The sequence below is a fragment of the Heloderma suspectum genome, chromosome 2, assembly GCF_057233095.1.
Source record: "Heloderma suspectum isolate Gila_16-S chromosome 2, 16-S_ref, whole genome shotgun sequence".
Lineage (NCBI taxonomy): Eukaryota > Metazoa > Chordata > Lepidosauria > Squamata > Helodermatidae > Heloderma > Heloderma suspectum.
This window is the reverse complement of record NC_139459.1, coordinates 133,768,484-133,912,662: the sequence shown is the minus strand read 5'-3', so window position 1 is coordinate 133,912,662 and position 144,179 is coordinate 133,768,484. Positions and strand designations below refer to the sequence as shown.

The 144,179-nt window shown below is 43.2% G+C and overlaps 2 protein-coding genes across 2 annotated transcripts in view; both read left to right on the top strand.

The window, feature by feature from the left end:
- Positions 1-40,481: 40,481 nt before the first annotated feature.
- On the top strand, positions 40,482-128,659 carry TRABD2A (TraB domain containing 2A). Its single transcript, XM_084832171.1, has 7 exons — positions 40,482-40,890; positions 56,425-56,985; positions 97,567-97,713; positions 102,871-103,045; positions 118,738-118,828; positions 122,978-123,238; positions 128,146-128,659. The coding sequence occupies exons 1-7, from the start codon at positions 40,567-40,569 to the stop codon at positions 128,327-128,329; spliced, it is 1,743 nt and encodes a 580-aa protein (XP_084688297.1). The 5' UTR covers positions 40,482-40,566; the 3' UTR covers positions 128,330-128,659.
- Positions 128,660-134,566: 5,907 nt separating this feature from the next.
- The window catches only part of DNAH6 (dynein axonemal heavy chain 6), a 246,436-nt gene continuing 236,823 nt past the window's right edge, over positions 134,567-144,179 (top strand). Inside the window, exons 1-5 of the mRNA XM_084834830.1 lie at positions 134,567-134,864; positions 135,214-135,489; positions 139,287-139,463; positions 142,411-142,661; positions 143,310-143,577. Of these exons, the coding sequence (XP_084690956.1) occupies positions 135,220-135,489; positions 139,287-139,463; positions 142,411-142,661; positions 143,310-143,577 (966 nt within the window). The 5' untranslated portion in view covers positions 134,567-134,864; positions 135,214-135,219. The remainder of the gene's footprint in view (positions 134,865-135,213; positions 135,490-139,286; positions 139,464-142,410; positions 142,662-143,309; positions 143,578-144,179) is intronic.

The window sequence follows — 144,179 nt, the reverse complement described above, 5'->3', positions numbered from 1 at the left end:
ACGAATCCAAGGCAAACCATTCAACATCACAGTAATTCAAGTCTATGCCCCAACCACTGAGGCCGAAGAAGCTGAGGTTGATCGGTTCTATGAAGACCTACAACACCTTCTAGAACTAACACCAAAAAAAGATGTCCTCTTCATCATAGGGGATTGGAATGCTAAAGTAGGAAGTCAAGAAATCACCGGGATAACAGGCAGGCATGGCCTTGGTGTACAAAATGAAGCAGGACAAAAGCTAATAGAGTTTTGCCAAGAGAACATGCTGATCATAGCAAACACTCTTTTCCAACAGCACAAGAGGCGACTCTACACATGGACGTCACCAGATGGTCAATATCGAAATCAGATTGATTATGTCCTTTGCAGCCAAAGATGGAGAAGCTCCATACAGTCAGTAAAAACAAGACCTGGAGCTGACTGTGGCTCAGATCATGAGCTGCTTCTTGCAAAATTTCGGCTTAAATTGAAGAACGTCGGGAAAACCACTAAACCTTTCAGGTATGACCTAAATCATATCCCTGATGAATATACAGTGGAGGTGAGGAATAGATTTCAGGGATTAGACCTGATAGACAGAGTGCCTGAGGAACTATGGACGGAGGTCCGTAACATTGTTCAGGAGGCAGCAACGAAATCCGTCCCAAAGAAAAAGAAATGCAAGAAAGCAAAGTGGCTGTCTGATGAGGCTTTACAAGTAGCTCACGAAAGAAGGGAAGCGAAAAGCAAAGGAGAAAGGGGAAGATATACCCAACTGAATGCAGAGTTCCAGAGAATAGCAAGGAGAGACAAGAAGGCCTTCTTAAATGAACAATGCAAAGAAATCGAGGAAAACAACAGAATGGGAAAGACTAGAGATCTCTTCAAGAAAATTGGAGATCTCAAGGGAACGTTTTGTGCAAAGACGGGCATGATAAAGGACAAAGAAGGCAGGGACCTAACAGAAGCAGATGAGATTAAGAAGAGGTGGCAAGAATACACAGAAGAACTATACAGGAAAGATCTGAATGTCCCTGATAGCCATGATAGTGCGGCCACTGAACTTGAGCCGGACATCCTCGAGAGTGAAGTCAAGTGGGCCTTAGGAAGCATTAGTAAAAACAAAGCTAGCGGAGATGACAGTATTCCAGCCGAGCTATTTAAAATCCTAAAAGATGATGCTGTTAAAGTGCTGCATTCAATATGCCAACAAATCTGGAACACTCAACAGTGGCCACAAGACTGGAAAAGGTCAGTTTACATTCCAATTCCAAAGAAGGGCAATGCCAAAGAGCGTTCAAACTACCGCACAATTGCGCTCATTTCACATGCCAGCAAGGTGATGCTCAAAATCCTACAAGCTAGGCTTCAGCAGTATGCGAACCGAGAACTACCGGAAGTACAAGCTGGGTTTCGAAGAGGCAGAGGAACTAGAGATCAAATCGCCAACATTCGCTGGATCATGGAGAAAGCAAGAGAATTCCAGAAAAACGTCTATTTCTGCTTCATTGACTAGGCTAAAGCCTTTGATTGTGTGGATCACAACAAACTGTGGCAAATTCTGAAAGTGATGGGAGTACCAGACCACCTTACCTGTCTCCTGAGAAACCTGTACGAGGGTCAAGAAGCAACAGTAAGAACCAGACATGGAACAACCGATTGGTTCAAAATTGGGAAAGGAGTACGACAAGGCTGCATATTGTCACCCTGCTTATTTAACTTATATGCAGAGTACATCATGAGAAATGCCGGGTTGGATGAATCAGAGGTCGGAATTAAGATTGCCGGGAGAATTATCAACAACCTCCGATATGCAGACGATACCACCCTAATGGCAGAAAGCGAAGAGGATCTCAAGAGCCTCTTGTTGAGGGTGAAAGAGGAGAGTGCAAAAGCTGGTTTGAAACTCAACATTAAAAAAACGAAGATCATGGCATCTGGCCCCATCACTTCCTGGCATATAGAAGGGGAAGAAATGGAAGCAGTGACAGATTTTACTTTCTTGGGCTCCAAGATCACCGCAGACGGTGTCTGTAGCCATGAAATTAAAAGACACTTGCTCCTTGGGAGGAAAGCTATGGCCAACCTAGACAGCATAGTAAGAAGCAGAGACATCACCTTGCCGACAAAGGTCCGTCTAATCAAAGCTATGGTTTTCCCAGTAGTAATGTATGGCTGTGAGAGCTGGACTATAAGGAAGGCTGAGCGCCGAAGAATTGATGCTTTCGAACTGTGGTGCTGGAGAAGACTCTTAGGAGTCCCCTGGACTGCAAGGAGGTCAAATCAGTCCATCCTAAAGGAAATCAACCCTGAGTGCTCATTGGAAGGACAGATACTGAAGGTGAAGCTCCAATATTTTGGCCACCTAATGCGAAGAGAAAACTCCCTGGAAAAGACCCTGATGCTGGGAAGGATTGAAGGCAAATGGAGAAGGGGACGGCAGAGGATGAGATGGCTAGATAGCATCACGGATGCAATGAATATGAACTTGAGCACGCTCCGGGAGAGAGCGCAGGACAGGAAGGCCTGGCGTACTATGGTCCATGGGGTCACGAAGAGTCGGACATGACTGAACGACTGAACAACAACATAGAAGTATTATAAAGCAGTAATAATATTAGTGACTTGCCTAAATCCTCACAGATCCACACAATGAATTATTTACTTGATAAGCACGCGCCTAAGGACAGGTACTTACATTTGGGACTGCACCTATCCTAACATAACTGCATGGCCGGCTTAGCCAACTGTTTCAACAACTAGCCTGTAAGACAAACCTGGGTTGGAACTGCTCCAGCGATGCTAGAACACAAACAGCCCATTCTTATGCATGGCTGTTTGGAATTATGTACCTCGGACAACCCTGTCCTATGCAGAATTGTTGTTGTTGTTCAGTCGTTCAGTCGTGTCCGACTTTTCATGACCCCATGGACCATAGCACGCCAGGCCTTCCTGTCCTGCGCTCTCTCCCGGAGCGTGCTCAAGTTCATATTCATTGCATCCGTGATGCTATCTAGCCATCTCATCCTCTGCCGTCCCCTTCTCCATTTGCCTTCAATCCTTCCCAGCATCAGGGTCTTTTCCAGGGAGTTTTCTCTTCGCATTAGGTGGCCAAAATATTGGAGCTTCACCTTCAGTATCTGTCCTTCCAATGAGCACTCAGGGTTGATTTCCTTTAGGATGGACTGATTTGACCTCCTTGCAGTCCAGGGGACTCCTAAGAGTCTTCTCCAGCACCACAGTTCGAAAGCATCAATTCTTCGGCGCTCAGCCTTCCTTATAGTCCAGCTCTCACAGCCATACATTACTACTGGGAAAACCATAGCTTTGATTAGACGGACCTTTGTCGGCAAGGTGATGTCTCTGCTTCTTACTATGCTGTCTAGGTTGGCCATAGCTTTCCTCCCAAGGAGCAAGTGTCTTTTAATTTCATGGCTACAGACACCGTCTGCGGTGATCTTGGAGCCCAAGAAAGTAAAATCTGTCACTGCTTCCATTTCTTCCCCTTCTATATGCCAGGAAGTGATGGGGCCAGATGCCATGATCTTCGTTTTTTTAATGTGGAGTTTCAAACCAGCTTTTGCACTCTCCTCTTTCACCCTCAACAAGAGGCTCTTGAGATCCTCTTCGCTTTCTGCCATTAGGGTGGTATCGTCTGCATATCGGAGGTTGTTGATAATTCTCCCAGCAATCTTAATTCCGACCTCTGATTCATCCAACCCGGCATTTCTCATGATGTACTCTGCATATAAGTTAAATAAGCAGGGTGACAATATGCAGCCTTGTCGTACTCCTTTCCCAATTTTGAACCAATCGGTTGTTCCATGTCTGGTTCTTACTGTTGCTTCTTGACCCTCGTACAGGTTTCTCAGGAGACAGGTAAGGTGGTCTGGTACTCCCATCACTTTCAGAATTTGCCACAGTTTGTTGTGATCCACACAATCAAAGGCTTTAGCCTAGTCAATGAAGCAGAAATAGACGTTTTTCTGGAATTCTCTTGCTTTCTCCATGATCCAGCGAATGTTGGCGATTTGATCTCTAGTTCCTCTGCCTCTTCGAAACCCAGCTTGTACTTCCGGTAGTTCTCGGTTCGCATACTGCTGAAGCCTAGCTTGTAGGATTTTGAGCATCACCTTGCTGGCATGTGAAATGAGCGCAATTGTGCGGTAGTTTGAACGCTCTTTGGCGTTGCCCTTCTTTGGAATTGGAATGTAAACTGACCTTTTCCAGTCTTGTGGCCACTGTTGAGTGTTCCAGATTTGTTGGCATATTGAATGCAGCACTTTAACAGCATCATCTTTTAGGATTTTAAATAGCTCGGCTGGAATACTGTCATCTCCGCTAGCTTTGTTGTTACTAATGCTTCCTAAGGCCCACTTGACTTCACTCTCGAGGATGTCCGGCTCAAGTTCAGTGACCGCACTATCATGGCTATCAGGGACATTCAGATCTTTCCTGTATAGTTCTTCTGTGTATTCTTGCCACCTCTTCTTAATCTCATCTGCTTCTGTTAGGTCCCTGCCTTCTTTGTCCTTTATCATGCCCGTCTTTGCACAAAACGTTCCCTTGAGATCTCCAATTTTCTTGAAGAGATCTCTAGTCTTTCCCATTCTGTTGTTTTCCTCGATTTCTTTGCATTGTTCATTTAAGAAGGCCTTCTTGTCTCTCCTTGCTATTCTCTGGAACTCTGCATTCAGTTGGGTATATCTTCCCCTTTCTCCTTTGCTTTTCGCTTCCCTTCTTTCGTGAGCTACTTGTAAAGCCTCATCAGACAGCCACTTTGCTTTCTTGCATTTCTTTTTCTTTGGGACGGATTTCGTTGCTGCCTCCTGAACAATGTTACGGACCTCCGTCCATAGTTCCTCAGGCACTCTGTCTATCAGGTCTAATCCCTGAAATCTATTCCTCACCTCCACTGTATATTCATCAGGGATATGATTTAGGTCATACCTGAAAGGTTTAGTGGTTTTCCCGACGTTCTTCAATTTAAGCCGAAATTTTGCAAGAAGCAGCTCATGATCTGAGCCACAGTCAGCTCCAGGTCTTGTTTTTACTGACTGTATGGAGCTTCTCCATCTTTGGCTGCAAAGGACATAATCAATCTGATTTCGATATTGACCATCTGGTGACGTCCATGTGTAGAGTCGCCTCTTGTGCTGTTGGAAAAGAGTGTTTGCTATGATCAGCATGTTCTCTTGGCAAAACTCTATTAGCTTTTGTCCTGCTTCATTTTGTACACCAAGGCCATGCCTGCCTGTTATCCCGGTGATTTCTTGACTTCCTACTTTAGCATTCCAATCCCCTATGATGAACCATCTTTTTTTGGTGTTAGTTCTAGAAGGTGTTGTAGGTCTTCATAGAACCGATCAACCTCAGCTTCTTCGGCCTCAGTGGTTGGGGCATAGACTTGAATTACTGTGATGTTGAATGGTTTGCCTTGGATTCGTACTGAGATCATTCTATCATTTTTAAGATTGTACCCCAGTACTGCTTTTCCCACCCTTTTGTTGACTATGAGTGCTACTCCATTTCTTCTAAGGGATTCTTGCCCACAATAGTAGATATGATGGTCACCTGAATTAAATTTGCCCATGCCTGTCCATTTTAGTTCGCTGATTCCCAAGATGTCGATGTTCAATCTTGCCATCTCATGTTTGACCACCTCCAGCTTACCTTGATTCATTGATCTGACATTCCAGGTTCCTAAACAATATTGTTCTTTACAGCATCGGATTTTCTTTTCACCGCCAGACACATCCACAGCTGAGTGTCCTTTCGGGTTTGGCCCAGCCGCTTCACTCTTTCTGGCGCTACTTGGAAATACCCTCTGCTCTTCCCCAGTAGCATATTGGACACCTTCCGACCTGAGGGGCTCATCTTCCGGCGTCATATCTTTTAGCCTTGTGATACGTTCCATGGGGTTTTCTTGGCAAGAATACTGGAGTGGGTTGCCATTTCCTTCTCCAGTGGACCACATTTTGTCAGAACTCTCTGCCATGACCTGTCCGTCTTGGGTGGCCCTGCACGGCATAGCTTATGGCTTCACTGAGTTACGCAAGCCCCTTCGCCACAACAAGGCAGTGATCCATGAAGGGGTATGCAGAATTAGGTGCCCCTAAGGACTAAAGTACACATGACGTGGGAGATCCATGATCAAATCTCCAGATGTCTTTTTCTGTGAATAAAATTAGTCATGGGGGGATAGTTTGGAATGGAGGAGAGAGGTTTAAAACTTAAATCACAATTGTTAGCCACAGAAGGGAAAAAGACATATACTAATATTGTACCTGCCTTTTCACCCCTCCATCAATAGTGCGGAGGGGGTGATTTAAGTCTGGGAAACAGTCCATGGGTGAGGATTAACCTCCTCCCTTAGTGCTACAGACCTGATCCTTATCTTCACCCCAAACTCGCTCCCTATAACTGAAAAAAAAGGCATCCGGAGATCTAAGCATGGATTTCCCATGCCACATCTAGTTTGGCCTTTAAGGTCATTGAAAACACTGAGTTTAAGCATACCTAACTTCGCATAGGATCACATTGTGAATGTGATGGGGCTTACTCCCAAGCAACCATGCAAAGAAAAACTAGAGTAGAACTGTATCCGTTGGCTGCATTCCCCACAGCAGTTAGTGTGTGTGGACTGCAGCCAAGTTTTATGTAAATCCAGTTCCATTTCTAATTAGAATGCCTGCACTTACAGATAATGTCATCAGGTAGGACTCTAATTAAAACTGTGGTGTGGTTATTTTCAGGGATAACAAAAGCTTTGTTAAACAAGTAATGTTAAACCCAGTATTTCTTTTGTTGTTTTGTATTAAGCCACTTAACGAAAACTACAGTATTTCCTAAATCTTACCTAAACTCTCTTTCCTTACCTGAAATTCTATTACATGAGATGATCTTACCACAAATCTCTTAAGGTTAGTCTGCAATAAGAAAAAAGGTATATTGTTTCCTTGAAGTAATTATCTCTTGAGTTGAACTACCTTACGGTAAAATTGTACTGAGTGCTGGGAGAAAGAAAGGGCTACAGAAGATCAGAGTAAAAATATACAATGTAAAGTGTGTATGTGAGAGAGTAGAAACAGATAGAAAAATTTAAGGGGAGGCCTGATGATCTAGGAGAAAGGTGGACAGAGAGGTGGTTAGGATCTATTGGTGAGTGATTTGCCATAGATTGGCAAGGGTTTCTGACTCACAACTGTTTCACCAATTAGCACAACAAAAAGGCTCCTCCTCCCAAAATAAATTAAGCTGCTGAAACAAAGGAACCTTGGGGAAAGCCAGGAGTGGATTTTGTATGAATGGATATGAGCTACAGTCAGGGCCAGAAATATGGGAACAAGGTTAACTGTTTTGGCAGTTGGCCTCTGTACACCACCACATTGAAGTTGAAAGGAAACACACCCAGATGGGAGCCAAGTCAGGATTTTCAGCTGTAATTCAAGGGCTTTGACAAAAGTGGGGCATTAACCATTCAGGAAGTACAGCCAGTGGCATACACCCCCCCCCCCCATCGTTGGGGGCTCATAAGTAATGGAACAAACCAACATCATTTCAAACTTAAGGATTGCCTTTAATACCTGGATGAAAATCCTTTGCAGTCAATGACTGCCTGAAGTCTGGAACCCATGGACATGACCAAATGCTGAGTTTCCTCCCTCGAGATGCTTTGCCAGGCCTTTACTGCAGCTGCCTTCAGCTGCTGCTTGTTTGTGGGTCTTTCTGCTTTGGGTCTTGTCTTCAGTAAGTGAAAAGCATGCTCTATTGGGTTGAGATCAGGTGACTGACTTGGCCATTGAAGAACAAGTTTTTAAGTTTCGAGTGGCAAAGTGGCCTACTTTACAGATGACAGTCCTCTATTTGAAGGCATCCTCTATTTGAAGGGCTGTCCAGAGTGGTAGGTGGCAATATTGCAACGGAAACTCTCCCCGTGACCTGAGTTCGATCCCAGCAGAAGCTGGGTCTCGGGTAGTCGGCTCAGGTCAACTCAGCCTTCCATCCTTCTGAGGTCGGTAAAATGAGTACTCAGCTTGCTGGGGGAAAGGTAGTCACAACTGGGGAAGGCAATGGCAAACCACCCCGCTATAGTCTGCCATGAAAACGCCAGCTCAAGCGGTGTCCCTCTAGGGGTCAGTAATGACCAGGTGCCTGCACAGGAGGAACCTTTCCTTTCCTTTCCAGTCTAACTGCAGTTTAAAGATAACTGTAAGGAGGGAGAGCAGGGGCCTTAAAGTTGTCCATCAATACTTAGCACCTGGACAGCAGACTGAGCAGACACACAGGTTACCAGGTAATAGTTTTCCCCAGTATGGTGAGATGTATTTGTGAAGGTTTGAGGCCTACAGAGGCAAAGGGGGGTGGGGGAGGAAGTCAGGCTTAGAGGCCTGGAGTTTTCTGTTGGGAGAGGGTAACCCTAAGAGGAATCGTTTCATTTCTCTGGTTAAGTGTCAGATTAATTTGTCCACTTAAGTTTCATTTCTTCAAGTTTGAAGCAGTACTTTCAGTTTTGAGGGAGGAATGTATAAAAAGAGAGTGAGAGAGCCAGTAAGAGCAGAGATGACCAGAGCCTGAAGTGAGAGCAGAGTCTGAAGAGTGAGCAGGAAGAAGCAGCCTAGAATAGTCTAAGGACAGCTAGGGTAAAGCAATGTGTTTTGAACCTTTTATTTTCTTTTAATGCCTTTTGTATCACTCAGCTCTATTGTGTAAATAACTTTAGTTGTAATTTGTTTGCTTTAAATCTACCTGTAAACTGTTGTGGTTAAACCCTGTGTCTAGAGTATTAGTCACCCCACATCTACAGCCTAAACCTCATGTTACTGGGAAGGGGAAATTTCAAAGAACCTTGACAGTATTATATTTCTGTTTAAATAATAGGGATTACTTCTGCATTTGCATCTATACCTATAAATTAGCACATGCAAACTTTATGCAAACCTGTGTCCTCCTTTTTGGTTAACAGGATTTCTGCTGTTTTGATTATGTGTAAGTCATCATCAAAACCATATGCAAGCCTGGTCTGCCCACCCCTGGCACAGGAGATCTTTGTTACTTCCAAGTGTCAGTTTTTCAGAATAAGTGAATATCTTTATTGATATTCTCTTTATTATCTCTTTATTTCAGAGATACCTTTATATTTTCTAGCTGCCACATGCTATTTTTCAACTTATTATTTATGCCTTATCCTTCACATGAATGCTGCAAGGCATCTTTCTGTATGGCACTCAGGTGGTCTCCCATCCAGGCACTTTATACAGCCACAAGTGTCTTTTATAAGAGGTTTGATATGTATGGCATGGAGCTAAACAGGTCAAACCGCTGTTAAATGGACAGTTATTGAGGTTGCTTTGAAAGGTGGCAACCCTATAAGGATTATTGGTCTTCCAGACCCTGGCTCCACCCACCTGCCCAATGACTCCTTCTGACCTGTCCTGCATAGAAATATTTCCAGGTCAGCTTTGCCTAAGGGTAATGGCCTACTAGGCCTTGTGCTGAAGATCTGGGTTTATGAGCCTATTTTCCCTGCTTCTGAGTTCCCAATACCTCATCCTTGGACAGACTATCTGGCTCCTGGCTCTCTTTGCCTGCTTATTTTGAGTAAGCTATCTAACTACTACCTTGGCTGCTCCTGACCTTACCACTCCCATGGCTGTTCCTTGGATTCCGGTTCCTCATCAGCTGGAACTAAGATCCTGGCTCCATGTTACATTCATCATGTGAGAAATAACCATGTGTATAAGCCAGGCACTCACTGTTTTTGAAAGCTCCCTTAGAAGTAGACAATGGTACAACCTTCAGCTGGCTTTCTCCCTCTCTTTATCTATGCTTCTCACCTTAGCAGCTAATTGTTCCAGCTTGCCTTCTTTCATCTTCCTAGGGCCAACTAGCTGCTAAAGGAGGGATGAGATAAACATAGATAAATAATGAAGAGATAAAGGTGGTCAGCAACCCTAGAATCCCATCCAGCCTTTTCTGCTTCTCTTTGGGAGAGTTTTCAGAATTCTTAGCAGAGCCTGGCTTACATGGGGCTACTAACTTTTCACATATGTAACATGTAGTCAGGATCTAATACTTCTGGGACCTTCGCTGCCTTATGTGTGCCTTTGAACCATTAGTGGGCCATAGGCTGTAAGCATGGAGGTTGGTAAGGGAGGGTAAGATAAGATAAAATGCTTTCTTGTACATTTCTTCATTTATACACATCTTGTTTGTTTGTTTGTTTGTTCATTCATTCATTTAGGGTGCAATCCTGAACAACAACAACCTATGCATGTTTAGACAGAGAAAACTCCTACAACTCCCAGCATTCCCCAGCCAGCATAGCTGGAGAGTTGTAGGAGTTTTCTCTGTCTAAACATGCATAGGATTGCAGCCTTAACAGGATTTATATACTGCTCTATATCTGACAAGAATCCTGAGCAGTGAACAATAAAAAAAAGAAAAAAAGAATCAAAACATTGAATTAAGATATTTAAAATCAGATTATGCTAATAAAATTGTGGCTGGTCAGTCAGGGAAGGCTTGTTTAAACAAAAATGTCTTCAGCAGGAGCCAAAAACAAAACAATGTTTGTGCTGCCTGAGATCAACCAGGACTTCCACAGAAAGAGAGCCAGTAAACTGAAGGTTCTACTCCAGCCTTTCCCAACCTGATGCCCTCCAGATGTTTTGGACTTCAGCTCCCATGAGCCCCAACCACCATGGCCAAATGGTCAAGAATGCTGGGAGTTCTAGTCCAAAACATCTGGAGGGCACCACTTTGGGGAAAGCTGCTGTACTCTGAGTGGACTCCAAACATACCCCAGGTCTGAGCAAAACCATCAAGGCTGCCTCATTTGATGACCTCAGCGACCAGAGGCAGGCTGGTAAGGGAGAAAGTGCTCTTTCAAGTATCCTGGTCCAAAGTTGCTTAGGACTTTATATACTAGTAAGAAAACCTTAAACCAGGCCGCTAGCGGATGACAGCCAATGCCATTCCCTCAGCAAAGGCATTATATGCTGAAAAGGGAAAGCTCCCCAAAAGGGGCCGCTCCCCCTCCTCCTTTTCCTCACCATTGCTATAATCTGTTTTATTGTGAGGCACAGAACCAGTGAGCAAGTAGGCAGTGGCGTCGACTGTTCCTTCTTCTCACCATCACCGTTACCTGGGTCAGAGCAAAGTAAAGAAGCAGGTTGCAATGGTGAAGAGAAGGAGCTCTTGTCAGTGGGCCCTCACCATGCTGACCCTTGACACCGGCCCTGCTTCAAGGGGCATGCAACTCCATCCAGGACTGGTTTCAGATCTCCTTCCCAACCTACAGCACCTCTGTCTGGTCAGGATTCTGCTTCATTTTGTTCATCCTCATCCATCTCAATACCACCTCCAAACACTGGCTCAGGATTTCCACAGCCTCCCTGAGACTTACAGATGGCAATGAGAGGTAGAACTGCATGTCCTCTGCGTACTGGTGACATCACAGCCCAAACCTTCAGATTACTTCCTTCATTGGCTTCATATACATGGATATATCCTGATAACTGAGCACAGAATTAAGGAAAAACATTTCTAGTACTTGCTTCAACCCCCAATTAATCGTAAGTAGATCTACATCTTTAGAAAAAAAAAATTATTTTTTCAAATAGATATGCCACAGTTAAGGCCCTAAGTGGCCCAATGCATTGCATTACACAAAGCATATCCTTAAAGATAAGAATGGTCCTTCACTTCCACTCTGATAGAGGGATTTCTGGGCTCATAAAAAAAATTTAAGAAACTGCTCTTTGGCTGGTTTTCTAATGTAGCAAAAGGGGACAGAGTGCTTGGACCATTATCAAACTCTGATGGTAGAGAGCTTACAGCATACTATAAATTGGTATAGTAGAATTGATGGGGCTGAGAGAATGGCATGACTGAGGCCAAGAAGTGATGTCACAAAGCGATTTTATTTAAGTTTGGATGAGCAGTACACAACATGCAGTCTGCTAATGTTTTCCAAATGTGACTCTTCTGGCAGAGTTTCGTAATAACTGTTCTCTGCATGAGAGCAATACCTGGGCCAACCCTACCAGATTTTTCTTTCATTTTTATTTAATGTTCCCTTGACAGCTCACAGGGGGCCATAACTTTGGGCCGCCATTCAAATAAAATGTGGGGCCTTGCCCAGGTGTGCAGAAATTCTAATCTCAAGATGCTGGTTGAGCATTTAAATAACCTATCTCTCAACTCTTGGAGAAGCCAATCTGCAGGGATGATGAGCCATCAATAAAGAAAAACAAGCAAAGGGTCCATTGTTCTTTTAAAAGAATGTACTGAACCATTGTAGTTGGAAATGAAGACATATGTTGTTAGAACCAACTGAATATTATTGGACATGATCCAAACCCAAAGGAGGCACATGTGGGGTTGTATCCAACCGTGTCCTTCCACTTTCAGAACAGACACCACTGGCAGATTTAATTGCTCCCTCCTCCCTGCACACCTCCCAAATTTGCTCCAGAGGGTCTGCAGAGGGCAGGGGGAAGGAGAGGAAAGGAAATTGCCATTGCGCAAGCAGATATCCGTTCACATAATGTTGTCTTTAGCCTGTAGTGTAATGTCTAGACTGTTGCTCTTGGACTGAGGAGAGCTGTGTTCAAATCCTTGTTCAGCTTTGAAGCTTGGTAGGCAGGCCATGCCCTCTCTGTCAAACTTACCTCATGGGATTTATTATTTTTATTTTTATATAGCACACCACTGCACATGGCACTTTACAGATTAATATAAGCAACAGACAAGTCCCTGCCCCCAGGAACTTACAAGCTCAATTTTCCCAAAGGAGAGCCAATGAGTAGGGGGGGGACAGACAAAAAAAACCCCATATACACTGTCTTTCTTATTAGAAGAACACAATACAATTTTTAAAACATTCTCTTTATTAAGCCATTTTCCCCCTAATTACTACCTGGTCATATTTTTCAAATTCCCATTTTTCACAGAGATGTATTATCTAGTCCAACCATGGACAAACTTAGTTTGGCCAACTCTTCACACTGCTGGAATTGTCCATTCTGCTCTTCCTCTCCTCCTTGCTGTAGTTCGCACCTTTGTTTATTCACTGCCTCGTTTTTATTTTTAACTAGCAAAATACTGGTCATTATAACAGACATGGTGTGTGTAGATGAAGAGTTTTATGTTACAGAGACCCAATGGGGAATGAAGTGCATCTTTATATACTTGCATGCAAAAGCATATTGTACCCCTCCCCCTTATAGGATCCCTTTCAGTGACTGTCAATGGTGTTCAGTGTCAATGTTAGAAGGCCAAGAGCAGCACTTTACTTTTTCCAATTGGTGAATTAATAAATTGGCAACCATTTATTTGTATAGGAGAAAATAAAGGGGAGAACTAATACACTGACATGGGGCCAAAGCTACTCCCGGCTCTTGGTAGCAATCACCACTTATAAATTGGCTGGTTCTGCCTTTGGGTTACATCTGTTGCAGGATGCAGAGATAATAAAGATATAATACAAGTTAAGCACATTTTAAGCCCCATTGATTTCAACAGGATAGTTAAAATTGTGCTGCAGGCTGCAGTCCTGAGTTACTTGGGAGTATGTTCCTTTGAATGTAGTGGGACTTAGGTCTGAGTAAACATGCATAGGACTGAGCCACATATCTCTCCCATTAAAATCAATGGTACTTAAAACTATTTCACTTTAGCTGGTTTGTGCCCATTCATTTTACCTTACCTTAGGTTCCATAGTTTCACTTTTGAACTAGACGTGTGGAATTCTGTGCTGCTACAGGAACAGTTTCTTATGGGGAAATGGGGGAATGGAATTTTGACTCACTTTGTTAAATCCAAAGGCAGCAACAAAGTTCTGTTGTCTGTAAGAGAAAATGATGGTTGGCTGCCAAATCCGTGAAGTCATAGGTTTTGCATTTAACACTTTCTGTGTGCTTGAAAGTGCAAAGAAAAGGCAAATACAGTTGATTGCCAACTCCCCCACTAACTGTTACATTATCGTTAAAGCCTTTATGATGACTGCAAAATGGATGAAATCCAGGTCGGAAACCATGGGGGTTAAGAAGCAAGAAAAACCATATTTGATGGGATTTTAAAGGTTATTTCAAACTTGCAGACGATTCCCTAGGCATCTGCAAGCTGTGTTGGCTAGTTAATATAAATGAATGTTAGACTGAGGAAGGAAGTGACTGGAAATCTCTCAGATTACTTTTCCCATCCACATGCCAATGTAATGCAAGATTTCCCCTTGTGCCATATCCATTTTGTTTAATCCAACATAGTTTTTAGCTATTATTGCTTCATGATCCACACCAAATTCCATAATAGACAGTGGTCCCATTGGTTGGTTATACTTTTAAACACGATGGCTCAAAGTTTATGCAGAATTCTACTTCTGGTCTAAGCAGGAGACAGCCCCCCTTCTAACATTACCATTGTGGGATGGGTGGCTTCTTCCTGTGCCACTTACATTACCTTTGTGGTGCCAGTGTTGCACCTTCCCATGGGTAACATTAGAAGCCTTGGACCATGTAGGAGGAACTTATACTGTTGCTCTTCCCCACACCAACATAACCTCTTCCAGATACTGGGGCAACGCAGGTGTAGGGAGAAGCTACAGAGTACGTTCCTCCTATGTGGCCTGCGTTGCCACATGTCCTTGTTCATGTGTGCATATGAATTCACATGTGTACACATGACATGATGAACATGGGCTTATAGGGCTCTTTCCCAGAAGTGTGGCATACACACAGCAGATTATACACTGTTCCTCAACAACATGGGGAAAATAGATGGGAGGGAATCACTGGAGAAGTACTATTAAGAGTGAACCGTTTTTGCTTTATTTTTACTACAAATATTTTACCAAACAGAAGAATGCTTAATTAGTATACCAACTCTCTAGCACATGGACTGGCATATTATTCCTAATACCAAAAGACAGACAGACAGACAGACAGACAGACAGAGGTAGGAGATGTAGCATTGGCCAAATAAGGAGTGAAGAGGGTGCTAGGGAAATTGCAAGGCAGGGCTTGGGAAGCTGTATGCAGGGAGTTCAAGTGTGGGTGAGGTAGTGTGGAGTAAGAGCAACATAAAGGAACACACTTCTTGGTTGCTCACTGATACTTGGATATTCACAGTGGGCACAGGCTACCCTCTGATCTCCCAGTGTTTGGTTACGAATTCAGAATGGGGCGGCTGCCCTGTCTAAAGACCCTCAAATACCATGTTGTCCAGGAACAGCCAAATGGATGATATATCCAGAGAGAGAGCAACCCTGGCCCTAGAAACCTAGGCTACCGAACAGTGGACAATTCTTAGATCTGTGTATCAGAGAGACAAGATACACATTCAGCTAATTGCATAGCTGAGTGTTAACGTTTTCTTTTCTCTAGCATAAGCACACATAAGACCATAAGAACACAAGAGCCTTGCTGGATCAGACCAAGGGTCCATCTAGTCCAGCATTCTGGTCACACAGTGGCCAACCAGCTGTTGCCCAGGAACCCACAAGCAGGGCATGAGCACAACAGCACTCTCCCACCCTTGTTCCCCAGCAACTAGTGTGCATAGGCTCACTGCCTCTGGTACTGGAGGTAGCACATAGCCATCAAGACTAGTAGCCACATGGTCCCAATTGGAATCTCAACCATCATAAGCCTAGGGGGAGGATTAAACCTCCCTTCTTGCACCATTTGTTTCCCCAAATCACACATACACACACACACACACACTTAACAAAAGAGACAAAGCCTCCAATTAAGATTTGTTTTTGGTTAAACCCTCCTCTCCCCCCCCCCTCCACACACACAAGGGGGGATTTCGGGAAGCAAACAGGGAGGAAAGTTTAATCTTCCCTTCCCAATGCACTGTAGCAACAATCCGAACCAGGGCCATGCATGCTTACGCTAGAGGGAATAAAAAGCTAACCCTCAGCTACATGCTACACAGAGTAACATGTAGTTTGAAATGTGCTTGGCCCTTGAAGAGCAGCTATAGATTTAAAAACAAAGGATATAAAAGGATCAATGGCTCTGAACTCAGGATGGGGTAGAACAAAGGGATCAATAGCCTGACTCCAGGCAATGCAAGGGAATCTCAAGGAGGTTCCTGGCTGCTTGACTGCCATCTGTCTGAGCATTACAAAAGCCATGCATCTGGGAGAAGTATACAGAACAAAAGGTATCAAGTGGGGTGCTCAGGTGGTATTTTTTAACAAGCAGATCTTGCAGTGGGGATGCTTCAGAACTGGTCTACGTTTCCCACCAACGTTCTGGTTCTGACTTGACCAATTTAGAAGTACCCTTGTGTGTTCTCTGCCTGGGGTGGTGACTTTAGTTAGGTAGGCATTTGCTTGTATCTGGATTTCCATGGAGGCATCTCCTAATGTAATTGGTAGAGGACACAGATAGGCAGTTAGGTACTAGCCCTCTGCTACCCTTGAGCACACTCTGGGAGAGAGTGGAGGACAGGAAGGCCTGGCGTGCTATTGTCCATGGGGTCATGAAGAGTCGGACATGACTTAATGACTAAACAACAACAACCTCTGCTACCATTCAGGATTCTCATTCCTGGCAGCCTTAAGTAGGGATGTCTGTCACTGGGAAATTCAGTTCTTTTTTGACTTAACGGAGTTCCACAGCATGTATGACTCGATTTGTGTCTGAATTCTGAGAACATTTTTTGCACAGTTTTTTTCAGGATATGGGGAAGAAGGTTCTGCAGTTTGTACAAATCACAGCCCAATTTGTGCAAATTATGCATATTTGGCAGTAATTTGCACAAATTCCTCAGAAATTTGTGCAAATTGCAGAACTTTAAACACAAATGCACAAAATTCCCAGAAAATCCATGAACTGGACCAACTCACTGTAGATAAAGGCAGGTGCTGCAGTGAGATCTGAAAAGATGTCATAGGGTCCATTCTGACCCTGATGTGGTCCACACTACCTCACCGGCACTTGAACTCCCTGCACACAGCTTCCCAAGCATAGGAAAACTTGTCAAACTCCACTTCCCAAACAGATTTCTCCATCATCTTTACCTTCAAGCCTCTTGCTCTTGCTGCCTTTCTCAAAACAAAGGGATATTTTAGCCAAGGAGTCAGGGTGATGGCAAGCAAAAATATAAACACAAACTTACATGTGTACATAAAGCCATCATGGCTGAGCTTCTCGGTAACACCTGGGACTTCATGTGTCACCTGAGCAGCATGGGAAGAAGCCATATGGCAGTGACTACAATGCCTCCATTGTAATGTAACAACCAGTACTTAGAACTGTTCTATGTTATTATACAGAATGAGGTGTCACGATTTTAGACAGTTCCAAAACAAGTAGGAGAGAGAATACTTTTTAATTCTCTCCCCTGTAAAAACAAACGTAGAAAACAACTTCCTTAAATGTAGTAAGCTAGCATGTCAGGGAGAACAAAGTACTAAAACTTTCCCCTGAATATCCTAGTTTACTATAAGCAGGGAGGTGTTAAATAACAAATAGGAGGGAGCATTCAAATATATGCCCTCCTCCCACATCCAGTATGAATTGGTACAATCCAAAATTCTACAATTCATTCTTTGTAATGTTGGCCTGATTTATTTATATAGGATGTGGCCCATGCAGAAAGCCCTTGCCCATGTAAGCTTTCCATGCATGCCCAGTTATGTATAAATGCATTTAACACACTGGCTAGCTCATTTGCCTGTAATATTAGCATTTTACTGGTGCACCAACCAAGGCCGTTGATAAATGGCAGGCTAACCAGGGCCAGTCCTTCCATTATGCAAGGTGAAGCACTTGCTCAGGCAGCAGGTTCCAGGGAGCAGCAAAAGGAGCTCCCACCACCACTTCCACTCATCCTTCCCAGGGCTGCCAGCTCCTCCTTTCTTACCAGCTGTGGGGAGCTCACTTGAAGTCTCGCGAAACTTCAGCCATGCCTTGCAAGACGTTGGCTGGGGTCTTGCAAGACTTCGGGCAGGTCTCACTAGACTTCAGGCAGGCTCCGTACAGCCAGGAAAGAAAGGCCGCGGCAGCTTGCCTCAGGTAGCAATATAATTTGGGCTAGGCCTAAGGCTAACATTAACTCACCAATAGTCCAGTGGAACATTGGAATGTGCCTTATACTGAGTTAGGCCATTGGTCCTTCTTGCCCAGTGTTATAGATAAGCTCGACTTAAATGAATAGATGTTGTTTAATTATGTTATATTTGTATTGGTTGCTGCTCCTCATCCAACTGAGCTGTTATTCTGCCCACTGCAGTTAGGCTTGCTTGTCCATTGCCTGCTTGCTCCTTGTCATTCTATACAATTGGGCCTTCTGTCCTCCTTTCACCTCCTCCTAACTACTAGAATTAGATTGTCTCCTCTCACTTCCCAATGCGCAACCATCTGGATAGCCTTGTCCAGGGCTGTTGTCTAGTTTTGAATGGCCTTGGGTGTTTCCGTGGAAAACTCCATCTAGTCACTGGAGGTTCCAGTAGGTGCCCACTCTATTCCCTGAGCCACACTACATCTCTTTTGAGATCTACCCCCTGCCCTGAGTGTTCATGGGGCCACCACCTGATACATGTCTCCCTCCCCTCATGTTCACACAATATGCTGGCTCAAGGGGGGAGAGGTGGAAGCAACTTTCCAGCCTAGATGCAAGTGGGGAGGATGATGTTGATCTGTTGCTTAACAACCCCCAGGGACTTAGTCTCCCTTCATCACCCAAGAGACTATGAGCGTAAGTGAAAGGGTGTGTGGAAGATGTTCACTCAGAGGCACAGCAAGCCCCCTGCCAGTTCTGAGCCCCCGTGTGACAGCCCAAGCTCTTTAGGTGCCCATCACAGTTCTGCGAAGTAACAGCATCATATTAACATGGGGCTATCGAACCATTTACATAGAGGAAGAGAGACCACAGGATACCAAACAATTCTCAGGAAATTCTAGCAAATCCTTTTAGCACTGTTCTGTGTTAATGTTTCATAGGTGAGAGGCTGTGATTCTGATTTATCCTGTTTTGATTTTGCTCATGCTACTGGTCCTGAAAACAAAAACAACAGTGGCACAGTATTTGAGAAGGCCTCTGTGGGGAGATGGGGAGGAAATGAGCTGTTGAGGCATAGCTCAGCAGAGTATTTAAATGCACACTTAACTTTAAGCATGCGAATAATTTTGTTGACATTAGTAAGATGTGCTTCACTGCTCTGGTGAGAAGCTAACTTGTGTCAGTCTCATGCTAAATACTCTTCCTCATTTCTCCATCTAGAGGAAGGAAGCCTCTACCTGACAGCAGGGAAACGATCAATGAAGAAAAGTTATTCATCAAGTGGAAACCCCTGGTATAGCATAGTAGTAGAGAGGTACCCCATGGGCCCAAATGCTACCTCTGTAAGGACTATGTGCTACATACTCCAGCACTGCTCCCATACAATCACTGCTGCAAGAAATATAAGAATGTAAGGAATGCCTTGCTGGCTTAGACCAAGAGGGAGATACATCTCGTCTTTTAACAGTGGCCGCTCACAAGGAGCTCTTGATATCCATCCCGATAATCAGAGGTGCATAATAACATAAGAAGAATCATAGCACTGGAAGGGACCTCAAAGTATATCTAGTCCGAATCCCTGTTGATTCAAGAAATCCACTACTAGAGCCCTGCCGGATCAGGCCAAAGGAATACCCTTTCCTGTTTCCCCACAGTAGCCAGCCAGATGCCCCTGGGAAGCCCATAAGCAGGTCACAAGGGCAATAGCCTTCTCCAGCTCTTGTTCCCTAGCAACTGGTATTCAGAGGTGTATTGCTTGTGAACAGGAGGACAAAGAATATTCATCATTTTAGACTGATTCAGAACTAATGCTTTAAAATCACAGAATTACAAATGCATCCATGCTGCCCCCTGAACCTGGACTGCCACAAAGGCTTATTAATTCCTTCAGTAGCTGGTTGGATACAAATGAAGCAGAATGGGGAAAATGTGAGCTTTGCAGTGGCAAAGGCATTTCCATTGCCAGCACCAGAAGTAAAGGTGTTAAGGTACCTGTATACTATGTTCATCATCTAAGGCCCTCCTCCACGTGCCTCTTCCAAGGGAGGCTTGGAAGATGGCCACAAGGGAGAGGGTCTTCTCAGTGGTGGCCCCCTGATTATGGAATGATCTCCCCAGTAAGATCTGCCTGGTGCCAATATTGTTATCTTTTTGGTTCCACATAAAGACCTTCCTCTATTCTCAGGCATTTGGCAGTTTATGATATGGGTTTAATCAGGTCCTGGGATTTCTTATTGTTGATTGTTAAAACTGTTAAATATGTGTGTGTGTTGTCTGTTTATATGTTTGTATGTAAATGGTTTTTATATTATGTACAATACTGTATTTTTAAAGTTTTTAATCTTTGTAAACCACCCAGAGAGCTTTGGCTATTGGGTGGTATAGAAATGTAATTTATTTTACTTATGTTATTGATTACATTTATATCCCGCCTTTCTTCCATCGTGGAACTCAAGGTGGCTACATGTGGTTCCCAGGTGGTCTTCCCTCCAAGCACTGACCAGACTCAGGCCTGCTTAGCTTCAGCAAGGTGTCTGCCTCATGTGTCTTCAGACCATGCCCTGGGACCTCATTCATAATAAATGAATGAATTAATCCATAATATAATACAAGGTGTATTGTGTCATGTTGTAGCATAGTATAGTGACCAAACAAGATGAGATGTTGGAGAGCCATGTTTAGAGCTCCCTTCTCTTTTAACGTCTTTTAAAAGTAGCTACTGGGGGTGGGGGTCAGGATTTGTATCTGGCCTGTGGTGCTGAGGGTGTGATTAATTCTTCCCCACTACACACCATGCAAACTGTTTTCCTAGTCTACCACCCAAGCTGCTATTTGTGGACAATATGGAAGGAGATGCATTTGTGAATTTGTTAATAAATTTTCTATATCAACAAATAATAATATCCAAAGAAGCAAGATCAATGGGTGGCAGGGAAGCATTTTGGAAGGAAAATTGGCAGCAACCTCAAGATCAGAACCGGCCCTACCAAGTGGCAAAGTGTAGTACTCGCCTCAGGCAGCAGATGTTAAGGTGGCAGTGAGATGGAGGACAGAAATGTGTGTCCATTTGGCCTGTCCTACACCATCTAAGATAGCCTGTTCCCTCAGGTGTAATAGAGGATGCTGACTTGTAGTCAGTATTGAAGTAAGATTCAAGTGCCAGTCCAGTTCTGTATGTGAAATGGAAGGGAAGGCAGGCATATTTTCTTACCTCAGGCACCTAAATGTCTTGGGCTGGCCTTGAGAGTAGGAGCCCTCAAGGTTCATATTCATATTTAAGTGTGGGAACTTTAGCCACCTCAATATCTGAATAATATAATCAAGGACAGGTTTTGAGAATTTGATAACAAAATGTGATAGTAGTCAAGCATTTGAGCTGGAGAATCTCTGCTTCAGATCTCACCTCAGCCATGCTCTCAGTGATCTTAAACAAGCTGTTTTCTCTCAGCAATCTCTGCCCCACTCCACTCCATCTGCAATGTGGGGCAATCATTCTGGCCTGTCTTTGTAGTGCATTTCTAAGTATGAGTAAGACATTGTAACTGGAAGCTCTTGGAACACTTAAAAGTGCCATATAACTGTGAACTATTACTAGTAAAGCACAATTTTGAGAAACCTTGCTTCAGATATGGCAATACGATATATTTTGCATCTTTCAAACACAGAATGCCAAATAGTCACGTCAAACATTCCCTTTCATTCAAATCTACCAATCCTGTTTTCAACATTAATATTAATTCCTTTCTTACCTATTGACATTTAACTAGTTTTTATTTTAATTTGCCTTAAAACATACACACACTGCCTAAGCTTATAAGCATTACCTTTTCTTTCTTTATTAAGAAAAGGAATAGAAAATAGATATTTTTTTGGTCATTCCTGCAGAGCCAGGCAAGAGGGTTAATGTGATTCAGTAGTCCTTGCTCTGCCCATGTACTGCCTCGTCATGCCCTTTCAGCGCCTAAGAGATTTATTTTTGTTTAGCTTTCTCTGTCCATTCACTTTGAGGTGACTATTATTAAGATGTGTTTCGAGTACACTCTTTCCTCTTTATTTTGAGCTTCTGGCTGACTATGCTTGGTAATTACATGTAACCACTTCACTTTGTAATGTATTCCCCATATTTCCCTTCCAGCTGACCTAACACTTTCATACAGTAACATACTACAAAGTTCACTAACCCCTTTTTTATCTGAAGGCGTAAATGGGTCTCTGTTGCTTCTGCATCTTTGAAATCCACATCATTCCTTCTAAGCAAACTTCTTTTCAAATGCAGATAATGTAGGGGACTTGCTGTCCCCACCCCCCTGCATCCCTACTTTGCTCCTGATTCCAGTGGAAAAGGCTGGTTCAACTCCTTGGTGTACCTTGCATTATATCTATTTTGTTATTTTAAATAAAAGTTGCAGTGCCATTTGTGAATTGCATGTGCTTACTTTACCCAACCTTACTGGGCTTGGTTACAGTGTGTGTGTGTATGTGTGTGTGTGTGTGTGTGTGTGTGTATCTTATTTGATTACAACCCATTCCTAAATTTATATATGGGGTGTATTTGAGAGTTAAAAAAGTAAAGGTAAAGGTGTCCCCAACCAGTTGTGTCCGACTCTAGGGTGTGGTGCTCATCTCCATTTCTAAGCCGAAGAGCCAGCGCTGTCCAAAGACGCTTCCGTGGTCATGTGGCCGGCATGACTGAACACTGAGGTGCACGGAACGCTGTTACCTTTCCCGCCGAAGCGGTACCTATTTATCTACTTGCAATTTCTTGCTTTCGAACTGCTAGGTTGGCAGGAGCTGGGACTGAAGACGGGAGCTCACTCCGTCACGCAGCACTCAGGTCTCGAACTGCTGTCCTGCCGACCTTCCGGTCTGCAGTTCAGCATCTTAACCACTAAGCCACCACGGCCCCTATATTTGAGAGTTAGTAGTGGCTAAAAGTGAAGACTGACATAATGTTTATATGGGGAAATGGTTGTTTGATAGCCCATTACTGCTCTTACAGGAGATACTTTTTGTTGGTGGTGGTGGTCCTCTGGTGAGCTTTGAACAGAAAAGCAGTTCTATAGAGTTTCAGCATGGTTCAGATTGAAGCAGATAAAAGTGGGCTGTGGTGGGTACTTATTGGCTAGTGCCCATAGCAACACCCACACACCTCCTACCAATTCTCTGGAGCAGCAAATGGGGGTGTGGGGGGAGGAAAGAATTAATACAGATGCATGTGTGTCTCCTTTTTAAAAAAAAGCTGGACATCTGCCTAACACATGTGGGGACGGGCAAGATTGAGGGCTTAATGCACTTCCTTGGCAAACAACTCAGCAATTCAGTGTTCAATCAGCATCTGTCTGCTCCCTAAGAATATCAGCTATGAGAGCTGCTATAGCGAGGATGCAGAACTGCAGGCGTGGGGTCCAAATCTGGCCCAGGAGGGTGTAGCTTTGGGTGCTTGCTTGAAAAATGTGCGTTTAACTCCTTCGGCCTCTCCCACTGTATGCTCCACATCTGTTGTCTACCCCTGTCCTCTTGCACTTTCTGTGCCAACTGAAGAGAAAACAAAAAAGCTTGAAAATTTTTTTTCATACATCATAACAATCTTAGCCCCTGTACCTATCCTTCTGAAATTTTTCAGGACACCTATGTCCATGGACACCTCTATGATGTGTGCCATTTTTCTACAAATTGCCAAAAAAGGGGGGGGGAGGGGAGAGGAAAGAATCACCCTCCCCCAACTTTGAAGATTCCCCTTCCACAAAACCTACTGCAACTACCTTTCTATATTTTTTCTTAGCTAGACCCCCTCTATGCTGTGTGCCATTTTAATAACAATTGCCCACAAAGAATGTAGAGGGATAAGCACATCCTTTTTTGGAAACCCTCAAACGGTAAAGGCTGCTCTTGCACAAAACCTCTGAATTGATTCATCTATAACTTGGCAGGCTTGTTCCCCTCGGAAGGAGCAATTAAACCTGAAATTTTCATACAATTCTTCCAAGAGATTAAAAAAAAAATAGTTATTGGCAGTTTGCTTAAAAAACAATAAATATTTAAAAGTATCTCGCACAAAATTTCCTGCACCTATTAGTCTGAGATTTTGCACATGTCATCCCCTCACAAGGGGCTACTATGCCTGTGAATTGCCTCCAATCTGACAAGCAACAAAAACATTACAGTGTTATTAGTTGATTTCCAACTATAGTCAATGGGAGGCACAAAGCTCTGGATTTCTTAATCGAGATTTGGATTCAGCACCAAGTTGCATCAGGCAGCCTCCAAATCAGTCCAAGGTAAATCAGGCTGTTTCCTGAATTGTAGAATTGGGGTCTGAGCTGAGGTTTGTGGTTGATGTACACCCCTAGTTCTATGGGCAGGCTCAGAAATACTCTTTTTGCTGAAATATAACATAGCTGTATTTCATTAAAAAAAGAAGAAGCTTATATCATATTTTGACAGATTTTTTTTTTCATCTGGAAGTTTCCCTCTGTGTAAATTGTATTTATTTGGACTTGCCATGGGTGGGAGTATTATCAAAGTAGTTTAGAAAAATAAATAAAACATACTAACAATGAAAACAAACCATCATAATCTTCTATAATAAAGCCCCGTGTGCCTGTAAGTCTGTCTGTCTGCCTTAAAAACAACTTTGTCAATGTGGGCAAGAGAGGTACTATGAGAAAGCTAAGAGGGAGGAAAAGGTGATGACTGTGACTGGGGAACCTGCAACCTCTCACCTGGGAGCAAGTATCCCGAAAGCCCCCTCTCCCTATGAAATGGATAGGGGAATATCACTGCTTCCCCCTGCTTAAGGGAGGCATCAGTGCTTTTTTTACATTAGCAGCTATTGCACCACTCACACCCCCTTCATTTCAGACCTATTTGCACACCTAACAACCAATATGCTTCATACCATAAGGCAAAGTCTACCATGCTCTAACAGGTCCTTTTACAGCAAAGAGTAAAAAATAATAATGTAGGCATACAGAAATGAGTAAAAACAAACAAACAGCAGTTACTGTCAGTTGACACAACTGTGTGACACTATGGCCACATCTGATTATAACAAAAAGCTAGAATTGCTGGCTTATCCTGGTTTACTGTGAAAGAGCAACATGCAAGTACATGAAGCTTTTTTGCTCCTGCTTCATTCCTCCCTTCATATGAACAGATTTAAAAAAACCCAGAAATTGAAAGCTTTTGTGATATTCAAACTAGGATCCCTGTTTGTTGCTCCCAAACAAGCCAGGATTTGTTTGGTTTATTCCTGGCTTGTTTGGAAGCAACACATCAGGAGAGCTTGGATGTCATGCAAAGCTTTCAGTTTCTGGTTTGTTTTACCCACTGTATGAAGGGAGGAATAAAGCAGAATGAACAAGTTCCATGTCCCAGCACACTGCTCCTTCATGCCAAACCAAGATAAGCCAGCAATTCTGGCTTATTGTTATATGCAGAAGTGTGAGAGTTGGGGAAGCAATTTCAGATTTAGAGGGGTTAGTTTGTAGCCAATTGGAATATAGCAGGACTGTGCTCCCTCTACACAAATAAGGCATGTTCTGGATATTCCTCATAATTTCTCAATATGAATTTATTTAGTTTTTATTACTTCTGACTATTAATAAATTCTAATTGCTTAAATAGTTGAGCATATACATTCTTAAATCTATGATCCTTAAAATATAGGACATGATCCAATGCAGAAGTGTGTTTCATCATGTACAAGGGAAGCTATTCCCAAATAAGTGTGCATAGGATCGTACTCTTATAGTCCAGTCATATGCATGATTACATGGAAACAGGTTCCAATGATTTCAGTAGGATCCAGTCCCCCAGAATCCTTTGAATAGTGTAGGAGCTGTTCCTCCTGTTGGATAATAGGAACAACTCCACATGCTTCCAGGCACTAGGGGGTGATAGAGGATGTCCTGATCAGTACCTATTTCCTGCTCCCTCATTCTTCTTCGTCCTCCTTCCTCTGCCTCTGCAACAGCAAGCACCATGCAGCTGTCTCCAGAGAGGAAGCAGGTAACCATATCTCATGCCTTCATTCACTTACACACACATACCCAGCTTTAGGGCATGCTTCTAGTTAAACAGTGTAAGCCTTCTCTGATGATTTGTATGAAAGCACGAATAAAGTTGATTTCAATTCCTTTTAAAGTGGCTCTAGCCTGCATTTATTGCCTCTAATACTAAATGCTGTGTTGCCAGATTTTCTCTCTATAAAGCAACTCTGCTGTAAGTCATTTCCAACACTGCTATGGTGCAGTGCCATGCTGCAAGGTTGCAAGTGTGCATAATGTGACCATGTGGGTCAGGCCGATGGTGTGGTTCTTTCTCATCAGCACCATCCTTCCTGGTGGGATAGTGAATGCTTAGGGAAGATCACACAATCAGCCCGATCCACATGGTTGAGTTGTTCACAGGCATGCCCCTGTAGCATGAAATTATGCCACATCACATAGGATTGCAGTGTCAGTCTCATTAATTTATTGGGAGAGTTAAGCATGTGCTTAATGCATTAATTACGTGAATGAGACTATGGTTGAATGAGCTCAATTGCTTCGGGTTCCAAGCTTCCACCTATTCTATATGCTTCTAATAATTCCATTTCATAATTTCCACTTCATTTCCAATAGTTTTGTTAAACACTCACACTGTACATATCATGGGTAAGTTATTGTGCTTGTTCAATCCAAAAGTTCAGTTTGCCAGAATATGTTAATTTGTGGGAATTCTTCTCTTGTTTCAAGAAAACATCAATTCCCAGCTAATATGCATTTCAAAACTTTGCCTAATGGCCCAATCCCAAGACTTCCTGTGCCAGCAAATAAGTGCGCAGGATGGGGCATCCTGACTGCTGTTTTAGCTGAATGTCATAAATCACCCTGGCCCATCACCCTGGGCATAATTCTAGCACTACTGTCAGGGTAAGTTTACCATCATATATAAGGCTTATTTTTAAAACTAATAAAACACATATTTCCGTGATTTATATTACATTTGTAACTTTAACATCAAAATCCCAGCTGCCAAAATTTCAGCTGGGGTGCTGTGTGGCAACTTTCTGGGTTGAAGTTATTTTCTGAGGCTGCCAGCCAACTTTTGATTTGTACATCCCTTATCTGCTAGCTGTTGCATATAACCCAAAGTAGATGTGAGTGGAAATATACAGCGCTGCTGGAAACATCAATTCCAAGTTTTCTCCTCTCTGTGCCACTGCTGCACTGGTTGCATCAGAAAAGTTTGTACAGACACAGTGACCATGTTCGGATGATTGCAATGGGGGAAGCAACCATTATGGCTGTTCCCCCCCCCCCGCACGTGTTATGCGTACAACCGCCATTTGCATTATTCCTCGCAATGCAGCGGGGCTTGGCGTGTCGTCCAAACCTGGTGTGCAACAGGGGAACTTCATATCCACCCTACAACCGCTACTGCATGTCATGGGTTGTAGGGTGGGAATGACGGATTCCCCGCCATGCCGTGTACCGGGTTCGGACAATACTCCAACCTGCGCTGCAGTGTGGAGAATAATGCAAATGATGGTCGTGCATGTGGCCCAACAGCCACGATGGTTGCTTCCCCCCTGCAATTATCCGAACCCAGTCAGTATCTTTGGTTCTTCCAACAGCTGGCCTCACTTTTAATCCCATGGAGGCACACACTGAATACACACATACATAGACTGGGTTCTGATGGTAAGATACCCCATGATGGGTTAATTAACTCACGATGGTTTATTTAACCATTGTGGATTGTCCTGTCATCTGGTGGGCACCATGGGTTATTTTGGCCAGTTGCAGAGCTGTGTGGCAAGAGTGGTGAGAACCACTGCTGCTCTGCTCTGGCTACAGGTCGCTAAAGCACTTTAGTGATCTCAGGCCCTCAGCCCAGCCTCTACTGCCAGAATGAAAATAGACTGAGGGCTTTAGATCAAACAACACCGCCCCCCCCTGCGGCCAAGCTGGAATACAGGCTTGTCCTCATTAGGACAAACCTGTATTCCAGCAGGGAGGTGGGGCATTTTCGCTAGATCAGTAGAGCGCAGTTTACCAATATAAAGCCCTCAGCCCAGCCAGTATGGCCCCAATTACTCTAGGACTGAGGGCTTTAGATCAGTAAAGCACTAAAGTGCTTTACTGCTCTAACAAAAATGCCCCCTGCCCAGACAAACCTGTATTCTAGCAGGCAGGGGATGGGAAAGGGTTTATTTGTGCCACCCGGGATTTCTGTTCCTCTGGGATAATTGCACAGGGTTGGATGGTGGATCAGGTTCCTCTTGAGTAGGAGAGGCTGCATGTGAAGTTTGGTCCCAATCCTGCAAACCCCCAACAGTTTAGAGCCCCCACCCCTTTTTGCTGAACTTGGGATTTTCACTGCTTAGTGAGTGATCATGCAGGGTTTTGATGTTGGACTGGGTGCCTCCTGACTTGGGGGGGGGGGCTGTGTATGAAGTTTTGTCTGGATCCTGCAAACTTCCAGCACTTTTGAGGTGAAAGAATGCCACTGCTCAGGCAGAAGGACTGCAGCAGGACAGGGGGCTGGGCATGAGTCAGATTACACACAGTAGCTTATTAGCCTGGTTGTGTAGCGGGGCATCGTGGACTATTTTAAAAAATAAGCTACTATGAGTAGCTTATTAAGCCACCATAGGTTAATGTGACATCTGAACACAGCCATACTGATCTGGGTTAATCAAAATAAGCCACTGTGGCTTATTTATTTAAGCCAGTTTCCTGCTTCTGATATATTTCAATAATTTTTAATTGTTGGCATTAATGTTATTAGTAATATCTTCCTCAAAGTCCTTTTTTGCAGCCCTTATTGTCTGCTTGCATTTCTTTTGCACAAGTTTGTGTTCCTTTTTGTTCTTGTCATTTGGGCAACCTTCTTTTCTCTAATAGCTTCCTTGCCACCAGAGGACTGGAAAATGGCCAATGTAACGTCAATTTTTGAAAAGCGATCTGGGGGGTTGGTTTACAGGCCGGTTAGCTTAACATCTGTTCTTGGTAAATTGGCTGAAACCATTATTAAAGATAAAATGAGTAAGCATATAGAAGGACAAGCCCTGCTGAAAAAGAATCAACACGGCTTCTGCAAAGGTAAGTCCTGTCTCACTAACCTTTTAGAATGCTTTGAGAGTGTCAGTAGACAAGTAGACAAGTAGACAAGGGTGATCCGGTAGACATTGTTTACTCCCAAAAGGCTTTTGACAAAGTCTCTCACCAAAGACTCCTGAGCAAACTCAGCAGTCACGGAATAAGAGGAAAAGTCCTCTTATGGATCAGTAACTGGTTAAAGAATAGAAAGCAGAGAGTAGGAATAAATTGTAAATTCTCCCAATGGAGGGAAGTAGATAGTGGGGTTCCACAGGGATCTGTATTGGGACCAATGCTTGTCAACTTGTTCATAAATGATCTGGAATTAGGAGTGAGCAGTGAAGTGGCCATGTTTGCCAATGACACTCCATTATTTAGGGTGGTTAAAACAAAAAGGGATTGTGAGGAGCTCCAAAAGGATCTCTCCGAATGGGAAGAATGGGCAGCCAAATGGCAAATGCGGTTCAATGTAAGCAAACGCAAAATGATGCACGTTGGGCAAAAAATCCCAGCTTCAAGTATAACCTGATGGGATCTGAGCTAGCAGTGACCAACCAAAAAAGAGATCTTGAGTTGTGGTGGACAGCTCAGTGAAGATGTCAACCCAGTGTGTAGCTGCTGTAAAAAAGGCAAACTCCACGTTAGACATAATTAGAAAAGGAATTGAGACTAAAATTGCCAATATCATACTGCCCTTATACAAATCTATGGTACGGCCACACTTGGAATACTGTGTACCGTTCCGGTCACCACACCTAAAGAAGGATATTGTAAAGCTGGAAAAAGTGCAGAAAAGGGCAACTAAAATGATTAAGAAGCTGGAGTGTCTCCCCTATGAGGGAAGGTTACAACAGCTGGGATTGTTTAGGTTGGAAAAAAGGAGGATAAGGGGAGACATGATAGAGGTGTACAACATTATGCATGGTGTGGAGCATGTGGGTAGGGAAACTTTTTTTTCTCCCTCATAATACTAGAACCCAAGGTCATTCCATGAAGCTGATTGGTGGGAGATTCAGGACTGATAAAAGGAAGTACTTCTTCACACAGCGCATAACTAAACTATGGAAGTTGCTACCACAATATGTAGTGACGGCCACCAACTTGGATGGCTTTGAAAGGGGGCTAGACAAATTCCTGGAAGAGAAGGCTATCAGTGGCTACTAGGCTTAAGGGCTACGTGCTACCTCCAGTACCAGGTGCAGTAGGTCTATGTACACCAGTTGCAGGGAACATGGGTGGGAGAGTGCTGTTGCACTTGTGTCCTGCTTGTATTTTCCTGATCGACAACTGGTTGGCCATTGTGTGAACAGAACACTGGACTAAATGGACCCTTGGTCTGATCCAGAACAGCTCTTCTTATGTTCTTATGACATTGCTGGTTAACAATGCTGGTGACCTCTTAGATTTGGTGGTACCTTTTCTGACCAACAATGTACATTCTATCTGAGCTTCTATTATTGTGGTTTTGAATAATTCTCAAACATTCGGGAGATATTTTGACCCCCTTTACTTTCCCTTTCAACTTCCTTTTTTCTACCAGTCCCTACACTTTTGAGATGTTTCCTCTTTTGAAGTCACATGTGACTGTGTGGGACTTTCTTGGCAATTTCCCACTTACATATAAATTAAATTTTATAGTAATTGTTATGGTCATTGTTCCTAATGAGTTCAACAACTCTCACATGTCCCATGAGTGGGTGAATGCTGAATAAATTCTTAATTTTTAGTAATTTATTTGGATGGGGAAGCAGATATCTAAGGGTAGGAAGGGAACAATTCTTTATTTTCCCATCATTCCAAACAATACTTTGCTGCTAGAAGAATGTGATCTTCCCTACCCCACTGTTTTAGTACATCTACTGCATATCTGAGTGACCTGTGAAAAGTGATTTCACAAACGTCAAATAATTTTAAGGCAGATTTAGTTTTGGAGTTTGTGCTCAAACTTTAAGGACATAATCCTATGGGGATAGTTGGTCGCCTCTGAACTTGGAGGCAACCGACTATCCAATGCAGGGTGGGCAGAGCGTGTGGGGGGGGATTTTCTCCTCTGCGCTGCAGCCGCCCTGCATTTGTGACTAGATGGCCAATTTTGGCTGTCTAGCTGGGCCAACTTGGAGCAGGGTGGGGTGGCCAGATGGCACATAGGAAGCATCGTCACAGCACTTCCACCATCCCTGCCCCGCCCCCAGGAACACCCCTTTTCAGCTGCTCCGTGCTGCTCTTACGAGTGCAAAGCCAGGGACAAACTGTGCCACCTACAAGGAGGGGGGGGGTAGGGAGTCGGTTTTCTGGGAACTGACCTTGGAGTGCTGGCTCTGAGCTCCGTTCCCAGAAAATGAAAAATCCTATGGCTGTCTAGCTGCCATAGGATTGTGCCCTAAATGAGTTTAAAGCAGTCATAACTACCACCCTGTAATTAAATTGCAGTGACCAGATTTACTCTGTTATAGCTGCCTGAATCTTTCTATAATACAGCTTGTTTAGGGGATTGTACTCTGGATTTGATGTGACTATATTCTCTTTATTGGGTTATGCTTTGCTGTGGATAAGTGTGAGGTTTCTGCTGCTGGTTTTGCCTCTTTTTTAAGGTCTTGTTTTAATTGTATTTTTAGCCATTTTGTTGTGGTTTTATATTTATTGTGTTTAGCTCACCACCTTGAGCATTTTCTGGAAATCCAGGATAAACATTCTATAAATATCATATATGCTTTTGCTGTTTCATAAGACAGAATAAATGGATATGGTTTGGTTTCCTGTTCCTGTAATCTTGAGTCACTAAGAGAAGAGTCCAAATGAATGTCACTTCATACATTGGCCCTATGGTTGCTGTCTAGAAGGCAGAAGATGAATATATATCAGCAGACAGTCAAGAATTTCAGAAAATGTGAAAACAGATCTGTGGGATGTGTTGTTAAGTTCAAGAAGAGAAAAAGGACAAAACTATGGGTAGGGTGGGAGGGAAAGGAGGAAGCACACATTTGGAAGTGCTTATTTGTTATATCCCGGATTTCTCCCCAGGGCTGGTGTCAACAGTAGGCATGATCAGGCACCTGCCAAGGGCCCACAGCCCATCAGGGGCCCACTGACAAGTGTCCCCTGGAGTTTCTCCTCCTTTTTACCATTGCATCCTGCTTGTTCTCCTGCCTCTCACTCTGGTCCAGACAATGGTAGCAGTGGAAAGGAGGAGGAGACAATGCCACTGCCTACTTGCTCACTAGTGCTCTGCCTGTCCAGCAAGCAAGTGGTAGCAATGGTGAGACAGAGGATGAGGAGCAATAGCAGCTGGAGACAATGGTGGTGAGAAATAGACTCACTGAGGGAGGGGGGCCACTGACAGTGTCTTGCCCAACAGCCCTCAAAAACCTGGAGCTGGCGTTGTTTCTCCCTCCTTCAAATAGCAGAGATTTTCTTCAGTTGAGGAAGAACTGCTAATGTATGGAATTGTTTGGAATGTAAACAAACAAAGGAAGGCTACAGTCCTGTATCCATACCTGGGAGTAAGCAGCCTCATTGAACTCAGTGGGACTTACGTCTGAGTAAACATGCATAGAGTTTTGCTGTATGACTGAATCTTGGCAACTAGCTTTTATATATATTCACCTGTTTGCTTACATCAGTAGAGTAATTTGTAACCATTAGCATTTATACATTGTACTTTTGTGAACTGTTCAGAGCATTACACAAATATTGTGCTGACCTTATAACAATGGTACAAAATAGGCTATTGCTATTGTATCCATATTACAGATGGGAGAAGGGCTGAGATCTGTCTAAGGTCATCCAGTGCTTTTATGGCATGATTTGAATCAGAGACTTCCAGCTCATGCTCTTAGGGTGCAACCCTATGCAGGTTTAGACAGAAAAAAAGTCGTACAACTACCAGCGTTTCCCAGGCAGCATAGCTGGCTGAGGAATGCTGGGAGTTGTAGGACTTTTTTTGTCTAAACCTGCATAGGATTAACCAGCCTTCCCCCAATCTAGCACCCTCTAGATGTGTTGGACTACAACTCCCATCACCCCCAGCCAGCAGCAGCCTTTGCAGTACATGAAAAGATCAAATTACGTCTCTTTCCATCAAGCAAAAGTATGGCTGGGTGGAATCCTATTTCTTCTTTCTGTAGTCATTCGTTGCTTCATATCATTAAACTGATTTTTACCCTAGCTCTTCTTTTATACCACTAATTATACCACTACCAGAAGAGCCATGATGCAGCATTTTCCTCTTTATGACACTTCTATTCCTTGCCATCAGGCAGCCACAGTAAATCTAATTTTAGACAGCTTGCATAATGTAGTTAGTGGCTGAGATGGATTTGCAAACCAGGAAGCCTCTATTTCATATCTTGCCCTTGCCATAAACTTATGAGGTGGCCTTAGGTAAGCTATCCTGTCTCAGTGTTGTCCTGATATGTATAATTTGGGGATAATAATAAGAGCAGCGCAACCCAAAGCATGCTTACTCAGAATTGTCTCATTGTATTTAGTGGGGTTACTCCCAGCAACTGCTCATAGCACTGCAGCCTGATTGTAATCCTATACTTGTCTAGAGGCCCCATTGAACTCAATGGGGCTTACTCCTCAGTAGGCATGCATAGGATTGCACTGTAAGGCTGCAATCCTATGTATGTTTAGAGAGAGAAAATGCCCTACAACTTCCAGCATCCTTCCAGCAGTTATAGTCACTGGGCCATGCTGGGAATTGTAGGATTGCACTGTTAAGTGACTTGCCTTGCGCACTGATGTAAGGATTCCTTGAATAGTGACTGCAACACCGAAGTATGCGTAACTGAAATAATCACATTTTATTTCCATTTGCCCAGGCTTCTATTTCCCTTCCACTTTCTCTTTTGCTCCCCTTATGTCCATTAAGCACCTTGGGGTAACTGTTTCCTCATTGTTTGTAAAGTGCCATGTACATAGATGGTGATATATAAATGAACAAGCTACAGGGGATGATTTAGAACTGTAAAACCACCCAGGGGGAGGATGAAACACCTCCTCCCCCAGCGCTGATGCTCCACTCAAATCAAAGTCCCCTGGCTGTAGTTTTAAAATAAAAGTGAAAAGTCAGGTGATCTAATTGTGGATTTCCTACTTCACCTGTGGCTTGGCCCAGAGTGGCTTATATATGGCTTCCATGTAGTTCCCTATCCAGAAACTGCTTGGGGTTCTTCTAAAAGCTGAATTTTATCATGTGCTTCCAGATCAGGCCCTGAGAAATTTGGAAAGACCAATTCCAAATTAATGTCAATCTCTGTAGGATCATGATCTGGCTTCTCCAATCCTATTTTGTTGTTGTCCAGTCAAACAAACGGCAATATGACTTTCATTGAAAGTTGTGTGGGTGTGTTGCTTTTATTTCAAAGCACTCTCATTTCCCCAATTGTTGTTGTTGTTCAGTCATTCAGTCGTGTCCGACTCTTCGTGACCCCATGGACCATAGCACGCCAGGCCTTCCTGTCCTGCGCTCTCTCCCAGAGTGTGCTCAAGTTCATATTCATTGCATCGGTGATGCTATCTAGCCATCTCATCCTCTGTCGTCCCCTTCTCCTTTTGCCTTCAGTCTTTCCCAGCATCAGGGTCTTTTCCAGAGAGTTTTCTCTTCGCATTAGGTGGCCAAAATATTGGAGCTTCAGCTTCAGGATCTGTCCTTCCAATGAGCACTCAGGGTTGATATCCTTTAGGATGCACTGATTTGACCTCCTTGCAGTCCAGGGGACTCGTAAGAGTCTTCTCCAGCACCACAGTTCGAAAGCATCAATTCTTCGGCGCTCAGCCTTCCTTATAGTCCAGCTCTCACAGCCATACATTACTACTGGGAAAACCATAGCTTTGATTAGACGGACCTTTGTCGGCAAGGTGATGTCTCTGCTTCTTACTATGCTGTCTAGGTTGGCCATAGCTTTCCTCCCAAGGAGCAAGCGTCTTTTAATTTCATGGCTACAGTCACCGTCTGCGGTGATCTTGGAGCCCAAGAAAGTAAAATCTGTCACTGCTTCCATTTCTTCCCCTTCTATATGCCAGGAAGTGATGGGGCCAGATGCCATGATCTTAGTTTTTTTAATGTTGAGTTTCAAACCAGCTTTTGCACTCTCCTCTTTCACCCTCAACAAGAGGCTCTTGAGATCGTCTTCGCTTTCTGCCATTAGGGTGGTATCGTCTGCATATCGGAGGTTGTTGATAATTCTCCCAGCAATCTTAATTCCGACCTGTGATTCATCCAACCCGGCATTTCTCATGATGTACTCTGCATATAAGTTAAATAAGCAGGGTGACAATATGCAGCCTTGTCGTACTCCTTTCCCAATTTTGAACCAATCGGTTGTTCCATGTCTGGTTCTTACTGTTGCTTCTTGACCCTCGTACAGGTTTCTCAGGAGACAGGTAAGGTGGTCTGGTACTCCCATCACTTTCAGAATTTGCCACAGTTTGTTGTGATCCACACAATCAAAGGCTTTAGCGTAGTCAATGAAGCAGAAATAGACGTTTTTCTGGAATTCTCTTGCTTTCTCCATGATCCAGCGAACGTTGGCGATTTGATCTCTAGTTCCTCTGCCTCTTCGAAACCCAGCTTGTACTTCCGGTAGTTCTCGGTTCGCATACTGCTGAAGCCTAGCTTGTAGGATTTTGAGCATCACCTTGCTGGCATGTGAAATGAGCACAATTGTGTGGTAGTTTGAACACTCTTTGGCGTTGCCCTTCTTTGGAAGTGGGATGTAAACTGTCCTTTTCCAGTCCTGCGGCCACTGTTGAGTGTTCCAAATTTGTTGGCATATTGAATGCAGCACTTTAACAGCATCATCTTTTAGGATTTTAAATAGCTCAGCTGGAATATTGTCATCTCCGCTAGTTTTGTTGTTACTAATGCTTCCTAAGGCCCACTTGACTTCACTCTCGAGGATGTCCGGCTCAAGTTCAGTGGCCGCACTATCATGGCTATCAGGGACATTCAGATCTTTCCTGTATAGTTCTTCTGTGTATTCTTGCCACCTCTTCTTAATCTCATCCGCTTCTGTTAGGTCCCTGCCTCCTTTGTCCTTTATCATGCCCGTCTTTGCACAAAACGTTCCCTTGAGATCTCCAATTTTCTTGAAGAGATCTCTAGTCTTTCCCATTCTGTTGTTTTCCTCGATTTCTTTGCATTGTTCATTTAAGAAGGCCTTCTTGTCTCTCCTTGCTATTCTCTGGAAGTCTGCATTCAGTTGGGTATATCTTCCCCTTTCTCCCTTGCTTTTCGCTTCCCTTCTTTCTTCAGCTACTTGTAAAACCTCATCAGACAGCCACTTGGCTTTCTTGCATTTCTTTTTCTTTGGGATGGATAGAGTTGCTGCCTCTTGAACAATGTTACGGACCTCCGTCCATAGTTCCTCAGGCACTCTGTCTATCAGGTCTAATCCCTGAAATCTATTCCTCACCTCCACTGTATATTCATCAGGGATATGATTTAGGTCATACCTGAATGGTTTAGTGGTTTTCCCTATGTTCTTCAATTTAAGCCGAAATTTTGCAACAAGAAGCTCATGATCTGAGCCACAGTCAGCTCCAGTCAGTGTGTTCTCCTGGCAAAACTCTATTAGCCTTTGTCCTGCTTCATTTTGTGCACCAAGGCCATGCCTGCCTGTTATCCCGGTGATTTCTTGACTTCCTGCTTTAGCATTCCAATCCCCTATGATGAAGAGGACATCTTGTTTTGGTGTTAGTTCTAGAAGATGTTGTAGGTCTTCATAGAACCAATCAACCTCAGCTTCTTCGGCATCAGTGGTTGGGGCATAGACTTGAATTACTGTGATGTTGAATGGTTTGCCTTGGATTTGTACTGAGATCATTCTATCGTTTTTAAGATTGTACCCCAGTACTGCTTTTCCCACCCTTTTGTTGACTATGAGTGCTACTCCATTTCTTCTAAGGGATTCTTGCCCACAGTAGTAGATATGATGGTCACCTGAATTAAATTTGCCCATGCCTGTCCATTTTAGTTTGCTGATTCCCAAGATGTCGATGTTCAATCTTGCCATCTCATGTTTGACCACCTCTAGCTTATCTTGATTAATTGATCTGACATTCCAGGTTCCTAAACAATATTGTTCTTTATAGCATCAGATTTTCTTTTCACCACCAGACACATCCACAGCTGAGTGTCCTTTCGGCTTTGGCCCAGCCGCTTCACTCTTTCTGGCGCTACTTGGAAATACCCTCTGCTCTTCCCCAGTAGTATATTGGACATCTTCCGACCTGAGGGTCTCATCTTCCGGCGTCATATCTTTTAGCCTTGTGATACGTTCCATGGGGTTTTCTTGGCAAGGATACTGGAGTGGGTTGCCATTTCCTTCTCCAGGGGACCACATTTTGTCAGAACTCTCTGCCATGACCTGTCTGTCTTGGGTGGCCCTGCACGGCATAGCTTATAGCTTCACTGAGTTACGCAAGCCCCTTCACCACAACAAGGCAAGGATCCATGAAGGGGCATTTCCCCAATAATTTCCTGCAATCATGGCTATATTTCCCTGTATATATTTCCCATATCCTGCCTGAGGAAACCTCCCTGAGGGTGGGGGGTTGTCTGGTACTTACCTTGGTTTTCTAGTTCCACATGAAAACTTTTTGTTTTATTTACCAAGGTTTATAATCTTCTAAAAGATGTTCTGAAGTTTTATATGGATTATAAAAGATCTCCCCTTCAGCTATGCTGTTGTACTGTATTGTTTTTCTGCTCTTATATTTGTATTTTATTGCATATTTATTATTTACTGTAAGCCTTCCTCAGAATGTTAATCAGCACTGAAGGGTGGTGGTATCTATTTTGGAAAGAAATTATAGACCAATTCTATTCATGGTACTTAGTTGTAAGTCTAACTGTGTTCAGTGGAACTTACTCCCAAGAAAGGGTGCACAGATTTTACCTCAGTGACATATACTTGGAAGTTAAATCACACTAAACCCAGTACTTCTGAGTAAATGTGCTTAGGAACAGACTATGTGCCTTTTAAGGAAAGTGCTCCATGTCTTTTAAGCATCTCAACCTTCAAATGTCATTAATATTATCCTCAAGCTGTTGTATACTGAAAACTTTGCTCAAACTTGCAAAACAGAAGACTATGAACTGCTTATACAAAAAAACCCTGTAAAAGGCGGTGGGTGGGGGGGAACTTGACAATATTCTTTAGTCAATCAGTTGGTTAGATGAATTGATTAAAACCTTTTTGATCAAATAAAAATATGTCCCCAATTAATTGGTCAGCAGGTCTTTCTGTGGTGGCCCCACATTTTTAGAATGTTCTCCCCCAGGAAGTGTGTATGGTGACCTTCTCTTTGCTGGCCTTCAGAAGAATTTTAAAGACTTATTTATTCCAGTCTGTATTTCGTTAATTTTAGTGTACTGTGCTTTTAATTATGGCCCTGTCTGCTGCTATTATCTTATTTGTAATTTAAATGATGCATGTATTGAACATTATTTCTTGTTTCTATGGTTTGATATTTATTTTGTATTTTAAAGGATGTTGTAATCAGACTTTGAGGGGTTTTAACCTGAAAAGCTGGCTAGAAAGATAACAATAACGTCCATTAAAAAAAATTATATCAGCACTTTACAAACTGCAAGTGGGAGGTGCCATCTTGGAAGAAGCATTCCCCCTTCTCACAGGAGGGAATGGTTCTTTTTAGCTGCTACCTGCTGGAACAGTTATGGGCATGTCATCTAAAAACAAAGGAATAGTGCTCCATTATTCTTTCAAAACTGTTTTATTCATATGTAGATTTGTGCAGATTTTCAGTAAAGCCTATAGAGTCACCAGCTAAGGTTTCTTTAACCAGACTATAGCCCCAGAAAAATGGTAGGTGTGATTGACAGTCTCATCCTGCTCATGTTTACTCTGGAATAGGCTCATTGAGTATAATGGGACCTACTCCAGAGTAAGAGCTCCAATGCTGTATATGCTTAACTTTGGAGTAAGCACCAACTGAAGCCCCAGGGCACAGTCTGAAGGCACATGAGACAGCCACCTTGTTGAAGCTAAGCAGGTCTGGTCAGTCCTAGGAGGGAAGACTACCTTGGAACCACATGTAGCCACCTTGAGTTCTCTGATGGAAGAAAGCTGGGATATAAATGTAATGTAAATAGTCAGTGAGCCTTCTGGGTAAACATGCATACCATTGCAGCCTGAAAAACTCCTTGTACAGCTTGGCTTCCTTTTCTTCCCCTCCAGTCTTTGCCGCCTGCTAGTAGCATCAAAAAAGGAGTAGTCATCCCTACCCAGTAGGGCTTAGTCCCAAGAAAGTACGCATATGATTGCACCCCTAAAGCTCTAATTGAAATCCATCGAACAGAAGTGGTAGTGGGGGGTACATTTCAAAGGGTAGCTGATTTGATAGCCTATTTCAGCATAGGCTCCAACTGTGAGTATTCAAAAGAGAAAACAGGCAACCTTCTCAAGTCCATCCATACCTGGATCCTAATAGAGAAGTGAGGTTGTAGTCCTTCCGTAATTAGGGCTATTTCACTTCGGCCATTATTTAATGCAATCTTCCTATGGGTAAAATTCAACATAAGGCCTACAGTAGAGCCATTAAATAAATTGGTTTTAAGTTAGAAGTAATGATTAACGTAAGTTCTATTCATTTCAATGGGTCTACCGTATATAGAACTTACATTGGATTTTACCTTATGTGTTTGCCACACTGGGTTAAAAGCCAACTACACGGCAACTATATAGGTGGGATCCAGATTTAGCCGTACCTCGAATAGACCCATTGAAATCAATGTCCTGACGCACTTAAGTCCCACTGATTTCAATGGGTCTACTTGGGATCCAACCCGATGTCTTTTACATATTTATGGCATCACTGTGCGAAAATGCCTACTAAGGGGTTTCTCTCTGCATGTGTGTTCAGAACCAGGATCCTTGCCTTCACCAGATCTGCTGTCGTGCGTGGTTGTACGTTTTCTCCAGTTGGGTGCTCGCAGCATCGTGGATAAACCCGTGCACTTTCTCCCAAACTCCTTTGCACCTGGGATGTCCCCTTGTAGGATGGCACTGCCTGGGTGACTACTAGTAGCACAGAGGGAATTTTCAATGCAATTCCTTGCCAGGTCAGGAGAATTCGGCAGGAGGCCGAATGGTCTCTGGTCAGAGCAAGAGCGGGAGGAGGCAGGGGTTGGTTGGGGGGGGGCGGCGGCGGGGGGAGAGAGAGAGTTTAGGGTTAGGCACCTCCCGCGTCCAATCCCACCGAGCGTGTGACTTCGTGCCTCCTCCATCCAGGGGCTGCTGCCGGAATTGCAAAGCCCTCCACCGCTCGGCGCTAGAACAAGTTTTGCAAGGGGGAAGGCGAGAGCTTGAGGGAGGGATCGGTCCCTTTGGGGAGTGCCCCCCGCCGCCGCCAACAACCCCACACCCACCCGCAGCATGGCGACCCCCCCGCCTCGCAGCCTGGCACAGGGAGCCTTTAAGGGGAGGGGGCAGCGCCTGGAAGGCTTGGCGAGCGGATGATTTGGGATTGGGCCGCTAGGGTAGCTGCTGAAGGCATACCAGAAGAAAAACACACCGTAGTCTCTTTTTGTGTTTTGTTTTTAAAAAGCAGCTCCTCAAAACTTTTTCCGCAGTTTTTGCAGAGTGACGGAGATTCCACCAACCCCCCGCGTCTCTCCTACTCCCCCCCTCTCCCCATCCGTGCTCCGGGTGTGGAGTTAAGTAGGATGGTGGTGCACAGCGCCGGGGCTTGCTTGCTGCTGAACTACCTTCTCCTCCTGCTGGCGGGAGCGAAGCAGAGCCGAGATCCTGCTGCAACGAGCTGCGAGCTCCACAGGAAAGTAAGTTCACTCCCCGGGGGAGGCGAGGGCAGTCCGAAATGGCCTGGGGTGGTGGGAAGGGGGGCGAGAACCGCTGCGAGTTTGTCTTACAAACTTTGGCCGGGGGGGGGGGGGAGGGATAGTCAAAAGAGGCGACTGGGGACTTTGCTGATGAGTAACCGTTGTGAGCTGAAATTAGGGACGCCTCCTGAACTCTATGCCTTTGTAGTAGCGCGCACAACCCCCCCCCCCCAGGTTCAGGAGCAGCGTTTGCAAAAATTGATGACGATGATAATGATAATCGTCATCATGATCTGAGCTGTGATCCTCGCTCCTCCAGAGTCGTATTCATCCTTTGCACCCTTAATAGAAAGTGTTTTAAATTGAGCCTTATGGCACGCTGGCTGGCTTGTCAGAGGGAATGCTGCTGGAGATGGAAAAAGTGTGGACTGCAAGAGAGGCGCTTCCTCGGCCCGTCCTTGCAAACGAGCAGCGCGATCCGAAGCGTGTCCTACGCGGCGGAAGCGAGTAGCCCTATTGAATGCAGGGGGAGTGGCTGGGTAAAATCCAACATAAGCCCTCCTTCGAGTAAACCCATTAAATAAATTACTGGCTTAAGCCCCATTTCAGTGGGTCTACTCTAAATAGGATTGACGTTGGATTTTACCCGCTGCCTTCTAAATTGTCTTGTGGCATAAACTCTAATGGACCCATTGGGCATAAGCGTTTGTGGACCACAGCCTTAGAAGTACTAGGGCAGAGGCTTTGGCTCACGGAAGATTCCGCGACAATCAAAGCCCGACCAACTGCAGACTTGCCCGGGAGGAAGCCCCCACTGATCACAGCAGGACTGACTGCTCTCTGAGCACGCGTGGGGATTAGGCGGCCCATCTGTGAGTCTTTCAGGTGCGCCTCGCACGCTTTGGTTGCTCGTGCTTAAGCACGCCACGCTAACTCGTCTGCTTCTCTAGAATCTGACCTTAGTCGGTATATTTAGGATTGCAGTAGCCTAGGTTTACTTTCTCGCAAGTCCTTGGGCTTAAGCTCCGTTAAACTTGCTTCTGAGTATACGCTGAGTAGGTTGCACCAGACCCACGATCTCGTTTCATGCAAAGTCTGTGTTGGACGGTAGAAGGGGCAGACACCTTTCCAGAGGCTGAGAAAGAAAACCTGGCGTGATGGAGGTGGCATAGGTGGTTGACGGGCTGTCTTCTTAAAAAAAAGGGAGAGGCCACAGGCCGGGGTGCAAATTAGTCCTTGATGGGATTTAGAGTGCCTTTAATGAGATCCAGCGGGGAGAGGAGATAAGGTTCAGTGGAGGTGCCAGCCTGCTGTTTGTTTGGGTCGGCCTCTTTTTAGCTTTGTTTACTTTTAACACTTCTCACTCATTTGCCAATCTCTCCAGCCTCCCGCCAAGATGGGAGGCAGGCAGGAGATTCCTGCATTCCAAAGGCACTTCATCAACGCTTCATTTGTTCTGTTTGTTTTATCTCCTGTACCTATTAAGAGAGACGTTTGCTCTCCATGCCTTAAGAATGGCTGGATTTAACCGCACTAAAGTCTTCCTTCCCTGGCTTCCTTCCCCTCTCAAAATTTACCAGCAGACTCCTGAGAGATCTTAACTATGCAGAATCAAGATTCTAGGTAAAGTGACTTGTCGGACTCTTCTCAAACAAAACAAAAATTATAAAAGAGATCAATTGTTTCAGTTGTGCACTGTTAGAATAGACAGAAAACTGCCTTTACGTAGGATTGGAAAGACCAAGCTGTTCTGTGGATTACTTCTATAAACCATTCCCTAAAAATACTAATTGAGCCCTACATATTAAGTCAGTTTGGGACGTACTATGGAAATTCTTTTAAAATGAACAGTGGATACCTGAATCCTATCCATGTTGCCTCTTAAGTGCCCTTCTGTATCCAATGGGGCTTACTCCTGAGTATCATTGGACTTGGTGGAACTTCCTTCAGAGTATGCATGTATATGATCAGGCTGTTTGCCTGCCTTTAAGATGCATTTGTGTGGCATGACAAGTTTTATTCCAAGACCCAGAATATATTGCCTATAGCAAAGAGTGCTCCTTGAACAGCTTTGAGCAAGAACTGCAGGTGGAAGTATTTTTGATGAACACCACAGTCCTACACACACTTACTTGGAAGTCAGTACTATTGAAATGCTTACTTCCAAGTAAACATGCACAGAATCAGGATGCACACCAGTTTCACACAATTAACGTTTGTTTGTTGGAGCTAATAAGCTACAAAGAATGGCTGCAAATCTTGCACATACCTCAGTTTCTCGGGTTCCATTCAAATCAGTGAGAGAAACCCAACTGTGCAATTTATTCATGCATAAATCACACTGAGTTCACTGGGACTTACTCCCAGGAAAGCTTGTGCAGGATTGCAACAGGATTCTCACTGAAATCAAGTGGACTTAAGCTAGTCACAAGTTCTATTCCATGACACTTTGTTGTTACAAAATCTTGCTTAATTGTATCCAGTGGGTTCAATATATACTCAATTCTAAGCATGCAGCAAATTCTGGTGCTATTCAAGCCCGCTGATGCTTCAGATAGATGTGCATTCTCCTGATGACCTCAGTATGCAGGTAGGTTTGTATGCAGGAGATGATTCTTCATATTACCTGGTCCCAAACAGTTTAGGCCTTTAAACAGCATCTTGACTTGGACCCAGGAACAAATTGGGAACCAGTGCAAATGATAAAGCACCGGTGAAACATGGTCATATGATATGCCTGGGCTCCTGTCTGCAGGTGTGCTGCTGCATGTTGCACCAACTACAGTTTTTGGACACTGTTCAAGGGCAGCCGTACACATAGGAAGGTACTACAGTCTAATCTGGAAGTAACCAAGGTATATGTAACTATGGCAAGATCAGCCTTTTCCAAAAAAAGGCCACAGTTGATGAACCAGTGGAAGCTGTGCAAAAGTACCTGTCTAGGAGCAAACCTAGGTCCAGTACCACTCCCAAATGGCCAAGTCCTTCAGGAGCATACTGATGACACTGCACCTGTAGCTCTGGATGACCTCTCCCAGTGGTTTCATGTAGATGTTGAATAAGATGGGGGAAAAGATGGACCTTTGCTGGAACCCACAAAGCCAGAGGCCATGGGGATGAGCAGAAGTCCTCTACTACCACCTTCTGAGACCTGCCATCCAGGAATGATTGGAACTACCATAAAATGATGCCTGTAGGCCCCATCCGCTCCATGTGTCTTAGAAGTATAATGGTTGATAGTATCTCCGTTTAAACCATAACTAAGTAACTATGGTCGATAGTATCAAAAGTGTTTGAGAGGTCCGGATGTACTCCTCCCGTCTAGTCCCCAGCGTATGTAACCCACTAGGGTGACCAAAGTTGTTTCTGTTTCCAAACCAGGCTGAAAACGATATAGCTAATCAGTGGTATCCAGAAATGCTGTGGTTGCAAGTCCATCGCATGCTCCCAGTACTTTCCCTAGGAATGGTATATTTCTGACTGCTCAATGGTTAGTGAAATCAATAGCATCTAGTGAAGTTTTCTTTAGGAAGGGCCTTGTCATAGCCTCTTTCAAGACTGAAGAACATTTAATGCAGCAAGGTGCTAATAACCTCTGCACCCAGTATATCAAGCCTGCTGTTTTACCAGCCTGGATGGGCATGAATCAAATATATATCTGGTAGGTCTCACTTCAAGAATCCTGTCTGCATCCTTGGGCTGAGCAAACTGAAAAGTATCCATCAAAACTTTACAAAATAGCATTATCAACTTAGATGAGTAAATACACATTGATTTATTTTTTTCTATTTTTAATAGGTATTAGCTAGCTTAAAACTTTAATATGTTTTAGTTGTTTAAATTATTTATTGTTTTACGCTGTTTAAATTGATTTTACCTGTATGCTGCCCTGAGAGCCTAATGATATAGGGTGGGATACAAATGTTTTAAATAAATAAATAAATCCTATCACCTTATTCAATCCAAATATCTCCAGTACTGTTTTCCCATGTTTTGAGTGTGGGTGTTAGAACCCTGTTTGTACTTGTGAACCCTCTACAAACAGAGTATAAAGTTTTGGGTGTAGCTGCCATTGGACAAGTACCTGATCCTTGGTGTGCATTGAGTCTGGTAGCCTGACCTCTGGACTCTACTTTGCCAGATGCAGTCATATTTTATTATAGATGCCAGAACTTCAAAGGGGATATAAATTATCAAAGAAAAAGGGCTCAGAACCAGCATCAACCTTATCCATCTCATGAATGGGTCTTAAAAATGCCTAACTTTGGCTGGATTGTGCCCCTTTATTATTTGTTTCTTTGCTGCAAATTGCTTCTGCAATTACATTGTGTAGATTCCATAGTTTGAAAACCAAGTTTCCCTATTGATAATGAATAAATCAGACTTATTTTTTGGTAGTGGGACTTGATTTCAGTTGGAGGGATTTATATACGTATTTAACTTTGCCACTGAAAGGAAGGGACTTTCTTTGACAAAGTGCTTAACTTTGACTGGGATTGTGCCCAAGGTTTGCAGGGAGCAGTTTGTGGTGAGACCTTGCATTCTGTCCATCTACATATATGGCTTTGAAACACCCTTTAATTTCCCAGAGCAATTTCCTAGAGCAAAGGTTCCCAATGACAGCCAGAAAGTGAAATGTGTTAATGGGGGCTCATTATCTCCTTATTACTTGGCCATTTAAATGTGTGACCAACTGTACCTTTTCTTAGTGTTAATCTACTTCCTCCACATTGCCATGTTGATGGGAGAGGAGCTGCTCCTTACCTGTCAGGTTCATTCACCATGCATATAGCAGTACCACCAGGTTAGTGTGAGAAGCATTGTTAATGCAGTGCATCCTTCCCTATCCCCATGCCCTCCAGATGCTTTGGAATGCAACTACCATCAGTCCCAGCCAGCAGGGCTGTGGCTTGGGATTATGGGAATTGTAGTCCAAAACATCTGGAGGGCACCAGGCTGGGGAATGCTAATACAGCGTATATTTGCGTATTATTTATCCTGCCCTTAGAGTGGCATACATGATTTCCCCTCCTCTGTTTTATGCTCACAACAACCTTGTGCAGTAGGTTAGGCCGAGAGTGAGAGTGACTGTCACCAGTGGGCTTGATGGCTGAGTGCTGTTTGAACCTAACACCCTGGCTCTCCCTCTTCTCTTCCTTCCCTTTATCTTCTACTACGTCAAAATGTAAACTGCTTAGGGCAGGGACCTAGCTTTTTTTGTTGCTGTGTAACGTACTGGATTCATTGATGGCGACATCGGCATCATCAACGACATCAAATAATATGTAGTTGAATGGCTATGCTGATCTGCAAACGTTGTCATTTTTTTCCTCTGCAGTACGTATTTGTTTTCTGTGCCCAGTTCCGTGCCCACAGTAAATGTTGCAAAGTGATGACTATGAATGTATTGATAAAACTAACTTCCAAAATCATATGTTCCTTAAAAAAAAGTGTTGCCCTCTAATTATCTGTCCTTCTTTCAAATATAAGTTCTCAAAACTATATTTTTGCAGTGGCTGGAAGAGACCCAGTTTATCAGATTAGGGCTAATTAGCGTTTGATAAGAGTGTGTGTGTGTGTGTGTGTGTGTGTATATATATATATATATATATATATGAATGAAACCACCCTTGGTCAATTGACTGGTCAAATATTGAATAGGCATTTAGAACAGGAGCAGAGGGAATTACGCTAATTACAGAAACTATCATTCCAAAGCCCTGGCTCTCACAGAAGGTTTGTTTGTTTATTTATTTGTTTATTTATTTATTTCATTTCTATACCGCCCAATAGCCAAAGCTCTCTGGGTGGTTCACAAAAATTAAAACCAAACAACACACAATAAAACAATTTAAAATATATAGAACATTAAAACCACAATATACATAGTATACATAGTATACTGACAGATCTGTGGAGGCCTCTCTGCCCACTGAAAATGCAATAGTCTGGGGTCCCTCCCTTTGAACAGCCCCCATAGTTGCACCTTTTAACAGCCTTTTCAGCAGCAATTCACAGGGGGTGGTATAATATTATTATTAATAATAATAATAATAATAATAATTCCTAGACACCTTTCTCAGAAAAGATGCAGGTAGGTTTGTATCTTACAACAAAAAGTTGAAGCATACACATATTTAAAACAGTTTAAAATAGCAAAAACAATTAAAAATGGAATACCACAACCCAATGAAACAACTAAATTAAGAAGCCTGTTCTGCTTCATTGACTACGCTAAAGCCTTTGATTGTGTGGATCACAACAAACTGTGGCAAATTCTTAAAGTGATGGGAGTACCAGACCACCTTACCTGTCACTTGAGAAACCTGTACGAGGGTCAAGAAGCAACAGTAAGAACCAGACATGGAACAACCGAGTGGTTCAAAATTGGGAAAGGAGTACGACAAGGCTGCATATTGTCACCCTGCTTATTTAACTTATATGCAGAGTACATCATGAGAAACGCCAGGTTGGATGAATCACAGGTCGGAATTAAGATTGCCGGGAGAATTATCAACAACCTCCGATACGCAGACAATACCACCCTAATGGCAGAAAGCGAAGAGGATCTCAAGAGCCTCTTGTTGAGGGTGAAAGAGGAGAGTGCAAAAGCTGGTTTGAAACTCCACATTAAAAAAACTAAGATCATGGCATCTGGCCCCATCACTTCCTGGCATATAGAAGGGGAAGAAATGGAAGCAGTGACAGATTTTACTTTCTTGGGCTCCAAGATCACCGCAGACGGTGACTGTAGCCATGAAATTAAAAGACGCTTGCTCCTTGGGAGGAAAGCTATGGCCAACCTAGACAGCATAGTAAGAAGCAGAGACATCACCTTGCCGACAAAGGTCCGTCTAATCAAAGCTATGGTTTTCCCAGTAGTAATGTATGGCTGTGAGAGCTGGACTATAAGGAAGGCTGAGCGCCAAAGAATTGATGCTTTCGAACTGTGGTGCTGGAGAAGACTTACGAGTCCCCTGGACTGCAAGGAGGTCAAATCGGTCAATCCTAAAGGAAATCAACCCTGAGTGCTCATTGGAAGGACAGATCCTGAAGCTGAAGCTGAAATATTTTAGCCACCTAATGCGAAGAGAAAACTCTCTGGAAAAGACCCTGATGCTGGGAAAGACTGAAGGCAAAAGGAGAAGGGGACGACAGAGGATGAGATGGCTAGATAGCATCACGGATGCAATGAATATGAACTTGAGCACACTCCGGGAGAGAGCCCAGGACAGGAAGGCCTGGCGTGCTATGGTCCATGGGGTCACGAAGAGTCGGACACGACTGAACAACAACAACAACAAAATGCTGTCAAATGCCTCGGAGTAGAAGAAAGTCTTAATGTGGCGTTAGAATGATAACAGTGTTGCTGCCAGGCAGACCTCAGTGGGGAGAGTGTTACAAATCAAGGGGCCACCACCAAGAAGGCCCTCTCCCTTGTTGCCACCTTCCGAGCATCCCTTGGAGGGGGACCTCAGATATTGATCATAGTGTATGGGTAAGTTAATATCAGGAGAGGCACTACATCATGTATTGCAGTCCTGAGCCATAGAAGGCTTTATAGATTAAAACCAGCACCTTCAGCTTGGAGACATACAGGCAGCCAGGGCCAGAATTGGTGTTATATGCTCAATTTTTCTGGTCCCCGCTGTCAGTCTGATGTTTTTTATCCATGCCAAAAGCAAGGAAGTCTTGTGACACCTTAAAGACTAACAAATTTATGATGACACAACCTTCCATAGACCACTGTCCTCTTCTGTCAGATACATGGAATGTCATTCTGAGGCATACACACATGCGCACACACACAGGGTGCTTCCATGTGAGTCTTTTATCATGCCATCGCCCTGCCTTACTCACAGAATTTTACATCAGGGACATATGTCCAGACAGCTTCTACTCATAACCTTCCCATGTTTTTCCACCGCTTCCTCCCTCTTTTTTTCTTTCCATAGAAAATCTGCTATGGAAAAAAAGATGAAATAGCTGCATCTTCTGTTTGGGGAGCTCTAGGAACTCCCCATCTGGAATCCCCCATGGTGTGCATGGCCAGGTGTGTGGGGGGAAGAAAAAAATCTTAGAAGTAAGGTTAAAGGGAAACGAAGAAGGGGCCAGGCAGCTTTTTCCAGCCCTTTGGCAATGGTTGCCTGCTCAGAGAAGACTGCAGTTACATTACCTGGGCAGTAGGTGAAGCTAGATATTGTGGCTTAGCTGGAAGAGAACAAGGCAGAACAAGCTTTCTGGGGAGAGTTTATTTTATTTTATTTATCTCTGGGTGGTTTACAACAATTAAAACCATAAAATACAGCATGATAAAACATAATATAAATGTTTCAAAGTTTAAAACTATAGTATAAAATCAAAAATGAAAAATAAAAACCAAAATAAAGTATAGCAGAAGTGCAAAGTTTTAAAATACAGTAACATATTTAAAAACAGAAACTGAAATATTAAAATGGCTGGGAAAATAAAGTCTTCATCTAGTGCCGAAAAGACTACAGTAGGTACCAAATGAGCATCTCTGGGGAGTTCATTCCACAACCATGGTGCCACAACAGGAAAGGACCTCTTCTAAGTAGCCACCCACCTCACTTCCTTTGGTGGGAGCTCCCAGAGAAGGACCTCTGAAGATGATCTAAGGTCCAGGCAGGCATATATAGGAGGAGGAGATGTTCCTTCAGGTAACCTGGCCTAAGCCACTTAGGGCTTTGAATGTTAACACCAGCACTTTGAATCAGGCATAATATGATCACATTGGCCAGTTTCCATTAACAATCTATTGCCCTATTGGACTAGCTGAAGTTTCTGGACTGTTTTCAAAGGTAGCCCCATGTATAATGCATTGCATTAATCCAGACGAGTAATCTAGATGAGTTGCGGGTCAGGGGGAGCTGGCTTCTAAATGAAAGGTTTGCATGTGTGACCATAACTGCTATAGGACAGAATGGACCCAACCTCCTGCCATTGTTAGCAAGCAATTCTCAGGTATAATAATAATCAATGATTTCCTTTTTCTTTCTTTTGAATAAAAAAAAAAATCGGTTCAAGTTCAGACCAGTCAGTTCCATGCTTTACATTTTGAACCAAATGTACAAAGGAAACAGGAGTTTAAATGTGTAAAATACATGCCACCATAGTGCCATAAATTCCAAATGGCACATGTGTTTTTAGATGGCCGGGTTTCCCTGCTCTACACATGCAAATGTTCCCATGTGTTTATGTGCTTAGCCACTTAATGTGCATCTCCCATTCATAATTGATGGTGCTGTGTTTGTGTGTTGCCATTTAAGCGTAGGTACTTCTTGAATCAAAGTTCAAAATGTAAAGTGCAAGCGTACTGGGCTTTTATGGTTTGCTCTGCTGGACAGCAGCAGTTTGCTTATTTTCCAAGGGTGAACTTGCCTCCTGATCAGCATATTTTCTGGTGTGACCTGGGGACTTGCATATCATGAAATCAGAAACTGATTCAGGAATGCCCCCACTCTCCCCTTTGCCAAACCAGGCCTGTTCTTCTGATGTGTAAAAGTATCTTGAAATGGTGTTCTGTGAATACTTCCTATGTAGCAGTAGCTCTGTAGAAAGAAGTTGGCCCTGTAGCAGGGTTGATTTGATTTAAATCATGATTTAAATTGCTTCACTGAAAGACTCAATTTTAATGTTTTAAATTGCAGTTTAAATCACTAGTGAGGAAGATTCCATTTACTTATCAGTTTTAGTAGAATTACATTATTGTTTAATATAACCTTAGTACATATTCAGAGATGTAGGTTTCATTAGACGGTAGGAACACAGTGGAGACACATGCAGCAGAAGTTTCCTCAGGAGTCAGGACTGCATGAATATGTTGTGTTCAGTTTTGGTTTCACTTTCTGTTCCCCTCCCCTATCCCTTGCATTTCTATCCAGACTCCTCCTCCTCGTTCAGATCTACTCCATCTCCCCAAATTCTCTACTCATTGACCTTCTCTATCTTTGCGCTTAGAGAGAGGCAAGGCTGAGAGAGAGAGAGAGAGAGAGAGAGAGAGAGAACTTCTGTACACCACCTGCTGTACAGCATAGGACTGGTCAGGTTATCTCCCATCTCCATAAACCGCTGTCAACATATTCATAGAATACAATTAGAAGTTGTATAATTAGTATTCATGATGATATCTTTGACCTGGGCTCTTTTTTTTTAACAAATTGTTCTAAGAAAATTTCAAAATCTGATTAAAAAAAAATCTGATTTAAATTTTAAAAATCCATTAAAAAAAATCATTGATTTTTATCAACCCTATCCTGTGGTCTGATTGAAGGGAAATTCCCACACACTCCGCTCTTCTTTTTCCAGTGTGGCTTGTCTTGCTCTTTTTGGTGTCCTGTATTATCAACACATTTTGATCCACACATTTTGGCCATTAGGTATAAGCATGTTCTAGTTTCAGACTTTTCTACTAATGTCCTTGGACCTGTGTGGACCTCTGAGACTGCATCTCAGCATTTTATCTGTTGTAGAAGTACTTTCTGACTTAATGTTCTCGGGTTACAGGAGCAGTGTAGTTTTCCCTTCCCTACAGCTTCATACTACATGGCTTCAATAACTTATTGTGTCCAAGGTATAATGTGAGAAGAGCGAATGATGTGGTTACGTCCCACACTGCTCTGAAGGCGATGGGGTAGGAAGTGATGGGGGAGCAGCAGCCGCCAATACCGCTCCCATTACATATGAATATGCCCTGAATGACTGGAATCCAAGCTACTTTATATGCTAGGTAATACTGGTATGCAGTTTTGTTATATTGTTGCTCTAATGCTTTCCATTAAACAGTTTTCAAACAGTTTTGGAAGATGAAAGCAATGGGAGATTACAAGGTGTGTTGCATTCAAATTTGGCATGGTCAAATTGAGACCAGCTGTGAGGACAGATTGCTGCTCCTCAAATATTTCTGTCAACCTACAACACAGGATATGGCCATTAAGAAGTAGGAAGTATTTCTTTTTGGAATGGAATGTTACTTCCTGTTTTGGCCCAATAAACACTCCTTTCTTGGAAGGAAGGCAAGAAAAAGCTGGTATTGAACTCTTTGGCTGCCTTTTAAGACAGCTTGTGTTGAAGTTTGTATCTATTTTTAATGTTTTAAAAATAAATTATTAGAGAGCCAGCCAAAATACCTTTCCCCCTCATAGGAATGAACACCTCTCTGCTGCCAAAGGCCACATAATAATCCACTCAAAACCTCCATGAGAATGCAACTAAAATGAGGGAGAGCTGTTTGTAGCATGTTCTGTTCATTTCAATAGGCCTTGCTCTTGAAATCCCAATGAATTGTGTCCAAATTCATCCTCCAAGCAGAGTACCTGAGTTAAGGAGATAATCCTAGGACTTCTTCACACATCAGATGTTTAGAAGCAACTTAAAACTAGTGTAACTGTGGTCAATGGGTATTTAATGTATCATACTAGTACACTTGTCAAAGAGCCAGGATTAGCTCCCTGTTGTGTACGCTCTATGACAACCTTCCCCAACTTGATGCCCTCCAGATGTGTTGGACTGCAACTCCTGTAATTCCCAGCCAGTGTGGCCACTGGTTGGGAATTATGGGAGTTACAATCCAACACATCTGGAGGGCACCAAGTTGGAGAAGGCGGTTCTGTAGCAACTCTGGTTTCCTGCTGTGAAATGTATGAAACATCACTTACTGTTAGAGGCAATGGAGAAGCTTTTAGGGCGCAATCCTATGGGATACACCCTGGGTACTTGTAAGCCTCTGAACTTGGGGGCTTACGAGTATCCATGGCAAAGCGGGAGGTGCCTTGTGCCTCCCACTCTGCATTTTAGCTTGATGGGTGGTTTTGTCCATCTAGCGGAGGCTTTATGGAGGGGGAGGGAAGATAGGAGGCTGGTGACAGCTGGGTATACTTCACAGCCCCACAGCCCCACCTCCTTCCCTCCCTGCCCCTGGGAATGCCCCCTTTCACCCCCCACAAGCTCACATATGTGAGCTAGTAGCAGCAGCCAGCACCGTTGTTTCTGCACTGGCTGCGAGGGGGAGGCTGTGGGGAGCGCTGTTTCCTGGCTCCAAGCTCAGAGCCCTGTCTCTGAGCTTGGAGCCACAAACTGAAATATCCAGTGTGCCCTAGACAATGTCTAGGGGCCGTAGGATTGCTCTCTTATTTACTTATTTTTGCATTTGTGATTTTTAAAATTGGTTTCTAGGAGTTTTATGCATTCGGTCTTAAATACGTCATAAGCCACTTCAAGCTACAGAAGAGGTTGAGTTCATATAAAGTAAATTCACTGTGAATTGGGAAACTGGGCCAGTGAAGCCTTGCATGTTAAGTTTCCCAAACGTTACTGGCTGACCTGTGTTGGTTTGGTGGGATATACATTGACTGTAACACAGAGAGAAACATCCAGCCCTCTTCTTCGACACAAATCTTTCCTTCTCTGTTAAGAAGAGCCGTGTTGGATCAGTTATACATTGCAGCCTTCGGTTTTTTAAAACTGACCATAAGAGTTTTACTTACTCTGAAAATGTACGAGTGTTTACTAGAATGTTTAATTTCCCCCTGGATTTGGTTATACTTCTTATAGGAGAAGTCTTGTGTGGCGCAGAGTGGTGGGCAGCAGTATTGCAACTGAAACTCCCCATGACCTGAGTTCGATCCCAGCAGAAGCTGGGTCCCGGGTAGTCGGCTCAGGTCAATTCAGCCTTCCATCCTTCCGAGGTTGGTAAAATGAGTACCCAGCTTGCTGGGGGAAAGGTAGTCACGACTGGGGAAGGCAATGGCAAACCACCCCGCTATAGTCTGCCATGAAAACGGCAGTGAAAGCGGCGTCCCTCTAGGAGTCAGCAGTGACTTGGTGCTTGCACAGGAGGAACCTTTCCTTATAGGAGAGCTGTAACTCGGACACATTCAGCAGCACTTACAGTCTGGACAGATGGCTCTGGGTGCAATAGGAAAATGGCAGTGTGCCATCATTCTGTTTTTATATGTGTACGTGATGTGTGTATACAGTAGATTCGAGATGAAGCTGTTCCCCACTCAGATGTGTAACAGTAGACCGGGGAGAGGGCTGAAGACCTCTAAAAGCCTTGGACATTTCCCCCAAAGTCAAAAATAGGGGCAGGTGCCAAAAAAAGGGGGAGGGGGGATTGTCCAGAAAAGAGAGTCTGTCCCTGGCAAATTGAAACAGTTGGCACCTATTGGAGCGCTGACTTCCTCTGTATCTTGTTGCCATATCTGTGGTGGTAATCCTGATCTGGGCTGCATCGTTTCAGACTGCAGGTGGGGCTTACATGATGGAATGTCCCTCCATACAAAAAACTAAGTGCATCCCTGCATATAGAAGACTAGGGTGTCAAGGAGAAAGCTAGGCTAGAACCATTCTTTCTGATATACTAGTCTTCTATATGCAGAGATTTAATTTTTTTGTATGGAGGAACCTTCTGTCATGTGAGATCCCACCTACAGTTTGAAGTGGTACAGCCCAGATGCAGATTTACTACAGCAGAAAGAACTAGGCCTGTGCATAAGAGGGTAATTGTGCCTAGAAAATTTGGATAGGAACCAGGCTTAGTTAGTTGAACTTAAGATCCTGTTGAAACCATAGTCCCATTAATTTCAATAGGAATGAAATTCAACTAACGTAGTCTGGATCCAATCCGTTATTCATAGATGCTATTATTGAAACAATTCCCTCTAGTTTGTAACTCTGTGGTGGCAAGTAAACTAGCTTACCATTTTTTGTGTGTCTCAAGGATAGAATTATAACTCAAGAAGAAGGTAGGCCACCACAGATGTTATGCAGCCACACTATCAATTTATTATAATACAGCGTATGGACTGCCAGTTCAGAAGCTTAACCCAGCACATTGGGCCTGTTCACATGTAACAACAGCCCATGAGTTAAATAAATAAATAAAATAAAATAAAATAAACCATGGGCTGTTGGGGACGAGTGGGAGAGAGCAGGCATGCTGCCTGCAGTGTGCCCGCTGCTTCCACTTAATCAACAGCCTATGATCGGCTCCTCTCTTGGTTGTTAAGTGTGACATCTGAACCTGGACAGATGGTTTTTTTAGGTGCTAAACAAACCATGGGTTAGCCACTCTGGGCCAGAGGTCATTTTCAGCAACCTACAAAGGAGTTGATTGTGGGTTGTTGAGTAAAAGCAGAAGTGGTGGGTGTGCGGGAGGTAGCATGTTCGTCTCTTACACTTCTGTATAACAACCCATAGATTGTTTAAACCGTGGGTTGTCATTACGTGCAAACCAGGTCATGCGAACCAGCCAGAACTCTAAAGGGGATGTGCAAGGTGCTGAGCCCATTTTGGAGATAAGGTTCAGCACTTTGGATAGGTCCTTTAGAGTTCTGGCTGGTTCTGACTGAAACCCAGAATGGAGTTACAGCCTCACCAAAATCAGAGCCACCAGCCTCCACTGCCTGGAGTTGCTTCTCAGCCGCTTGTTCCTCAGGTCCCATTTTATGCCTGCAGTAGGGAGAGTGGAAATCTTGTTGATTTGCCTTACAAGTATACAAAAATGTTCAAGGATATGCACCTAAACACTGTGCTTGGCTTTAATTTTCCTCCTATTGCACAACCACTTCTCCCATTTATGATAGGGTTTTAGAAAAGGCAACGATGAGGGAAGAGTAAATGCTTTTGCTTACCTTAACTGTTAATTTCTGCAATCTTTTAAAACTCATGTGTAGCCAGTCACTGTGATGTAAGCTGACCTCCCCCTGCCCAGCCACAAAATTTGGTTTTAAATTTGCAGTGTAGGGTGTCCTGACAGCCACCACCAATGCCCTGCATACAACATTCATACAAAACATAGGTCTTTGTCTCATCATAGGGCTTTCAGTACATTAGATTTGAAAACAGAGAGGGGGTTAATGAAATTCTGAGCAGGCCAGGGGGCAATACCTTTTCTTTCTGAGATGTCTTTTGCTTAGACTCGGATCCTTATGTGTGCTCTTTGTCACATAAAGATCAGGCTTGTTTAAAACAAAGGAGTGTTGACCTTCCAACCCTCTCCATGCCTGTGGCGGCTTTCAGAACTCTTTGTTTGCTTTTAAGAGGGTAGGTGACACTTCTCGGCTCTCTAGATTTTCAGTTATCTTCATTCATCTTATCACCACATAAAAGAGTCCCCCCCCCCCAATTGCTTCGCCTTTATCTTTAGGTTAGGCTAGTCTCCAACTGTGTACGAGATTTTAAAAGTAATAATACTTTATAGTTTTAAAAAAATAAAATAGAGGATATTTGAAGTATTACACTTTTTATTATTACACGTATTGGGAGATGCTGTGGGGTTGGATATTTTACAAAAGCACCTTTTGTAACAACAACAAAACCCTTAAGATCTTGATATATTCAGAAGAGCAAACATTTAAAGAAAGATGTCTCTCTCACATGGGTGCGCGCAACATATTCTCATGAATTACAACTGGTGTCCATTTTTTCCTTCAGCTCATGTGAGACCAGTAGCCAATGCTTCACCTTACCTTAACTGTTAATTTCTCCATTTCTGTATTTCCTTTCCTTTAGCAAAGTGAGCTAAACTCCTTCCTGTGGACTATAAAGAGAGATCCGCCATCCTACTTTTTTGGTACCATTCATGTCCCGTATACTCGGGTCTGGGATTTTATCCCTGAGAATTCCAAGAAAGCTTTCCAGAAGAGCCATATCGTCTATTTTGAATTGGACCTCACCGATCCCTACACGATCTCTGCTCTAACCAGCTGCCAGCTCCTGCCACAGGGCGAGAACCTACAGGACGTGCTCCCCAGGGACATCTACCGCCGGCTCAAGCGCCACTTGGAATATGTCAAGCTCATGATGCCTTCCTGGATGACTCCAGATCAGCGGGGAAAAGGGCTGTATGCTGACTATCTCTTCAATGCTATCGCGGGCAACTGGGAGAGGAAAAGACCAGTGTGGGTCATGCTTATGGTGAATTCTCTGACTGAAGTGGACATCAAGTCACGTGGTGTGCCTGTCTTGGATCTTTACCTCGCCCAGGAAGCTGAACGCCTCCGAAAGCAGACTGGAGCAGTGGAAAAAGTAGAGGAACAGTGCCATCCATTGAATGGTCTGAATTTCTCCCAGGTAAGAAAACAGAAGCTATCTTTGTGGGGCACACATGAAGTATGCAATCTGTGCTTTCATAATTTTTCAATTGGTAATCCACATTACCAATCGGAGGGGGCAGGGACCACAAAGAGGGCAAAACGTTAACGGTCAGCTTATGTGGGATACATCTTGAGAACAACTGAGGACTTAGCTTATAATATTGCAAAAGAAGCAAATTGTAAACAAGCAGTCTAGTTTGCAGAAGTACACCTCTACTAAACCCTTTGGAAGAGGAAATACCAGATGTGTCTGTTCTATGAGTGCCACATTGTTACAATTTTTACTTTATTTTATAATATTTTAAAATATTATAAAGGCTCTGTGCTCCTCCCACTCTGCAGTTTGGCTAGAGGGGCTTTTTTGCCTATCTAGCTGGAGCGTGTTGGAGTGGAGGGAAGGAGGCTGTGGAGGCCTCAGGATACATCATATCCTGGCTTCTCCAGTCCCCTCCCCGTGCACCAGCATGGCCCCTTTACCCCCTCCCCAGAGTTGCCAGCACAGTTCTGCATGCCAGCGGGGAGAGGGAGGGGAGCATGGATACCTAGATCTGTGGTTATAGCGCTGTCTCCGACCTCGGATTCAGGAATCCAAATTATCCTATGGCCCCCAGACTCATATGACCCATAGGATTGCTCCCTTAATTAATAGTCAGTAGCTGCAACTTGCAGTTTAAACTTTTAACTTAAAATAGGCTGTTTGACAAGGTATCAACTCTGACAGCATGTGTTTGCTCAGGAAGTATCCTTTCCAGGACAGTATACCATGGAAAACACCGCAGAATGCAATGTGATGGAGTTCATATCTACGCTACTAATTTCAACAATGTTAAACCAGTTTGTCCATTCCCACAAAGAATCCTGGGAATTGTAGTTTTGTGTATGTGCTGAGAACACTGTTAAGAATCATAGTAGTACAGTACACAGACTTCCTTGTGTGGGAGCCATACGTTTGGAATGGATTTAAGTATTTGGTGTAGATCTGCCCTCTGCAACTTCATGGTTAAATGTGCTGAAAATGTCATGACTTGCTAACCTAAGGACATGCACTGAAGTTTGATCCCTATGGGCTCATACAATCAATGGGCAGGCTCCAAAGAGCCACAGGTATACATGCAGGTACTTTTGCTAGCCCTTGGTGATTTCTGAAGCTGCTGTATCAACACACTCTCTCGTCATGCCCTCTAAAATGTTGCATCAGTGGGGCATCCCACCCCCATCCTCACCCCCGGCAGTTTATGATGCAACATGGAGGTCTATATAAATGGCATCCAGAGAGCCTTGGGTCCAGGGGCATTGCTAGGTTCTTAAAAGATCCAGGGTACAGGCCCATAACACAAAGTTGCATATCTATATACATATATACACACACATATGGCAAAAGGAGAAGGGGACAGCAGAGGATGAGATGGCTAGATAGCATCACCAATGCAATGAATATGAACTTGAGCACGCTCCGGGAGAGAGCGGAGGACAGGAAGGCCTGGCGTGCTATGGTCCATGGGGTCACGAAGAGTCGGACACGACTTAACGACTGAACAACAACACACACATACACACACACACACACACGAGTCTAAGCACATGTCTAATATATATATATATATGTGTGTGTGGTGTGTGCATGCGGTGTGCTTGCATATGTGTATAGATTACATACATACATAAGAAGTGTGCACTGACCCCCCACCCCCAACTCAGACCCTGATTCAGCATTTTTGAAAACATCCCGCTTCTGCTCGGGCCAATTTGTAGTCGAACCACTTCAGCACAGCACCAAACCTGAGTCAATGTTTGGAAAAATGAATCTTATGCTTCCTGCTGACTACTATGGGAAATTAGAAAAAAAACTAACTTTTTTCTCTTGGTCAGAACTGGATGATAATTTCAGGCATAGTAGCCCCCTAGAAGGGGATTACCCCTGCCCGATGTCAGAAAAATAGGTGCAGGGTTTATATTTTGATTTTCTTTTAATGGGAACTGCCAATAACATTTTAATTCCTTGGAAGAATTGGATAAAAATTTCAGGATTCATTGCTCTGACAGAGAAGATCTGTCAAATTTCAGAACAATAGCCACAAGGGTTTTTGTGCAAGGGTGGCCTTGACATTTTGAGGCCTCCAAAAGAGGACACACTTATCTTCCTATGTTCCTTGTGGACCATTATTCTGAAAATTACAGACAGCCTAGAAGTATCCCTAAGTAAGAAACCTGCAAAATTTCAGAAGGATAGGTGCAGCATTTCATGTGGAAGGGGAGTTCTCCAGTTTGGGAGAGGGAGTGATTTGCTTTCCCTTCCATTCATCCCTTCCCCAATAGCTTTTGGGTAAGTTTGTATGAAAATGCACAGGTCATTAGAGGTGTCCCCAAGGCAAGAAACCTGCAAAGTTGCTGAAGGATATACATGCATGCAAATTTAGAATTACTAGAATTTATTTACATTTCACCAATGTTAGCAGCAGGGGGACGTGGGTGGGAAGGTGCTATTGCACTCATGTCCTGTTCGTGGGTTTCCTATGGGCATCTGGTTGGCCACTGTGTGAACAGAATGCTGGACTAAACAGACCTTGGTCTGATGCAGCACGGCTCTTCTTATGTTCTTAAATATAGAGTGCCTCTGAGCATGTGCAGAATGTTTTTCTTTCACCATTGGGCACTTAGATTCTCCCCTACCAATTCTATTCCCCTCCATGCAACCATCCCTCCTTATCCTACCATCCTCCCGCAACTCTTCATAAAAACATGTCTTGTTTCATGCAACTCCTCTCTACCTCCTCCTTGTTATGCACAAGCTCTCATTGTATCTTCCTCCCCATAACTTCATTTGTGCCAAGACTTCACCAGGTTTCAGCAAAGAGTCTGCTTTCAAAACCAGGGTTAAGCTATGGAGAAACTCTGAGCATGTACTAAGTGCCTTTCCCTCACCAATGAAGCTAGAGTTCATACAAAAAAACTCCAAAGCCACAAATGACAAAACATGCATAGTAGTCATTTCATTCGATGGAATTGGGTAGGCACTGTATTAAGCTTGCAGTACCATGCCCACAACTCAGGACTTATTTCTGAGTAAACATGCAGAGCATCAAAGTGCAAACCTCCCTGCAAAAGTAACTTGTGCTGGAATCCTGAGGGTATTTCCTGAGGGTAAGCCTCATTAAACATAATGGGACTTCTCAGTAGGCATACATAGGATTGCATAAATGAGCAATATTTATCTCCCCTCCACTTAAAAAACAAACCAAAAACTCCTATTTTTTAATTAAAGCTTTCTGTTCATAGGAACTTAGGAAGCTGCCTTATACTGAGTCAGACCCTGGGCCCATCTAGCTAGGGCTGTACGAAACCCTGCTTCCCTGGCTCTGCCGGGTTCCGCAGATGGGGGGACGCGATCCGTTCCTCCCCCCGGAATCCCGCCCGGCTGGCTCCACTCTGAGGCCTCCAGCTGCGGCTGGGCTGCTGCTGACACAAATGGCGTCCTGTGTAGGGGACGCCATTTGCGTCCCTACACGAGCCTGTGATAGGCTACTTAAATATTTACGTAGCCTATCACGGCTAAAGCAGGAATGCAAATTGCGTAGGGGATGCCATTTGTGTCCCTGCTTTAGCCGTGATACGCTACATAAATATATACATAGCCTATCACGGGCTGGCATAGGGACGCAAATGGCGGCCGCTACAACGGCCGCCATTTGCAGCCGCAGCAGCCCGGCAGTGGCTGGAGCCGCCGCAGCAAAGTAGGCTCCGTTTCGCAGGGCTTTTGCGGGGTGGTGGGGCAGGCGGCTCCGTTCCGCCACGGATTCCGGGGGGCCAAATTTACTGGAATTCGGGCCCCCCTGGGATCCGTGGTGGAATTCTCTGACATCCCTACGTCTAGCTCAGAATTTTTGACACCGACTGGCAGCAACAGCTCTTCAAAGTTTCAGGCAGGATTCTTTCCTAGCCCTACCTGGAGATGCTGGGGGTTGAACCTGGGACCTTCTGCATACCAAGCATGTGCTCTGCCACTGAGCTGCAGCCCTTCCTATTGCTGGATAACGGCAACTGACAAACAAAACAGCCCCAGATTTGCTTTTCTGCAATGATGTGATCCCACTCTTCTCAAAGACTTGAGTGAGGAGAAGGAGAAAAACCAACCCTCTTGTCTGTTTGTATAAAGTGAAATACAGTTCAGAATTTCTTTTGCCCACCAAAGAGAAGTTTCTTTAAGAATTCCCGAAGATATGCTCTGGGTGGAATAAAGAAGAAAAAGGACAGGGGAGGGGAGGGAAGAAGAAAAGAAGAATGGTGATTGGAAATGTGCGTGGGGTTGGAGGGTAGAGAGAATTCCCTAAGCCAAGTGGCTCCTTTCAGAGAAGTGGTACTTCGGAGGAATTTAGGAGGCTGTGGAGGGTTTGTTAGGATTGCACGTACTTAGGTAAGGTAGGTGAAGGCTTTTTCTAGCTTTTTTAAAACCGTAGAACCTATTTAAAAGCCCCAGCAGTTTCTCGATCATGACGCCACATAGTCCGAACCCTCCCTTTGGGATTATTTGAGTCCTACAGCTATTTAGGAGAAATTAAAGTGGAGGGGGCGAAAGAAGTTTGTGGAGGCTGATTGGATCCATTGCTGTACTGAAGCTACTAAATTTCTGCAGAAGCCAAAGGTTCCAGTTTGGGGCAGTAAAATCAGATGCAGTTGAAATACCAGTATTTCACATGGAGCTCTTTCTTCCCTTCCTTCTCTCTCTTCAAAATTTCATTGCAGGCAAGCTCCCAACAATGGACATGTAAGAGCAGAAAAGTAGGGGGGGAGAGGTTTTTTGCACCGCAAAAAAATCCTACACCAGAGATTAGGGATAGTGACTTCCTAATGGTCACCTTAAACAACTTCTGATTAGGATCCCTAATCCCCTGGGTGGCTTGACAGTTTTTACTTTTTGTTTTAGACTTTGAGAAAAGGAAACTATGCATGGCTGGTGCAAAAGCCACTGGAGCTAACTATCTGAACTTTGGCAGGTTCAGTCATCTCTATAGGGGCTGCCAGGTCCCCAAATTCCATGCACGTATGTGGAAGCACAAAAAAAATATAGCTCTTCGCTTTGACAGATTTTCTTGAAAACAGCAAATTTTACCTGTGACTAGCACAAAAGACGCTGGGCCTAACTGCCTGAAATTTGGCAGGCTCAGTCAGCTCTATGGGGGCTACCAAGCTCCAAATTTCATGTATTTGTCATACACATGAAAAAAATTATGGCCGTCTTTGTTTTCCGATGCAAGTCTATGGGAAAATGTAAAAAAAAAAAAAAGGCAATTGGGACAGCTCAACAAACATCTGGGGCCCATGCCCAGGTGGGCTTTCTACTAATGATGCCCCTGCTTGGAGCATTTGTGAAAGCAACTGAACTTGCGAACAAGGATCTTTGGCTCCCAGCCAATAATTTTATTCCTCCACCCACCCAAAGTAATGGGAGCAGCTGCCCTCCTAGTACCATACCTCTGAATTGCCCTAGTAGTGTTTTTGCTTTAGGAACTTAATAAAGAAGTAGAGCTTTGTATAAACAAACAAGGTTTGTAGGGTTGGAATGTGCACCTTGCTGGAGAGGAGGTGACATCCTGCAAGGGATTTTTTTAAAAAATGCTTTGTGTAGAAAGGGATAGGCCTGGTTTTTTCTCTCTCTTCAAAAGAGTTACATTAGCCTTTATATGGATAAGCATCTACTTTTGAAGAGGTGCAGGACTGTAGTTTGAGGAGCAACCCCCCACTTAAATTTCAAGGGGAGGGTAAAGTGGGTGGAAGACATTTAATGTCTGTACTTGGAGAAGAAAAATTGAACTGCAGCCCTATAGAATCTCTGGATTATGCTGGGAATGGGGAAATGTAATCCAAGATGAGAAAGGATTGTGATCCTGCTGTCTTGGATCTGGGGCATGCTCTGGGAAAATACAGTCTGGTATATACACCGTAGCCCCAGGATGTCTTGACCTGATCTCAGGGATCAGCAGATGAGAGTAGTTGGGATAGGGAGCATTCCAACGTCCCTAAGAAGGTGCTCTGGGATTGCCCAGGGTAGCATGGTCTTGGAGGTATTGGCTGAAGGGCATGTTCTGGGAGGCATGTTCTGGGCATGTTCCAACTCTCAAGCAGGTTTTCCAGCCAATCAGGAGGATATCTGGACACATGTTGGTGTCCAGAAACCACTGAGAACTCTCAGATGCATGCACTTTCTCCCCCTCCCTCCCTCCCTCCCTCCCTCTTTCTTTTTTTGCTAGAAAGAAAATGCAAAATACCGCAGCTGTGACTGGTTTGGGCCGGTTTGTACTCTGTAGCAGGAGAAAGGACGGCCAGATCTCTCCCCTTCAATGAGGTGGGAATTAAAAACAAAACAAAACAAAAACCTTTTATTTATTCCCTGTGTTTTAATCTTGAAGTGAACCATTTTTATCCTTCTCTCATACTGTGTATGCAGACACACCAAGACATCCACAAGCATAGGACAGAAGCTGAATGTATCTATATGCCACTGGTCTCAATGTCTGAGGGATGAGCCAACGCTTATACGTCACCTATAAGACCAGGGAGACCTGGAGTGCCTAAATTTGGCTGGATCAGGCTCATTAGAATTGATGTCTAAATTCTGTTACTTTCATATGATTATGAAGTCTGCTTAAAGTCAAGGAAGGTTGATGATGGGCGTGTTTAGCCTTGAGAAGAGAAGACTGAGGGGGGAGATATGACAGCGCTCTTCAAGTACTTGAAAGGTTGTCACAGAGAGGAAGGCCAGGGTCTCTTCTCGATCATCCCAGAGTGCAGGACACGGAATAATGGGCTCAAGTGACAGGAAGCCAGATTCCGGCTGAACGTCAGGAAAAACTCCCTGACTGTTAGAGCAATACGACAGTGGAACCAATTACCTACGGAGGGAGCAAACAAGCTGTGTGTACGAGCATATAGCTTGTTCATGGTAAGCCAGGATTCGCTTACTGTTCTGTGTAAACATTGTCCACTGCAATGAGTTATCTGTGTGTGAAGGTCAAATGTGAACAGCCAAGTATTTGGGGGAGGGGGAAGAGGGTACTGTTTCTTATAGTTGACAGTGCATTTTGAAGCCAGAGAAAAGGGGCTTGCAAGGTGATGTGCACCCACTTAAATCCAATCCAATTAAATTTAATTTAATTTAGTCAGTTAAAGCTGAGTGTGTAACAATGTTTAGGTTAGAGATTTGTTGTAATCTCAGCCCTGTCATATAATGGTGTTAGGGAAGATTTATGTAGCTGGCCTTGTAAATTTCTCAGAGTCTTGTTACCCTACTATAACAGGATTAGCTGGATTGCTACATGTGGCCAGATCGTGGATTATCCCTTAGTTGAAAGTGAACCACTTCAGGCTTTAGCTTTTGCATAATATTTCCTGAAAGAGTTAAGAAAACTACAGATAATATCTTCTTAAAGTGCCATTTTGTGTGCTGCATTGTTAAGCCTATTTGTTCTTAGAGCTGACAATTACCCGCATAATGTGTTTCTTTTCCCGCTTGTGCAGACAACTTCTAAACTAAAATGAATTTTTAAATAATATTCGTTCTTTTGAGAGAAGATATAAAAGGAACTGTCCTGTGCAGACTCAGACCAACGGTGCATCTAGCCCAGTCCAGGCACATCTTCCCTACAGCTTTGAACTGACTGAATTGCCGTTGCCTTTCCCCAGGGAACCCCAGGAATCGTATATCTTGTGTCCAAATAATTAATATTATTTAAAAGCTTATTTTCTGTGAGGGGGCAAAACATCATTAATGGAGAGTTCTCGGTCTCTTCACCAAGCTACAACTCCCAGGATTCTTTGGGAGAAGTCATGACACTGGTATAAACCTGATATAACTTTGTGTTGTTGCTGTGCCATGACTGAACTCTGCAGGGTCTCAGGCCCTATTACTTGCGTTTCTTTAACTAGAGAATGGAAGGGATTGGGCTTGTGGCCTTGTATATGCAGAGCATGAGCCACAGTCCCTTCCTTGTCCTTTTGGGGTTGTCTTGTCATCAAATTAAGGAGCTTTGTGCCACTTAAAGCTGAGATTATTGGGCTCATTAGGAACTACTTTGCACATGGCAAGAAATGTCTAAAAGCAGACCCTCACAAGTGCACTCTTTCTGGTTTTTGTTCATTCTCACTTACTTTCAAGCCATCATGTGCCACAGATGACTAATATAGGCTGGCAGACTCATAAAAAAGAATAATTGTGGAGTAGTAACTTCTTTGTTGTCTTATCTGTAAAGTTTCTCTGTACTTCTCTGCCACTTCTGAAATGACCGCACTTAACATATGAACATTACTCATGTGATTCAGTTTGACTATAGTAGGAGTGGTGTCAGAACTGTTGCATTTGATAGCAGTCAGTGAGATCCATTCCTATTTTTCTAGCGAATTCTCTATTATCTGAGATATGTATTATAAATCAGTCAATCTGTGTGACCAAGGGGCTGGCCTCATGGGGGATTTGCTGCGAACTGGGAGCATTTCACCCCTTCATGGATCACTGCCTTGTTGTGGCGAAGGGGCTTGCGTAACTCAGTGAAGCCATAAGCTATGCTGTGCAGGGCCACCCAAGACGGACAGGTCATGGCAGAGAGTTCTGACAAAATGTGGTCCACTGGAGAAGGAAATGGCATTTCAAGGATGTTGGAGGCAGATGAGGTCATAACCAATCTGCAGCCACTACAGATTTCCAGTGGAAAAACTGGATTTTCTGAGACTACTTTTACTCTGCTTTATTTAATTCAGGTTCTCTACACTTCTGGTGCTGTATGCCCCTGTCCTCTGCATTCACTTTGGCATGATAGCCCTGCCCAGGGGTGTGTGCCTCTCACCTGGCCATGACCTCACTGAGACTTTCCAGCCTTCAGAATCGCCCTACACTCCCATTTCACCAGTAATTAGCCTCTGTGATGGTGCACTTCTCTGATGTTTGCATTATTTCGCTTCTCCATTGTTACCTTAACCACACCTCTGATACTGTATAAAGTCGCTTCTCTGATCTGGCGAGGTCTTTGGAGCCTGTCATTGCAAATAGGGAGAAAGTGCCCAGAGAAGGAGAAAGGCGCACATGTGTGTGTGGAAGCAATAACTCTGCGACGGTTTACCGGAATGGGGCAAAATTGGGAGAGTAGGCTGCTCTCAGGAGGAGCCTTCAGATGCTGCACTCAAGAACTGGGATTTTGGCTTCTCAAAGCGAAAGTGCACACATGGGGAAAAATGGGGTGGGAGCAATAACTTCGCAGCAGATTGCTGGAATGGGATGAAATTGGGGGTGTGGGGTGGGATGCTCTCAGGGGGAGCCTTCAGATGCTGCACTCGGGAACTGTGGATTTTGACTTCTTGAGGCAAAAGTGCACACAACTGGGGAACAGGGGAGAGAGGAATAACTCTGCAGCAGAATGCTGGAATGTAGCAAAATGGGGGGCGCTCTCATAGAGAGCCTATTAGTTGCTCTACATTCATAGTGTAGTAGCAGGGGGCAGCCTGGACATGGGCCGGGAAACAAGCCTCTCTCATCAGTTGAGTAGCCACTGCCAGTCTGATAATGTTCAGTTCTACTCCCTCCCCCCCAAACCTGGAAGAATGTTCCTTTCAACCACTATTCCCTGAAAATCCGGATAATATTCCAATTTGCTGCTTATTCCATTGTCATGAAGACCCCCCCCCCCCAGTTAGAAACTGAAATTGGGTCATTGCATTTGAAGCTTGTAAAACAGTACTCTAGACTAGCGTCATAATTATTCAAGTTGAAATAGGCTACTTTTCTTAAAATTTGGCACGTGCCTAAAACTTAGATCTGCGTGACACTACTCCAAGCAAATTTAGTCTGGGTCAATTACCCAAAGTAGCATTTGAAACGCATTGTTAGTGGGCAAAAAAAACTGACTTGCAAAAACTTGGTCCTTGTTTTTGTTTACTACTGCAGTGTTGAATATGGTTGAGTAGAGCAGGTTCGTCTAGGTTTTGAACAGATTGTGAATCAGTGGCTGCAACTCAACAACAGGCCAATGCTGCCGCTGAAGGCAGTTTCCAATGCTGCTAAGATTTCAGAACCATTAGGATCCTTTAAAGGGCTGCTTTGAGCATGTTGGGGAGGCTGTCAGGTTGGATTAGTAAAGACATGCCATCTGCACAGTGGCCCATAGTTCCTGCTAGCTGGAGTGTAATGTTTTCATAACTTCCAGTAATTATGAGCTTGCTCAGGGCTCCTTGATAAAGGCACTCTTGTCTCCCTCAGTTTGCCATTGGTCATGGCGTGTGATCACAAACAACTGCTTGTCAAACTTGAGATTCTTTTTCTGGTCCCCCCACCCCCACCGGTACGTTCACAGGGATTACTCATTGTGACATCTTGAGATCCTGTGATGGCTCAAAGGGCTTAGGCTTGGTGCCACTCTGGAGAGGTGACTTGAATCATTTTTGCCCTAAAAGGCCTGGAGATAATGGATTGAACCTACACGCTAGAAATGTCTATCCTTTAAAAAAAAAATATCAAGAGGCAGTGAATGATTTAGAAGCTATTATTTGGAGCAAAGGCAGCTGGAATGCTAATGTGCTTAGTTTTGCACAGTAGAAGAACATGGGACCTTATTAGAGACTTTCCAGAACTAATGTGTTTATCCTTTAGTACCTAGCAGTTTCTCTGTCATATTAGGAGTTTCTCACACTGTTGAGAGAGCTTCTCTGTAGTCTTTAAATTAAAGAGATATGAATAAATGATAGAGACATCGCTCTCCGCTTAAGGGCCTTCCCAGGCCAGCCCATCCATAGGATAGAAAAACAAATTGTCCTTTGTGCTGGGTCTGTACAGGCTTCGTTTGCTGGCAAAGAGAGAAGAGGTCTGATTCTAAGAGGGGGAGAGAAATAAAAGGGAGCAGGTGGCATGGGATCTGGAAGGTGCAGGAGGAAGGGAATGGTGCAGTTCCTAAGTGCTAGCTGAGTGAGAAGAAGAATGGGCACAGTTCCCACATACAGTTGCAGTTCCAACCCCATGTCCAGAACACTCCCAAAACCATCTCTGAAATAGGCTAGGGGTAACCTGCACTTTGATTCTCTCTGCATGGCACATATATAAGATGTTGATAAATGCTGCTCTGAGACAGTGGCTGTCTTCACATGCAGCAAGAAGGGTTGGACTCAACAGTCACGCAAGCAGAAGTCCACTGGCACAATGCCAATTTCTCATCCTCTCCTCTGCCCTGCAGCCCCCAGCACATGCCTAAAATTTGCTCTGGAGGAATCCCCCAACCTTCTGGAGCAAATATGGGAGGCTGCAGAGGGGAGGAGAAATCAGTTCTGCTAGCAATTTCTATTCTGCTAGCAGATGATGCTAAGCCATGGTTTAGCATTATGAGGATGAGTGTCAGCGAATCTTTGGCATGTGCATTCCCCCCCCCGCCCCGCCCAGCTGTGAGCAAGGATTTGGAACCTTTGCTTCCGTTTTATGCTAACTGTGCTTGTCGCAATGTCCTTACCTTGGCCCAACAAACAAGCGTTTTAAAAGTTTGGAGGTATTGCTGAACTGTGATTAATCTAAAGTGGAAGGGCAAGGTTCTAATCCCCTCATGGCGATGCTGAGCAATGAGGTAGGCGTGGGGGGAAGCATGCAAGCTTGGGTTTTCTGCAGGTTATTGTGTGGGACACATGCTTCTTTTTTAAGGTGTGTGTTGCTTTCCGGATGCTTTCCCTACACCTGGGACCCTGAAGCAGGACCCTCATGTTGTTGCTGACTCCCTTTACCTCTCTCCTCCCCCCTCCCCCAAATTGCAGCCTTTACGGATCTGGTTCAGATGACAGAGTGAAACGGTATTGTGGGCTGTGCTCACAGCTTTGTATGGCCATAATCATGGGCAGCACCTACCTAGGTCAGATAAGGATGTTTGGCAGTGGTAGGCAACAGGGTGCCTGTGGGCATCAGTGCACCCAGACACTTTGTTTGGCACCTGCGAAGGTGCCTCACCCTTCCCACTTTTTACAAAAAATTACATTTTCTTACCGGCAGCTGCAATTGCTGTGAAATAGATTTCTGATGGTGCTGAAAACTGGGTTCAAAGGGCTCTGACCACAGTTCTGCCTTGTATGCAATCTTTTGGGCAGGTTACTTGTCCTTTGCTACTCTTCCCATGGCAGCCATTTTGTGGTGGTACCCAGGACCATTTCACAAATTGCCAAATGTGCCCACGGCCCAAAAAGTTTGCTTACCCCTGATGGATGGGCTGAAAAATTACGTAGGCTCTAGTCTTTTGCTATATCTTCGGTATATTTCCTAGATCTAGACATTTATGGAAAAATCATCAAACCTTACTTGGTTTCAGCGAAAATAAATCACTCTCGTTTAAGGGTTGCTGTTCAAAAGCCCACTATGATATCATGTATGCTTTAAATTCTTCCCTGTGGTAGTTGAAAATGCCATTTTGGTGCAGTAATCAGAGAGAGTTAATGAAGAAAAACTGTCCAATGTGGAGAGGCTGCATATGGACTGGCTTGCTTACCGCTGTGGTGGGAGTGGTGAAAATCAGGTCAGGGAAGGGTTAAGCACCCCCTGTGAATTGCTGCTTTTTAGGTGAGCAGGGAGACTTGGGTCTTCCACCAATTCTCTAGCTGGCCCTCAAGAACATTGCAAGTTAACCTATTGCTTTGGGGTTTCTTGAGTTCGGTATTGGTTTATTTTCCTTCGCAACAGTTACTGATGTTTCCTTTACTGGTTGTATATTTGTTTTGTTTTTTACCAGCCCTGAAAAAATGCTGTTTGGTGTAGGTTGAAATGCTTGCAACCCCGATCCAAAAATGACCTTCTGCATTCTTTGTGCTATGAGTGCAAGAAAAGAGAGAATGTAGACAAGCAACGTGGGTCTCCAGTGCCATGGATAAAAGACCTTGACTGGCTCCTTTCATGTCATAAAACTTTTGCAGACTTGTCTGACACCTCAATATCAGTTTCAGGCCATGCAGTGTTCTCTGCCCTCAAGCCATGTTCTGATGCTTATGTTATTGAGTGGGGTGTTGGAGGGCTTCCAGACAAAGTCTGAGGCATCCAAACAGCAGTTGAAGCAACAAGTGGAAGCTCTTTGGAAACTGGATAGATGTCAAACCCTTGCTGATTGTGTAGAAATAATTTAAACAAGGTAACAGGTCCTTTATGGGTCACGAAGAGTCGGACATGACTTAACGACTGAACAACAACAACAAACAGGTCGTTTCCTGGCTTCCCTTCATGTTTTGCTTGGTTGTATTCTATGTGTTTGAAATAATGAATCTATAAAGTAGTTGCAACAAAAGTGTCTGGAAGTTCTAATTGGATCAAGTTGACTTCTAAGATGGGAATGAATTTGAGACTGTTTGATTTGTAAATTGTTTCAAAGGCTGGTTATATTTCAGGGGTTTCCCTGTTGACTTGATAGATTTTACTTCATTTCAATTGTGTGTTTGTATATGGCTGGTTCGACTGAATTTGTGACTGTATTATTAGATCAGCCTTTATGAGTCCAACTGTATTTCTGTTTTGTTGTGCGTATATTTGAGAATGAAGCAGGGTATTCAGGGATAGTGGCCTGGGTGAGAGTATAAAAAGGTAAAGGTGTAAAGGTGTCCCCAACCAGTCGTGTCCAACTCTAGGGTGCGGTGCTTATCCCCGTTTCTAAGCCGAAGAGCCAGCGCTGTCCGAAGACGCTTCCGTGGTCATGTGGCCGGCATGACTGAACACCGAAGTGCACGGAACGCTGTTACCTTTCCCGCCGAGGTGGTACCTATTTATCTACTTGCAATTTCTTGCTTTTGAACTGTTAGGTTGGCAGAAGCTGGGACTGAAGACGGGAGCTCACTCCATCACATGGCTCTCGGGTCTCGAACTGCTGACCTGCCAACCTTCCAGTCTGCAGTTCAGCGTCTTAATCATTATTTGCCAAGCAGTAAGGAGGCTGGTGGCAGTGAAGAGACCATCTTTGGAGGTGGCTGCAACATCTTGCCTCTTCATGAACCATAGCACTGTTGTGTCAGGCCTAGAGCCACCAAGAAGAGCAAGTGGCCATAGAAAGAAGGCACCTAGAATACCCCAGTATTGACATTAATATCTGGCCATGACAACCTAGTTTTACTGGAAGATGGATATTTCTTTCTGGCCTGCCAAGGAAGGGTGGCAGGTTGCCATCTAAGGGGAAACATCAAAGTGGAAGACCTTGAGGGCATTATAGGCTGACCACTAAGTCATCTTGGGAGAAGCTGTGGCACTGCAGATTTTTCTTTTAACATAATGATTTTAACATCTGTGCTTGCCTGAGTTTGCTGTATAGGATTTGTTGTGGGACTGAAGTGTTCCCAGAGAGGTTGAAGATATGGGAAATAGGGATACAGCCACTTTATGGATTGAGATCAGAGGGAGATACGGTGGTGGGAGATGGCCAGATCTTTACAGAGGAAGGGACCCCCCTCATGTTGACTATCTCCCCTTCCAGGCCAGCAGGATCAGAATTGCCTTGGTGATAGTTCCCCTGAAAGTGCCGTTGTTGAATGTCAGGTTGATGAATGGAAAAACTGCATCCATTCAGGACTTGATGAGAGTGCCAGCCTGGTTGGATGAAGCTGAATCTCTCCCAGCTTTGCTCATCCGGTTTCCTTGTGCAGGCAAGATCTGACAGGTGTGGAGGTGGAGTTGCAGCCGCCTATCATAATTACATCATCCTGACCAGGTGCCTATCCAGCAGTCTTTTGGTTTTATTCCTGAAAATCAGTGCCTGGAATAGAATAGAGATTCTATTGGTGTACCCTTCACTCTGCTGCCCAGCTGACTTCAGTCTTGAGCTAGCAGGGAGGGTCTCGGCAGTGATATTGCAGTCTCCCAGGCTTGTGATGTTGGAAGCGTTAACATTCATACCAAGACTGCTGTGTCGGAAATGGCTTAGGATTCCATGGCAACCATGGATTTGTCCCTAGTGGTTTCTGGCCCCACTCATTTCAAGGGACACATGTGATCTGACTGGGGTTTTTTTTTGTTGCTGGGTGGGATATTGTGGCAAAGCTTTAAGAAGTTTTGTTGCCATGGACAGATCACTATGGGATAGGTTTAGACTTGTTGGATCTCTGAGCCTCTGCAGGGATGGAGGACTGATTAGGACGGTCTGTCCAGGAGACTGATGAATTCAACTGGTTTCCTGTCAAAAGTAAATGGTTTTGATAAGGAGTGTGTCCTAGCTAAGAAACAATTGCAAACAATGCATCATAGGTATAGATCAAGTAACTAAAAGGTACTCCCTCAGGAACTGTATATGTATAAAAACTACTACAGGAGAAACATAAGGCCCATTTAGAACAGTGGAGAACTCTTATAAATGCCTCTGCTGCTGAATTAATGCTTACTTTCTGGGAAGTGATTTCTGGGTTTCTGAGGGATTTCTTGGGCATGTTTGCTGTCCTATTATAGCAGAACTCTGGAAGACACACTTTCAGGTTATGTTTACTGGAACTGGGGTATCGTCTGATAAATGTCTTCCATGATGCCTTATGTGCTCTGGCTCATTTGCATGAAGTGATGGCACACGAGCAGTGCTCCTGCCTAGGCTGCTGATCATTGGTGTGATAATGCCAGGAATTTGCCATTACACATGGTCAGTAAATTTTAAATTTAAGCATGCACAGAATGCTTACAGGGCAATAATTTACCATGGCTGCCATCGTATCTATTTCAGCTTTTAAACCATGTACAAGAGACCTCTTCCAGAAAATTAGAAACATCGGAGGTAAATTCCAGGCAAAAATGGGTATGATCAAAAACAAAGATGGCAAGGACCTAACAGAAGAAGAAGAGATCAAGAAAAGGTGGCAAGAATATACAGAAGATCTGTATAGGAAGGATAATAATATCGGGGATAGATTTGACAGTGTGATCAGTGAGAGAGAGCCAGACATCCTGAAGAGTGAGGTTGAATGGGCCTTAAGAAGCATTGCTAATAAGAATGGGGGAGAATTCCACCACGGATTTCAGTGAGGCCGAATGCACTGGCATTCGGCCCCCCGAAACCCGTGGCGGAACGGCCTCCCACCCCCGCCACCCTGCGTAATCCCCCTGGGGCAGAGGCAGTGGCTCCGGCGGCAGCTGGTCTCTTGGTTGGCTGCTGCGGCCGCAAATCTGCAGCCACAAATACTTACATAGCCTATTACGGCAGCCTGGCAGGACACAAATGGCAGCCGCTACGACGGCCGCCATTTGCAGCCGCAGCAGCCCGGCCGCAGCCGGAACGCCGGCTGCGGACGGCCCTGGCTGGCGGCTCCACAAAGCCGCAGCAGAGCCGGCCTGGGAGGTTTCCGGGGGGAGGGACAGAGCGCCTCATCCCCACCGCGGATGCCCCTGTGCGGAGCCAGGTAAGGGATTCGTACATCCCTAATTGCTAATAACAAGGCAGCAGGAGACGATGGTATCCCAGCTGAACTGTTTAAAATCTTGCAAGATGATGCTGTCAAGGTGATGCATGCCATATGCCAGCAAATTTGGAAAACACAAGAATGGCCAGCAGATTGGAAAAAATCAACTTATATCCCCATACCAAAAAAGGGAAACACTAAAGAATGTTCAAACTATTGAAGAGTGGCACTTATTTCACATGCCAGTAAGGCAATGCTCAAGATCTTGCGAGGTAGACTCTAGCAATTCATGGAACGAGAATTGCCAGATGTACAAGCTGGGTTTAGAAAAGGCAGAGGAACTAGAGACCAAATTGCCAATATCTGCTGGATAATGGAGAAAGCCAGGGAGTTTCAGAAAAACATGTATTTCTGTTTTGACTAGTCTAAAGCCTTTGACTGTGTGGATCATACACAAACAAATTGTGGCAAGTTCTTGTTGGTATGGGGATACCAAGTCATCTTGTCCACCTCCTGAGGAATCTGTATAATGACCAAGTAGCAACGATAAGAACAGACCACAGAACAACGGACTTGTTTAAGATTGGGAAAGGAGTATGGCAGGGTTGTATACTCTCACCCTACCTATTCAACCTGTACGCAGAACACATCATGCGACGTGCTGGGCTTGATGAATCCAAGGCTGGAGTTAAAATCGCTGGAAGAAACATTAACAATCTCCGATATGCAGATGATACCACTTTGATGGCTGAAAGCGAGGAGGAGCTGAGGAGACTTATGACGAAGGTGAAAGAAGAAAGTGCAAAAGCTGGGTTGCAGTTAAACCTTAAAAAACCCAAGATTGTGGCAACCAGCTTGATTGATAACTGGCAAACAGAGGGAGAAAATGTGGAGGCAGTGACAGACTTTGTCTTTCTAGGCACAAAGATTACTGCAGATGCTGACTGCAGCCAGAAAATCAGAAGATGTTTACTTCGTGGGAGGAGAGCAATGACAAATCTTGATCAAATAGTTAAGAGCAGAGACATCACACTGACAACAAAGGTCCGCATAGTGAAAGCAATGGTATTCCCCGTAGTAACCTATAGCTGCGAGAGCTGGACCATAAGGAAGGCTGAGCGAAGGAAGATAAGTGCTTTTGAACTGTGGTGTTGGAGGAAAATTCTGAGAGTGCCTTGGACTGCAAGAAGATCAAACCAGTCCATCCTCCAGGAAATAAAGCCAGACTGCTCACTTGAAGGCATGATATTAAAGGCAAAACTGAAGTATGTTGGCCACATAATGAGAAGACAGGAGACCCTGGAGAAGATGCTGATGCTAGGGAAAGTGGAAGGCAAAAGGAAGAGGGGCCGACCAAGGGCAAGATGGATGGATGATATTCTGGAGGTGACGGACTTGACCTTGGGGGAGCTGGGGGTGGCGACGGCCAACAGGAAGCTCTGGCGTGGGCTGGTCCATGAAGTCACGAAGAGTCGGAAGCGACTGAACGAATAAACAACAACAATTAGTGTGTAATACAGGATTTTGTTTGCATAATAGATAGCAATTCAGAGTCCTTTGGAGTAGGTAAGACCAGAATTAGACATTATTCTAAGCACGTGGCTGCTTCTAAAAATGGCAGCTGTGTGTTTTGCTCTCCCTCTCCTCAGTATCATCTAGTAGAACTTATGTCATGCCAACATGATATTCTGCATTTCCCTCTACTATGCCACTGGCAGTATTCGGTGAATAAAATGACACTATGGATTATATGTAATACATCATAGGATTTGATGTGTTGCCTCCAGGAGCTCTTCTTTCTCAAATCCATACTTCTGAAATTGATAGCAAGTCTGATTTAAAATGAGTTTGAACACATAATTCTACCTTTGCAAAGAAAAGAACGAGAGAAACTCCATCCCCGTTTCAAGAGCTCTGACATATGAACTGGGGAGCAATGGGGAGAGAGAGAACTATTGCCTTCATGCCCTGCATTAGGCTTTCCAGAGGCATCTGCTTTGCTGCTGTGGGAAGCAGAATATTGGTTTACATGGACTCTTAGTCTGATCTAGCGGTGCCCTTCTTATGTTCTTATGAGCTGCCCATAAAAATTATGGACAGGTGGCAAATCAGATAAATCTCACCTATAAATCCTATTTGAAACTTACCATTCGAAGAAATGTGAACCAACACTGGTGGGGGGGGGGGGCGCGGCGGCACTCCAGGCAGAGTTAACCACTCAGTCCTAAATTTTTATTGACTGTTTCTGTCTTTAAGAGTGCTGTCCATCATCAAACAGAAAAATTGTAATAACAGAGCTGGCCTTTATTTATCTATAAAGACAGCAAGCCTGGCATCAACACATGGCATTCTTGGGCAGGTACCTGACAGGGCCTGCCCCACTGGGAGCAATCATAGTTTTTGTAGTGGCGGCCATTTCTACACACACACACACACACACACACACACAGCATTGTCAGAAACCAAGATGGCGACCATAAACTGCCCACATTCAGGTTAAGCTTTCCAGGGCCCTCATGAACCTTTCACTGTAGGAGGGGGCCATTATAGGAGACAAGGGCTCCTCCTAGCTCTGGAAGCTGGATTTGTATAACTGAATACTTTTCAGTCAGTCCTGCCTTCTGTTTAAAAAAAAAAGAGAGAGAGAGAGAAGTGTTGGAGAAAAAACTGAAGTTAGCATAGAGCAGCAGCAAATAGAAAGCCATCAATGCCCCCCCACCAACTAAACATGGGCGACCTTAAAATAGTAGTGTCTTTGTCAGACACAGTCTTGAATTTCTTTCAAGGAGATAAGGGCTATAATGACAGTTGGTGACCTGTTTTTTCAACTCTGTATTTAATAATTAAAATAAACTGATACCCGTTATTGTCCTTCGTCATGATAAGCTTCTCAGTGACAGAATTTTTTGTCTGCTGTACTCCACTAGTGGGTGGTACTCCACTAGTGGTTACTCCACTAATGGGTTGAAGGTTGGCAACCATTTGTTGTTGTTGTTGTTCAGTCGTTCAGTCGTGTCCGACTCTTCGTGACCCCATGGACCATAGCACGCCAGGCCTTCCTGTCCTGCGCTCTCTCCCGGAGTGTGCTCAAGTTCATATTCATTGCATCGGTGATGCTATCTAGCCATCTCAACCTCTGCTGTCCCCTTCTCTTTTTGCCTTCAATCTTTCCCAGCATCAGGGTCTTTTCCAGGGAGTTTTCTCTTCGCATTAGGTGGCCAAAATAGTTGAGCTTCAGCTTCAGTATCTGTCCTTCCAATGAGCACTCAGGGTTGATTTCCTTTAGGATGGACTGATTTGACCTCCTTGCAGTCCAGGGGACTTGTAAGCATCTTCTCCAGCACCACAGTTCGAAGGCATCAATTCTTCGGCGCTCAGCCTTCCTTATAGTCCAGCTCTCACAGCCATACATTACTACTGGGAAAACCATAGCTTTGATTATACGGACCTTTGTCGGCAGGGTGATGTCTCTTCTTCTTACTATGCTGTCTAGGTTTGCCATAGCTTTCCTCCCAAGGAGCAAGCGTCTTTTAATTTCATGGCTACAGTCACCGTCTGCGGTGATCTTGGAGCCGAAGAAAGTAAAATCTGTCACTGCTTCCATTTCTTCCCCTTCTATATGCCAGGAAGTGATGGGGCCAGATGCCATGATCTTCGTTTTTTTAATGTGGAGTTTCAAACCAGCTTTTGCACTCTCCTCTTTCACCCTCAACAAGAAGCTCTTGAGATCCTCTTCGCTTTCTGCCATTAGGGTGGTATCGTCTGCATATCGGAGGTTGTTGATAATTCTCCCAGCAATCTTAATTCCGACCTGTGATTCATCCAACCCGGCATTTCTCATGATGTACTCTGCATATAAGTTAAATAAGCAGGGTGACAATATGCAGCCTTGTCGTACTCCTTTCCCAGTTTTGAACCACTCGGTTGTTCCATGCCCGGTTCTTACTGTTGCTTCTTGACCCTCGTACAGGTTTCTCAGGAGACAGGTGAGGTGGTCTGGTACTCCCATCACTTTCAGAATTTGCCACATTTTGTTGTGATCCACACAATCAAAGGCTTTAGTGTAGTCAATGAAGCAGAAATAGATGTTTTTCTGGAATTCTCTTGCTTTCTCCATGATCCAGCGAACGTTGGCAATTTGATCTCTAGTTCCTCTGCCTCTTCGAAACCCCGCTTGTACTTCCGGTAGTTCTCGGTTCGCATAAATCTGTGGGAGGCCCCAAGCATACGCAATGCACCCAAATTGCAAACATGCCTTTTTGTTCTGGTCCTCTGACTCCTCGTGTGTTTCCTGCATGCACTGTGGTTTCAAGTAATTTCCTCCTGTTTCATGGAAGCTCGCTGAAATAGGCAGGTATGTGGACAACATCAGTTCTCTTAAGGCGTTTGTTGTGTATGTGTGAAGAGGGCAGCAGGGCCATGCGTATAAGCCTTGCCCTCAACATCTCCATTGCCACCAGAAGCTTTCACACGTTCTAAGTACATTTGTCTCGACGTGCTTAGAAGTTTCCCCACTGTTGGGAACTCTGGTAATGCAGGGTCCCTGTTTGCAGGGAGGCTTCTAAGCACATTCAGCTGAACGTGTTTAGAATCTCCCTTCAGATCTTCGCACGGATGCATGAAAGGAGTAGAGATAGTGTGTCAACACATGGTGGGAGGACATTGGGGTCCGTAGCCCCATGCCCCCTACGGCTTGTGTTGTTGCAAGTTTGGCTGAACACCTGCACAGGGTTATGGCTTGTTTGTATTTGTATTGTGGGATTTCATATTTTTAGGGCTGTAAGCTCAGCTAAACTGGATTACTTGATTAAAACCAAGTTTAAGTCTGGAAGGGCAAATTCTAACCAAGGTCGCAAATTAAGGCTATATTGGTTCTGGTGTACTGAGTGTAAGAGGGGAATGAAAAAGATGAATTATAATTTCTCTAATGTTTTATCTCCTTCAATATGTAAAAACAAAAAAGGCTCCTCCTTTGGTGAGGTTTTGGTAATATGAAGTTAATTTTAATGAAATGGTTGAAAAGCAGATGATTAGTCAATTCTTTAAAGAATGTTTAGTTGATAGCCTGAATGCCTTTGTGTAAAACAACATGGCAGGAGGTTCTCCTGGATAATTTCTGCAATAATATGTATTAGCGAGTGCACAATGTGGTTAAAATTTTATTTAGGAGAGAGATGTTTCTCTTGTCCCTCCCATTCTTGGCTCTGCAACCCCTTGCTTGCCATCTTGTTCCAGCCTTGCTTGTACAGTTTATAAATGGGGATGAGGCCTGATTGGGGGGCCTAGGGTGTCCCTGGAATAATATTTAAAGTACAACATTCCAATCTACTTAATCACAAAAGAGGCAACTAATTTGCCTGTAAACATCACCTACAAAAACCAGGGTAGGATTCACCCGGAGTGTGTGTGCACAAGGAAGACTAGGATTTCCATGCCTACAGTGACACCTGCAGTATATCATGGAAGCTCTGCTGATCCGTAATCATGATCTGAATGCTTTGTCTGTATTATGAAGTGAAATTACTGACTGGAAAACACCTGTTAGTTACTACACGCTGGGATGAGCTAGTGTAGAAGCCAATCTGTGCAAAACACTGTGTTGGACTACACTAATTTTGAAATCTGAAAGTGAAACCACTGTTCTCTTTGTGGCTTATCTGTGTGACTACAGCTTTACGGTCAGTGCTTTTCCCACCCTTCTTACACTCGAGGAATTTTTTTCCCATTGCTTAGTCTATTGGGAAAGTCCACGCTTCTGCCACCAAACGCTTGCATGTTGCAGAGAATCTGAAATGTGTTCTTAGTTCAGATGGTGGAGTCAATGAGACTTGTTGCCCAGCACAAACTAATTGGGAGTTAGATGCAGAGAAATGGTTGAAGTTGGCTAAAAGATATTAGCTAATGTGTGACCTAACGTCAATGATTCTGGCTAATCTAAACAAATGTGGAATCCCTGTAAGGCTCAGAAGATTGCCTCGCATGGTTTTACAACATTCACTAATCTAATCCATTGGTGATAAGATTAACAGCAAGAGGGCTGAACTGAATAGAAGAGTTTGTTTGAAGAAGTCAGTCCTGTGTATTAGAGGGACACTCATTGTAAACATCGTTCTTTGTAAATGAACTTCTGGTGACATCACGCTTGGGACAACTTTTTGGTGTGATTTTATAGAAGTGTCAGAATAGAGCGAAGTTGTGTTAGAATTGGTATTCTGTGAAGATTTGTCCAGGGAAGAGAAACTGATAGAAATCAAAGATTCAGATTGTACTGCAATTGCTCTTTACCTTATTTTAAACATAATTGTAAGCAGCCTAGGGCCAGTGATGCAGGTATTTGTTGATTTTTCTTGACTGTGGTAAGAGTTCAGGAATGGGTTACAGAACTATACATTTTCTATCACCCTCCCCCCACTGACCCTGTCTTCACCAGTGCAAATTGTGCTCCCAAAGGTTAAGCGTGTTATTTTCATTGACCCGTATAGTTTATCTAAAATAGGCGGGATATATATTTTTTAATAAATCAGTTCTACTTCAGTATATATTTTTTCTGGAAAAGTCACATAGGTAGCACTGTAGGTATGTTTTCACCCATGTGTGCTTAACAGATCATTTCCCCCAAAATCACCAGTAGTGTTGTCATTCCTTTTTTTAAAAAAAAACACCACCACTTAATTCTATACTGAAGATTGATTTTTGTTTAGTTCTCAGGTAAACAGATGTTTGTGAAAGGCCAATTGATGGTTATGGACAATTCCTTGAGAACTTTAGCAGCCTTGTTTTGAAATAAAATCTCAAATGCTTTTGGTTTCCCTTGCTTATTTCCATTATTCAGAAGCATTTATTCATGCAATAGGTTTTTGATTTTGCTGGTTAGTGGTTTGGGTAAGGGTCTCTTTTGTAATCTGCCATTCGAAGTTTCCTTTCCCCTTTTCTTTCAGAGGAAGAAATGGCAGATGTAGGAATCAAACTGTGTTGGAAACTGGAGAAGTGATTGACACTATAAGGAGATTACTAGGAAAAGATGCATGTTTACATCAGCATAAGGCAAGAGAGATGCCTACGCATCAGCTGATTTGCTGGTGAATGCTTTGAAGTGGGCTTGGCGCTAATGTCCTTGAGCTATTTCTTTACTCCATTTTAAATGAGGGTGTGATTAAGTCAAGGTTACTTTTCTTGCAATTACTAATGCTGGATTTATTTGTAGTAATTGTGAGCAGAGCCTCTCCAGACTGAGAGGATGTTAAGTGCCTGCAGGTGCCATGGCTGAGGGCATTCTGACGGCCCCCTCACAATGTCTGCCATTTACCAGGCATAGTAACTTCGTTAGTAGCTGCCCTGGGCACTACTGCTGTGAATCAAAATTGACTCAAGGGCACATTTTAATTTTGTTTTCTACTATTTATGAACATCCCACAAGAAGCCTGACAGGAAAAAGACTGAACATTTATAGGTGAAGTTTCTACTCTGTGGAACTTGGTGGGACCAGCAGCATTTATTTTATGGCGCTTCAACACTTTGAAGTAAGGACATTTTCCTAACAAGGTCAGAGTGACATGCTACAAAGGATCTGGTCTGCCACCAAAAATTCCAGCCCAGCATTGAGCCCCCCTCTGCCATGTCTCTAGGTCAAGTTACCCTAGATGTCCTGACATCATTGCAATGTGCGTTTTCTCCCTCCCTCCAATGGCAGCCAATAATGTGGGACAGAGGCAGCAAAATGCACATCGTAGTGGCCTCAGGCCGTGGGGTGTTGCACTAGATATTATGGAAGGGCGGGGAAAATTTGACATGGGATTGCCATTTTCAGTGCGAGCCCCTTGTTCTTTGTAAAGTACAGTGTTGTCCTAAAAAACAAACAAAGGAGGTGTCTAAAGTTGGGGGAAGCATGGGGGATCTCCATACAAGTTGCCCTAGAAGCTTTTCTGAAGAATGGTATAGAAACCTTTTAAATAAAAAAATAAAATAAATAAATCACTGTTGTACTGCACCAGGTCATGGAAGCTGGCTTCTTTTTCTTCTTGTTTTTAAGATGAACAACTTTATTTATATTCCAGTTTGGGTCCGCCTGAGGCGCTATTTATAGCATTATAAACCTATTCGTACAATAACAAAAACTGCTACTACTTACAGCTAATCAACACATGCAGCGTAATCATATGCTGTTTCGCTCTCTCCCACCCTGTCCTCCCCTAGATGATGCCATTCAGGTTTAGGTGGGAGATTGCATGTTTTTAATGTGCCACTTCCACCTGCCTATGCCTAGAAAGCTAGTAGATCAAGGAGAAGAGTTTGGGGCTAGTGTTTTCCTTCTAGTTTATTGTATGGGGAGCTTTTGTTCCATGGGGGAGCATTCAAATATGCAACCCCCATCCCTGCTGACTGAAGTGGTACAGTTCAGGAAAAACTGTATCATGTGACTTCATCTGCATAGATTTGTCAGTTCTCACCAGTGGGAACAACATAAAACAGGGAATACTATTGCTTCTACTTACATGTGCTAAAGCTCCACAGTCAGTTAGAAAGTTACATATTTTTTTTTTAGCATTCAGATTTGCAAAAAAAATTGTGGGTTCCTGTGAGATGTAGACCATTGAATTATCATTCATGTTGGCTAGGCAGGAAAACAGAGGTGAAAAATACTTAGTAAAATTAAATATTTCTAAATCAGCAGGACCAGATGACACCCCCCCAAGGATTCTAAAGGAACTAGCACAGGATACAGCGGAACCACTAGTCATCCATTTTGAAACCTCATGGAGAACAGGTGAGACACCAGAGGATTGGAGGAAACTTTTAATATTTACAGAATAAAGGCTGAGATTTAGGACATTGTTCAAGTTCAATTTGTATATAGTGAGTTCTCAAGATACTGTCACAACAAGAAACAAAACCCAAGTTGGAGCTATGCAGAAGGCTGTCACTGCTTTGTTTTGTTTTTTTAGGGGACAGGCTGCAATCTGGAATGCAGTTGAGAAGGAACAAAACCTGCCTTTCAGCCCAGGTGCTGGGGTCATTGGGGCAGGTTAGCCCCTTCTTGACTCTCTCCTATGTAAACAGAAGGCTGCCATTTGATCCTGTAGGGAAAGTTACGTGCTGTACTTGGGAACAATTTTGTAGCGGAGGGCACAACCAGCTCATCTCCCCACATGCTGGGTGGCCTGGCCTCCACTCAAAGGGCCCCTATGGGAAATGCAGCACTCTGCATGCAGAGGCACTTTGCAACACTCCTATTGGTCTTTTCATTAAAGGGCCCTCCTTCCATGCATACCACCCATTGTAATTATGACCAGGAAAGCTTGCTTTTATGTTCAACTGGTGTGTTGAACCTCTTTCAGACCAAGGGCTGAATTCACTTTCAGAGACGCTCTTGGGGACCTCATTCCAGTGGTGGGCTGATAGCAAAAGGAGTGGGGCCAAAAATACCATCATATTTTAGCTTAAAGCTCTTACTGCCAGTAACAAATCCTTAGGAGAGGCATTTCAAGCTTTTGGAATGGGGAAAAATCTGCCCCCAAATGGGAAACCACCAAACAATAGGTGGTTGGGGGGGAGGAGCTGGAGCCTTCTAGGGAACCTTGGAAGGCCAGATTTGGATCCTAGGCTTGAGGTTCTGTACCCCAGTTCTAATAGGAGCATTTTGCCTGTTAACACAGGTATCTTCCAGTGGAGATGGGTCAGTAAACAGAGTGAATTTACAAGAAGTTCTGTAGGCAGAACTAATTGTTAACAACCATCGTAGTCCTGTGTGCAGTTCCACCTCTTCTTCCTTGTCATGTATGGTAATGAAATGTGTGATGTCCTCATGTGCTGTGTTTCTCCTCCCTCTGTGGCCACCACTGATGTTGAATAGAGGCAGAGAAGTACACAATGTGAAGGCCACACATCCCACATTTCATTATTCTGTAAACATTACAAAGGAGAGAGGAGATGGAACTAAACAAAGGACCAATGGTTTTGGTGGCAGACTCTAGTTCTTGGTAATGTTTAGTTGACTACCAGTCCCATGATTTCTGGCAGGAAATGATCTTCTGCATGTCGTTTGCAGCCAAAAAGAGTCTTGCCAGGAAGGGAGCCCTCTGCTGCCTTCCCCCAGGTAGAGCTTTTATTTTCTTGTGGAAGGGGGAACCTGGCTGGGAGGAAGAGGAGAACACTGGAGGTGGGGTGCATGCTGCATTTCAAATTGGTCTTGAAGAGGGATGGACCTGACTTAAAATGGGGCCAGCCTATTTATTTTTGGGAAGCGGTTGCATTTTAAATTCACCCTTTCAGAGTTTTACCCCATCCCTAATTTCCAACCAAGTCATTGTGGTATACGGTAGTATGCCACAAACACCCAAAGTTAGCCCTTATCCAGAAACTTTTAGAGATGTAAAATCTGTTCCAGATACAAGGTTCTGGATTATTTGCATTGGGTTTTGGGATTGCATTGAAAGCAACATTCAGGAATTCTCTTCCCAATTACTCAGCAAGCTTTAGACCTGTGCAGGCATTCACCTGCGTGCATGTAGGGGTAAAGTGTAGAGATCTAACTGTGTACTGAGCTCGCAGGGACACTGGGAGCAAGGCTTACATGTGCACCCACATCCCCCTCACATTTTAGCCCTACATGCGAGCAAGTGAACATAGGGCTTTAGAAGCAGAAGCTTTCGAACTTTACAAAACTCTTCTTCTAGAAAGCAATGTTTTTATTAAGAAGTTGCTTCAATAAGAGCTTCTTTTTGCTTAGTGTATGAATAGTTGTAAGGCTAAGATCAGAACACTTAACTTTTTAAATTAAATTTTATTTTCACTGGAACTTTTATAAGCTGATTTGGGGGCCCAATTTTAGGACCAAAAGGAGTGTTAAAATGAAATAAACACAGCAAAACAACCTACCTGTAGCTCTGTGCTTGTATGTATGCTGAAGCTGAGGTGTGTTTTTTGTGCTTAATTTGTGTATTTAGACATATTTTTGGAAAGCAATTTCAAAACAATGCATTATTGGATTACTGCAATGCGTTGTCTGTGGGACTACGTTTTGAAGACTGCTCAGAAACTTCAGTTAGTTCAAAATAAAGCTGCTAGGCTATTAACTATTGATGCTGCCAAACTTTGTAATTGGTTGGCTTGTTGGTCAAACTTTGCCTGTTCATAATGCTCACCGTTTTAATGAGCCTTGACTGATGTTTTTTTAATTTGCTATTAAGTTCAGAATTGATCATGAGCTTCTGAGCATGCACAGTCTGTAAACAGTGCAATTTCTGCACATACAGTGAGTTGGTTGATTTAACCCTTGAATGATCCAGTGCACCTATCACTGCTTCCCTCAGTGTCTTTGCAGCTCTGGCTCCATGAGAAGGAGGAGGACTTTGTAGGTCCACATTCTCTCCTCCATATACCAGCAATCAGAGATGGCAAGTAAACATCACATCACATAGGCAGGCCACATGAAAACAGCTAGTTAGGAAGGGGGTAGATAATGTGGTGATGCATGATGTCATGATGTATTTCCAAGCTACATCTCCCAAGATGCACTTGGATATTGTACATGTGCAGCAGCTCGCTTACGTGGAACAAGAGTTTGTTCTAAGGGAGAACTCTCATTCAAGCTTACCTGTGTGAGTTCATTGTTATCTGAGAAAATAACTAATTCACCTGGGGTATGTTTGGACCATCATTACTACAAACTAATGTGATCATGTGGTGCCAGTGCTTCATCAACTACACTGGCTTCCAGTCTGTTTCCAAGCCCAATATAAAGTGATCGTGTTGACCTTTAAAGCTTTAAATAGATTGGGATCAGAGTATATAAAGGAATGTTTCCTCCTGTATGTACTTGCTCAAACCCTTAGGTCATCTTCAGAAGCCCTCCTCCAGTTCCCCTCACCAAAGAAAGTTAGGCAGGTTTCTACAAGAGAGAGGGTTTCCTCAGTTGTGGCCCCCCCATTTATGGAATACCCTCTCCAAGGAGGTTTGCCTAGTCCCCTGTGTTGTTAAGTTTTCAGTGCCAAGCACTTAAAGATCCCAGGCATTTTACAGTTTAGTTTTTTGTAGATTTTATGGCTGACATATTTTATATTTATCCCTTTGCAGTTTGTTGTTTTGTATCATATTTTATTCTTTTAGCTTTTGTGGATTTGTATTATATTTTATTTTGCTAGTTTTTATACTCCATCTAGAGAACGTTTGTTATTGGGTGGATGTCAAATATAATAAACAAACAGGCCTACTTTCTCAGAAGTACAGACTGAATGCAAGAGAATCTTGCTACCAGCTGGAAATAATTACTATTAAATATAGAACATGACTTTTAAGCACCAAAAACCCATCATGTTTGTTTTGTACCTGATGCTTTTGATGCAGCTTTAGTACAGGGGTTGGTTTGCAAGATTTGTGGTATATTTGTATGACCACTACTTTCTAGGTAAGAGTGGATCCGCATCTTACGCATCAGTCATACTCGATTTGGGCACATGAGTGTTTCCTGCAGGAAATATGTCAAGGGTGAATAACAGTCAAGCAACCTCAAAGAGATCTGGTTCAATCAGGGCTCCCAAGAGCACATACTTACAGTGGGTGTTTAAGAATGTGTGTTTGTCATTTGTGTGGTTATTGTGGGAAACTCCAGATTTATGTGATTACTGTGGGAAACACCCATGTATCTCCAGCAATTGTATTTTCCATGTGAAGTGAGGTGCTGTCCGAGTCCAGTTTTAGACCAGATATGAGAAACTCTTAAGCAACTATTTAACAGGACGTCAGTGGGAAAATAAGATTCAGTAAATATACTGAACATAGAATTAGGATATCACGCACTATAAATGCTGGTGTAAATCTCATACCAATGGTAAACAATTGTTGTATAAAATATGGATCTACTCTGAAGTCTTGCCCAGCCCTTTTTGTGTATTCATGTTGAGGGTGCTTCTCACAGGGTCTCTTGCCATCATGAAGAAAGTTCAGGTTATAGGCTTTGAGAGGGGCTTCAAAAGCAGCTGAGAGGCAGGCATAGCACATCTAAGGAAGCGCGCAGCATCTAAGCGAAGAGTCCCGCTTTTCTTCTCAGCACTCGGCATGAGCCATTATCATGACAAAAGAGGATTATTGACTTTCATAGCCATGCTGCCTTTGATTCAAGGATCGCTTTGATTCAGGCCAGCAGTCTCTGCTTGCAGCACACAGAGCCTGGGTCTCCTGCGTCAGGTGAAGAGGGGGAGTGGAGAAACGGTCAATGGTGCAAGTATCCACAGCGTGAGTGGCTTGAGTGAGTGTGGCAGGTCAAAACTATGCCTGGAGACAATTAAAAACAGCCGACTGGTTCTCCTCAGGCAAAGAAGATGTTCTCCATAAACTATAATTCAAGGAGCTGAATGGTTCTCCAAACCGAGAACAAGGGCACACGCACACAGAAAGAGAGGGAGAAGATGAGGCAAACGGATCGAACAGATGTGGGAGCTTTTGTTGAGAGGCCTCAGAGGCTAGCGGGGTGGCGATAGGCTAATTTGAGGCGCATAATGCCAGGTCCCTTTCATATGTAGAACAGTGCTTTGATCCGGCCTGGATGAAAGTGATGAAAAGTGGAGAGGATGGCTGGGGGTCTTTTGTCTTTGACAAAAAAGGCATCTGCCGGGCTCTAACCCCCACCTCTCCCCAGCCCCTTAGTATAGCAGGCTGCTCCAACAATGCTGGTAAAAGGGACAAGTATCTCCCCCACCACTGCTCCTGCCTTGACAGCTGAAGAAATCTCAGCCAAGAGAATGAGGCCTGAAGCACTATGTTGACTACAAAGCTTAATCAATTTTTTCCACACTACCAAAAATGGGGGCGGGGGGAGAGATTGCGATAGAAATGGAGTGTGTGTATGTGTGTGCGCGTGCATGCTTGCAGGGGACACTCTCCAATAAAGTTGTTACTTTTGTTCTCCAGTACATCCTTTCAGAAGAAGCTTTGATGTTGGTGTGAATGCATTTGCGTGGAGAAGGGGTGTCCTGGGGTGGGTGGTGGGGGATGAGAAATAATTTTGAAAGGGCAACAAACTGGGCCCGACTTTCTGCAAAGCAGTCCAAGGAAGGTTTTTGGAGTAACAAAATATAACACTATGTAAAGGAGGGAAAGTCTGTATTCAGTGCAGTTTGTTAGGGGGCAAAAATTTAAAAAAATCTAACAGTGGGTCATACTCTCTGGTTAGCTTTCCAGCTGACTTCTTCTTTTGCTAACTTCTACTTTTCCATTTGTGAGTAGCATTCTCCCTTAATGGATCCTATAGGTGGAATGTATTTGAAGAGTGGATTTTGAAACATTGAAAATGTCCACTCTGTTTTATCTTTGTGAAATTTCTTGTCTAGGATAATGTGTGTATGTGACATGTTTTCATCAGGAACTAGTACTAGTATGAGGTGTGAAGATGCATCTTTTTAATTTCACCTTTTAAATTATGTGTTTTTAATGTTTCATGGGTTTAAATTTTTTTATTGTGTTAAGATTGTATTGTTTTAAATAGTTAACTGCCCTGATGGCTTTTTAGCAAATAAGGTGGTATATAAATGTTAATAAGAAATAAATAAATAAATACTCTTCAGTGTTTCCCTCTGTCTTGGGACACATTTGCCATTGCACTCCAAGTAAAAACATGGTACCTCCTTACACTGCTCCTCAGAAAGATGCGAGACTTCCTGTTTACCTAGAATAGAATATTACACAGCTACAAAATTGGCTGTAGAGTTCCGTTGCATGGATTTTTCAGTGGTCTACCATTGTATAACACCTGAAAATTCAAATTTGTCATAAAATCAAGATTATTTGTTTTATCAGTCTGAAATCTGGCCTGGAGAATCTACATGGTATAGGATATAATCCTTCAAAATTTCAAAAACATATGATGAATGGTTGAGTTCTAAGAGTTTAAAGGACAGGTTTTGTATTTCAGACTATGTTTATGCCCATCCAAACAATACCTTCATATATATGCCATGCTTGCTAGATTAGATTGCATATTGGAGGGGTGTGTCTTTAGCTAGTCTGCCAAAAATCCATTATGTATACCTGAAGTTATGGGACTTCAAAATCCCCATTTTAAGAAATGGGAAGTCATCTACTGGCAAATATTGTAGCACTTGTCCAAGGGGAGAAGGAAGTGCTGGAAAACGTAGCATTTTTTATTTGACTACATAGGCTTGTCGATCGTTTAGCAAACAAAAAGTGGCCATCATCCACTTGCACAAGCTGGAAAGGGGGTGTCTCTCGGAGAGGGGGAAGAGAGTGATGCTTCTCAGTCTGTAAGATGATTCACATTGATCAAGCCATACCTTCCCTATTCCCTATCTGGAAAATATATAATTTTTTTTTCCTTGTATGGTTTGATTCTTTGACTGTACCCTATTGTGACTTCAAGTGTGGTGTGGTTTAGCTCACTTCTTTGAGTGGTTTTTCCCCCCACATTTGATTTAAAATCTGTGCCATGAATTCACTTGTTTTGCAGCCCATGATAACAGACTATATTTCAGGGTGTATGCATGTAAAATTATTTTTAGGCTGCCTTTAAGGGTGGACTCCTCCCAAAGTGGCATGCAAAATAAAAGAAACAGTACACAACAATAAAATGCAATAAAAAACAGTGATTACAACTAAAACCAAAATTTACAAAGGTCAGTGAAAACAGGTGGGTCTCAGAGCTTTCCTGAAGAACTGCAAAGAAGGGACCTGATGAACCTCCAGTGGAAGCTCATTCCAGAGGTGCAGGGCCACTACCAAGAAGGCCCTCTCCAACCTAACTGCACTTGTCGGTGAGTAAGTGAGAAGGGCCTCAATGGATGACTTCAGAATGCGTGCAGGCTGGGTACAGGTGAAGGCTGTTTAAGCTGCTCTGTCTTGGCTTTAGTGCCCTCCCTACATGCAAGCAATATGGGAAGAAGAACAATGGACTATATGCATAGTACACTTCTTCAACCATTGGAGAAACTATAAAGATAATAAAAATGGGACAGTGTGGGGAGGTTAATAGAAATGGCCAGCCTTGGAGATTTGATTGTAAAAATTACTGAGCTAATATATGTGAAGTGCTTTCCACATGTTAAATCACAGTATAAATGCAAATTATATAGAGTTGCAGTATAGTTACCACCACCTAAAAGGGCTTATGTACCTTAGGGAATTTCCTTTTTAAAAAAATAATCAAGGTAATTCTAGGATTTAAAAAAAAAAGATTGGTTTCAGAGAAGTGTTTAGCTGCTTATAAATTCACTCGTACTAAAAAGCATGGAAATTGTAAGTTAGGACACCTGCCTTAAGTTTCATGCCATGGAAACAATAGACCTTTTCTACAGTCCTGCACATTTTGGGGCTGTTCACACATCACACTATGCCATGTTGGCTTATAGGCTACGCACAGTAGCTTATTTTGCAAATAGCCGCCTCCTACAATCGGCCAAATAAGCTACACAGCATAGGTTTTTTTCCCCCCTCACCCCTCTGTAGTCCTCTCGCCTGGCCAGGCAGGTATCCCAGCTTCCTTTGCAGTTTTTCAAGGTTTGATTTCTCCACCCATGTGCAATGAAATGAGGGGGGGAGGTGGGCTCTAACTCTTTGAAAGTGTGCAGAAATGGAACAAAATTTAATATACAGGTTCCCGTTATGGGGAACCACCACATGCACTACTGGATAAATACAGGACTTTGCATTGTCATGGAAAAGTGAAGATTTATCCACACATTTGGGAACTGTGCCTGGGGGTGGGGGAGGACCTGATTTGAAGTCACAGACACAGCTGAATGTGGCAGGAAAACAAGTTTGCTCAGAGATTGCTCGAGGGGAGCCGAGCGGTGGCAGCGTTTTTGCCCGTTCTTGCAAAGCGGCTCTGTAGGTGATCCCTGTAACTCATGCTGGTGTGGCAGACGACACGCTAACCCACCATAGGTAAAATAACCCTTACTGCAGACTGTGGGTTCCCAGGGTGGTTTATTTCAGGGAAATAACCCACTGTGGGTGGGAAAAAGAGCTTACAGACAAACACGCTAAGCCATCATGGGTTAAATAAATCATTGTGGTCTATTTAACCCGTTGTGGGTTGACATGACATCTGAACCCCGTCTTTGTTTGCTTTCCTCTTCCATGCACTCACACTTTCCCTTGGTTTTTTAGACCAAAACATCTTACTCTGTAGGTTACAGTGAACACTGAGGGCCAAACTAGACATTATGTGGATGAGCATGGACAGGATATTTCCCATTAATAATAGTAGCTACAGGACCCCTGGCTAAGATTGAGATCACGGTGCTTGTGGGGTGAGGGTTAACTCTTCCTCCTATGTCATTTCTCAATGCTGCCCCCCCCCCCTCAAGTTGCTAGTTGCCATATTGGGCAAAACATAAGTTAACCCACGGGACAAATAGTGCCTTTGGAGGGGGGTGTTTTAATTGTGAGAACTGGGTTTGCAGGAGGGAAGGGATAACATTCCCTCTCCTAGTGCCATGGGCCTGGCCCAGTTTGTCCCCCCCACACACACACAGTGGTTGCCACTTACCTTTAAAAAGAAACAACAGCGCTAGACACCTTGGGACATTTGAACACAGATGTCCCAATGCCAAGTCCGTTTTGACCATGAAACTGAAGTTAGTGGTGTGTCAAATGCTTTTAAGTTTTTAATTTTAATTCTAGCAACCCGCCTCTTCCAGAACTTATTTTAAGCTACACCTTAATCTACATAAAATCTGCAAGCTAAGTATTCAAGCATTATGAGCACATCAGACTTGCTGTGATTGTAAATTGTAAAGATTTAATTAAATTCATTTAAAACAGAGCCAACCTGTTGCAAAGGCCAATTATACATGATTCTCAAATTACTGTGGAACAGGAGCATTAAAAAAATAAATAAATCCTGCCCTCTCTACAAAGAGCTCAGGAGTGGTGTACATGGTCCCTCCGCCTGTTACCCTCAGAACAACTCACTAAGATAGGTTAAGGTGAGAGAAAGTGTCACTGAGTAAGTTTTGTGCTGGAGGTGGGCTGAAACAGCCACCCCATTCGCCATTTCAAGGGGCTTACAATGGCAGCAGCGGGGGGGTGTGTGTGTCTTATTTTCTTCACTTTTTAAAAAAGTTGTAGGCTCTTCTGGCAACTTCAGCAGCAGTGGGACTCTGGCTGCCCCTGCCACCATCCTTTACTTCCCAGAATGCCTCGGTGTAAAATGCTAGTGTATTCACACTATTGGTTTTCTGCTGCACAAGTAGTTTTCAAAAATTACTTAAAAAGTAAAGAAGTTTTGTGCTGCTGTCTTCTCTTTGTTTTGGGATTCATTCAAAATTCCCGCTCCAAATCGGGCAAATCTCAAAATGGGGAGAAAGGTGACCACCCCTACCTTATGCCTAAGCAGGAATTTGAACTTTGGACTCCCTGTTCTTAAGTCCACTGCTCTGACCACTTCACTGTATTGGCTCGTGAAAAAACTGAGGTAAAACTGAGGTAAAAGTTTCAAGTGTTGTGTTTTGTTTGAACCAGTTCGGGTCTGAATGGGTTAATGGTAAAAGAAAAATGTGTGGATTTTACTCAAGGCTTGTGCCTGAGGAGGGTTACATTGTGGATGTGGCGTGCCTGCAAATTGGCAGTTACGGGTACCGCTAGGAGGTGAAAATGAAGCCAGGTTTTTTCTATTTATATGGGTAAATAGGATTGAAATTGGTACCATCTGATTGGGGAATAACTGAACATTCTAAAGATGCCCATTGGTCAAATGTTTACACAGAGAGATGGAATGTTGGCCAGCCCAAAGCTGATAGGTTGGAGGGTTCTGACTAGAATAAATATAAGGAGCCATGGAGAGTCTGTGGAGGGGGATTATGCCTGAGGTGATGCCTTCTTGATTGGCTGGGGAGCCTGAATATCAGCTAGGAAGAAGAGCAGCTACAAGACCGGGAGGCTGAGCTGAGAGCATATGAGGCAGAAGCTGAAGAAGGTCTGCAAGAAGGACGATTTCTGGAGCACCCTTTGGAGGAAAGCTGAAGCCTGAGTGGCTGTGGTCTGAAGAGTGAGTAGTGTTGGACCAGACTGAAGACGTCAGGAGAAGCCTGATGAACAGCATTGAAGGTTTCAGGTGGAAATCAAACCCGACCAGAAAGAAGATTGCTATTCAAGCCTTCATCTTAGGCCTGCAATTTAACTGCGGTGGAGCTTGATAGGGGAATTGGCTTAAGTTTGGTTAGGGGTAGGAACTGGGGCTTCTAACACCTGATTGGTGGTAAAAGTAACGGTAAAGATACCCTGTGTAAAAATAGTTTTAAAGTGCCCTATTTCTGGCACCTCTGATCTGTTTTGTCTCATGCCTCATGACCGGCCACCTTAGGGGGAAAAGATTCTGTTAAATAAAAGGGGTGTAGTTTAATGGTGGCAGCGGAAGTGAAGGGAGGGAATACCCAGAGGTGTGAGGGGTGATCCACCACATTTGAGGATAAGACTGGGTTTGCCTTAGTGTACAAGCCCCAACCCCAAGACCAAGTACTCCACAGGCTACTTGAGAAACACAGCCTTAAGGAATACTGGATCATTACAAGGAATAAACATACCATCCTCCCCTGCTACATGAATATTCAGCATGATGTGATTTGTGTGCCCAGGGAAGGGGAAGAGGGCAGAAGAAGGCCAATGGTAATCTCTCTCTCTGGGTGCAGCAATACCCACTGAACACTGAATTGTGTTTACAGTATTATCTATCTCTGAAGTGCCTAAAATCTACTTTAGTTATTATAATAAATCGGTTAGAGGTAAGGCAGTATAGTGGCTGAGCTATGAACCACGCCCCCAGTTCAGATCTCACCTGCTACCTCACAAATTACTATTCCCCGGCCACCATCTGCAATATAGGGATGATATTAACCTACTTTACAGAGTTGGTGTAAAGACTGTCGAGATGATGACTATGAAATACTTTGAAGACTCAAAGTACTATAGAAATTCTAAGTATTACTGTGATTGAAAAGGAAACTCTTTTTTATTGAAGCTAATGTTGAAAAGGAAACTAAGGAATGGAAACTGCCCACTTCAGGTAGTCTTGTATTTTATTCATTCTTTCCTCCCCCACACCTTTGCCACTGAACATATGCTTTTCCACAAAGCAAAACACCTTTTTAAAATTCTCAAGCTCTGGAATTTTCCCTTGTTATGAAAGCTTGGGACTGTCACTTAACTGTGTACTGAAGATAAACTTTTCACAAAGGTCACACTGTTTGAAGCTGCACCTGGTATTGCAATCACCCATGTGATAACATTAGCCAGAAAAACTGTATTGGGAAGCTTTTAGGTTCTGCTTCTGCATAAAGGGCTTCCATTTATAATGGCTATTAGCTTTGAATGATCCATCAGCCATAAAGGTAGCTCTGTTTACAGAATGTAAAAGAATATCAGCTCCTTAACTGCAACCTTATTCACCTCCTTGATAAGCTACAATGTCGATGCCATCATAAGTTGCAGTGACGTCCTGTTATGACTATTTATTAACCGTGGCTTCATCTGCATGGAATTCTATTGCTGTTAACGGTGCAATAGTAGGCATGTTTCCTTGGAAGTAGATCCCATTGTGTTCAGTGGCACTTACTTCCTGGTAAAATGTGCACAGGATTGCACCCTTAGAACGAATACCTTTTTATATGCAAGTTCCAATGCAATGCCTAAGGCAGGGGTCCCCAAAGTAGTACCCATGGGTGCCATGGCGCCTGCTGGGGCATCCAACAGAATCCTCGAAGCTCTCCACTCCCTCTGCCTCTTCAGAAAAAATAAAATAAAAACCTTGTAAAATGTTGGGGTAGGCATCTGTCTTTACCTTTCTAGCCTCTAGCCATTGCTTTGCTAGTTCCCCCTCCTTCCCAGCTTCTGGTCTTGCTATTTCTCTCCCCACCCATCACTTCTTTAGCTCACTTTTGACTAGCCAGGCCCCCACAGCAGCCATTATGTGACTAGCCACATTATCTGCATGAGCCATTTTGTGGTGGTGCTCACAGCAGTTTCTCAAATTCCCAAATGTGCCCACAGGTCCAGAAAGGTTGGGGACCCCTGGCCTAAGGAGAGCCACATAATGCTGCAGAAGAATGAAGAAACGCTGAAGCCCATGGGTATAAGAGAACTGGCTTCTTAGATTTCCTGATGGATTTTGAACATCTGTGTTCTTCCTCATGGGAAACTACGTAATATTTACTTAGTAACAGAACAATCAAAACCAATCTATTGATGTATTTCCATCTCTAGTGAAGCTTCCATATATCACCTTGTCCAACATTGTAAACCATAGGGTTGTGCCAATAGACAAAGGTCCACATTTTTATATTTTATTTTCAAATAAAAAGCAAGGTTGCAACCTTGAGTGGAGCACTGGTGGAGGGGATGCTTAATCACCTCCGCTTGGACCATTTTACAGCTTAAAGTCTGAATGATTTTTGAGGGGGAGGAGTGGGGAGGGGAAAGATTTAGCAGTGACAGCCTGGGAGGTCTGGAGTTGGTGGAGCCAGTTTCTTTCTTTTTCTCATGCGTGGTGTGCACCAACACACATGCACAGTTCTCTTATCTGTATACACACTTTTAGATAACCACTGTAGGCCAAACAAAAGCCCTTCACTGGTACCTCCCCTGCAATTAATGTATTTTTCAAAAGCCGCAATCTGCCACTCCTCTAGCAAATGACACCTACTATAGTCCAGTGTATTTTTGAGTCCAATATATGTTTGTGTGATCTGTAGATCAGGCTGGTGAGGTCCCAGTATTTTTACCAGCTTTTCCTGGTAGGTCAGACTTGCAAGTGGATTTAATCAGAGCTGATGTACAGTGTTCTCCTCTCCTAAGGAAAGTACAACCTGTTTTCAGTCTACTACTATCCTAGCTTAATCATAGTAACATGACATTGAAGGGGAGTGTGTTTGTATGTTTGTGTTGCTTCACACAGCCCCTAATATGGAGTTAGTTTATTATACACTCTGCTCATGCTCAAAGCCTTTCCCCATAAACACTTCCTATATTGGGGGCTATGTGAGATAACAGTGCAAAGTCAATACACCACACAACCCTCCCAGGACGCTAGTGCAGATTGCAGAATTGTACAAATGTATTCCTTAAGAACATTCATGGGTTTTTTTTATCTGTCAAGGAAGAATTAATCTTAAACACTTCAGTTCCCTACACAGCCTTGTAGCTAGATCGCTGGGTGACCTTAGCCCAGTCACTATCTCACAGTTTAACACAAGAGTTTTTGTGAGGAGAAAGGGGGGTTGAGGAAATGACATGTCTGCCACATGGAGCTCCTTGGAGGGAAGAGAGACAAATTTGAATGTAATTCCTTAGAGGGAGGGAACACTGGGGCACAAATTTGAACATAAAAGTCTACTTGGCCAGACCTACATTTTTACACCAACTGGGCCTGTTAGAGGAACCACAGTTCTTGCCAATATCCTGAGAAGAGGGCCCTCGAAGTGAAATAAGTTATAGGGGCCTTCCCTGTACTGAGAAGACTTAGAGCAAGGAAGCCTTGGCATATGCCTCTCATCTGCAGCTCCCCTTTGACCTGCCAGCATAAGAGAAGTCTGAATGAAATGCCAGTTTGGGACTAGTCAGCCTTCCTCAACCTGGTGTCCTCCACCTGTGTTGGACTGCAACTCCCATAATTCCCAGCTGTGCTGGCTGAGAATTATGGGAGCTGCAGTCCACCACAGCTGGAAGTCACCAGATGGGAGAAGGCTGACTACAGACTCAGACATGAGAGAAGCAATGGGATTGGACAACCAAAAGAAAATCATGATTGATTAGTCAATGAATTAGCCTAGGTCTAGGGGTGAACGAAAGTCACCTTTTCTCGCAGCTTTTTCGCGGTGGGGGGGAGCGCTTCGCTGCTCCCCCCGCGAAGTTCAGGCCGGGGGGGGAGGCTTCCCGCCTCGCCCGGCCGAAATTCAGGCCGGGGAGGAGGCTTCCCGCCTCGCCCGGCCGCGAACACGAAAGTAAAAAAAAAAAAAAAAACACGTCCCCTGATAGGCTACGTGACGATTCACGTAGCCTATCACGGCTAGATCTGCAAAGTCAGCCGTGATAGGCTACGTGAATCGTCACGTAGCCTATCATGGGTGACTTTAAAAAAAAAAAAGCGCGTACGCGAATGGCGGCCCCCATAGGGAGCCGCCATTCGCGTTCCTTATTTAGTTGCTGTAGTCTACGTCAATGTTTACGTAGACTACGGCGAAAATAAGGGCAACGCAAATAGCGTTGCCCTTATTTTCGCCGTAGTCTATGTAAACATTGACGTAGACTACAGCGACCAAATAAGGAAGGGGAATGGCGGCTCCCTATGGGGGCCGCCATTATCCGTACACACTTTTTTTTTTTTTTTTAAAGTCACCCGTGATAGGCTACGTGACGATTCACGTAGCCTATCACGGCTGACTTTGCAAATCTTGCTGTGATAGGCTACGTGAATCGTCACGTAGCCTATCAGGGGACTTTTTTTTTTTTCCTTTCATTGCAATGGCGGGGGCGGCAGCCGGTCGAAAGACCGGCTGCCGCTCCCGCCCCGCTCGAACACCGGACAAACCGCCAGCCGGACCCGCCGCCGGGAGGGACATTCAGGGAAGGTAAGTCCCGTCCGGGCGGGGGGCGGGGGGGCGGAGGATTTCTCCCTGAAACTTGTTCGGGGGGCCGAACACGTTGGCGCTCGGCCCCCCGAAGTTTCGGGGAGAAATTCTCCGCCATCCCTACCTAGGTCACACAGGAACCTTTAACTAGTTAATTTAATGTAATTAAATCTTTAATTGCATTTTTTTTTCTTGTGAGAGGCAAATCCTATTTACCTGTAAGGAGGAGCCTCTGCTACCTTCCTCCATCCATACTTCACCCAAGATTGTATCCTGGCTCCTTTTCATTCAAACAAGTAGGAAGCACCGCAAAACTTCTTGCAATACATAGCTTGACTGGTACAGCTATGGTGTCTGTTTTTCTCTCCCACCTCCAAAGAAACCTAGTCACTCTTGGCAGCACACACCGATGAAGGGTTCAAGCGGCATAGTGGTTAAGTCACAGCGCGACCTGTCAGTGTTAAGACAATGTTCTTGAGATATTTGATGATATAAATTCTCTCTTTAGTAAAGGTTTGGGTTGTTAAAGATGCGTGTGGGATGGAGTTAAGATCCTGATTCATATATATTTTTATTAGCTAATGACTTTAAGGACTGATGGGGAACTCTGCCTTTCCTCCCGCCCCGCCTAGGTGATCTTTGCTTTGAATCAGACCCTTTTGCAGCAGGAGAATCTCCGAGCAGGCAGCCTGCAGATCCCTTATACAACAGAGGACCTTATCAAGCATTACAACTGTGGAGACCTCAACTCCATCATCTTCAATCATGACACTTCTCAAGTGAGTCTTGCCCCCTTGCGCTTCACACAGAACTGTCAGTCGGTCTGTCCTGTTAGCCGGCCAGTGTTCCCGAGAGACCAGGCTTTGAAAAGGCATACATTTTTGCTATTTAACATGAGCTTGAATGCTTTTCTGTGGGCACTGCAAGCCACAGTTCTACTTCTAGAACTATTTTTGCTGCTGTTCCGTGCTGGGTTGCTTCTAATTTGTTCGGCAGGTAAGATGGAGAGTTTACAAAGATGAGGGTGTTAAATATTTCATTGTAACATCAGTTACCCCATTAGTCAATGTACTTACAATTAATACTGGCTTTTCAAAAGTGTTTGGAAGGGTAAGGTGAAGCTAGGTGAAGAATGCTATCCTTGCAAGTTCCAAACGGTGGTGTGTGTATGTGAGATAGTGTGAGACAGACAGGTAAAGATAGAGCCCTTCCATCTTCACTGGCTGCAACCACTGTTAGAACTCAGAGATCTGGTCACTGTCATTCATGCTATGGCGTTATCTGGATTGGAATACTGTAACTTGCTGTATGTAGGGTTCCCTTTGAAAATGGTCTCGAAGCTTTAAGTAGTACAGAATGCTGCCACCCATCTGACAGGTGTTGGTCCTTGTGAACATTACATCTGGCCTGAAATTTGCACTGCCTTGCTTCCAAGATCAAAGCCATTTCTGTCCTCTTGAAGCTCTACATAGCCTGGGATCTGAATATCTCAGGAAGCACCTTCTCCTGTTGTGAACCCCCAGGGATTTAAGAATGGCCAACAAGGTTCTGCTCCAGGTGCCATCTTTTTTTGAGAACTGAGCTTGTTTTTACAAACAACACTTTTTTTTTTTTAGGGTGTGTGTGTGTTGTGGCTTCAGAGATGTGGAATGCTTTCCCCCAAGAGGTTCACTTAGGTGCCTATTTAGTCTCTTTTTAGAGACACAGAGTCTTTCTACACAAGACTGTTACCGTGTGTTTGTGACTGCTCACTCACGATAGTCTGAGGGTCCTTTACATGACAGTGTCATCTTCCGTGGCCTCTCCTGTGCTTTGCAACCATTATAGCAGGTTTTTCCTAACAAGGAAGGTCTGGTATTATTTAGAAATGGTGGAATGAGAGTCTTGTGTAATTGCGCAATTCTGCTATATCTAGTGGCTAGTTCAGCACTATCTAGTGGCTATATAATGAAACATATAGAAAGGCAAAGAAAGACCCCCCCCCCCAGAAAAAAGCATGTGTAAAGGAGCCAGTCTTAATCCCACAAAGAATCTGGACACAGAAGCCTCGGTAAAAGTGTGGGATAAAAGCCTTATGTACAAATGCCCATATATACGTTCTCTGAAAATATGCTTTGTGATTGTTGTGTACCCTGAATTTGTGTTAAAGTGTTTTAACAACATGTGGTAAAATGGTAAAACGTTATAACAAAGTGTTACTGTGTGTTTTTATTTTGCAAAGCATGAGTGCCCTATGTCTGAAAGCATTCAAGAAGTTGCTGATGATGCTGCCTGCCAGCTGGTGGATTCTTAGATCAAATCTTTGAGCTGAGACTAGCCATGGTTTATATCAGGGGTACATAACCCCTTTCAGCCTGAGGGCCGAATTCCATTTCGGTGGATGAGGCTGAAGACAAGAGGGGGCTGGGCCAAAATTCGCAAAATACCACATCTTAGCTGAAAGCTCTTCCTGCCAATAACTTAAGTCTTAGGTGAGGCATTTCAGCCTTTTAGAAGGGGGGAAATTACATAAAAGCCAGGAAACCACCCAGTGATTGGTGGTTTGGGGGAGGGGAGAAGGGGGCTTGGCCATAAGGGGAACCCCGGAGGGCTAGATTGGGACCCAGGTGGGCTGAATTTGGTTCCCAGGCTTCAGGTTCTTCACCCCTGGTTTATATCTTAATATTTGTCAGGCTGGGCAGAGGGGATTTGAACTGGTGACATTAAAGGTAGGAGGCAGGGGTTTAGCCTGAGCACCAGTCCCCAGTTCAGGCCAAAGGGAGGAACAGCAGGGAGACCAGCTGCACCAGTCAAGGAAGCGTTCTTGCACCAAGAATGGGGCAGCTGATACTCAACTCCTGTATAAAGGCTTTCCAGCTGCCCTTCTTCACTACTCTGAGCAAAGAAGGAACCTGTTCTTACTGTCTGTTGCCTTGCCTTCATCTTGTTTCTTCTCTGTCACCCTTGACTGCATGGGAGCCACGTCTGATAATGTTGCTTTCTCTGAGTTCTGTTAAATTAAAATATTATTTTATATATTTTACTTGTAAATGGCAATGGACTAGGAAGTTTGAACCTGCAGCATTAAAATCCACCCAGTTGATCACATTCAGAACTTTTGTACATAAAAAAAATTAACTTCTGTCGTCCCCCCCCCCTTTGACCTTGAGTTAGTCGTAGTAGCCACTAAAGGTTTCTGAAACCAATTGTCCCCCAGGGATAATATACAGTAAAGAACAGTTGGGTGCTGGTGAAATGATGGATGGGATAAAGTTGAGTTCTGATTTATACCTTGATAAGCTGCCTCTGCCTGCTGCTGGTGAGTGATGCAGTCCACAGTAATATTTAACTGCCTCTACTGTATGTCTTGGTATAAATGAATGCAAGACTTGTGTTCCTGTTCCAAGTAGCCCTGAGGACAGCTGACACCAGCATGTGAATGCTGAAGGTGGTCAGATACATGCACAAAGTGAAGGTATTAAATGTTATTCCCTGCTGCATGGATTGTGGAGGGAGGGGTAGCAAGCAATGAATGTATAAATCTCCTCTTAGAAGTCTTCTTTCTTACACCAAAGCTTTGCACTCTTTCTTTTCTTTTTTCTTTCTTTCTCTTTTTCCCACTTGCTTTCTCCCACCGCCCATGTTCTTCCTCTTCTTTTCTTTAACTATATCATATCATACTATTTCTGCCAGTCCTTCCTTGCTTAGTGAAAACACAAGGAACAGACCTAGCAATCTATGGAGAAATGCAGTGATTAGCAGAGCTGCCTGTCAGTTTCAAGGAAAACAAATTCTGTAATACAGTGATATAGTGTTATGTGTGACTGTTATAATACAGAAATTACTGAGTGTGTTGCAACTACCTTCCACTGCAACTTAGGGACATAGGAAACTGCCTTGCACAGAGTCAAACTAGTCCATTTTGGCTAGTGTCCACACTGACTGGCAGCAGCTCTTCAGGATTTCAGGCAGGATTTTTCTCAGCCCTACATGGAGATAAGAACATGAGAAGAGTCTGCTGGATTAGACCAAGGGTCCATCTCGTCCAGCGTTCTGATCACACAGTGGCCAACCAGCTGCCCATGGGAAACCCACCAGCAGAGCATGAGCGCAACAGCACCCTCCCCGCCTATGTTCCCCAGCAATGGTTTATTTACTTTAATACTGCCTCTGATATTGGAGGTAGCATAGAGGCATCAGGACTAGTAGGCATTGATAGCCTTCTCCTCCATGAATTTGTCTAACCCTCTTTTAAGCCATCCAAATTGGTGGCCATCATTACGTCCTGTGGTAGAGAATTCCATAGTATGTGCTGTGTCATGCTGGTGACTGAAACTGGGACTTTCTGCATGCAAAGCATGTGCTCCATCACTGAGCTACAGCCCTTCCCTGAGCGAGCGAGCGAGCAAGAGAGGACACCAGTGCTATATCTTTGACTCACTTAGATCATGGTCTTAAGGCAGCATTTCCCTCTAAAGCATACAGCCAGTGCCTACTCCCATGTGCATCTCCCCATCCCCTCAAGTCATCTAGGTAATTTAGAGAGTTGCTTCTTCTAGAGATGTGAAAGTCTGGAAACCCCCCAGAAAAATTAGGAATTTTTCCTTTTCCCTCCCAAAGACTGTCCCCCCCCCAAAAATTGGAAAATTGTACAGCTTTGGATTATGAAATATTTTCTTTTAGAATTTAAGACAAAGTATTTATATATTATCCAGCCTTTACTCCCCCAAAAAATGCTTTCTAAAAACTATGTAATAAGAACACTTTTATAGAAAGACTAGTGATGTAAAATGTCTGGAAATAATGAAGCCATGGGGGAAATGTTTTTAATCCTCTCTGTAAAGATTCTCACCATAGTTAGTTTTTTCATTCCTTATTAAAATTATTGATTTAAAGTATATTTTACTGATAGACATTTATGTTCAGTTTCCTAACATGTGAGTAGAGTCACAATTGTGCGTTCTTGACAGATAAATGTGTGTTCTTGGCAGCTTGGGTTTTGTTCTATAGAATCCTGTGTTTCTGATCCTGTAGCAGTCATTTAATGTAATTCTGATCTATTCAGATAGTAATCACAGATTTACTAACTGAGTTTACTTTTAAAAGTGATAAAATATGATAATTTTATGAACAAACTAAGTGATACATAAAATAACTTTAGGAACAGAAAGGCTGCTGTTTGGACTACAGTGCCCAGCATTCCTGACCATTGGCCATGCTGCCTGAGGCTGATGGGAGCTGAAGCCCAAAATATCTGGAGGGCACCAGGCTGGGGAAGGCTTAAAGCAACAAAATGACTTTAGATCTGTAAAGTGCACTAAAAAAATAAGTATTGCTTATTTTTCCATTTTTCCGAAATTTCCAATTTAAAAAAAATGGGAAAAAACTGTTTTTTTTCCATGACCTCAAAATTTCTGGAAATTTTACATCTCTAGCTGCTCCCTGTCCCTTCTTTTTGTGAAGACGGAGCTGTTGGGGCAGTAAGTAGAGCCTTCTCTGTAGTGGCACCTATGCACTAGAACATGTTCTTCAGGGAAGTTCGCCATGCTTAAGGGGCTAAATGTGCGCTCAAAGTTGCATGGCTGCTGCTGCCCCACATTTATTTTTCTTATTTCCGCTATAACATCTCTTGCTGTGTCCTTCATTTCTTCCATGTTTAGGAAAAAGCAGAAGGAGCAAGTCTGGCACTGAAGAGCTGTGATGATTCTAATGTTGTGCAAAAACAGTGCATGATGTGACATCATGTTCAACATTTCCCTGCCCATTGCAAGTGGTGACAAGTTTGCTGGAAGTGAGGCAGGAACAGAATGACATTTTTGTGTTGCGATCAGTTTGTTCAGCAATTACTGGGGAGGCACAGATCAGCATCAGCCAGATTCCCAACATCTAATCAGGCTCTGAAATGAAACTTTGGCCTGTGTTGCCTTTTAAAAAGAATCTTTTCTCTTCTTGCACAGGTGCCAAATTTCATCAATGCCACTCTGCCACCTCATGAACGCATCACAGCTCAGGAGATTGACAACTACTTCCGCCAAGAGCTTATCTACAAGCGGAATGAGCGGATGGGCAAGCGAGTGAAAGATCTATTGGAAGAGTATCCTGACAAAAGTTTCTTCTTTGCATTTGGAGCTGGTATGTATATTTGTATGGTGTGGCTTTTTAAAGATCAAATGTATACATCAGTTTGGGGTTTTGCTTGTTCTCTTTAACATGATGCAAACACTCATTGTTCATAATACGTGCTGAACCATTGGGACTTCCATTCAGAATGGCAATCCTTCATAGCTGCTGAAAGGTGAGCTGCTCATTTATTTATTTTAATATTTTATAAACTGTGCCTTCATCCCACAAAAGATTTCAGGGTAGTGTACATAAAACTACCTATAAAAACCCAATATAATACATCCCTCAAGCTTCATCAAAAGCACATCCTTGCCGTCTGAATCTGTGGATCATCTAAATGCAGCGGTGAGAGCAAAGCAGGTATGTATTAGTGATTGTATAGTAGTATCGCTGTGAACTTCAAAAGTTTCAAAAATCCTTTTTGATGGTGTTCTAAGAATTCTTCCACTATGACACTTCTCTTAAAGGGACTGGTGCTTGGGTTCAGACCTGAGTGGAAACTTTGCTACCTATGCTGAGGGCAAGGCTGCAGTTGCTTAGTGCCAAGAAAAGGGCACTCTGTACATCAGGGGTGGGGAACATGTGGCCCTATAGATGTTCTTAAACTGCGACTCCCATCAATCCTTTTGGCATGGAACTCTCGTAGAGGAGGTGTTCCATTTTCATGAAGTAGCCCCTCTCATACAAAAGGCAGTAGCTAGGCTTTGGCCAACTCTTAAGCATTAATCCTGGATATATTTTGGGACCAATTCCCGTTTGGTAATCTTCTGAAAAATGGAAAACATTTTCCAAAATGGTGGCCAGAACATGCGATCTAACATTCTGCAACATAGATTTTTAAAATCAGCACACTTGCTTTTCATTAAGAAACTCGCTACTGATTCCTCAAAAATGCCTTCACCAAATTTCCTAGGGCCTTTTTCTTGATTTCTGGTCTGTCTGTCTCTCTCTCTCTCACACATACACACACACTTTTCTCAACACATCCATTCTAACTTCCTTCCTCTCTTCCCAAGCCTAATTGAAGCATGGGAGGCGTGATTTGGGAGGTTGCAGCTGGGGAGGTGTGGATTAACCCTCAGCAGCTGTACCCCCTCCTTGACTTGCCCCCCTAAAAAATAATAGGCTTGGAAAAAGCCAGCCATGAGCTTCAGTGGAAGACTTTCCCAAGACTAATTGCAGCATGGTGCTGGGGATGGCAACACACATGAAGAGGGAAGGCTTAACCCTTCCCTTCCCAATCACCCCTCGCGTTGCAATGAGGCTTCTTTTGAAGCGAATGGAAGGCTTTTTCCAAGCCTAACTGCTGTAGGAGGACAAGTCAAGGAGGGGCGAGGAGGTGAGGTCATTGCTGGATGGGGCGTCTTCGCAGGCCATATCTGGCCCATGGGCCAGAGGTTCCCCTCCCATGATCTAGGATTTCAGTGCAATAATGGCCTTTTCCCTCCTGAAGAAAGGTTGATCAGACACAAGTTACATGGGTCGGGTTATAAGTCAATAAAAAAGAAGAGGTTGCGCTGTGTGCTTGGTCTTGGTAGTGTGTAAATTAATAGCTGCTACTGGTCTATGAATTCATGTTGCCAAGTAGAATAGACTGCTTTAATACTGACTGACCCTTATGCACAATTAGTGTGTGTGTGTGTGCACACATGTATGGGGGGTGGAGTGGGGATATCCCCAATGTTGGTGTTTTCAAACTATGGAGAACCCTGAAATTCCATGGAAGCATATCAAGAGTTTATCAGCGAACAATCAGTTATGGAAGACTAGCTTGCCCACAACTACCAAACGTCCTCTGCAATGCATATCCACAGGAGAGTGTAGGGTGTTTCTAGGGTGCATTCTTGGTTGATGTGGAGTGACAGTAAGGCCCAGTAGACCTTATCAATGCCCCGCATGAACTGAATGTTTTCCTCAGAATGTGACCCAGAATCCTCTGTAATGCATAGGGTTTTACCAGCAGATATATAGGGGGTTCTTGATGAACAAATGGATGTGGAAAGAGTTTCCTGAAAGTGGGAAATTAAATATCCTCTGCTGTAGAGGGCTGCCAGCCAATTAATCATCTTACCACCTTTATGTATACGTTTGAAGGGATTTACTTATTTAATTTTGCAAGCTTTGCCTAAGAATATGCATATGAGCAGCTCTGAAGAAAAGAAAAAAAATTCTTACTATGCTCTTAGATTATGCACTCCCAGATTGCTACAGGCATCATGTTTGAAAAGGTCCTTCCTTCCTTCCTTCCTTCCTTCCTTCCTTCCTTCCTTCCTAAGATTTCTATGCTGCCTTTCATCCAAAACAGTGCCAGGGTGATTTACAAATCTCTGTAAGAGAGAAAGGGGGAAGCCTCTTCTAAAGTGGCATCTGCCACTCACAATTTTTTTGTAAGTACTTGCCTTAAGAATAATACTATTTTGTTAAATTAATCTGCTTCCCAGTTAGCTGGGAGAACATTTTTAATTGATTTTTTTTTTTAAATCAAGCTAATAGATGAATTGGCTAAACTTTGCAGCCTTGCTGCTGTATGCATACTGTGTTTCTTGCCTTGTCTGCAGGAGTTTTCTAGCCATGTTGTGTTCATAATGGAAAATCTGAATTGACCCTCACTTAATTTAGAAAAGAGAATACAATGAAGCATGGTTGGTTGGTTGGTTTTACAAGAATTGGTTCCCCCCACCTCCTACAAAAAAAGGTCAACACACACCAGTTCAGTAAAACAGCCACACTATATTTTTTTTAAAGGATTAAAACTGGCAACAGCGAAACAAAATGAATAGTAAACTACTAACAAAAACGAGGAACTAAAGTCTTTGCAAATAGCAAATGATTTTATTAACCATCTGGTGGAAAGTGTATAATACATTTTGCCCTCCCCATGTTGTCACCAGGTAGAAATATGAATGGTAGCCATTTATTGGTGAGGAGACAGTAAAGGTGTGCAGTTGAGGATACTATTGAGGTAGAGGCTAATCCTCTTCTCCTAGCCCCATCCTTGGTTCTATTTGTTTGGTCACGCTAGAGTGACATAATGTTGGTAACTGGCTATATGTATGCGTATATGGCAAAAATTTGCTCCCTTGGCTGTTGACAATAAAATAGGAACCATTCCTCTCTTCTATTCTTTTGGCTGACAATGTGCATCAAAACCTGGAAATCATTGCTTAATATTCAACATCTTCTGCAGCAACAAGTCTGAATGGACTAAGACAACAAATCTCTCTCAGAAGTGTTCGGAAATATTATTTTCTGTGTGCTTGTCTAGCCATTGTCTTGGCTTGCTATTTATAAACATCTCTAATTGTTGCCTAAATCTTTTCTCATTTAAAATTATTAAATAAATGTGTGGGGAGCTTTCATGTGCTTCCATTTGTTTTATTTTTCTTCTCTCTCTCTTATGCTGTCATTTTTATAGTGTCTTTTTATATCTTTCCATTCCCTGTATGGTGTCCTGTTGTTGAGTTCCCATTATGTGAGCAATTGCCAAATGCCAAGATGAATCACCTCCACAACGTATGCTTGTGTGTGGTTTAGTGATTATCTTGCATGTCTAGTGTTATAAATGCCAACTTGTTCTCCTTGTTTAACTGATCTGAAGCAGTTTTCCAAGAGAAAGTTTTCTAATTCCACAATGCCAGCAGAATGTATGTGGTGTTACTGTAATTTTAGTAAACCTCCTGATGGGGTCTAATAAGATCAAAGTATGGCTTTATTTATTTAGTATGCATTAAGGTACAGATCCCAAAAAGTTCATTTAATTATTCAGGTGCTTGGTCTTGTATTTCGGTGTCCTCCGTAGCCTGGGGCCCACAAACCTAAGGGAGCACCTCCTCACATAGGTACCTCCCTAGGGTGGCCACTTAATGCATTGCCAGAAAAGAGGAAAAAAGGTGGAGAAAAGAGGGCACCTTTTGCATAAAAATTACATATGCTAATTTCTATGTAGATCAGGCAACAACTTGCCCTCATTGGCTTTGGACAATACAACAAGCCACAGTAAAAACTTGAATATTCAAAAGTTGCCCAGCACACACCGCAACCCATTGTGGCTTTGGTGATAGTGTGAAACAGGTAACTATGTAACAAGGGGGAATGAGGAGCACAATGCAGCAACCCTCCTTTCCCCCTGTTTAGCAGTTTCTGAGAGATGGCAACATGATAATGGTGGGAGTGTTGTTGCAGCAGCAGCAACCCACCCAAAGCAGGCTTATACTTGGTGGAGGCAGATATTACATTCAGAGTTTCAGAGTTCATGCAAAGGCCACTTGGCCTAGAGACTCCTGCAAAGGAAAGAAAAAAAGTGCTGAGTAATAACTTACCTGACATTTCTAACTCCAAGAAAAAGAAGAATCTTAACAAGCCCCAGCTGAGATCTTTGAAAGCAAAGTCAAGCCAGAAGAGAAGGAAGTAAAATATTAAATGAGGGATAGGCATTTGGAGGCCCAGGGGCCCAATGTGACCCCCCTGACACTCTCCATCTGCTGCCCAGCTTAGCTCCTGATACTTTAGAGATCCTCTCTGATTGTGCATTTTAGTCATTTTCTCTCATGTAGTCCTTTGCCTGTGCCTTGGCTTCTTCAAGCCGCTTCCCCCAGTGAATGGCAAGAAGGAGGTCTGTTTGAGGTTACCTTTTATGTGCCCTGGTCAAACGGATTGTAAAGTTGAAATATGTAAGGGAAAAGCCCCTATAGTTATTCACACAGAGCAGGTGAGGGTTTGTTGTTTTTTTTAAAGAAGAAGAGGGGAAGTGTGTATGGTATTATATCCATGCATGTAAAGCATACATGCGCATATATATATATATTGTGTGTGTGTGTGTGTGTGATGTATATAGGGATGGGATGTGCATGTGCACACATGTATGTGTGGAGAGAGAGAATGAGAGAGAGAGAGAAAGCATGTATATATAAGTTACAGCATAGGTTTCCTGTCCTCTTCACAGTTCTCTTGCTAGAATTTCAAAGAAAATACATTTAATGAATAGTTTACCAGCAAGGCAAGTGCTCATCAAATGATAGTAGGGTAGGGAAATTTTGTGGAACCTCCTCTTAGAGGTAGTATTCTCACCACAGTGCATTTATATAATGTTTTACAGTGTTAGAACCACTGAGGTTACAACAGCTTTTTAAGGGAAGCAGGGCTGGCCCTACCATTAGGCAGAATGAGGTGACCACCCAGGCAGCAGATGCTGGGGGGCAGAGGAAGGCAGCCACACGGATATTCCTCCTGGACTCCCCAGCTATTCCCCTCTGTTCAAGGACAAAGCTGTATATGCCATACAGTGACCTGGTTCACATGAGCAAAATAAGTAATGGTGGCTAATTTCATAGAATCATACAATAGTAGGGTTGGAAGGGGCCTATAAGACCGAGTCCAACCCCCTGCTCAGTGCAGGAATCCAAGTCAGAGCATCCCTAACAGATGGCTGTCCAGCTTCATCATGAATGCCTCCAGTGTGGGAGAGCCCACTACCTCGCTAGGTAATTGGTTCCATTGTCGTATTGCTCTAACAGGAAGTTTTTCCTGATGTTCAGCTGGAATCTGGCTTCCTGTAACTTGAGCCCATTATTCCATGTCCTGCATACTGGGATGATCGAGAAGAGATCCTGGCTTTCCTCTCTGTGACAACCTTTCAAGTACTTGAAGAGCGCTATCATATCTCCCCTCAGTCTTCTCAAGGCTAAACATGCCCAGTTCTTTCAGTCTCTCTTCACATCCTTTTTAAAGTACGGTGCCCAGAACTGGACACACTACTCCAGATGAGGCCTAACCAGTGCTGAGTAGAGGGGAACTAGTATTTCCCAGGATTTGGAAGCTATGCTTCTATTAATGCAGCCCAAAAGAGCATTGGCCTTTTTTGCAGCCACATCACATTGTTGCCTCATATTCAGCTTGTGATCTACAACAATTCCAAGATCCTTCTCGCTTGTAGTGTTGTTGAGCCATGTATCCCCATCTTGTTACTGTGCATTTGGTTTCTTTTTCCTAGGTGCAGAACTTGGTATTTATCCCTATTAAATTTAATTATGTTGTTTTCTGCCCAGCACTCCAGTCTATCAAGATCACTTTGAATTTTGTTTCTGTCTTCCAAAGTATTAGCTATCCTGCCCAATTTTGTGCCATCTGCAAATTTGATCAGCATTCCCTGCATCTCGTCTTCCTCCAAGTCATTAATAAAAATGTTGAAGAGCACTGGGCCCAGGACTGAGCCCTGCGGTACCCCACTCATTATCTCTCCCCAGTTTGAGAAGGTCCCATTGATAAGCACTCCTTGAGTCCAGTTCTGTAGCCAACTGTGGATCCACTTGATCGTTGTTCCATCTAGCCTACTTTGAGCTAGTTTGCTCATTAGGATATCATGGGGCACTTTGTCAAAAGCTTTGCTGAAGTCGAGGTATATGATGTCCACAGCATTCCCACAGTCCACATGGGAGATGACCTGATCAAAAAATGAGATCAGATTTGTCTGGCAGGATTTGTTCTTGACAAATCCATGTTGGCTTTGAGTAATCACTGCATTGTTTTCAAGGTGCTTACAGACGGATTGCTTTATCATCTGCTCCAGAATTTTCACAGGGATTGATGTCAGACCGACTGATCTGTAGTTCCCAGGTTCCTCCTTTTTACCCTTTTTGAATTTAAATTGCAGCGCATGCTGGGCACAATTTCCATAACCACCACCTGGGTGCATGTTGTTTTAACCTGGGGGTGTCGTCTGAACCTGGGGGGTCATGGCTTGTTGGAGGGGGAAACAACCCTCCAATAACCCAGCATGCACTGTGATTTAAATACACTACAGTGGCTTATTTTGATTGTGTGAACTGGCCCAACCTGTCCGGGGTCCCCTATACTAGCCTGCTGCCTGAGGTATGAAGGAGGACACTATCCCACTATTAGTGTTGAAGTAAGATTCAATTGCCAGTCTGGTGAGTTTCTGTATGTGGAATGGGGAGGGGGCACCACCTTGTCCTTCTCCTCAGGCAAATGTATTGGGCTGGTCCTGAAGGTAAGTCAGTCTTATCCACATATTATAGAAGATGGGAGCAAGGCTGAGAGTGAGCGGCTTGCTTAAGGCTGTCTAATGAGTTTATGGCAGAGGTGTGATTCAAAATATAGACTTTCTGAGCAATAGCTCAGACTCTTAACTACTACACCAGTTACTAAACAGCTTACTTTCAAGTGAATAGATTTCATTGCTTGTACTGGTATGTCTCTGTCAAAGTTGACATTCTCATGACATACCAAATATATTTTTACAACTTTAAGACTACTTACAACATTGTTAAATTCAACTCCATCAATAATGTGGTCAGAACATAACTCAACCTCACAGGCATACGTGGGTCATCTATCTCAGACCTCCTAATCATTCCATCTGTTGGATTTTTTGTTTAAAAGTCATACAATTTTTTTAAGTCATAAGAACATAACAAGAACTTTGCTGGATCAGACCACCAGCCTGTCTAGTCCAGTATGCTGTTCCCACAGTGACCAACCAGATGCATATGGGAAGCTCACAAACAGGGCTAGAACACACCAGCACCCTCCTGCTTGTGTTCTCAGTAACTGGTATACAGAGGCATGCTGCTTCTGATACTGGAGGTAACATATAGTAATCCTGACTAGTAGCCATTGGTAGCCTTAACCTCCATGAATTTGTCTAATCCCCTTTTAAAGCCATCCAGGTTGATGGCCATCACTACATCTAGTGATTCTGAATTCGACCATTTAACTGTGTGCTGTGTGAAGAAGTACTTCATTTTATCTGTCTCGAATCTCCCACCATTCAGATAAATTAGTGACCCCACTAATTCAGATACATTAGTGACCAGGTATTATGAGAGAGGGAGGAACATTTCTTCCTCTCCACTTTCTTCACAACATGCATAATTTTATACACCTCTGTCAAGTACACACACACACACACACACACCGCTAACATTCATTCATTCATTCATTCATTCATTATATTTCTATACTGCCCCATAGCCAAAGCTCTCTGGGCAGTTCACAAAACTTGAGAACCATTAAAATACATTATATAAAGTATAAAAACTATTCATGTAAGGACATAAAACAGATAGCATACACAACAAAACATATATCTAAAACTGTTTAAACAATCAGCCACAGACAATCCAGGACCTGTTCAAAAAGACTTGTTCTATGCTACCAAGTGCCTGAGAGAAGAGGGCAATTTTAACTGGGCATTGAAAAGATGACAGTGTTGGCACCAGGCAGGCCTCGTCAGGGAGATCATTCCATAAATGGGGTAGGTTACCACTGAGAATGGCCTCTTCCTTGTTGCCACCCTCTGAGCCTCCCTTGGAGGAGGCACCCGAAGGAGGGCCTTAGATGCAGACCGCAGTGTATGGGTTGGTTCATGCTGGGAGAGGCATTCCATCAGGTACTGCGTTCCCAAGCCATATAAGGCTTTAAAGGTCAAAACCAGCACCTTGAATTGGGCTTGGAAACATATAGGCAGCCAGTGCAAGTGGGCTAGAATCGGTGTTATATGGTCAGACAGTCTTGCCTGTGTTATCAGTCTGGCTGCCCACATTCTGCACAAGCTGCAGCTTGTGAACTGTCTTCAAAGGCAGCCCCATGTAGAGTGCACTACAGTAATCTAACTTGGACGTTACCAGAGCATAGACAACTGAAGCCAGGTTATCCCTGTCCAGATACAGGCTTAGCTGGGTCACCAGTCGAAATTGGTAGAAGGCATTCTGTGCCACTGAGGCTTGCCTTATTTCTAAGTTAAGAGCCCCAAACGTTGTAACTTTTCCTCATAGAAGAGTTGCTCCAGCCCCTTGATCATTTTGGTTGCCCTTTTCTGCACCTTTTCTATTTTACAATGTTGTTTTTGAGATGAGGTGACAAGGACAAGTGTGGCTGCAACATATTTTTACCAAGATTATTTTGGATACCTTTCCTAATGATCTCCAGCATGGAATTTGCCTTTTTCACAGTAGCCACACACTGGATGGATGTTTTCATCGAGCTATCCACCACAACCCCAAGATCCCTCTCCTGCTCAGCCACTGCTAGCTCAGACCACTCTGCTTATATGTGCAGTTAGGATTTTTTGCCCCAGTATGCATCACTTTACACTTGCTTACATTGAACCTCATTTGCCATTTTAATGCCCATTCTCCCTGTTTGGAGAGATTCTTTTGGAGCTCTTTGCTTTCCCTTTTTGTTTTAACCAACCTGAATAATTTGGTGTCATCGGCAAACTTGGCCACCTCACCACTCACCAGATCTTTTATGAACAATTTAAAAAGCAGTAGTACGAATACAGATCCTTAGGGGACCCCACTATTTACATCCCTCCATTGCAGAAAAAAGTCAATTCATTTCTCCTCTCTGCTTTCTGTTCTTTAACCAGTCATTGATCCGTAAGAGGACCTCTCCTCTTATCCCAAGACTGCTAAAATTGTTTAGGAGTCTTTGGTGAGGCACTTTGTCAAAAGCCTTTTGAAAGTCCAGGTAAATAATTTATACTGGATCACCCCTATCCACATGCTAGTTGAGACTCTCAGAGAACTCTAAAGGTTAACAAGACAGGACTTACCTTTGTAGAAGCCATATTGATCCTTCCTCAGAAAGTTTTGTCCTTCTTGTAAGATTCTTTGTGACCAGAACATACATTTATGCAGTCCCTGTGAGAATAATTGAAGTCACCCATTATTACAATTCTTTCTCCTGTGGATGCCCCCCCCCACTTTATTCTCCATTTCAAGATCACCCTGAGGGAAACTATAGCATATCACCAGAACTAAATTACTCTTGGGGCTTGGCATTGTTGCTCTAAATTATTCTGTGGAGTTTACCCCTTTTGAAATTTCTAGTTTGTTTGACTCTATGCCCTCTTTGTTATACAGGGTGACATCACCCCCAGTACATACTCCTTATGGAGTTTGTATCCAGTGTTGATCGTATCCCACTTATTCTCTCTGTTCCTCCAGGTTTCTTTTATGCCCATAATATCTATGTTCTCCTTTAAGGTTATAGCATTAGAATATAAGCACCTATACACAGTGTCTCCAGATATCTCTGGAATGTACATTTTATCTTGTGATCTCTTTGACTGGCTATCATGTTCTGTTGTATGCTCATGACCTATTTCTACCCTGTCCCATTTGGGCAGCCAAACACATTTTCACCGTAATCCTCTAGGGATGATTCTTCCCAAACTGGATGCTCCCAGCTGCTTTTGGTTTTCCCTCAGGGTTCAGTTTAAAAGCTGCTCTGCCATATTTTTGATAAGTGCTAGCTGTCTGGTTCCCTTTTGGTTCAAGTAGCACCCATCCCTTTTTGTAAAGGCCAGTTTGACCCAAAATGTTCTCCAGTGCCTGACAAATCTAAACTCCTTTTCCTTATACCGCTCTCTCATCCACACATTGAGACTCTCAGTTTCTCCTGTCTAGCTGGCCTTGTACATGGAACAGGTAGCACTTCAGAGAAAGCTACCTTAGAGATCCTGGCTTTCAACCTCCTAGAAACCTAAATTTGGTTTCCAGGATCTCATGGATACATTTCCCCACATCACTGGTGCTGATATGCACTGCAACCACAAGCACCCACCCTAGCATTATTTACTAGGCAGGCAAGTCACCATGTGGTTTACATGCCTGTCACAAAACCAGCTGTTTCCATCCCTAATGATGGAATCGCCTCCAACTACGAGGTCTTCAGAGGCATATTCTCTGTGTGAGATGATACCTGTTCATCCCCAAAGGGTCCTTTTTAAGGGATCATTCCCCTCTTCTGGAGAGAGACAGCCTCCTTAAAGACACTCATTCATCACAACAGCAAAGGAGCTTTCACCCTGGGAGTGGGACACTGCTGTCACAGCCCTGAAGGACTCATTCACTAACCTCTCTGCATTTCTCAGCTTCCTAAAGTCAGGTACCTTGGCCTCATGGGAACAAACTTGTTCACGGAGAGCCAGGAGCTAATTCTACCAAGCACACACCCATGACTTTTGTTTAGCAGGCAGATGGTTGTACAAGTGTCACTGCACAATGCAATGAATATACTAACTCTTGTGTTGTTGCTGTCATTTAGTGAAAGTAATCCTATTCATCCTTATTTATACTACCTCTTTGTAATAATGACAGCAAATCAGCATAGCAGTAAAATTGAGCATTTTGTGTTGAAGTTAAGAACATTTTTATGCACTAAGCAGGGGCAAACCCATATTTGCCACCAAATGCATGCTCAACAGGGAGTTGGAAATAAGTACAGTTCCCTCATGAGGGTTCCTACATGATGCACATGTGGTCTGACGGCACATAATGCAACAACATTGCTGAAGCAAAACTAGCCAATGTCCAGTCAGCACAGTCCCACCATCCCTGAACTCTGAATATTGGGTAAAGGTGAGGGCAGAATCCTGAGAGACAGTATTAACTGAGCTATGCCACAAGGATGCCTGCCTATTATTTTGAGATCTGACTGAGAGAAATATAATATGTATCTATAATATATTGAATGTAACATATAAAATAGAAACTCTTTGGAGTACAAGAGTGTAGTACTCCAGTTTAAATCTGGAAACGATACTGCTTTGAGTTGAGGGAATAAATGTTTGAAAAACATAGGTCTTAGGCGTATACCTAAAATGTAATCTGTGAAAACGTCCAAAATACATTGAGACGTTGATTTCTTTTAAAATGTCAACTGTTTAGCATGATGTAGAACTTTAAAGGGGACTTTGGAAGTCAATCCAGTGTCATTTTTGAAAAAAAACAAATTGGTCAGACTTTTGGGGGGGTGGGAGCGGGGAAATGAAACAAACCCTTAAACATATTGCTCATTACAGCAACAGTACCCCACTTCATTTCAGTCTGGATTAAACGGCTGTGCCTTATTTACTCTTTTAGTAAATTGCCTGGCAGAGTTGATATACACAAGAAGGTCTCAGTTCTTCCCCCTTTTTGAGTTTGAACACAGAAAGAATAGAGATTCATGGCTGCCTACCCCCTGCCAGAGTAAATTGACCTCTCAAATGCATCAGTTCACCTAGTGGTATGGGGGATAATGGAGAGCTGAGGACAAAAAGAGGAGGAGGGGGCTTCTGATGGGACAAGGGCCCAGGGCTTTTCTCTTTGGGGGCATTCAAGTGTGTTAGGCCAAAATAGGAAACAGGTGAAAGAGGCCTACACTCCCTATCATGCATCTGTGGGCAGAGCCTCCCATCAAGTAAGACTGTTTGATCTTATGCTTTGGGAGAGTGAATTCCGCTTAGTAGTAGTTGTTTATAGCTCCTTTTTTTAAAAATGTTGAAAGTGGGTGGATGGATCTCTTACACAGAAGGAGTTCTTTGACTGCTGGAGGGCCCAGGCTGTGTCTGTGTTTTGGGAACAGAAGCAAAGTATTAACTCATCACATCTTTGCAAGGCTTGTTAAAAGGAGGCAAGCACTCTGCAATACAAAGAGAAGGTCCTTGCCCCAGTTTAATGTTATTGTCTAATTTGGGGGGCGGGGAGAGATGAGTTACCGAAAGAGGGTATAATACACTGGGTATATAGTTTGTCAAGTACCAGCACATTGTTGAGGAAAAAATAATGTAAGACTCATTATATTCATTTTAAGCATTGTTGGGGTGAATGGGGGGAGGGGGAGACTTGCACACGTGTGCTTTTGTGTGTGTTCCTGCTCATTTTCTACTGCACACAGACACATTGTTTGTTTTAGTTCTACATTTTCCCACAGTAGTTGGGTATGTCTCTCTTTGATCTTGGGGCCTGATCAGTTACCCCCTAATATTGGTTGAAAAGCCCCTCTCTTGAGTGATTTCCTCCTTAAAGGAACAGTGCAATTGAGTGCAACAGGTTTTTAATGCAGCTCAATCCTTAGGCATATTTACTCAGAAGTAAGTCACACTGTGCTCAGCTTACATAAAAGTGTGCGATTGCAGCCTTAATGATTCCATCAGTGAAACCTGTGGCAACTTAATTACTAAGGGCAGAACTAGACAGGGCAAATATTATGGAGCTGCCACCAGAGATGGCAAAACTGCACGTTCAATGATCTCTCCTCTCTCCTGTAAAATGTAGTGATGGAAATGTGCGATGTGATGTCATTGCATCATGTTTTCCCTACCCTTGCTGCATACAATTGGCTGCCGCAGGGAGTTGAGCAGGGGAAAATGCACTGGATTTATTTGTTTCAACCACAGATAATTTATCTCACATACATGTGTTCAACATCAAAGTGAAATAATTAAATTATTTCTATACCACTTTTCCTCCAAGGAGCTTAAGGGAGCGTACATGATTCCCCCTTCCCCCTTGCAACAGCCCCGTGAGGGAGTTGGGCTGAGAGATAGTGACTGGTCCCAAGGGACAGTAATTATAAATTTACTGAGTTTACTGTTAAAAGTTTTAAAATATAATGATAATTTTATGAACAAACTAAGTCATACATAAAAGCTTTAGGAACAGAAAGACTGCTTTATGTTCCTAAAGCAGCCCTCTCCAGCCTGGTGCCCTCCAGATGTTTTGGACCACAGTGTCCAGCATTCCTGACCATTGGCAATCCTGCTTGAGGCTGATGAGAGCTGAAGTCGAAAACATCTGGAAGGCACCAGGTTGGGGAAGGCTGTCTTAAAGCAACAAAATGACTTTAGATCTGTAAAGAGCACTCAAAAATAACTGTTGCTTATTTTTCAATTTTTCCAAAATTTCCAATTTTTCCACCCCCCCCCCTCCCGAAAAAAACTGTTTCTTTTCCATGGCCTCAAAATTTCCAGAAATGTTATGTCTCTATAGAGGATATTGCGATAGTCCGCACAAACGATCTTTTCAGCTGCGATCACTAACCCCAAATCTGTGGGTAATAAGATTATCTACGTCAGGTAAGAGATCACTCTTGAATGTCCATGAGCCACCCAAAATCTATGATAGAATCCTGACAGAAGGCAGTTACAGGGGACTTGACATATAGTAGCCATTTTTGGCAGCAGCCCCATATTCACCTCATCTGTTTCTCCCTGAATAAATTTCATTGCTACATAAGCTTTCATGGACTAGAACCCACGTCATCAGATGCATCTCTGAATGTTTATGCTGGAATATATTGGCCTTTTAAGGTGCCATGGGACTGCTACTTTTTGCTGTGAGAGACTTTTGGAATTTCTCCCCACTGAAGAAGAAGACGACGACGAAGATGACATTCCTTAAACTGAAAATTAGGTCTCTGTTGCAATCATTCCAGTGTAATAATACCTGAAAGAAAACTTGGAATTTACCATTTGAAGAGTCTAATGTAGATTGTCTTTAGTCTCTGTCACAACAGGAAGCAGAATATTGGGTGGGGAATTTGGGGGACTTAGGGAGAAGTGCAACAGATCAGATCTTGCCCATATAAAAAGTACACTGGCAACTTCCTTTCTTCCTTGCCCTCATTTACTATTCCAGGAACTGGGGTCATTTGGTCATACTTAGAGAGCAAAAGGTGCCACCAAGAAGTAGAAGAGTGAAAGAAGTATTACCTCACCCGCTTCTCTTTATATCTGCAGTTTTATACAATTAATAGATGTGGCAGTGCTTGTAAAGTAGCTGCAATGTTTTTTTTTTTTAATGGGGGTAGTGATGATTACTGCTCCAACGCCCCTTGAAATATCAGAGGATGGCTTTAATACTGGTATCTGCCTCAGTGTCTCAGCATCTTACCCAGAGGCCCACACTCACAAGGAGTCATATCGTCTTACAAACATCCGTGTTTTCTTAACAGCATATTTGGGGATGGAGAATGAGAGCAAATGGGATAATAAAAGATGCCTAAAATATTTTTTTTGTTCCTGCTTGAATTAGGACAGTAGCTTCAGTTTTAATGGACTCCACCAAAGATTGTTGTATCTTGGTGGCTTTCAAGAGTCCTGTTTTTAGGGTCTCTGCCTGTCCACACTGATTTTTCTGTTGAGGAAACATTGCATGTCTGCTGTAGAATCATTGCATTGCTGACAATTCAGGGGACATATTGTGGGCCATAAGCATCAGCCTCAATCTACACATTAGGTGGAATTTCATTATTCTTCCCTCCACTTTTGTGTGTTAACCTGAAGCAGTCTGAGCAGAGGGGAATGCAGAGAGAGAGAGAGACTGCTTAACCCTTTTCCCTCCAGACTTTTTCCATTTCATTCAACCTTGCTGACCTGCTTCCTCACAGGTGGGGGGTGGGGGTAGAAGTTACAGGGTAAAAAATGGAGTGTGCACTTTAGAAGATACCAGGCACTCCCCTGTGTGTTGCAGAGTAGTGGTAGTGGTGGGTGAGCTGTCTTTCAAGGAAGCTTGTGTTCTGTACCTCTCTGCAAAATCCCAGAACTCCCCAAACAGCGTTTGGAAACAAATGCTGAATGTAACCAGTACAGATGAATTGAGAAATTTGAAAGAAGGTTCAGCATACAGTAATATGCATCTAGTTGGTTTGCCGCACCTAATAACTCAACAGTATAGCGAGCAGCACGTCATAATAACTGCACACTGTTCTATCGTAGTGTAATGACTAAGCTTTAACCTAGCTTGGTTTGATCTACTGCATACTTCTACAGCGTCAGCTTCTTTGTAGAACAGAAGTTAAAGCATTTGTTCTCATACATTTTGTGTGCCTGTCTAATTTGGACATTTTGGAATATGGTTATTTGTGTGCATTTTTTCATATTACTTGGGGCTTTTATTTTTCCTTGACTATAGGTCATTTCATGGGCAACAATACAGTGATAGAGGTTTTGAGGAGAGAAGGCTATGAAGTAGACCATACTTCTGCTGGACAAGCCATCAACAGGTAACATGCACCTTCAGTCTTGATCTGGTGCACCTACAAGTGGTAGAACATGCATAGACAATATCCAGGGGCAGGGTCTGAGAGCACATTATTTATTTTTATTTATTTCATTTTTATACTGCCCAATAGCCGAGGCTCTCTGGGCAGGTCACAATGATCAACCACCTTGAAGATAAGCAGGTCTGGATCTGGTCAGTGCGTCGATGGAAGACCCTATGTACACTGCCTTGAATTCAGTAATGGAAGAAAGGCAGGATATATGTTTACTTACTAAAACAATCAATAAATATATAATAAATAATAATTATTAATAAATAATAAAATAATAAATATAAGCCCTTATTTGCTGGTTGAAGAGGGCTTTTTGCCTCTTAATGTGTAATTGTATGGTGTATACACTGGATTTGTGGGGTTTTGTTGTTGTTTTTAAATATTGTGTGCTGGGATCCCTTCTGAATGAAGGGAAGTTCATATACTTTTAAAATAAATTATTTTGCATCTGAACTAAATCGTACACATTTGCACATCTGTACCTCCCCCAGTTTCTTAAAGGGCTCACCAAGTCACTAGATCGCTGTACACTTGGCAACCAGCAGTGGAGTGTGTGAGCCTGTTTTTGTTGTGAACATTTTATTTGAGGTGATATGGACATTTTCTGTGTTGCTGTCTGCATGGTGGCCTATTCACTCATGGAAACCATCACTTGGTGTCACACGCATCAGTTGAGGCTCATCCATGTGGGTATTAGCGCTAAGTCTCAAAAGAATCTGGCAGTTTGGGGGCAAGTGCGGGGGAAATGAAAGAAGGACATATTAGGGAAATTGGGAATAGGTGAGCTATGGGGACGGGAAAGGGCAGCAGCTGTGCAGGGTTACTGAAACCCCTCTAGTTGTGGATGACTTGAAGCTGGAAACTAAGTGGCTGGACATTTGGGGAGGGAGTTAAGTTGTTTAAAAGTTGCGACTCTCATACTGATGACTTCTCTCCCATTTACCATGGGCGTGTAAATGCAGTGGAGGCTGGTGGCTCCGATCTCAGTGCGGTGGTGAATCCGCCCTGGGTTTCAGTCAGAACCAGATCCAGTCAGAACTCTAAAGGAGCTATCCAAAGGATAATGTTGGGGATAATGTTCAGCACCTTGGATAGCTCCTTTAGAGTTCTGGCTGGTTTTTACTGAAACCCAGAGTGGATTCACTACCCCACTGACATCGGAGTCACCAGCCTCCATTGACAGAATGAAGATAACCCTCAGTGTAGAGCAGCCTTCCCCAAGAGATGTGTTATACTGCAACTCTGGGAGCTGCAGTCCAACATATGTGAAGAGCACCAGGTTGGGGAAGGCTGGCACAGAGGACTGCATAGATCACCCAGAGGACAATTGTACCTTGCATCTTTTTTAGCTTGAACTCACAGTAGATTAGAAGCACTACTTCATGAAACTTGGATTGCAGGGTGCCTCCATTATATGAAAATCTTTTCTTCATGTGTCTTCCTAGTCTTGTGCTTCTATCTAGTAGGGCTATTGTCAATTTTAAAAATGTTTAATTGATGAATCTCCAATTAATCAATTAGTTTTTTATTTGCATATGTTCCATACTTCAAAAGTGGGTGCCTCCTTGAGGCGTTGGAAGAAGGGTTGGTAACTGTAACTAAAGCTACCACTCAGAGAGAAAAAAGAGGTGATGCTTTAGTATCTTTCCCTACTATAGAAACCCAACAGGACAAAAATAGCTTTAAAAATAAACAAGTGTGCCCTTAACATTTGGCATTCCTGATTTAACATTTCCCATCGCTAAATTAATCAGCTCATTTCACTGTGGCTTGGCATGTTATAATGAAAAGCCCCTTCATTATATCTGCCCCACCCTTAAGTGAAAGGGAGCTTTGACCATCTTAGAGCAGGAGGAATGGTTAGGTATTCACCAGCCATCTTTCCACAGAACGGGAATATTCTTTTTCTCTTCTGCTGCCTCTTTCTGCAATATTTAATGACTGAAGTGGCCTTAGCGTTTCTCCTCCTGCTCGGATCCCAAACATTCTTCAAGAGTGAATCACTGACTCATTGGAGCCAAAGGGGAATACCCAGTCTAAGTAGTCAGTTGTAAGTGTATGTGCTTTGTACTTAACCAGGCTATTCCCTCCTTCATTTTCTCTTTGGGGGAGAAATAAATTCAGGGTTACTCCTAAGTCCATCCTGAGTGACTTCTTAGGAGGCTCTTGCATTTCATCCCATATTTTCCTGCCTTCGATCAGTCTGTCTGAAAGTTACTTTCCATTTCCATTCCTGAGTTTGGGTTCAGTGAGTACATTTGCCTGAGAATTACAGGCATGAAGGCCCTCACTTGTTACATGTCCTCCTGTGCTGTAAACTCACCTCAGTGTTGGAGCAGAAGGAAAATAGCAACCTGTGTTCTGTGATATTTCCTTCCACTGGGTATTGCCTTTGGCACATGTTTTAGAAGGGACAGGGTGTGATTCCTGCCTGCCCCCCATTGCCATGTGCATTTAAATGCTGGCTATGTGTGAGGGTACATGCTCCAAGTCACATAACACTGATTAGTTAACCCATGACAATCTCTAATGACTTTTAGTACCATCGGGGTCATTAAAGGGTAGATGTTCCCAAGCTCTTCCTTCCTTCCAGTGCATTCTTGTGGCTAAACTGGGGATCTGGCTTTGCATTAGACCAATATTTCTGGTAAACAAGATACCTTAAAAAAAAAAAAAAATTGGAGGCTCACTTCACTCTCGTACCATGAAGGATTTGCTTTTAGAGGGTAGATAATTCTGTTGTGACTCTGTATCAGGAGTGATTGAATGATCCAGTCAGATTGGATGCAAAGACATGGCAGAGCTACCTGTACCCAGTGGAGGCTGATTGGAGGGGAGGCAAGGCCAGGATTGTGAATAATGCACACAGAGACAGCAGGAAGGCTCCTCTGTGAATGGCTCGCTAGGCTCACAAGAGGCTTAAATGAAAAACCAAACTTACCCAACTTAACGAACAAACACAGCTCTGTAACCCAACCAACTTCCTAGCTCTTGCTGTCGTGAAATGGACAAATGCATGCTTTCGACGAAATATACACAGTATTCGCTCCCCCCACTCCAACACTGTCACTGATTGGACACTGCTGGGTTAAGATCAGCCCTAATTTGGTCATTTGCCCAAGCTCACTCCCTCCCTCTCCCCTTGCCTTCCCCCCTCCCTCTCCCCTTGCCCCCTGATCTTCATGTTGATACATTTTGTAGCGTGACTGGACTGCTCAGAACGCATCAGAACAGCTCTGAATGTATGAGGCAGACCAAGGCACCTCGTAGGTGACCTGCTTTGGTTCAGGGCACCTCAGTGCTGTTCTGATTTGCCTCATAGCACGATGAGGCACCTCTGAATCAGCTTGTTTCGCTTCATTATTCGGGCTTCAGGCCAAAGCAGTGCACTGCCCTACCGCTAACTGAGGGTAATACAAGGGTTGTTTAACCCTCGAAGAACCCACAATGTCCGGGTTTGCACAACATGCCGCAACCCCTGATCACCCCAAATAACCCACAATGAGCCTGCTGTGTCATGCAAACCAGGTCAATGTCCGCAGGTTGGAGTTTAGCAGCCCTAGTTTGAATGGAATCAAGTGTCAAGACCTCAGGGCCACAGAGCAAAAATAAGCTTAAAAAAGGGTTAAGCTGAAAGCTTAGGGAATTGTTTTCTCTTGCTAAGGGGGCTTTGTATTCTTAAGAGTGTAAATTCCCTGTTGGATCCTGAGAAATGCTTAGCATCTGCATAATCCATTCACTTTGGCTGAAATGAAAAGTGTTTTCCCATCTATGGAAAAGAGCCTTTTATTTGTAGGTCCACAATATTCAGCCTGTTTAATTGTTTAGTGTCAGATTTTCCCTCAATATATTCACCTTTATACACTCTGTATACATTGCTATAGCTAGCAAGAAGCTAACTTGATTAAGGAGAGAGAGAATGGAAAGATTGTCGTGTTGTTGAGCACTTCTGGCATTTTTAGCAAGGCATGATGTTTGTAAGTAAACAGGCTCAAAAATACTTCGTAGTAATTCTGGTGTGTGTGTTTTTTCATATATTAACTTCAAGGGCTCCTACCTCGAATTGCTTTCAATTTCATTTAATTTTTCTGATTGTAGTGGGAAAAATCAGAAGGTGCTGTCTGCCCTCTCTTCATCTTCCCCAGAATACGCCCCTTACATCATCTCCCAGGAGCTCCACTCTCCACAGCAACATCCACAGAAGGAGGAGGAGGAGGAGCTGCTGCCCCACTTGCTACTGCCAGAAAGCATTGACCTGCTGGAGAAAGTGGACAGGAAATACAAGAAGAAGAAGAAGAAGCAGCAGAAGAAACAGCGCTTGCGCCAGTTCAATGACCTCTGGGTACGCATCGAGGAAAGGTAATGAGTTGGCGGAAGTGGGCAATGGTGCTATGGTACGTTGAGGCTGGGGGTACCAGATTCTCCCTTCCCTCTGCTTCTGGCAGGCCTCTAGTAGCTTCAATTGTGGCATGATAAGCAGAGTTCTATCAGATGCAGTGTTGTATTAAGACCTAGATACTGTATTGCTGCATCTGCCGTGGCTATAAAAAGCTGGTACGATGTAGTACCCAAGTCTGTATGACCTGTGATCTGGAAAGTCCCTGGTTCAAAATTGGACCTAATCCTAAACTTGTTAAGCCAGCCACTATCTCACAGCCTCAGATACCCTGTGCTTCAGTCTGACAAGGTGTTGAGGCAAGAAGGGAAGGAAGGGATGCTTCCAAGCTCACAAGAAACAACAAAAACGGAGCCCCTTAGTAGTAAAATTGTAAATAAGATAATCAGCAAATCACAAAAGGTTGTGCTAATAAATACAAATACAGTCAGGGCCAGAAATATTGGAACAAGGATAACGGTTTTGGCAGTTGGCCTCTGTACACCACCACATTGAAGTTGAAAGGAAACACACCCAAATGGGAGCAAAGTCAGGACTTTCAGCTGTAATTCAAGGGATTTTACAAAAGTGGGGTGCTAACCATTCAGGAAGTACAGCCAGTGGCATACACACACACCCATCGTTGGTGGCTCATAAGTAATGGAACAAACCATTTCAAACTGAAGGATCGCCTTTAATACCTGGATGAAGATCCTTTGCAGTCAATGACTGCCTGAAGTCTGGAACCCATGGACATGACCAAATGTTGAGTTTCTTCCCTCGAGATGCTTTGCAGCTTACTGCAGCTGCCTTCAGCGGCTGCTTGTTTGTGGGTCTTTCTGCCTTCAGTCTTGTCTTCAGTAAGTGAAAAGCATGCTCTATTGGGTTGAGATCAGGTGACTGACTTGGCCATTGAAGAACATCCCACTTCTTTGCCTTCAGAAACTCTGGGGTAGCTTTTGCTGTATATTTTGGGTCATTATCCATCTGCAGTATGAAGTGGCGTCCTATCAGTTTGGCAGCATTCAGCTGAATCTGAGCAGAAAGTATAGCCCTATATACTTCAGAATTCATCCTGCTGCTGTTATCAGCAGCTGGGTCATCAATAAACACCAGTGACCCATTTCCATTGGCAGCCATACATGCCCATGCCATAACACTGCCTCCACCATGTTTGACAGATGATGTGGTATGCTTTGGATCATGAGCTGTTCCTTTCCTTCTCCACACTTTTCTCTTCCCATCGTTCTGGTACAAGTTAATCTTGGTTTCATCAGTCCAAAGACTCTTATTCCAGAACTGGGCAGGCTTTTTTAGATGTTTGCTGGCAAAGGCTAATCTGGCCTTTCTGTTCTTGAGCATTACCAGTGGTTTGCACCTTGTTGTGAAGCCTCTGTATTTACATTCATAAAGCTGTCTCTTGACTATAGATGTTGACAATGACATGCCTACCTCCTCAAGAGCGTTCTTGACCTGGATAGATGTTGTGAAAGGGTTTCTCTTCACCATGAGCAGAATTCTGCGGTCATCCACTTCAGTTGTCTTCCGTGGTCTTCCAGGCCTTTTGCTGTTGTTGAGCTTGCCAGCTAATTCCTTCTTTTTCAGGATGTTCCAAACTGTTGTGCTGGCCACTCCCACTGTTTTTGCTATCTCTCTGATGGGTTTATGTTGTTTCCTCAGCCTAATGATGGCCTCCTTCACTCGCATGGACACCTCTTTGGACTTCATGTTGGGAGTTCCAGTGAACAGCTACCAAATGCAAATGTAACACTCAGAATGACCTCCAGGTCTTTTATCTGCTTGATTGGTCATGGGGTACCCAGGAAACAGGCCACACCTGGCCATGCAGCTGCTTGTCAGCCATTCGTTCCATTACTTATGAGCCACCAACAATGGGGGGGGGGGTGTATGCCACTGGCTGTCCTTCCTGAATTGTTAGCATGCCACTTTTGTCAAACCCCTTGAATTACAGCTGAAAGTCCTGACTTTGCTCCCATCTGGGTGTGTTTCCTTTTAACTTCAGTGTGGTGATGTACAGAGGCCAACTGCCAAAACCATTATTCTTGTTCCAATATTTCTGGCCCTGACTGTACATTATAATGAATAGATCTTAATATAAACAAATTCAAGAAAAATTGTATAATTTCAAGAGTGAAAAAATAAAGAAAGTTTCTAGTTATCATTTGTGGTGGTAAATCAAAATATCATCAGAAGCCTATTACTTGCTCCTCTTACTACTACTACTACTGCTACTCCTTTTCTTCTTATTCCTCCATATCCCTTCTTTTGGTGTTTTGTCACATCGCTGTTGAAATGCAAAATGCGAAGCGATTTTTAAAAAAATTTAAATCCCTAGTTAACATCCTAACTAAAGTCAAACCCTTTACTCAACACCTCTGAAAATACAGGTAGAGATCCTTGAGAGTCTGTCGGCTTTATTGCCTTTGGGGCAGAACCTTTAATAACTTTGACCATTGAACAAGGAAGGGGCCTGGCTTCTGGCTTCTTGGAGTTACACTATGGGTTTCACTGCACTGCAGTGCTTTGGTATGATCTCTTATGTGGAGGTATCAGCTGTCAGTGATTATCTTCTGTTGAATTGCCAGTAGGCTCCTTTCCATGAATGTGTGAATGTCCTATGGAGGCTTTTAGCCTCAGAAAGGTAAATGTTTAAAAGGAATACCAATTCCCTTCAAATTCCCAGAGCTCCTTTTCTTTTTCTTCTTCTCGCTTTGCCTAACGCACTTGGCTAACAGAAAACTGAAACAGAATGTGGAAGCCGGATGGTGCATATTTTACTGGTTGACATGTGTGTGCACTTTAATTTTTGCCTAGAATTTAAATACCATTTATACCTAACAGTTATAAGCTGGGATGGCCAGGTGGGATTTAAGCTGATGGGTTAAATCCAACATTGCACAGCAGGACTTCGCCTCGCTCAATGGGACTTCCCCCTGCTCTCATTCCCCCTGTAGCCCCCAACCCCCAAATTTACTTTGGAGGGTCCCCCCGTCCTCTAGAGCAGATTTGCAAGCCTGCAAGGGGAATAGAAAATCAGTTTTGCCATCAGTTTCTATTCTGCTGGAGGATAGCCAGTGTTGGATACAACCCAGGATCAGCTTTTTGTTTCAACCTGTGCAAGGAAATGCTCACTGCTTACACATCTGTGTGTGGGTGGCTGTTCTTTTGGCCCTTTGCTTCTGCATGTCTGAGTTCATGGGGACTGCTTCCAATTTTGCTGACCTCTTCTGCTTCGGCTTTTCCTCACCATCCTTTGTCCATATGTGCCATTTTTACTGTATCTGCTTACTCATGAGGGATAGGCTTTAAAAAGGGGGTGGGGTTTCAAGGTGGTAGGATAGGGAGCTTCAACTATTAGGGTCATGCTGGTATATGTAGATATATTAGCTTGACCATCTCTCTGCTCCATGATCTATTTCTCTGAAAGACCCAATAGTAAAAAGAAGTGGATATAGTCAGGTACAGAGTACTGGCATAAGGTTTAGCAGTACTATGAAAGTAGATATACATTTTAAAACAGGGGTGGGCTACCTTTTTTTCTGTCAAGTGCTGCATTCCCTCACGGGTAATCTATCAGGGGCTGCATGTTGCCCATGGGCACAGCCAGGGCAAAAGTGGGTGGCTCTCTCCTTTTCTCTTTTTCTACCACTTCCCTCCCTGCCCCCACCCTACTCACTCTCTCTCTCTACATGTGTGCGCGCGCATACACACACACATCTTTCCTATCAGGGAAGAGATGGATCACTCTTGCCAGAGGTCTGAATTGATCACATGCAGAAGGCTTTTGAAATTGTGCTGAGGGCCATATGAAATTGGACCAAGGGCCACAGGTTGCCCACCCCTGCTTTAAATTGTCTACCCAAAAATGTGGGATGGATTTTCAAAATGCCGTTTTTACTGCTTTTTTATTGTTAGATTTGTGATTGATCTTGTTTGGATTGTTTAGTTTTATTTGTAAGCCGCCTTGAGTATGGTTTTATCATAGAAAGGTGGGATATTAATGCTCAAATGAAATGGACAAATACTTTTAAAATCCCCTTTATATAGGCAGCCTTTTTCCTTGCCATGCTAATGTTCTCTTCAGATATCTATATCTATTAAAAAAATGGAGGAGCATCCTATCATGGGCACCCACACATGCTGTCTGAAGTGGTACATCCCAGACACAGGTTTACTGTTTCAGTGAGAACTAGTCCTGAGATGTGAACCAGAAAGTCCCCTGGTTATTGTGTTACCTCTGCCTTGAACCCATTGGATACCCTTAGGCAAATCATAATTTCTCTTTGCCACAGCCCCCACCCCCTGCCAGTATCTGCTACATGGCGATAATATGGAACTATTTCATCGGGGTTGTAAGTCTGTCACCTGGTCCTTGTTTGAAGGATAACTACATTTTAATACTAAATAAGGAACAGGTGGCAAGTCTAGTTGTAAGGATTACTCAGCTAATATACTTGGAAGAACTATATAGCTACTAAATATTGGGGTAGTACTACAGGTTATGAGAGATGTAGAGATGCCACTGAAAATAGCAGTCCATGTCAAGTTCTACCTCTCCATAATGTGTAGTAAAACTTACCCCATGTCCTCGCCTCTTAAGGCTCTGCACTTTCCTGCCCCCCACTCCACATCATTGGCTGCTGACAGTTTGGTGACATCAGGAGACAGGGTATCTTTTATTATATGTTACAGAGGGGAACTCAGTGTGTGGGGCTGCCATATTTGGCAGAAGTCCTATGTTTCTTTTAACATGTACCATGTAATTCTGCCTTACGGTGCACATGTACCTTTCATCAGGTATCTGTCCTGCTGCTTTTTGGGTGAATAACATCTGATTAGAATTCTTCATCCTCTCTCTCTTGCCTTGCAGTACCACTGATCCACCTCCTCGGATTCGCATAATTAATGGATACATTACTGTAGAGCCCCAGCCACGGGGCCATGGGCGATCTAGTCACATCCAGGCAGACACGAGCTGTTCCAGTGGGCTATTTCTGTTCCTCTACACCTTAACATTGACTTTAGTGTTCCCTACACTGATGATGCTGGTGTGAACCTCCCACGCAGAACTGCATACTCCTTTTTAAATAAAGGATCTGGGGGGAAATGAGAAAAGAACAACTCTTCTGAATGGGAGATCATCTATATGGATTTTTTTTAGGCCTCATCCTTTTCCTGAATCTGGACCATTAACATGATTAACTGGTTTGACTATGCCCAATACAGGAGAAGATATTTTTAATGAAAGCCATTATTTATCCTTCTCTTGCAGAAGAATTATTTCATGTTATCCCATAATGATTTTGGGAGATGTATATGTAACATAGCTGTTATTTAGCTGTATGAAACTGACTTGAATACAATTTGTTTTGAGGTGTGCCTGTTTCCACATTGTCTTGTGTCTGATGGCAAACCAAGCTTTGAGCACCACAAAGCAATTGCAACTTGAACTTGAAAAGTATATTTTAGTTGCACTATCATTCCCTGGAATGAAGTGCAATCTGTCCCTAGCAGATTCGCACAATCACCTTGGCTGTGTTCATGTGTGTTTAACAGTAGTTAGTGCCACATACTCTTCCTCCTCCTCTCTTTCTCATTCTATTCCTCACTCACTTTAGGAAGTGACACTTTCCTGTCCAGTTAATCTCATGCCAGGAAAAACATCCATCTCTTAAATATTGCTATGTTTAGCAGCTCCCCTCTCCAGTACAATTCATCTACTACTATAAGTTAGCATTTGAACCATTTTTGAAGCCTGTTTAAAACAAAGAAGTGCTTCATACTTCTGGGACATTCAAAAGTGTTGTTAGTCATCATCTCCAGGTAAGGATCTATCCCAGGGCAGCAGGGCTGATTCTCATGGGAGGAGGCTGACTGACATGGTTCCTTCCTATGCTAGTGTTACTGTGCTAGCCACCCAGTGTCAGTAGCCTCCCATTATGGTTTCTTCCTTTCAAACAGAGAGGCATGGGAAGCAGCCATGTTGCAACTCATGATCAGGATGGTTAAAATATTGAGCTCTCCTTTCATTGCCTACATTTACTTGAGGCTGGGATTTCAATGCACTACACTAGTGATTTCAAGCATAGAAACACTGGATAGTAGATGCTATTCTATATTGTGTTATGCTTTTGGTGGTGAAGCCTCTGACACCAATTGGCTGAGTTGTTGTGATAGAATGGCATATTCACAAACACTCCAATTTCTCAGAATGCTTTCACTCCAGCTTTTGGGAAAGAATGGAAAGTTGTCAGTGGGGTGAGATCCCAAGCTGCCCACAAAGAATTGCAAAAGGATGTCTCAGACTGGGTAATGGTGTGTTGGACTGACAAATGAGATGTAATGCACTGCAAAAATAAATAATAACTTCACATATACACTGGAGGTTGAATTGGCAAGAGTCTAACCAGCAAAGAGATATTGGGGTTGCAGTGGATAGCTCAATGAAAACATTAACTCAGTGTGTGGCAGCTGTGAAAAATGCAAGTTCAGTGCTAAGGATTGTGAGGAAAGGGATTGAAAATAAAACTATTTGTGTCGTGTCTGTACACAATTCTATGGTGCAGCCACATTTGCAATATCGTATACAGTTCTTTTTGCCCTGTCTCAGAGGGATGATGCAGAGCTGAAAAGGGTTGCAGAAAAGACAATCAAAATGATCAGGGGTTTGAAGCACCTTTTCCTAAGAGGAAAGGCTGAAGTGGTTGGGGCTTTTTACATTAGAAGAAAGGGAGTTGGGGAGAAACATGATAAAGTTTATAAACGTATGCGTGGTGTGGCAAAAGTAGATAAGAAATGTTTTTCTCCCTCATCCTATTAAAACTCAGGATCATCCAGTGAAAGTGGAGTAGCAAATTTAGACCAGACAAAAGAGAATATTTTCTTTGCACAATGCATGATTAATTTATGGAATTAGCTTTCACACAATTTGGTGATGGACACCAGCTTACATGGCTTTAAAGGAGGATTAGATAAATTTATGGATAATTCTATTAGTCATGAGGGTGATATAGAACCTCCATGTTCAGAGGCAGTATGCCACAGAATACCAGCTGCTGAGGAGTAACAGCAACAAAGTGCTATTGCCTTCAAGCCCTGATGGAGGGCTTTCCATCAGCATCTGGTTGGCCACTGTGGGAAGATGCGCCTTTGGTCGGATCCAGCAGGGATGTTCTCATGTTTATGTTCTTGTGATGCTCAGGCCCCCAAAAAAGAACACACACAAGGCCCTGATCAGCAACTAGTCTTCCTACAGAGCAGGGGTGCACAACCCCAAGGCCTTAACTGTGCCCCTGCCCCCCAGCCAATTTCATCATACAGATTTCTTGTTCCCTGCTGCTGCTAGCAGTGAGGAAAGAGTAATCTGTATCAGGATGTGTATCACTGGGATGTGTGTGTGCATATGCACACCCCGACCCCCACGTGAGTATCACATGTGGCCCTGGAGGCCAAAAAGGTTGTGCTATAGGGTCACTTCGAGAGGATGTGCAGCATAATGAGCCAGTTCCCCAAACCCACCCTTCTAAAGTTATCCGCTTGCAGATTCTGTTGCTGCAGATGAAATGTTACCTCTTTTGTCTCAAGATTGGTCATGAGTGGTGGAGGTGGTAGTTATATCTTTCAGGACTGAGAACTTTTAACATAAAGCCATAAAAACCAAATCCCTCAGAAGTGGACCCCAGAACTAATGGAGCCAGGGGTCTGCTAGTAGTGTTATCTCAGCTTTTTGTCTTATGATTGATGCGGAGGTGGTAGTGTTAAGTTTGCAGTGTTAGAACAACAGCAATATACTGTACAAAACTTGCACAGAAGTATCTACAATTGCTTTTTTGCATTCATTTTTCTTTTGTCCTTTTTTTTGGTACTGCTTGTGGTAGAATTCTGCAGCGAGAGAACAGCAGTCTCAAAGTGACGATGAAAGCCAATATATTCAAAGTGCTAAATTTCCCTTTAGACAGTGAGCTAGTCTTATGACTGATCTATTTTCTGCCCTGTAGAGTCTTAAGTGCAATTACTTTCATGAGCGAGGTACACATACGTACTCATAGAGATCACTGGGTTATTATGGGCTCTTGATCAGTTATTTATAATATGATGACACAGTCAAGAACGTGTAACAATCACACTAAAGACAGCTCTGGGATGTGCTTTAGATGATACATTTCTTCAGTGGTTTGATCTCTAGAGAGACAGAAATGAAAAATCCATAATTTATATTCTCCTTTACTTTATTGGAACAAAGAGTTTGAACAATATCAAAAGGCTGGGCAAGAAGATGGAAGAAGATGTGAAATGAGCACTGCTTAGGATGACCAGATGCAAAAGAAGTCAGTGCTCTTGTGCTTTCTTCTCACACAACGGAATTCCTTCTTCAAGGTATTTAGGTAGGTACAGGTGGTTATGCAAGAGCAAATCTATATATACTTTTTGCTCCCCTCCCAGTAGGTAGGCTTTCACCCACAACAGTATCTAAGCTCTTTTGTGGTGTATAGATTGTGAACACTCTCAAAATACTAGTATGACAAATTTGGTGGCTGTTCCTCTAGCATGTGATGAAGGACCATAACCACAGGTTCTGAAAATCATAAAATGCCATAATGGGTGGAAGAAAGCCATAAACTCAACATTGAGGAAAATCCGTAATTACACACTAATAGAGGCCTCAGTTTGAGCTGACCCACATAGTATTGCACGTATATTTACTTATCTAGGCTATTACCTGTTGAGGCAGCCTTCCCCAGCCTGGTGCCTTCTGAATGTTTTGGACTTCAACTCCCATCAGCCCCAGCCAGCATGGCCAATGGTCAGGAATCCTGGGAGTTGTAGCCCAAAACATCTGGAGGGCACTGGGTTGGGGAAATCTGTGTTAAGGTCTTGGAGCAGCTTGTCACAAATTGTTCAACCCAAAACACTTAGAAATATTCCAAGTATTTTAAGCATGATTTTTTCTTCCCTTACAAAATTTTAAGGGAGACTTTTTCATCAAATTCTATTTTTGATTTTCATTTTTAAGCCAATGAAAAGACTAATTTTTAAAAGAGGTGCTGGGGTTAAGTATGTCTGATAGTCATGTGTTTTGACTAGGGCACCCTTCTCCCTAGATGGCTGCAGCTGTGGTTACTTAGTGGTAAGGGATAAGTACTCTGAAATGCTGAGACACAGTTGTTATTACATTACGTTCTCACAGGTTCCAGGGTTTGAGGCTCACTCAGGTAATGCCCACATATGTCTGCAGTTAATGTACCAAATCTCATGGCTGGATCAAGAAGGTTGCAAAGTAGTGCTCCAGAGTCCAAATGTAGGGAGCACTGAGGACTTAAAACCTTCATGTTCTTTGCTTTCCCTTTAATCTTAGGGAGGCTTGCTACTAATCATTGTATTGTACTTACAATTTGGAGTAAGTGCATACCTGTGGATGAAGTGGAAGTTCTAATTTCTTTTAGTTATTGTGTGGATCTAGACTGTTGTTCTGAGTTAGTGCAAATCATAAAATGTGATCTGATGTAGGCATTCCAAAAAACGAAGGGTTAGGGAACAATACTTCCTGGACAGAATTGGTATAGAAAATGGTGATGTTATTAAACTATCATGGACTATTGGAATATATTTTTATAAAGGAATGTGGCACGTGGTTTGTTTGCTTGCCGCATGTGAGCAAAGGACTCTGGAATACTGAACTTCTCATCTTTCCTCCCAAGCCCTCCTCATGTGCTTTCCTTCTCTTTTGATAATGTTACCATGCACCCTGTTGAACAGATACAACAACTGTAACTGTATATTTGACTCATCTCTCCTTTGTCCCATGCTCAGTCTGTTACTTTTCCCTTTCCAACATTGCAAAAATATGGTCTGTCCTCTTTGTCCCATTGACAAAAACTCTAGTCCATGCCCTGGTCATCTTTCACATAGACTACTGCAATCTTTTCTGCTCTAGACTGTAAGCTCCTCAGGACAGAGACCTACCTTTTTATATTCTGTAAAGCACTATGTGCACTGATGCTGCTATATTTAATAAATAAATAATACATCTCACCCATTCTCCCCCCACCACTTACAGGCTATGGGAGCATATTAATGGACTTTTGCCCAAGGACACCAAAATCCTGGCACTCATCCTGCCAAATCTTCATATAAATTGTTTCCATAAACTTTCCCTCCAACTGCACTAACTTTAATTTGACTAAATACTGCAATCCGATCAATTAAAACAGAGCCCCGGATGAAGTGGGCAGCAGAATTTCATTTTTTTTTAAGGGAGCAAGAGATCCTATGGCCCCTAGACGGTGTCTGAGGGGCCATAGGATAGTTTGGATTCCCAGCTCTGAGGTCGGAGGGCTTGGAGCTGGGAACTGGAAATCCAACCCCACTCCCCCTCGCAGCCAGCATGGAAATAATGGTGCTGGCTGCCCTCCAAGGTTGGGAACTCAACCTTGGAGATGGTGGCATTTCAGTGAGCAGGCCCTGTAGTGGCCTGGGATGCTGGATAAATACAGTCTGTGGTATGTATGTGTTTCAAGGTGTCAAATGTTAATTTTCCTGAATTAATTTGTGAAGTGTACCGGCCTGACTTGACTCATATGCGGTCTCTTGTTCATACCTCTTACACATCACCTTCCTAAGAGGAACTTCGATATCACATTATAGAAAATAACTGTTCCTATTTTCACCTGACAATTTCAACAAAAACATGGCAACAACATCTGCTTTGAGATTATGGAGTTGTGCCAAATCAAAATAGGAAGGCACTTTCAACAGTGTACCATTGACTTGACACTAGATGTCGCCCAAGTGATTTAGGATTGCGGGGTTGGGGGGATAGCACGTTGCCCATGTATTCAAAAGCATGCAATATAAAACCGACACAAATCAGGCAGGCAGGCAGGCAGGCAACTAAACTTAAAACTAGGCGGATTAAAATAGTAAAAATCCTTTGGAAAGACCTAGTCTGGTATGGTGACTGCGCCTCTGCCACGCACTCACTAGGCAGCTTTATATTAGGGACGTTAACCTCTCACTGCATCAGCCCCCCTCCCCGCCCCTTGCAATACGGGGATAATATGTACACGTTTGCTGCAATCATAAGATGATGTATGAGGCACTCTGAACACTCCAGCGTACTACAGAAATGTTAAATGTGATTATTCCACTGGACAACGTGCTTTTTACGTAAATATTAGTAGATAATTTATAATAATGACATGCAACATCTTCAGGTATATGGTTTGGGATAGTGAAGGGTTATTACAATAGCCCTTGACTGAGTTGCTATAGTGGGCGGAGGAGAGGCAGAAGAGATGCCGCATTCTTGAGTTATGGGCCTTTCCCGCCCTCGGAGCCTCGTCATCCATAGCTCGGCCGGGCGAGAAAACGAACTGGGGACGCGCTGTTCTGACTGGTTGTTGCGAGGGAGGCGCGCGAGCGGTCGCTTCTAGTAACCATGGGAGACGGGCTGCTCGTCCCTTCTTTGCGTCCCGCCCGGGGAACCATGGGATCGGCTTGTAGGGACGGTTGCTTGGCAACGGGAGGACTCCCGTGAGAGCGAAGAAGTTTCCGTCGCTTCTGGAAGGAAAAAGTGAATTTCTCAAATAGGTGACATCAGATACCCCTCCCTCCTCCTCCTCCTCCTCCTCCTCCTCCTCCTCCTCCTCCTCTTCTTCTTCTTCTTCTTCTTCTTCTTATTATTATTATTATTTTAATGTGAATAAGTGGCGACATTCTGACTTCCAGGGGCCTTTTAGCCCCTTAAGGGTGTCCCCCGCGCCCTCAGCCCAACTAATATTGCTTAGGTTGACTTGTCTGCCCCAGTGTAGTTTCACGAGAACTCATTTTCCTTCGGTATTTTTTCTTCTTACTATTGGATTGTGCAAAATCTTTTATGGGTTAAAATTCATGAGGTAGTTCCATTAGACTTCAGAAATGATATGTGTTTCGTTTTCAGGCAGTTATGTCTAAAAGGGTGTCATTGCCTTCTATCCAACTTACTCCACAATCCTCGGATACTGCAACTGGCAGAAGTGAGGAAAGTAGTTTAAATGGAGAACGGTCGTCCTCAAGTGGGAAAATTTCTCCTTCAAGAAATGAATTAAGGAAGAGACTGGTTAGCATGGCTCCAAAACACATGGCAGCAAATCCCAAAGCTCTGAAATTTGAACACAACACAAAATCACAGGAAAGAACGAGAAAGCGACAGCAGCCCATAAAATTGGAGCCTTTGGTAGGTTCCCAGGTTATAGAGCCTACTCTATAAGGCTGTGTTTTATTTGTTTTATCCTGGATTCCTGTAAAATTCACGGAAAGTCTTGTTGGCTCTTTTCTGATATTCTGATTGCAGTCTTGTGCACAGTAACTCATGTGTAAGTCCCCTTAACTTCAGCATTTACACATGGGTAACTGTAAGACCCGAGTGCTATGTGACGGAGCGAGCTCCCGTCTTCAGTCCCAGCTTCTGCCAGCCTAGCAGTTCGAAAGCAAGAAATTGCAAGTAGATAAATAGGTACCGCTTCGGCGGGAAAGGTAACAGTGTTCCATGCACCTCAGTGTTCAGTCATGCCAGCCACATGACTGAAGCGTCTTCGGACAGCACTGGCTCTTCGGCTTAGAAATGGAGATGAGCACCACACTCTAGAGTCGGACACGACTGGGTGGGGACACCTTTACCTTTTTAACTGTATATAGGACTGCAATTATGTTTAATTGTTAATTATGTTTGAGATTTGGAGTGGCAAAGATAAAATGATTTAACGTGACATTAGCATTTGGTAATCAGAAAGGGGTTGGTGTGGTGGATACAGTTCTCCTGTTGCGAGCAGATATATTGCAATGATGCTCTGTCTCTCCTAATCAATTTCCTTTCCTGGCTTATTTCTTAAAGTTTAGCAATTTTGCATGACTAATAGTACAATCTGAAGTTGTTATGTGGCACCTTAAAGACTAACACATTTATTCTGGCATAAGCTTTTGTGGACACTGTCCTCTTAATCTTATGCCAGAATAAGGGCGCAATCCTGTGCATGTTTAGACAGAAAAAAGTCATAGCCATGGCTGGCTAGGGAATGCTGGGAATCGTAGGACTTTTTTCTGTCTAAACATGCACAAGATTGCTCCCTAAATTTGTTAGTCTGTTGTTTTTGCTGAAAAAGATTAACATGGCTCCCCTTTAAAACCAGTGGGTCAAATTAGTCATGATTTAAGTCCCACTGATCTCAATGGGAACTAACTACAACTTATTCAGTCTGGATCCAGCCCAGTTGTGTCTTTACCTGGTCCATAAGCAAAGTATTAATGCAGGGACTTTCAATTCCAAATTACATGCCCATGTAAAAAACCCATCTTGCAACAAATTTCTGGTGACAATTTCTATTAAAATGTTATGGGGTGCAGATACAGTTTATTTCCATATATTTATAATTGTATACTATTTTAGGATACCACAGTCTAACCCCACAAATTTCTTGACTGTGTGGGTCAGTGTGTAGAAATGACATCTCCCTATGTGGTGAAAATATTTATTTATACTAAAATTTCTATCCTGCCTGTCTAAGAAAATGTCAATTCAAGGCAATTTACAACAATAAAAACTAAACACAATGTAATGAAGTAATTTTAAAATACAATCAAACTGCAAAATAATTCTAAAACAAAAACCATAGAGCCAAATAGAGGCCCTAACTAAAAATGCCCCCTGAACTAATTCTGTCTTCAAAGCCTGCTGAAATGTAGGCATGCTTAAGGGCGCAGTCCTATGGCCACTAGTCAGCAGACAGACGGCCATAGGATAGGTTGGTTCTTGGGAACCAACCACCTCCTTCCACGCTCCCTTATAGGCAGCACGGAATGGCCCCACACTCTGCGCTTGGAAGAGGAGCGTGGAGCGACAAAAACGGGGCGTTACTGGGAGCGTGGTGGGGCAGGAAAGTCAGAAATGCCGGTACGACACATCCTACATATTGTCCAGCTGCTGTTCCCTGTGTTCCGAGGTCCCACAGCTGGACAGCCAAAATTGGCTGTCTAGCCATAAATGCAGGGTGGCTGAAGCGCAAAGGGGACGATCCCCTCTGCACTTCTCCTGCCCTGCATGGATAGGTGGTCGCCTCTGAGTTTAGAGGTGGCCGCCTCTCCCAATAGGATTTCACCCTCCATGTAGGCAAGGAGGAGGCCAGGCATACCTCTCTTCTGTCAATGGGGCATGGGGCGATAACAGGAAGGTCTTCAGCAGCTGGGAGAAATCCTCTAGTTCATATAGGAGGAGGCAGTTCCTGAGATACTCTGGGCCAGACTGTTTAGGATTTTAGAGATACTTTGAGTTGAGCCCACATAGAGTAATCGAAACTGGAGAAAACATGGCATGAATGACTGAGGCCAGGTCTGATTTCTCCAGGAACAGATGCAGTTGGTAAACCAGGTAGAGTTGATAAAGGCACTTTAAAGATAAAGTTGTACTGTAATTTGTACATCTAAAAGCAACAGGAGATCCATGAGTACCCTCAAACTGTGAACCTGCTGCTTCAGAGGGAGTGCAACCCCATCCAAAACAGGCTGAACACTTCCAATTATCAGAACCCTCAACCAACAGTACTTCTGTCTTTTCAGAAATACAATGTGTGCTCAGATGGCAAAAATGCCAGGATACTTTCAGAATGCCCTGACTGACAATGGCTTTGAATAAAAGAATGTGTGTTGTTCCAAAAGAAGTAGAACAGAACTACATAGAAGTAGGTTAGTGTTTCCTTTGCAGAGTAGCTTCACTGCTTTCAATTACTATAGCACATCACTTATTCATATTTTGGAACGTATTAATTACATTAATACAGAATTAGAATCCAAGGAGTGCAGGGAGATGTAAATGCAAGCATCCTATTTTATATTGAGAGCAACCTTGTGAGGTAGGCTAGGATTTGCCCTTGTCCTTGCTCTCTGGATGGCCATGAGTTCAAGTCTCCCAGGTACACCGCTGTGTCCATAATGGCACATTGGCTCAGCAAAACTTCTCATATGTTACCGATTGCAAATAGGAGATCTAAGATTAAGAAAGAATCAAAGTGCCTTCAGCTTAAGGTGCATCTTCAGAGAATCAAATGCTATCTTATTTCTAGGTTCTAAGTCAAATTTTATTGAAGAAACACTGTGCAAGCATAAGAAAGTATGCAAATGGTATTTTAGCACTGTCATCTCTCAGAAGTGTAGTGGAAAGGGAGATTAAAAGAGGTATTTATTGCTCATTTGCATATATTGATAGCTTCTTGTGTTATATTATTAAATTGTTATTTTATCTTTGTACACTACCCTGGAACCTACTTTCGTGGGTGAAGGGCTGTCTAAAAAATTTTAAAATAGATAAGAAATAAAGATTAGCTCTCTTCAGATGTTATAAAAACATGCATGTGAAGAGCTGATGGAAACATGTGTGCTGGCCTCCCACTGTGTTGACAGGGAAGGTCTGAAGAGGAAGTGTAACTGCATTCGGCTGAACACGGTGACAGTGCTCCACAGGATTGGGAACTGTGCACATCTGCCCTCCATGTGTACATTTTTGTAACACCTGAAGGGAGCTAATAATTCATGTAAATATATTAAATGTAATAACTGCTTATTAGCTATAACTGAGGTTGAGATTTACAGATGTAGCCAGTGGCAAAGAAAGAAATGTTTGGTGTGGTTTGACAAAGTGGGAACCTTACATTCCCAACCGCCTTCTGAGATGAGTGTAACCACCAGTCCATAACGAACTCTATTAAGAGTTTATGAGTTATGACAAGGTTATGATCTGGATTTTCATGTGGAAAACAAAATACCATTTTCTTCCTCAATTCCTAGTTGAAACACTGGGCTGGTGCAGATGTAATTCTCCAGTTACCTTAATGATGGAGTGGGCTGCACGATGACATGCATTCTCTCCCATTCTCAATCCTTTCAGAATTGACCTAAATTTTTTTGGTTTATTTAAGTTGTATAGAATTTGTAATTTTCATAGATGATTTGATTTCAAATTGTCTTTGTTTCTCCTCAATTGAGCCTGCGTTAAAAATATATCAGTTCCACAAGCAGCCTGAATATATATACCAGAAGAACAGGGAGAAATTAATAGTTTCTGGAGTATTACAACCTAAAACTTCAGCAGAGAAAAGAAAATGGCCTGTTCCTGTGGAACCAACATTAACTGAAATCCACGAAGAGCTACGTGAAAGACAGGTATTGGCTGTCTTTATATAGTATGATTTTTAAAAAAAATTAAATTGATTTCACTTTTCAGTAAAATATTTTCAAGGAAGATTACAATGCATAATTAAAACAACAATAAAACAAGCTATAGTAAATCATTCTTCCATATGTTCTTCGAGTTAAAGAAATATTGCCTAAGTTAAAACATGCATAATGAGGTGCTTCTTGCCTTTTCAGGTCATATGTGTGGTTTTGGAAGCCTGACACATTTGAAGTAGGAATTTTATTAAATCTGTTCAGACTGTGTTTTGTAGCTTGTCAGGCATCTTTCATTCTGTTATCCGCTCATTGATGGAACTGGATTTTTGGAGGAGAATTTTCTTCATTTGCAAATACACATTTGCACTAATGCACAAATCCCCCCCCTTCCCCAAGTTAAAAAAATGGCCTGCAAGTCTGCAGAATGCATGCAACTCGGGAAAAGCCTATCTGTTGTGGAATCTGCAGGTCGGATTCATAGAAATCCAAACTCATTTGAATCAATTGAATCCTCTGATATCCCTAATTTGAAATAGTGCATTTTAAAAATGTATCAACATTCAGGTCTTTTTCTTAAATTTGAAAACTATGAGAGACCAAAAAATCAAGTCTCTCAGTTTCATTCTCTTGTTAAAAGGAAGACTCATTATGTTAAACATTTGCCCACATTCCTTAAATTCAGATCTGGTCTAGTAGGATTTATTAACACCTTGAAGCACTTGTTGCATGACAACCACAGAGCAAACAGTTCTATAGCTTTTCCAGAAATGGTCATTTGGGACAGATTAGTGTTTTTATCAAATGAAAGAGAGAAACTCCAAACAGCTATCCCCACGTGTGTAGTGGTTGTAATTTTGGCACCTCTCCTATTTGTCCATCTTGAGGTTGAAGAAGATTTGCAACCTGAGTGGCTATAGCCATATGGGTGGTTATTAGTGGGTGTTAGGGAAATCCTATTTATGTTTCATTTTATGATTCTTAGGTGACTGTAGCCCTGTTCAGATGTTTGCTTCACCATGTGATTAACATCATGTGGCGAGGAAGCAAGAACAAACATGTTCATCCCACCCCCTCTGTAACCATCCGTCACCTTCCATTAATTGGAGGGTAGTCATCTGCAGCCGAGAGGTTATTCTGCTCATGTAGGCTCTTTGCATGATTTCGAACCCTGATTTTCCAGGACTCCAAATCAAGTGGGGAGTCTACACAAATAGGGCAGACTCCTCACTGCAGATAGTCACCCTCCAACTTGTGGACGTTGGCAGAGAAACAAATACCTGAATAGGGTTTATATTAAGGCAGAATAGGAGATTTCATATGCTGTTCTCAGACTGGACAGGAAATTCTGTTATGGATGCATGGGTTCCCATTGCCATAGAGAGCCATTGTTTCTGCATCCATATCCACCCCTTGACTGGGAGTAGCTACACAACAACCTGATGGCCACTTTAAATAGATCTCTGTGGGAACTGATCCTGTGCTGCAAGCCATTTGTGCAAAGCATAGAAATCTTATGTCACGATGCTATCACATGGTGGAATTGTGACTACATGGTGTTAAAAGACTTATAGTCATCACCCAGGTGTTCTTTGTGTGTCAGCATCTTAAGGGTGGGTTTGTATGTGAGGAATGAGTGCAATGAGTAGAATGCATGATCTGTTCTGTATTGGGCTGGAGCTACTCTCATGTGAACAGGATTGTGTGTAAGAAAGCTCTGTAAGGCTGGGCTGACTCCACAGCTTTGATTTGCACGATCCCCATTGGATGAGAAAAACAGTCATACAAAAGTTTTTGTGGCTTGTTATTCTTATTTATAACATCCAAGGCTGCTTTTAAACGTGCTATAAGTAGTTATCATCTATTAAGAACAGCAGGCTTGGTTAAAGACCAAGTTGCACTCAATTCTTTCTTTCCCATTTCTGTTGTGTCTTTGAAATATGTGGTATATTGGAGATTTCATCTCTGTAATTATGCCTTTTGAAAGCATTGTACCACAGGAAACTATTATTTTATAGAGCCTTTGGGGTAGTTAACACACAAATGAATTTCACATTGACCTACTAATTAATTTCACATTAACTGTTGTTTAACATTTATGTGCCATCAGCAGCAGTGATGCCTTGAGTTCTCATGCTCCCCCACTCTCGGGATTAGATGTACCATTAGGCAGAGTGAGGCAGCCTCCTTAGACAGTGGATGCTGGAGTAGTGGTGAGGTGTTGGAGCACACAGCTGTACATGCTATGCAGCTTGCCCTACACCTCCATAAGCTAGCTTGCTGCCCTCAGCTGCAGTGGAGGATGCTGTCCCATCACAAGCATTAAAGTAAGATTCAACTGCCAGTACAGTTGGCTTCGGTACATGGAATAGGGCCGGGCTTCTAGTCCTTCACCCCAGCAAAATGTCTTGGACCATTCCTGCATGGTTGCAAGGAGGAACTCAAAATTATTTGCTTTGGGTTTTAAACTAACCAAAGTTTCTTGTTATGTCCAAACTCAGGCTCTCTGGTTAGTTTAAACATTGGTTTGTTCAAACAAGACAGAACCATAAACCAGAGTTTAACTAACCAGAGTTTCCACAATTCAGATGTAACGAGACATTTAGTTAGCTTAAATCAGGAAGTGAAAGCTTCCATTCTCCTCATAGTCATGCTGGAGAAGGAGTGTGCTGGCTGAAAGCTCACTGCTGCTAGTGAATGTAGCACTAAACTATGATTTAGCGATATATTTAAAAAGAGCCAGTGAAATATTAACCAACCCTTATTAACATTATTCCTTTACAGGCATTCTACAATATTATAATATTGAATATGAATCTACAAGAAGATACTGGGATTTTTTTTTAAAGCACAAAAATATTAGTGAATCATTTGAGCATAAAGGATTTGGGTTTCTAAAGTGAACAGTGAGATATAAATTCCTTTTACTTTATCTTGACAGTTACTGAGTGCTAAGGTACGACTTCCTACACCTCCTAAACAGCCACGTAGTACAGTAAAGCTAAGTGCTTGCAGACCAAGCTCCACTCCACCTATTCGTACATTTGGTGAACCAGAAGAAGTAATTAAAGCTAATATTACTGAACCGCTACAAATTATAAGAATAATATGCGAAAACAAAAATCTTGGCTTCCTATACATGACACCAGCAGTGCCCAGGTCATCAATTGAATATGATACATTTAACTTAAAGTGAGTTAATTTAACTTTTACGGTGATTAACTTTTACAGTGATCAACTGTACAATAAGTAGTCATTTGAATTTAATGTGAATTATAAATTGTGTCTCTTGGCAATCGCTCATGGGTAGTTAACTCTTGGCAATGTGTCTCTTGGCAATCGCTCATGGGTAGTTAACATACTGGGTACCAGCATGCATTGCCCTTTGTCATGGCAAACAGCAACCACCCATTCATGTATCTTTCTCATGAGTACAATAATGCAATTAACAGTCTTTATCTCCCACTAACAAGACCTGAGGGGAAAATGTGTTTGTGACTTCCAGTAGTTACAACAACAATGTGGAGTGTTCAGTTTCCAGGGAAATGTTAGAAGTAGGTCTTGACATGATCAGGGGAGTTGTGCTAATTGCCAGCATTCTTCCCCCACCTATTAACAGGTAAGTTGGCAGCGGAATATGTGCAATGGAGTGACAGATAATTTGATTCTGCATAAGGAAACTAAATACCTGAAATTGTTCATATTAGATTCTAGTTTCTTAGAGGTACAGAACAGGCACAGAAATAGATTGTTCAGTTACCAGCTTGTTCGTATCATGACAGCTGTGTGAATTCAGTTATTGTCTATCCTATTAACCAAGATGTTTTCATTTACTTTTAGAATTGTAAGTTATGACTGCATTAACAGAAATGACTACTATACTATTAGCCAACAAGCAGTTATTCATACGTGTAATGGAGAGGTTGAATATCTGGAACTTGAACGCTGGGAGCAGGAATATCTCTACCACAGAGCACTTTCCAGAATTACTATATTTGCTATATTTCGCAAATGGAAGTCATTTAATGTATGGAGGAAGAATGTGCGCTCCAAGAAAATTAGTGCATGTCGTCGAGCTTTGCAGAAGAACTTATTCATTGTTAATGCAGTATGTATTGTGAATGGTTTTATTACTGAGGTGATATATGTGAAGTGTATTGAAGAGCTTAAAGCACTATATAAATGTTACATATTATAATTTTTGAGGAGGTAACTTTTTAATGCTAAAGTACATCATGAAAAAATCTGAACGTTAAAACTATTTACAGTAAACTATGTGTTTTCCTGTTGTTGAAATATATTGAGATTAACATACCTTTTTAGGTTTCAGGCCATGAACTAGTGCTGCTGGACTTTAATCAGTATAGAAAGTCACAGAAGTTCATAATCTAAAAGTCATCATATTGTGTGTCCTTTCCTTCATAGAAGGAACTTTCTCATGAACAGAAGGGCCATTGATCCATCAAAGGTGCCTGCTAACAGAAGCGGGGAGGAGATTTTCCCTGATTTTCACCTGTTCCACATCTCACGCTGTTTCAGAGGATCCCTCAGCTTGTCAGGGGCCTGCAGAATTGGATACCTGACAGAAATTGCCCACCCCTCCATTAGTGGACATCAGGAGCAAAACTCTGGGAAACCATTGTTTCCACAAATTAGTGAAGCTAATAGTTTTAGAATCTTAACTTTCTCTGTTGGCGTGCTAGAGCATAC

Excerpts from the sequence above, each read along its gene's own strand:
- TRABD2A (XM_084832171.1), top strand. The coding sequence starts at position 40,567 with ATGATTTGGGATTGGGCCGCTAGGGTAGCTGCTGAAGGCATACCAGAA. Across the intron at positions 40,891-56,424 it reads GCTGCGAGCTCCACAGGAAA|CAAAGTGAGCTAAACTCCTT; the intron begins GTAAGTTCACTC and ends CCTTTCCTTTAG. Across the intron at positions 97,714-102,870 it reads TCAATCATGACACTTCTCAA|GTGCCAAATTTCATCAATGC; the intron begins GTGAGTCTTGCC and ends CTTCTTGCACAG.